Raw genomic sequence first — 133,923 nt, forward strand, 5'->3', positions numbered from 1 at the left:
CAAGTCTGAGAGGGAAGTTTGTGCCCACCCCTCTTGTATACCCTAAACTTCTGAGGAGGCTCTACTTGTAGGGGGCAGTCCAGTCCCATTCTGTCTACCCTCAGGACTCAAGTTGAGAGGCTGGACAAGGAAAAGGGCAATCAACAGACTATCCCAGTGTGAACCAAGCCCTGATATTTGCAAGCAGCAGCTGGGGGTCAGCCCCTGCGACACAGGAGGCAAAGGAAAACAGAAGGCTGGATGAGGTCAGGGAAATTATGTTCCACCCTGCTCCACACTGCTGGACTTTCCACAGATGCTGCCCCAGAACTGATCTGGGCTGTGTTTTGTTCACTGCCCACCCACCCTCCCACGCCAGGTCTATCAAAGAATTGCTGATCTGCTCCCCACCCAGCACCTTTCCCTGCCTCGCCTTGGGTTTAACACGGGGCACTGCATCCATTAGAGGTATAAGATTTCCCAAAAACCCATGGCATGTTTCACTGTCTCTTTTTGCTCTTTCCTTGCCCTGGAAGGGGCCAGAGGGGGACAAAATCACCTTACTTACTTAAAGCTGGAAAGGGGAAACAGACACTGAACATGGAAGGAGATACGAGAGTTCATGGAAGGCTGGGACCTGGGATTGTGCCTGGAAAATGGTGATCCTGGGTGACCGTGAGGGTCCCCAAAGACCAAGAGACTTTATAAGGAGATCCTGGAGCAGAACTCAAGTTGGGACAAGCAGGGGAAGGGGGGTCATAGGAGAGAGAAGAAGGCCCAAAGTTTCAAAGAGAGATACAGGAAGCCAAGTGTAGGCTGAATCTTTGTAGAGAGGTGAAGTAAAGCAGCATGAATGGGAATTTAAGGGATGAAAATCCAAAAAGGCCTTACAACATATACAAAAAGAGGTCTTTGGAGGGCAAGGATGGTCAACCATCCCAAGTTCCAGTTATTCAGAGGTGAAAAGAAATGAAAGAAAAATAGTAAAGCCTTTGGAAATGGATTTTCCTGGGTGAGCAGGGGTAGAGGAGGTAGTCAACTTGTGGTTGTAGCTCAGGGAAATAAATGTTGGGGAAAGCTGGGTTTTGATCCACTTTATGTATTTCTTGGTGCCTTACCCTACTTTATCCAGACTTGCCAGGTTATTGGTCAGGGGTTGTTGGTCTGCTGTCCCCCAAAGGAGAGTTGCTCCCTGAGGGCAGAGTCCCTCCTTTTGCTCATCCTTGTCACTAGCAGTGTCACATTTAAAACATTTAATAACTGTAGCATGGGTCCCTACCCGTCGGAACGTACCAGCCAGCCTACCATGCCCGTAAATATCAGCTGCATTTGTCCTACACAGTGCCCGGTCCCAGGAAATGTTTCGTGAATTGAAATGGTTTAAATGAGCATCAGTTTAATAAGGGGAAGCGACCAGTGTGACGTGGGGACAGCGGTGGCTCTCCTCCCTGAGTGATGTCATGATGAGGACCCTGTCCCAGCCTGGCTGCTGGTCCCACAAGGGCCCCATGAGGGGCTGACCCCAGGGAAGCAGCTGGGCCCTGCTGTGTTTTCAGAACTCAGGATTGCCTCTGGCATCAGCAAATAGCACCAGAAAGTTTCATCAGAAACCAGGGACAAAATAAATAAATAAAACGAAACCAGTGACAGCTGTCTGCCATCATCCTAATTAAAAAAAAAAAAAAAAAAAAAATGCAGCCCACCATGGTCAGCTTTCTGCTGCTCCCTGAGCCAGAGGCTGATCCTCCCTCCGCACACACTGGGGCAATAGGCCACCTATGAAGGGACGGTGGTCACAGCCTTGGGACTTCTCCATTCGTTGTGGGCAGGTGACCCAGCTCTGGACTCTCCTGCATGCACTGGTCTTTATGCTCTCCTTAGAACACATCAAGGTGGACCCTACCTTGGGCCTTCCAAACTTGCTGCTCTTTGTGGCTGGAAAACTCTTCTCCGTGCTCATTCCTTCACTTCATTCAGACATTGTTCAAATACCACCTCTTTCGAAAGGCCTTCTACAAACACTCGATCCAAAATAGCCCACCTGCAAACTGTCACTTTCCAATCCTTTATCCTCTTAATTTTCTTCAAAGCACCCATCTTTAATACAAAGGTATATTTTATCCTTATGTTTTACTTGCTCTTATCTGCCCTGCCCTCCTTGCAAGCTCCCTGAGGACAGGGGCTGCTTTGCTCACTGTTGTCTCCACCTCTGCTTGAACAGCGTCTGATATAGAGTAAGCTTTCAATAAATATTTGCTGAATGAATGAAGCATTATTCCTGACATGCCAAGATGACCCATCCCATCTATTATCATAATGTGAGCTCATTTCTTCCGGAAAGGATGTGGGGTGGAGAGGACCACTCACACTTCCTAGATACTCTTGTCACAGGTCACCTACAAGACTCAGGCCTTAGGAGGCAAGACCATAAGCTGGTTTCCTGTGCCAGGCCCTCTGCTAGATTCTCTCCAGGTATTAGGTCATTCATTCCTTATGACAGCCTTATGCAATAGGTATTTTTAATCCCCACTTAACAATGGGTGAGAAAACCAGGGCTCAGAGAAGTTACAAGTCAGTTTCCCAAGATCATTAAACTAATCCATGGTAGAGCCTGGATTTAAACTCAGATCTGTTTGATTTCAAAGCTCAGCCACAAAGAAACTTTTCCTACAACAAAAGTGGAGCAACTGAACCATCCCTAACTAAAACTGCTCACCCTGTCCCTACTTCCAGGGGGTTATTACATGGCCCAGGGAAGGGCCCTTTTGCCCACCTTCCCCACGTACAGCCCTGACCGTGCTGAAGGGGTTAATGAGACTTGCTCAGCCTCACACCCAAGCTTTCTGACAACTAACCAAAGGCCTTTGGGGGGAAAGGGGAAAAGAGGAGGAGGAGGGAGGAAGGGAGACAGTGCAGAGGGCAGGCTGTGCCATTGAATGATCTTCTTTCTAAGCGTTGTCTACCCGCTACCACAGGGCAGAGAGGGGCTGGCTCAGACCCTCCACCCTTTCCCCAAACCAGATAGGCATCTCCTGAGGTTATCTCAGCCAGAGGAGGAAACTACCAGCCCAAGGCAGCTGGACTCCCCAAGGCCCACAGCTGCCTAGGACGATGGGGTGGGGTTTCCAGCCAGGCGACTGCAGCAAATTGGGAGGCAAGACTCAGGGCACCAGCAGACAGGCGGTTGGGCAGGGAGACAGGCCCCCTGGGCTGGTGACTCATCGCAGGTCTCAGGGACAAGTCACTTCCCCTGTCCCCTGTTCAAAGGGACAGAGCCATCCCACACCCACCCCTCAAGAGCTCTGAGAAGACGGGCAAGAGGGGGGAGACAGGAGGCTGACTCAGAACAGAGAGAACGCTTTAAGAAAAACACTGAATCCTCAGCCTTAGTAAATGTCCTTTGTACAGTGCTCTACGGGCACTTTTCCTAGATGCCACTTCATCTTACTCCTCACAACACCCTGTGAAATAAATGCTTTCAGTCTTCCCATTTTACAGATGAGGAAACTAAAGCTCAAATGAGTTAAATAGTTTGCCCCTGTCACTTCCGTACTGCTTCCCTAATTTTAAAAGGAAACTAATTCGATTCTGCCATCCTACGACCGTTTACTGTCAACATGACCAAAGGCCCCCACTTTGCACGGGGAATGAGATGGGTCTATTGTTTACAAGGACCGTCTCCAGCCCACCTGGGCCTCATAAAGCAAGGATGCATTGTCAAATAAATGGAAAAGTGGGGGTTTGTTGTCCTTTACAACCTTAATTGTACACTTCCTGCTTTACCTGACCTCTAGTGTTTTTTGAGGCTGTTTGATGGGCACGGCCATTCCGTCACACCCTGAGCACATGCCGCTCACTTTGCGGCTGAGGACAGGCTGGGAACTGGGCAATCTGGATTTTAGGCTCAGTTCTGCCGTGAGCCAGCAGCATGACCTCTGCTTCTCTGTCTGGCAAATGGTATAAAGCCTGCTCTGCCCACTTGAGAGGATCTTGGTCCTAGGTGGGGAGGACATGCGATTGTGTATAAACCCCCTGGGGGTGTGGAGGTGAAAGGGCAGGTAAAAGGGGCTGGAAAATGAAGGTGCTCCAGGAGTGTGAGGAAGGACCTGTGCAGTGTCACTGCTTGTTTAGCACAGCCCTGCTGGAGACGCACACACAGTACAGTTTCCCAGCAAGAGGCACCACTTTGTGGCATGAGGCTACACAAGAGGCCAACACTGGAGATGCGTTCCAGGGTTGAAAGCAGACAACAAATCATGCCAGGGTCCCCTCCACCCAAACATGTCAAGTCATCCAGTTCCTATCAGTGGGAAAGGAGTGCAATCCCTCTGACCAGGCAGATAACCAATCTGAATCTTAGACCCCAGGACCTCGTGCTAAGCACCACTCCAGTTTGTTGCCTAAAGAGGATCAGTAAACACACAGAAACCTCTAAGACCATTAACAACAGACAGGACAAAATTACCTTCTTGTAAGACATCACCTTTGAAACACTGTCCCTGAAGAACTTTCATAGACAGATTCCAAGGGTGGCTACTGATGCTGAAAATTAACAGAGCAAGTTTGAACAGGGCATCTGAGGGTGTCCAGACCAAAGACGTAATCGATTTTTTCTAGGTGTGACCCTGATACCCCAGCAGACCCTTTGAGGTTCCCGTCAACTCTATTTTTGCCTCTGTGTCTGGGAAAACTGAGCAAATTTCCTTTTATTTGGAACCAAGCCCAACTCTGAAGTTGGGTGGATGTAGCCACACTTCCGCACCCAAGTTTCCGTAGGTTTGAAAACAACACTGGGTGTTGCAGAGAACAGCTGTGCTAACAAGCTAACAAGCACTGCTCTTATCTGTCCGAGCCTGGTCCTGCCGGGGTGTCCTGTCCTGGAGAGCCAGGGCAGCGACTGAAGAGCAGCCAGTCACACCCAGCTGGGGCCCAGGGGATGGGCGGGAAGCCTGAATCAGAGTCACAAAGAGACTGGGGCGTCTGATGAGGGGCCTGGGAGCAAACCGTTAGAAAGGACCAGAGAGTCTGATCATCTCAAAAAGGTGCTCAGTGTGAGGCATTTTCCCCCTAGACTGCGCCCAGAACCTCCCCCAGAAAGACTGGCCTGCTTTTATCCTCACTCTGCCTGAATTACCTACTTCCTCAGCATTTTCAACCTTAATGTCTGCCCTGAACTGCAGACACGTTGGGCATGCTGGGTATCACACAGCAAGTGCTCTTATCTCTTTGCGCACAGCCTGTAGATCTTGAATCAGCTGTAAGCCCCCTGACAGCAGGGACATCTAGTCATCTGTGCGTCCTCCACAACACCTAGTACAGGACGAGCACAGAGATGCTGGCCCCTCTGTCACAGCCCCGGCTGCCTCAGTGGCTCTCAAAACCTGGCTGCACATCAGAGCCATCTGAGGACCTTGGGAAAATGCCCCTGCTAGAGGCTCGCCCCAGAGCTTCTGATTTAATTGGTGTGGGAAGGGAGCCAGGCCTCAGTATTTTCTAAACGTGCAGTCAGGACTGAGGATGTCTGTTCTGGAGTGTAGACATCAGCCTGGTGCAGAGGTCCCTCCTTCCAGGGCTGGGATGCTGCATGTTTAACCCAGGAGGGAGGTGGCAGAACCAGAGAGATGGACATAGGTCCATTATCAGGCTCAGGCTATGGGCTTTGGCAGGGGAACTGGCTGCTCACTGGAGACCACGACTTCTAGGCAGGTTAAATTTTTAAAATATTTAACAATTGGTGTGATGTGGGGTTCTGGATTGAATCGTGCCCCCAAAACAAAAACGTTTAAGTCATGAATGTGATCCTATTTGAAAATGGGATCTCTGAAGATATTATGATTTAAGATGGAACCAAACTGGATTTGGGTGGGCTCTAATCCAGTATGAACAGTGTCCTTATAAGGAGGGGAAATTTGGACACTAGCAGGCAGAAGTAGCGAGAAGATGGCCACGGGATGGAGGTGGAGACTGAGCTATGCCACGGGCTAAAGAACACCATGGAGGGCGGCAAGCTACCGCCAGACCCCTACAGACCTCAGAGGAAGCATGGCCCTGTGAACATCCTGATTCAAACTTCCAGCTTCCGTAATTGTGAGACAGTAAGTTTCTGCTCTCTAAGCCCCCCAGACTGTGGTACTCTGTGATGGCAGCCCCAGCAAACGGAGACTCCTGGGCACAGACAAACGGGAACAGCCACACCACTGCACAGTGGCTAAATGCCAGCCCGGCACAGGGGGCTTCAGTGCCCAACACTCTACTCATTAAACTCTTTTAAATTTCTAATTACCCCTTTGAGATGATAGAAGTAATAGTTGCTCTTGGTGGGAAATCCTGGGGAGAAAATCAAGATCATCCACAATCCACCATCAGAGACAGCTACTGTGAACCTGCACAGGGGAGCCTCTCTCCCCTCCGCAGAAAGCCCAGGGGGTCCTCCTGTGTGCACCCCCAGCAGATTCCTCCTTTGATGGACAGATGGCCCCACCTTCAACCAGGGGAAGAATGTCCCAGTGACCCCAGAACCCTTTCCAGATCACTTTCCATTACTCATTTGCATTGGGGGAGTAGGAAACGTCAGGAAATCTTAGTCCCATCTGAAGAAGAGGGAAAGTAAGTAACCAGGAGGGGATGGACCTCCCAGTGGCAGACTCAGCTAATCAGCATATATTTCTGGAGTGCTTATATATGCAAGAAATTGTGGAGGATACAAAGACATGTCACCTGAATCCGTCCCTGCCCTGGAGAATTCACTATATGGTTAAGGAGACCAGAGAGTAGTAGAGGGTTACCTTCAGACCCTCTACTGCTAAGAGTAAATGAGTTACCTTCAGACCCTCTACTGCTAAGAGTAAATGAGTTACCTTCAGACCCTCTACTACTAAGAGCAAATGAGTTAAAATATATAAAGTACTTAGAATGGTACCTGGGACGTAGTATGTGCTCCAAGTGTGTTTACTGATAATCATATTTTTATACTCATGACACTTGGCATGTAAGGGCTACGAGAATGGTAAAGACCAAAAGGACTTTTCGTTTGGAGGGAAGAAAGATTGCTAAAATTTTGGGTGGTCTGAGATGCCTCCAGGAGGACAGACCCTCCAGAGAATAGACAGAGACCCCAGACCTAGTGTTGGAAATGCCCCAGGAACAAAGTATAGGGTGGACAGGGACTTGGGCAAGCTGCCAGGCTCACCCCACAGTCAGACCTCTCGTGGCTCTTTTTTTCTTTAGATGTGGTGAGGTAACGTGAGTGGGGTGTACCCTGGGCAGGCTGAAGAAATTATAGGCGGTCACAGCTCAGCTAATTCCTGAGCTTCTGTTTGCTGAGCCCTACCCTGGTTCCTTTTGCTGGGTGAGATCTGCAAGCTGAGGGGAAATTCCAAGGAGGCCGGAGGGGAGAATCTGGGAAAGGCCCACTGCCTGGGGAACAGAACAGTTATTTGAGTCTGAATGAGGAAGGAGCAGGAAGGAAGAGGAGGCCAGAGATCCAAGAGAGGGCAGAGACACCAATGGACAGGGAAAGCTCGTTTTAAGTGTTGCTCAGTGTTCAGTGAACTTCTCTTCCTTATCTCCACAAAACCTCTAGGAAAACCCACATTTCTCCCCAGGGTTGGATTTGTATTTAGGGGATGTAACAAAGTGTTGACTGACCCCAAGCCTGGCTCTGTACAGGGCTGGGGCTCCCTACAGAGATGGGGTCTCACTCCGGCTTACAGAAGCTGCCCTTGACGTTCACTTAAAGCAAACTTAACTCTCAGAGAAAAGTTTGGTGTATGGTGGACTCAACAGGGTAAAACAACAAGAAGAGGCAGAAAGCAAATACAAAATCCCCTCTGTGTATGTGTATATTATCCTTCTTACCACCCCAGCCAACATCGGGTGGTGGGTCCAGGAAACAGTGCTGTATGAGAGGCTTGTGGAAGCAATTCTCCGTGATCTGACTTTATCTACCCTACTGGGGCGTGAGGCCAGTGCTTTCTGGCTCAGTCCCTTCCCCCAGCCTGGCCTGGGCCTGTAACTCTGGCCTCCTGGCTTCAGAGGGGCTTTGGTGGTGAAACTGCAGTCCTAGCTGGTACCAGCCACTCCCCTCCTCGAAGACTCTGGAGACTGGGGGGAGGCTGCATTCCTTCAGATTACTTACCTCCAAAACCTCCAGACCCCCTGCCTGGAGTGGTCCCTTAGGCTTCTGTGACACAGGCCTGGAGGGCTCTGCTGGCCCCAGAGGAAGGTTGTAGAGCATTTCAGCCGAAGAAATGAGGAAGTGACATTGTTTCTCCCCAGGAACCACAGTCCCTTCCTCTCAGACAAGCCCTTTCCCATGGCATCCGCCTCACACTGCCCCGTGAGCCAACTCCAGTGCCTGGAGCCAGGAAGCCCGCTCCTTAGGGCCCGGCAGAACTGCCTCACCAGCTCCAGGAGGGAAACAGCCAGACAGCAGCAGTGGGAGGTCACTCCCCACACACCCACTGCCCCTGTCCCCGCAAGCCTCGGTCTTTACTGCTCCCTAGAAGAGACAGACTGCATGCCCAGATGAGAGCATCCATTCCATCCTCCATGCCAAGCAGGAACCCCCTCTGCACACCAGAAGGACCAGCTTCACCTTAAACATATCCAGCGATGGGGAACTTACTCCCTCAAAGAGTGGCCAGCATGGACTGAAACCTGTTGCAGGCAACTTTTTCCCATCGGGCCACATTTTGGGTTTCAAACACCATACAATGTTGAGATCAGTCCCACACCATCATTTTGCAGATGGGAGAACTTAGGCCCCAAAATGTTGAGTGATGATGGCAGGGCTGAAACAGGCCTCCAGACTTCCAGCCAAGGGCTTTCTCTCCTACATCTTGCTGCTCTTCACTTCTGGTTTATCCTGGTTGTGCTAAGTGGTGGAAAGCTCTAAAATAAAATTAACCCAGTCCAACTATTCTCAATTCCACAATGGCTTCCCACAAGCCTTTGCAGGCAGCAAAACTTAACAAAATGGCAGTTGCTGGCATAGAACCAGCTACTTAAATGAAAGCCATGCATTAAGGATGCTCACCCCAAAATCTCCATCTGCTAAAGGGAGTAGCCATTAGGCTCTGCTCATTGGCAGTCCTCCTCTCTCTCTTCCTTTGCCTTTTCACCATGGGTTGCTGCAATTTTTAGCCAAAAGCCCAGGTGGTAAATCCTTATGCCCATTTATCCATCTTCCACCTTTAGCATAATCACTCATCATCTTTGGTGTGAGCTGACACCCTACAAAATGACTTGTGCTCTTGGAGTTTATAGTACCAGAAAGACAGTCATGTTCAGGTCCTACAAACAACCAAAGAAAAATATCGAACCAATTCATGAATAGATGACAAGATGTTCTACCACCTATGAGCCAAAAGTAAATGAAACTGGGCAGGGGCAGGCAGTGAGGTGTAATATAAAATGCCAGTATAAAACAGAGATGGAGGGAAGATGGCCTGAAGAGGGAATTCCATAGCACAAATGTCCAAATTTAAGGAGTACCATGATAGAAGGATCATATTATGTTTTAGTTGTTGGCCTCTGTCTCCGCTCAACCATGAGCTCTTTAGGGGCAGAAGCTATGCCTTTTATCACTGTATCCCAGTGCTTTGCATGGGTCTCTGTTAAGAGACATCTTCAGGGAAAGGACACCAGCACTTCAGGAAGGCTCCTTTCTCCTTGGGATCAATTTCATTTTTTTCTCCTTGGCAGAACAAAAGCCAGGGCTGATCCAGGAGAACTCCTCAGTCTTACCCCTTGCACTCCCTACATCAGCTGCCCCTCGTGTGAATGTGAAAGTTGAATAATCATGGCAGGGCTGGTGGGGAGAATGGGTTGAGCCCCTCATCTGGGCCAAGGCACTGTCAGAGTCTTCCCCCACCCCTACTTTAAGAAGCCTTTGCAGATGAGGGCCAGCTCCACAGCCAAAGAGTTGTCTCCCTAATAGCACTTCCAGTTAACTTCCCCTGTCTGGAGGAAATAAACAATGAGACTGGTGACATCCAAGCAAATATGCAGTGCTCAAAGCAGGGTGGACTGCTTGGGACTTCTCTGAATCCTGGGTTGTTGCCCTGATGGCTTTGGTGGTACTCTGTCTGTGTCATCAGCTCTGACCGTCACAACAGCCATGAAAGGCAGGGGTTACAGGTATTACTGTTGCTATTTTATACATGAAAAGATGAAAATGGAGACTACTTACATGGCTGGCCCAAGATCTCATAGCCACTAAGTAATAACCAGATTAACCTCAAGCTCCTGGCTCTTCTATGTGAAATGCATACCCTGGGAAAGAAAAGCTTGTCTAGTTTCTCAGATCCTGAAATGCTGAAGGCAAGAGGGAGAGGCTAGATGCCCTGCTTAATGTGAACCTCAAGTATGGGGATGCACCCAGAGTTCCCTATCTCCCTAAGGCAATCAGCCAATCATTCCCTCATCTAATATATGCACTAAGTATCTACCTTATGCCAAGTACTGTGCTAGGGGCTCGAGATATAGATGTATTTACATCCCAGCAAGAAGAGAGAGGCATTAAACAATTAAAGACAATAAAGCTTTGTCATTATATTAAAGACAAATTAAAGACAATGTGCTATGGAAGTCTAGCCTAGGAAACAGGGAAGGGCTCCTGGAAGAAGCACATTTAAGATGAGACCTAAAGGGTAAATAAGAGTTACCATGAGGAAAAGACTATGGACACCTCATCATTCAGGTGGAGATCTTTAACAGGTAGGTGAATGTAAGAAGAGTCTAGACTGTATATAGAAACATGAAAATTACTGGCCTAGAAATAGATGGCTTTAGTCTTCCCATGACCAGTCTCCAACAACCTCCCCACATAACAGATCCTATGTAAGAGTAGCATCCAAACAGTTTCTAAACAATTTCTTTATGTCCAGTCCAATCAGCTGGCCCTACCAAGCCCTTTGCACATGAAAATTCTAGATCTAGCAGCCACTATTTCCAAGGTCACCCATTCTGCCTGGACTCCACCATCTCCTCCCCTCTGATCCCTCCCCACCCAGACTGGCATTTCCTCTATCTTCCTCTACTCCAGCTCCCCCCTCCCACCAGTAAAGATCCTTCCATTATGAACATCCTTTACTCATCCCTGTGGCTCCCTCAAGTCAACACCCTGGTTCTCTCTTTCCTTTCTGTGCCAGTCATATGCCCATTGATCTCAGATCCCTTCTTACCCCTCTCCCTGCTCTGCTCTGTACTGCAGGAGGACTGACTCCTGCGAGCATGTACCTCAAGCTCCTTTACTAAGAAACTTCCAGATAGGCTTGGCCAATGGATATGGAGAATAGGAGAGAGGAAAACACCAGGGCATGTCTGCCCCATTCTCTCTGCATTGGGTGGGGTCTCCATCGGGGGTGCATCTCCCTCATAGTTTCAGCTCCCATCAGGCAGCCCCACACCTTGATTCTGGTTTCCACCAGATATCCCTGACTCTGGGCACTACTGCTACGTGGCCCTCATTTATGATGCCAGGTTCCAATGGGCAGCCCCTGCTCATGGTCACTAAACAACACCCTCTCCCTTGTTCTTTCAGTCTTAGGGGCAGCAGCAAGTTCCTGCTGAAGCTGCTGACTTCACCATCTTCTGTAAGACTTTCTACAATTCCAACAATCTTGTGACCAGCTACCCACATTATGTTCCCTCTGTTGTGGTGGTTCTCAAATTTTTTGGTCTCAGGACCCCTTTACATACTAAGTATTGTTGAAAACACCAAACAGCTGGATTTTATGTAGTGATATCTGTCATATTAAACCGAAACAAAAATATGCATTTAAAATAATAATAAATTCACATGTATTTTATTAAAAATAATTACATACTAAAACAAAAACTATTTAGGAGAAGAGTAGTATTATTTTACATTTCTGCAAATCTCTTTATCATTGGATTCTCATATTTACTTCTGTATTCTGCCTGCTATGATAGGTTATTTTCATAGAAGTAAATGAAGAAAACATGGCCTTGCACAGATTTGTAGTTGAAAAAGGGTGGAACATTTCAATAGCCTTTTTAGATAATGGTGGATATTCTTCTTTGATACCACACCAAAACTCGACAAGGGGTAGTTTCTTAAAGGTTGCTTACAATGTGGAATCTGAAACAATACCAACGAGCATTTTATACTCGATTACATGAAAATCCATTAGTCTTTCATGCATTTTGAATGGATCTTTGTGCACAATTTTGTAATCTCATGCATTGGGAATTTGAAAGATATTGGTTCAATGAATTATATAAATCTTCCAATTGTTTGCCCATTTCATTATATTGTATCAAAAAAGTTACATACAGTAACCAGGTGAATGAAACTTGACAACAGTATGTTGAGAGAAATAAGCCAGAAACACAAAGACAAACAGTATAACACCTCAGTAATATGGACTAAGTATAATGTGCAAACTGAGAATTCAACCTGAGAGCATAGTTTATCAGGAGATGGCTTATTGTAAAGGTCCCTAGATTGTAAGCTCTCACAGCAGTCACTTTATTCCTGAGTTATAATGGTTATTTCTAAATCCTGAGATGCTGAGATCTTTGTGTACACCTGAGACTCAGAGCCAAAGTTCAGTAGCTATGAATCCCAGTATTACTCCATACTCCATACAGCAACCATTAAAGAAGCTGAAAAAGAGATCAGACCCCAGTTAAATTTAGGACTAAGGTAAATCAGACTAAAGGGTAAAGGATGCTATTGACTGTGTTTTAAAACTTCAACTTCTGTGTGAGACCAAAGGAAGAGATGTTTATTTGATGCAAAATCTATATTTTCTGTAGCATGCTATATAGTTTAACTTGTATGATCAGTTTAATCAAACACAGTAATTACATGGAACCCTGAATAAGGGAATGAGATCTGGTTGGTTTGTACAGGTTAGTGTGAATCCCCAATACATCCCAGAATAATATGCGCAGAGAATTAAAATGTATTTGCAAAGCCTGCTTGAAGGACTGGGGGAAATATGGAAATGTTAAACTTCCCCACCTGGGGAATTCCTGATATTCTCTCAAGCATTCGGGACTACCAATTTAGAAGGTGAAGCCCTCAATCTTGGGGTTTGCCCTTATGAAGCTTGTTAATGCAAAGGAGAGGCTAAGTGTGCTTATAATGGTGCCTAAGAGTCACCCCCAGAGAACCTCTTTTGTTGCTCAGATGTAGCCTCTCTCTAAGCCAGCTCTGCAGGTGGACTCACTGCCTTCCCCCCTAAGTGGGACCTGACTCCCATGAGCGTAACTGTCCCTGGCAATATGGGATATGATTGCTGGAGATGAGCCCAGACCTGCATTATGGGATTTAGAAAGCCTCCTTGACAAAAGGGGGGGAAAGAAATGAAACAAAATAAAGTTTCAGTGGCTGAGAGATTTCAAATGGAGTCGAGAGGCCATTCTGGAGGATAGTCTTATACATTATATAGATATCCCTTTTTAGTTTTTAGTGTATTAGAATAGCTAGAAGGAAATATCTGAAACTGTTGAACAGTAATCCAGTAGCCTTGATTCTTGAAGACGACTGTATAACTGTAGAGCTTATACAGTGTGACCATGTGATTGTGAAAACTTTGTGGTTCACATTCCCTTTTTCCAGTGTATGGACAGATGAGTAGAAAAACGGGGACAAAAAAGTAAATGAATAAAATTGGGGGTGGGGGTATGGGATGTTTTGGCTGTTCTTTTTCACATTTATTTTTATTTTTATTCTTTTTTTTTTTTTGGAGTAATAAAAATGTTCAAAAATTGACTGTGGTGGCGACCAGGAGATAGAAAGAGGGCAGAGATCAGCCATTTGATGCTGAAGGACTACAGAATGTTTAGGATTGATTGCATAGATCCAGAAATAGATAGCATAATACTGTGTGATGGTAGCACAGTATTGTAAGTACACTGAACAAAGATGTCTGTGAGTAAAGCTGAAAGAGGTGGGATAGGAGAATGTATGACACCAGAGGTAAAGACAGATGATAAAGACTGGGACTGTATAACGTGGCAAAAACTGGAGTGGCCAATGACTGTTACTAAATATACAAATATAAAAAGGTCTTTGCATGTGGGAAAGCAAATGAATGTCAACCATGTAGAAATTTGAAAACGGGATGGTATTCAGGAAAAAACATAATCAAAGCAAACTGGAGTCTATGGTCAACAGTAACATTGTAATATACCTCCATTAAATGTAACAAAGGCAATATGCCAATGCTAAATGTATATAAGAGGGGGATATAGGGGAGTAATATGGGATTCTTGGTAGTGGTGTTATTTGCTGTCCTTAGTAGTATATTGTATTGTATGACATGTTATTTTTCTTTTTCTCATTTTTTCTTATTGCTAAAAAAAAAAAAAATTTTTTCTTGTAGTGATCAGTATGTTCAAGTGCTAATTGTGGTGATAAATGTACAACTTTATGATGATACCATGAATAACTGATTGTACACTGTGGATAAATGTATGGTATGTGAATATAACTCTATAAAATTGTAGGAAAATATATATATAGGAGTAAAAGTGTTGGAGAAAACATGGTCAGAGGGATGATGCCTCACCAATATGGATTAACTACAATGTGTAAACTCAGAATTGAATCTTAGAACATAGCCTAACGTGGACACAATAATTGTAATAGTACCTAGATTGTAAGCTCTTAACAGCAGTTAACTCTATCCCTGAATTGTAAGGCCTGTCTCTAAACTTTGAGATGCTGATCCCCTAGCGTATAACTTGATTGGTCTCTGGAACAATGCATATCTCTGAGACACCTGAAACTCAGAGCTAGAGCTCGGCAGATATGAATGTCAGTATTAGTGCATACAGCCACTGTCAAAAAAAAAAAAAAAAAGCTGAAAAAGAGCCCAGACTTCAATTAGTGATATGAATGAAGCGGGTCTGGTTAAGACCAGGGCAAGCCAGGCCAAAGGATAAAGGTTGAAACTGATTGTGTTTTAAAACTTCAACTTTCATATGAGACCAAGGGAATAGATATCTATTTGGTACAGGATCTAAATTTTCTAAACGGTACAACTCTACAGTCAATTTGTTCAAACACCACAATTGCATGGAACTTTGAATAGGAAGTGAGATACGGTAGGTTAGTATAGGCTGGAGTGAAATAGTGACACATTCCAGAGTAATTTGGGCAGATAATAAAAAACATATTTACAGCCTCCCCCTCCCCAGCCCCGAGGATCTGGGGGAAGGTGCGGATGTGTTGGACATCCTCACCTGGACTGGTATTGATGTTGTCATAAACATTGGGACTGGCGGTTTGATGTGCTGAGCCCTCGAGCAAGGGACTTGCCCTTATGAAGCTCATTACCACAAAGGAGAGTCTAAAGTTGTATGTAATGGTGCCTAAGAGTCTCCCCCTGAGTACCTCTTTGTTGCTCAGATGTGGCCCTCTCTCTCTCTAACTGAGCCATCTCGACAGGTGAACTCGCTGCCCTCCCCATTACGTGGAACCCGACTCCCAGGGGTGTAAATCTCCCTGGCAACGCAGAGTATGACTCCCGGGGATGAATGGGGACCCGGCATCGTGGGACTGAGAGTATCTTCTTGACCAAAAGGGGGATGCAAAATGAGACGAAATAGTTTCAGTGGCTGAGAGATTCCAAATGGAGTCGAGAGGTCACTCTGGTGGACATTCTTATGCACTATATAGATAACACCTCTTAGGCTTTAATATATTGGAATAGCTAGAAGTAAATACCTGAAACTACCAAACTCCAACCCAGCAGTCTGGACTCCTGAAGACAATTATATAATAATGTAGATTACAAGGGGTGACAGTGTGATTGTGAAGACCTTGTGGATCACACCCCCTTTATCTAGTGTATGGATGAGTGGAGGAATGGGGATAAAAACTGAAGGACAAATGGGGTGAGATGGGGGTATGATTTGGGTGTTCTTTTTTCACTTTTATTTTTTATTCTTGTTCTGGTTCTTTCTGATGTGAGGAAAATGTTCAGAGATAGATTGTGGTGATGAACGCATAACTATGTTATCATACTGTGGACAGTGGATTGTATATCATGGATGATTGTATGGTGTGTGAACGTATTTCAATAAAACTGAATTTAATAAAAAAAAAATTGTGGTGATGAATGCACAACTATATGATGATACTGTGAACAACCAATTTTACACTTTGGGTGATTGCACAGTATATGAATATATCTCAATGAAATTGCATTTTAAAAAGTTATATCCATTAATATCCATAACAATCTCATCAGAAAAGTCTTTAAATCAAGCTCAAAGTAGCAGACACAAATTTCCCAGATTGTAATTTTTGCTTTAAAGCTGAAATTTTATAACTGGCAACAAATAACATCAGTTGTTTTCCTGGAAGTGGCAGGCTCACTTTGTTCACTTTCAAGAAAATGTCTGCCAAATACCTAAGTCTGAATAACACAGTTTATCAGCCATTCTCTGAAATTTAAAAAAAAAAAAATGAAGTCCCATGATAAACGTAGCTCACAGCTCAGCAATCTCACAGTGTTTTGCCTCAAAACAACCATCCTACTTCAGCATACAGAAGTGCTGTATGCATACTTCTCCTTTCATTACAAGGAAAAATAAAAGGAATCAAGGGTTAAGATTCAATCAAATTAACATTTCTTACTGCTTCATCAAACACATTCTTAAGTAAAATTGGCTTTTTCTTTTTTTAATGTGAACGCATAGTGGTGAAGAATACAATGACCTCTCAGACAGTTTGGTGCCACTGCCTTGATTTGTGCTACGGTGCCAGCCTTACATAGCATTTGTCATTTTTTAAACAACTTCTTTACAGAACTTTCTTGTTCGTTGGTGTGCCAGATATTTCCATTTGCTCCTCCAGATCCACACTCTACCCTACTTTGCATCCCAGGAGGCTGACATATATGGACTGAGTGAATGGCTTCCCTCTGGCCTCTGGTTGGCTTTAACCTGTGGGAAACACCAGCAGGAGATGGCAAGGTGAAGGGAGAGTGAGAACAGGATATTTGTTCCCTGGACTTCCCCTGTGTCAGGTTAACATGGCTATGTTCCTGTCAGGTAGCCCTCTCTGTAAAGTTGTCTCTCCAGGCTCCAGTAACTCTTCTCCCATCCCCCTCAAGCCAAGAGATTGTAATGGCTCCCAGTTGTTGCTAGCCTATGGGTACTGTGCTATCTCTTTTGGTTTCCTTTAACCCTTCCTGCCTCTCTGTAAATAGTCCCTTTACTATATTCTCTTAAATAACCTTCTTTGTGTGTGTCATCATTTTCCTGCAGAGACCCTGACATCAACTCCCCAACCTCATGGCCTGGGCTCTCATCCTGCTTCTCTGGCCAATCCTTCCCTGCCTCAGTGGCTCTTTTCTCCCCTCCTACTGCAGGATCACTGGCTTTGCAAATGGCCATCTTTTGTCTTCTTTTTGTATTTCTTTCCTCAGACACTCTTCTACCTTCACCATTTCAGCTGAGCTATCTTCTATGGAGAAGACTCAGGTGGTCAGCAAAAACCCTGACCTTGATCTAGAGCTTCTCATCATATATCTGCCTGCCCAATGTGTACTATCAAATTCAACAAGTCTAAATTCAACAGCCTCAAATTCAGCAAGCCTAAAATTAAATTCATCATCACTAGATGCTTAACATACTACCCCAACAATCACAACGTTGTTGCGAATCAGTTTCGCTTCTTCTTTTGCAGTTGTCCCTTTCTCTCTATTCTCTTAGTCACCTGCCCCTGATTTAGGTGGCAATTTGTACTTATTACTTTTCTGTCTCCACTGATATATTAAAAACTCCACGATACCAGAGACTGCATCTCCCTCTTTCACTACTGGATCCCTAGCACATAGTAGAGTACCTGGCAAATAATAGCTGCTCAATAAATGTAGCTGAGAAAATAACTATTTTTCCCAAATTAATCCTTCTAAATCTTTGTGGACATCATGTTATTCCCTGTTTCAAAAATTTCTATGGTGCCCTACTGGAAAAGAAAAAAAAGTCCAATTTCCTTAAAGACTTTTCTGATAAGATTATTTATCAATGGATGAAACTTTTTTATGCAATTTTATTGAGATATATTCACATACCATGCAATCATCCAAAGGGTACACTCAATTGTTCACAGGTTATTCAATAGCACTGAGGTATATCTTTGCAACCTCATTTTGACTTGCTCCTATTTTCTGTATCCAAGCTCTCCTTACATGTTCCCATCAGGGCATTTCTACATAGACTGCTCCTTAGAGGTACACACGCTGCTATCAGCATGTCAGATTTTTTTCTCACAATTAAAATAAGATGCTTATAATAGAAAATTTGGAAATCCTAAATGGGGCACATCCAATGACCAAAGACCACTACTGCTGTTAACACTGTGATATATTTCTTGCTATTCTTTTTTAATATGCAGACTTTTTGTTTTGGTTTGGCTCAGTGTTTGCTTATTAATGCAATGTTAATTATAATGCAATATTGTTTCTATTGTGAGTTAATTTTATTCCTTTATCTCTTTTTGAGTGGTTATTTTTATATATTTAGTATATTAAACAAAATTTATAAGTACAAAAGGATATAGGGTGAAATGTAAGTTTCCTTCTCAACCTTGTCATTCTAAGAAAGCAACTATTGTTACCAGATTTATATATATATATTTACATATATGTATATATTTTACATAAATGATAGCATATAAAACCCCATTATGATTTTTCAAATTTTTTAAGTAATGTTTCCATACAAATAAAAATACATACAACATATAAAAATAATAAAATGAATACCCATATGTAAATGACCAAGCTTAAGAAATTAAATGTTTTCAATGCCTTTGACGCTCCTTTTATGCTCTCCCAATTGTACCCCTTTCTATCTTCCACCCAAGGGGACCTACTCTTCTGAATTTTGTGCTTGACATCCTCTTTCTTTTCAGTGTATTTTTACTTCATATCTATGCATCCCTAAACAACTATTTTTAAGTTTATATGGTGGAAGTTGGTTAACTTGTTTTTGTTGTTATAGTTGTGTGTGTGTGTGTGTGTGTGTGTGTTGCCCGTTTTCTTGTCAAGAGTTGTACACTATGCTTGAATAACAAACCAAAAACAAGCACAACCCAGTGAGGGTCAGGTGGTTCTATTTGGCAGTTCTAGGCTCCTCTAACTTATGAGGTTGCCTGCCATCTTGAACAAATGATCGCCAAAGTTAACACCAAAGGAAAAAGAGTATGGACAAACACATACATCACGTCCGCCCACATCCACCGGCCAGAACTCAGTCTCATGGCCAAAATCTAACAGCAGGGGAGCCTGGGAGATGCAGCCCTTCCAGGTACATAAGAAGAGGAAAAGGGAACAGGACTTATTGAACACATGACACTGTCTCTGCCTCTGCAATGCATGAATGTTTACAAATGAGGAACTAGGCTGTCTGCTCCTTAAAAGTTATGGGTCCTCTTTAGGTAGAAGTCTATTCCTCTCCTGGTAAACACTAAACAAAATTTAATTGGTTATTCTATTCTGGACCCACAGAGGAAAAGACCATTCTCTGTTAACTTCATGCTCTAATTCGTTTAGAGCTTGGGGGATCATCTTTTGTTTCCTGTCAGCTCTGTAATTTCGTAATATCTTTCAGGCCCTACGAAAAGATAAGGCCATACATTGGCTTTAGACTTCATATGAGGATACAGGATTTTACCTTTAAACAGCAGAGGCTCTTCAGAGGGAGAACAGAAAAAAGGAAAACCTGAGAGGAAGAACAGTATGGTAGAAATAGACCTGAACTGGAAGTCAAAACTGAAGTGTTCTGGTCTAGGAAGCCAAGGTGTCCACAAGCACAGAGTTTGAAATCAGAATCATATTACTTGAGTGGTTTCATCTGAAAAATGAGGACTTACTTTATAGGTTTGTTGCAAGGTTTACATGAAATAATTTATGTAATTTACTTAGATCAACAGGTGGTAGTGATTTTAGTTGTTAATGTTGCTATATTGTTATTGTTGATGACGCTATTGTCATGTTGCTTTGTACAGTGCCTAGGAAAGTGCCAGTCACATAGTAAGTGCTCAATAAATATGCATCCAATTAACAAATGAATGAATTCTCAGCTCTGCCAACAACAAACAGGGTGATCTTTTGCAAATGACTTTACCTTTCCAGGCCTCAGTCAGTAAATTAGAAGATGGACACAAGTCATTGCGACAGCAAAGGAGCCTGACCACAGAATAGGTAGAGCTGGGGACAGAAGAATAAATGGACGCAGTGCTTGGAACCAATGAAGTGTGGGCATTAGCAGAGTGGAACTCATGGAAGAAAATGCCAAAACAGGGTCTAGAAGTCTCTGCTTGCAGAAAGTGATGCAAGTAATTAGGGCCATCACTGCCCTCGTATCCTGAAACCTTCTTTCTTGTTTCACCTGAGGTAGAACAGTAGGGGACTTTCCCAGCCCCAGGTTCTGGCTCACTCTCCCAGGAACCTTTCAAACAGAGGCCAGGCACTGCCCAGGGCTACTAGCCTAGAGTATGGGATTGAAACTTTGGCCTCTTTCATTTACTCATTAATTATCACTTGAGCACCTACTGTGTACCAGGCACTGTTTGCAGCACTGGGGTATAGCTGGTATTAAATAAACTAGTCTCTGCATTCATTCCATCCAAGTTGAGGAGCAAACACAAAACGGGTACACAAATAAATAAATGATCAATTTCAGGTGTAAGGATTGCCACAAACAAAAACAGATGAATGAAGTACGTAGAGTAGCTAAGGGCGACAGACCTCCTTTATCCACATCAGCCTCTCCTGGGCTAAATCATAGGAAACTAACATCTGGGAAGGGGAGAGCTGAGGTATGGGTATAGTATAGGGAAGGAAGAGGAAAGAAGAAAGTAGTTCACATAATAGGACAGGGTAGAGAAAGGCCATGGGGAACCTGGCAGAGTCTTCCTGCCCTAGTTAGCTGAGCCTGTTAGGGACCAAAAGCTAAAAGCTGGTGGTAGCCCCAGGCTTCAGGGGAGGCCCCTGAAGAGGGAAATGAAAGGCCTGCAAGTAAGGACAGGACAAGAATCCGCCATTGCCCCAAGATGACCTGGTTGAGATTATTTGTTTGTCTCTAGTAGAAGGGTCTTTGAAAATCAGATGGCCTGAGGCAGCTGTAATTTTGACAATGGCCAGGCATGCAAGGCCTCCGGGTCTGTTCCTGGCTCTCCCGGGCCTGCCTGACAATGAGCTTAGAAAAAACAGAGCTCCAGGGAGCGGTGAGTCAAGAGTGCGACAGCGGCAGCCACCAGCAGGGCCCGCGAGAGCAGGATGAACATGGAGACCAGAGAGGATGGGCAGGGGCTACCAACCAGGAGCCACTCAGGCCTTAGCTCTGCCTGGTGTCTAGTGGCTCCCTCCCTACAGGCTCAACCTCTACCTGCCAAAATCTAAGTCAACTTTTTACGCACTCTCCTCCCTAATTATCTCATCTGGATGTGAATAATTCACTCTTTCATTCATCAGCCAACATTTATTGAATCGCCATGTGGCAACAGATACAGAAAAACAAGTCTTTTCTTTAAGGAGCTCACATTTACTGGAGCAGACTGCCAAGTAAATGAGCCTGACGAGCGCTGAGCATTTATGTAGGTATGTCTATATGGTGAGGGAGCATGTGGGAGGACCTCACCCAGCCTGGGCTGTTTCCAAGGATGGATGGACCTTAGGATGGATGGACCTTACGAGTAAGCAAAGGGACAAGGGAACAGCATATCCACAACAGTGAAAATGGAATAACCACAGCTACCTCCTCAATCTAATGTGTACTAAATAAGCAATTAGGCATAACTTGTTTCCCCATTTTATTTTAACTAACAGCTAAACCCTGACGACATCCAACATATCTATATCTAATACACTGTAACATAGTGCTCACAAGTAGCAAAACAGAGGCCTATTTCCTTTTGGTTTCACTGCCCTTCTTGTAGTCACATTTTTAGGGGGAAGTGGGAGATAAGTATAAGAAGTTTCATATGTGGAGAAAGAGATCAAAGATAAAAAAGTAGGGCGATCAGCTGTTCCCGTTTACCCAGGACTGTCCCAGTTATAGCAGTGAATGCCCCATGTCCCGGGAAATCCTTTCATCTTAGGTATTTTATTCAAGTTTCTCCAGAGAAACAGAACTCAACAGGATAGACAGATGACAGATGTATGTATGTATGTATGTAGGTAGGTATGAATGTATGTATATGTATATGTTTGTGTCAAAGATATTTATTATAGGAATTGGCTCATGTGCCCATGGGAATCGGCACATCCAATTTCTGTAGGGCAGGCCACAAGTTGGAAACTTGAATTCCCCAGGAAAAGCTGGCTCTCTGGAGTAGTGATAGAAATTCTTCTTTCGACTGCTAAATTCATCAGTTTTCCCTTCCCGGCCTTCAGTCGACTGGATGAGGAAACTCCTCTCATTGCTGAAGGCAATTCTCCTTTGTTAATTGTAGATGCAATCAGCCATAGATACGATCAACAATCAATTTAATGACTTAAATCCACAATAGATTCTCACGGTAACAATCGGGCCAGTGCTTGCTTGACCAAACAACTGGACACCATAACCCAGCCAAGTTGACACAAGAAACTAACCGTCACCAGTAAACCAGGATGTTTGGTCACCGTAGAAGAGAGACAGCAAGAGAAAAGAGATGAAGCTAAAGATCTGGCTAATTCATTCATTAACCACCTTGAGTAGGTGAGGGTTGGCTGTAAGTAGACAGAGTATGTGTACATATGCGAAAGGGAGGCATTCAACCCAGCAGGCTCCTACTCCCCTTTTCACCCCTTGCCCTGATTGCCCTGGGCAGTTGTTTCCACCCAGCCCTCTCAGCAAGGCTGCCATTCTTCCTCACCTCTCAGTCACCCCATACAGGGGGGCACTCGGAGATTCTATCCCCCCTCAACAGAGAGAGTGCATCTGGCATCCTCTCTTTTCTATAGCAGAAGCCCCAGTGGAATTGTGCTTTGGCAATGCCTCCAAGCAGCTGTCTTTAACCCCTTCCTGTCCAACACACTAGCTTACTCCCATGCATGTATCAGCCCTGCACTCACATCTGTCACCCTGCTATAGCTTTCAAGGCCTGCCAAGTGGGGGTCAGGTGGCTTGAGCTGTGGTCAGTATGATTCTCAGCATGGTGCCCTCTGAGAGGAGACAGCTGAGGCCTCCCGGCCAAGGAGGGTCAGATGGAGCAGCAGTGTTGTCCCACCACTGCCACGCATCCGCTAGACCCTACGTCTGCCCGCGAGCCACGGGGCATGCTCAATGCCACCTCTGTTGCAAAGTTCCTTGTGAAAAGCCCCTGTGTTATGTCTCCTAGCTCTAGTGAGGTCTTCAATACAAGGTCTCCATTCATGCTAGGCTCACACTCCTTGGCCACACAGGCAGCCCTTACTCCCTGATGAAAGCTGCATGGGGTACAGGGTGGACCTTCCCCCTCTGCTTCCATAAAGGATAAGTGAAACCATGGGAAGGCAAAACTGGTTTGTGGGGGCATGTCCTCTGTTCCTGTAGCCTTTTCTTCTAAGCTTGTTTAACGGCAAGTCATATAACCTGAGCATGCCCACAAAACACTGCCACTTGTCCTTCAGATGACCTCTGAGACACCAGGAACAAGGTCACCTCCCTTGAAACCAAGGTTACAAGGACAGGTAGACATTGGAAGTAAATCTAATGTGAGAGGTCCTTCGATAAGGAAGGACTAAAACCCTGAAATCCACTCTACCACATATGGACAGCTCTATAATTAACCAACTGGATTGTGCCAAGTCAATACTCCTCACTTCTGTCCCCACCTCTTACCTCCCATTCCCATAAAATCTCCTTTAACTTTCAGATCAGGGAGAAGACTTGAGCCTGGCCTCCTGTCTCCATACCTGCCGACCTTGCATTGAAGATCTGTCTTTTCTCAAAATCCCAATGTCATAGTATTGGCCTCCATGCACATCGGGCAGCAAGCCCTTGCTTGGTAACATGAGCTGCCTGAATCCGTGTTCTGGTTTGCTAATGCTGCCATTTTGCTAAATACCAGGAATGGACTGGCTTTTATAAAGGAGGTTTATTTGATTACAAAGTTACAGTCTTAAGGCATAAAGTGTCCAAGGTAAGACATCAGCAATAGGGTACCTTCACTGAAGGATGGCCATTGGCATCCAAAAAACCTCTGTTAGCTGGGAAGGCACGTGGCTGGCATCTGCTTGCTTCCAGGTTGTGTTTCAAAGTGGTGTTCTCCAAAATGTGTCAGCTTTCAATGGTCATCTTCAAAATGTTTCTGAAAGCTGTAGCTCTGAGGGCCTTCTGTTTGTGAGCCCCTTTATAAGACTCCAGTGAACTAATCAAGGCCCAGGCTGAATGGGTGGGGCCACACCTCCATGGAAACATTCAATCGGAGGTCACACCCTAACCAAAGGTGTCACTCACAGTTGGGTGGTTACATCTCCATGGGGACAACCTAATCCCAATATCCCACGAGACTGGATTAAAATATTATGGCTTTTTCTTGGGGGACATAATGTGTCCAAACTGGCACAATCCCCTTTCTCCACGCAGTGCCGCCTTCTGAGAATTCCTGACATGAGCTCAGAGCAACAGGACTATGGAGTCCACCCCAGCCTGTGGGTCTTCGGGGAGCCTATACCTTTCCTGTTAACAGTCAACAAGCTTCTGGCTGCCTGTCAATTAGAGGATATACACTAACAAAGCCTATAGAAGAAACTTTTTTCTCTTCCAAGGATGTAAGGAAAAAAAGAACTGTAAGAGAAGCTTCTGTAGGGGAGTCAGTTCTGTGAAATGGGCTGCTAGCAGGGACCTTATCAGGTTAGAGAGCTGGTTGATTGGCTCACGCTGTATGGTGAGTCCTAGACTATTCTGCAGACCATTCATGTTCAAAGCAATAAAATAGGGCAGGGGTTCTCAAACTTGAGCATGCATCGGAGTCATCTGGAGGCCTCATTAAAACACGGATTGCTGGGCCCACCCTGAGTTTGTAGTTCATTAAGACGGGGGGCAGGGCCCAGGTGATGCTGATACTGCTGGTCAGGGGACCTCCTTTTGAGAACTACTGGGATAGAATCTCCCCTGGCCTCAGGGAGCGTAGCAGTCATCTGAGGAAACCAATATACACCTGAGTTCCCAAAGTTTACAAAGCAAACCCCACCATTGAATAAATGCAGATTGAATGTGTCAGAAACAAGGGTTGCAGGAAAAAAAGAAGGACGGCAACTGACATTTATAAAGTGCCTAAAAGGATCCTGTCATTATCTCACCTGATCCCCATGAAGACTTACAAGGTGGGTAACTATTTGCCCCATTTCACAGATGAGAAAAAGGAAACACTCACCAAGGGCAAGCAAGTAGTAGAGTGGCAGGCAGCCCCGAGTCCCGAGGCCAGGTTTGACCTACACTAAAAGAGTGGGTGTGGGATTCTGTCAGCCGTTTCCTAGAGGAAGAGTGTCTTAAGCTGGATCTTGAATGTTATGAGCACTGAGGGAATAGGGATGTTGTGGAATGCCATATTGAAACGGGGAAGAGAAGAGACAGGAGTGGACCTTCTCCAGGTTGACTGAGATAAGACGCAAGGAAGTGAGAAGAGCCAGTTCAGTGAAGGGGTGGGACACATGAGAAGTTTGGGAGGATGGGGTGCACGGGGAGCCATGTTGAAGGGCAGCGAAGGACAAGTTCCACAACTTGGGCTGGTGCGGGGCCTCGAATGCCTCACCAAGACCACTGGAACAGATACAGATACCAGAGGGTGCTGCTGCGGTTCTAAAGTCATGCAGCGGCATGACTAAGCCAGTGCTTGAGGACAATTATTCTGGCAGTCAGACAGGAGCAAGGATACCTGAGGCAAACTGACCAAACTGGCAGGTCAGAACAAAGTCATTTCCTTCATATTGTTACGTGATAACTGCCCTGTTGCAGTAGTGGTTGTGTAAGCCAGTTTATTATATCATTACCAACCCCTCCTCCAATAATTACCCACGGATTGGTACCTTTTCTGTTTTTTTCTCATCATAGTGACCCCACCCTCCCACCCCCAAGAACCCAGCATCCGGCAGAAAAGAAAGGGGAGGTTAAGGTTAAATAAACTAGCACACATGGCACGGTGAGGACAAGCAGACCTTTGTCAAAACTGCCAAGGCCCCGGGGACACCCAATGTCACTCTCTGTCTCTACAGATGTCTTAAGATGAGAATTCTACAGACTCTTCCCCGGTCTCTCACTTACATTCTTGTGATGTAATGGAAGCTTATTCCCTTTTGTTCAGCCTTCAATGGGAGAGAGAACAAAAGATTCCTGAGCCAAATATATGCTCCCCTTAAAAGCCATCAAGCAGAAAATGGAAATGTTCCCACAGGGTGGACGTCCGTCTCCCACATCCATCTCCACCGGCCATCACAGCTGCTGCTCTCTCGGGAAGGGAGCGAGAGCGGGGACCCCTTGTGCAAGCCCCCCCTGCCGTGCACTGCAAAAACCATGTACCAGGCCCACCCCAACCATCCCATCCGGGCTCACAGGAGTCTCTTCTTACAGGAGGAAAGTGCATAAAGCCAAGCAGGGAGATTCCTAATTTCATCTACCCTCAGATTGAAGTGTTCAGCCTGTGGGCAGCTGGCCAGGCCCAGCCCAGAGAAGAAAAGCCTCCGTTCCCATCTGCAGGGCCCATGGAGCTGAGCCAGAGGGCTGGGGGAGAGCCACTCGGAAGGAGGCGCTTTGGAAATTCCTCACATTTTTTGGCCTTTGTCTCTGGGCATTGAGATGGAGATGCACATTTTACTCTGGAGAAAGCTCCTGAGTCTCTCTTTTGCATTCGAAAGGAAGATGGAGCTGGGAGCAGAAAGAATGTTGTGGCTGCTTTTTCATCTCAATGGCCAGTGGAGTAATTTGGAGGGAGGGCCGGACAGTGGGGGAGATCTGTTTTTTTTTGCTCCTTCTTCGCTGTTGTGGTTCTCAGCATTTCCCTTTCTCATCTCCGGCCCCAGCCCCAGGCCCAGGCCTGAGTCATAGTGATGTAAATGTACACCCCTCTTTGGGAAGAGCAGCCCACCTGCGCTCTTTGGCATCCAGAGGAGCAGGAAAGACACCTGTGTACTGGCGACTGTGCCGAGGACTCTGCAAGGCATCAAGCAAACCACTGCAGACGTCGATGCTCACTCCTACCACCTCCCAAGCCCAAGGAGCGGCGATGGCACCGACGGTGACTGGGTGAGAACAGAAGGAATAAGGAGCAGCAACACCTTACCTCTGTTCCATGGAGAGATTAGCCAGAAGCCCCTTTAGCCAATAATTTCAGACATCCACATACCTCGTTGTCCGTTTTGGCTGGTATTGGGATAAAGGATCCGTCTGTTGCCAATTTGAGATCTGTGTCCCTTCATCCCCTGCTGAACTGCTTGCTCGTCCCTCCATCACCAGAGGCCACTCTGCAGTCAAATCTACTGATTCACAAGCAGCTGGGGGAAGAGAGGATACCAGGGGCCACCAGGCTGTGACCGACATCATAACCAGCCCTTGAAATTTGCCAATTGACTTTTCATCTCACTTCATTCCTGATTTAGAGACTTCAAGACACCTATGTTCCAAAGGGATTGTATTTTCCATTGTTTTTCTAGTACTGAGGGGTGGGGGTTTGGCTGAGTCACATTATCCCTTTTGTGACCAAAATGAAGTCTTCATCAAGGGGCACGTGGCCCAAAAGAAGGGAGAACCCTGCAGACAAAATGAAGCAGAAATTTCTTGGATGGTTTTCCAGCATCCCCTCATCAGCCCCTTCTCAGAGCTTCTTGCACCTATTCTCAGGTGTTGTCCCCACTCCCCTGCTCTACCCTATGTCCCCTCCCACCCACCCCACACAGAGATCTCCCAACCCTGCTCCAAGAGGTAAAAGGAAAACTGACCTAGGTTAGGGGCGGCAGCCTTTGAAAACTCTGTCAAGTCTCCAGTAACCTGCTGCATGACTTCAGGTGAATCACTTAACCTCTCTGAGCTTCATTTTTCTCCTCTGCAAACTGAAGGGGTTGAACTGGAAGAGCTCTAAGGTCCCTCCCTGGAAGAGTTCTAAGGTCTCTGCCAGGCACAAGAGCCTATGGCTCAAGTGGGAGATCCACATGGTACTACAGGAGCAAGTCATCAACTTCTTCCTTCAGACCTGTTCAGAGGCTGGCCCTGGCCCGGGGCACTGGCAGGGGCTGGAACCGAGTTTCCACATTCTTCATGTTCTCAACCCCCATGTAGACAGCTGACAATAAGAAAACCACAGGTAGACAAGTTGCCCTTCTTTGCAACGTGGGCTCCCTGACCAGACTGGTTATTTCTCCAGACACTGACCAGTATCACTGCACAGCAGACATCACCACTCAGGGCTGCTGCCAGTATTCTTTGAGGGGTCCCTTTCTTAGTGCTGGGGCCCTTAGAACTCATCCAGATTCTGGCAGTGTCTCCAAAAGTGTTTCTATTGTTGTTTTTCCAACTTCAAGGAATATATTTTCCTATGAAAAGTGATTGCATCAAATCACCTTGCCATAGCACTCACACCCTCCTCTCCTGAAGAGGAGCTCAGCAACTAATTTACAATGACACTCTGAACATCCAGAAAGATGGCCCTTTTCTGCTCTTTGGACTAAACAGCCTCATCCTCCTGTATCAAGAGATGATGCAGTGTTCACTTGCAATAGAACAGTTCCATTTGAGGCTTGAGCTCTCTCTTCAGATCTCTGCTTGCTTCAGTGCATGAGAGTGCTCTCGGGGTGTCTCTCACGTGTGTGCCTCTCCCTATGTGCCTTGGTGTCCGTGTCTTTCTCACTCTTTGTATATCTCTTTTGGAGTCTCTTTCTTTGTATCTCAATGTGTCTCTCTAGGTGTGTGTCTGTGTGTTTGTCTCTCTGCATCCCCGATATCTCTGGGTTGATGTAGACCCTACTACTTTAGTAAGGAGCTATCCTATATTTGCCTTTCATTCACTGCCAGACTTCTCAAGGTTTTGCTCTAGGTCATGGCCTGGCCCAAGAGGCAACCTCTGTCCTAAACCTGTGCCCCCCTGGAGACCGGTCAGCACAGCCAACATCTCTCCAGAACACAATTCTAACACTAGAAGTACTGGTGAGCCGTGGATCTTTTACCAAATCCTTCATGGAGTGGCAGAAGAGCCATGATAACTCTCACCACACCCCAAAATCTGATTAAATGTCCTCATCAGACATCTTTGCTCTCTTCCCAGAATTCCTCTGAAAGCATCACATTTATCAAGCAGTTTATATTGGACAAACAATTCCCAAGCAACCCGCCTACCTGCAGCCCCCTTAAAAGACTCCACACAATGCCAGATCAGCGTGCCACGTTGGTCACAGCTGAATGGGCCAAAGTGGGGACCTGACCCAGGAGTAGCTCCTCTGCTGGTCAGCTGGTGTCCTATGAGGTAAGCTGGTCCAGGACCTAGTGATTACTAGAACCAATTAAATTCTTCAACTTGGGGAATTTGGCTGCGATATGGCAGGGGAGCAGACTGGTCGTCGGTGAAAGAAGCAGAATGGCGCAAAAAGGAAAGTGAAAACAGAGAGAATCGAGTCACACAGCGGCAGAGCATCAGCGTGGGGTCAGTGTGCTCTTGCTGCCGAGAAGCTGGAGCTCCACGGCAATGAAAACCCCTGGAGGCTTCTGACTCACCGTGTACTGCCGTATCCCCAGGGTCCACCGAGCATATGCTGGCAGGCATGCTGTAGATTCCCAATAAATATTTGTTAAATGGAAACTGGATTGATCCCTGAAACACCTCACTCCCCAAACCACACCCCTTTCTCCACAAAGCTCTTGGCTGATTCCTGTCCTGGAGGCCCGGCTGGGTGGTTTTCCCTGGGTCCCTTTGAAGTCTACCCCCATGGTGAGAGCCCCGTGTCCTATTTTCGTTATGTTTCCTAATATCCTGGTTAGGTGGGCTGCTTACTGAGGTCCCTGTTAACCCTTCCTAGAGTTACAATGTGGGAAACCAGGGCCCTCGGGGAGGTTTGGTTCAATTCACCACTTACAGATTTGAAGCTATGGGGATGCATCACTGAGAGGTTTTCCTCTCCCATAATGGCCTCAGAACCTCTCATGAGGACAGTTATTTCCCCAGTATCCAGTCAGGAGAAATCCTGGACCTCTCTGTCCTTGAAGTTCAAACTGTAGGTAAGAACCATCCACGAGCACCCACTCTTTTGTTAGGTCCCCTAAGTCCCCTCCACCCAATGTTCTCGGCCTTGGCTGGACCATGCAGTTAAAGGGGAGTGAAACTAGAGAATAATGTGTGGAAGTTTGTGGCTTTCATCTCTTAAACAAATAGCAAATTCCTCCGGGCTGCCCCTGCTGGAATTAAACAATGATGTGTTCAGGGAGGCTCTAAGGCGTTACCTTAGCAACGCCCAGGCTGTTTTCAGGCAAGATCCAGTTAAAGAGGAAAGAGAACAAAAATAATAAGGGGACGGGTTTGGATGGGGTCCAGGAGTGGGGGTCTTTTGGCTGACTGTGTGTGTTTTGTGTTCTGATGTGTTTGCAGACCTCCTTTCAGCGAAGTTTCCTCTCAGCTCCCCCGGTGCTTTCCACTGTCCTTGGGGTTGTCTCACTAGAATACTAATACAAGGCTAAGAAAAGAGAGCATGCTACCTCAGAGATGAGACGGTTAGACAGGGAAAGACGTCACAGGGACCACCCAAGCGGGAAGTGAAATCACAAAGTTCATGGGAGGAATAATGGGGAGAACGATGGGGCCAGTTGCTTCTAATGCAATCCATGCTTCAGCCTTAGGGCAGAAGCCCGTGTGGTAGAAGTCAGTCAGACCCTTGCTACTCGCAGTGTGGTCTGTGGAGCGGCCGCAATGGCATCACCTGGAAGCTGGACAGAAATGCAGAATGTCAGGCTGTCCCACGCCTACTGAGCCAGAGTCTGCATTTTAACAAGACCCCCAGATGATTTGTGTGCACACTAGAGTTGGAGAAGCACCGAGTTAGACCTTTGGGTCCATCTCTCCCAGGTTCCTGCACATCTGTCACCACCATTCTTAGTGTCAAAGTGAACTCTTCAGCAAGATGGCGATCCCACACAAAAGCAGGACTATCCAGTTTGCTGATTTTGGTGTGTTTGTTTACTTAACACTTATTCTCAGTGATGATGCTGATGATTGTGATGTTGATGATGAGGATGGCATGGATACTTTCCTCTTTTAAAGCACTTTCACATACATCCTCTTGTGAAAGCAGAGGCTGATGGGACATTTTATTCTCCTTTGCAAACAAGAAGGCTCATTGACCAACAAGAACAGTCCGGCACCTTGCCTAAGTCCGCAGGGTGAGGACGTACTAACGCTGGGCCAGCCCAGGGGTCTGTCATGTCCCCCGGGCCTGTGGAAAGGGACTCACACACAGGGTATATGGTCTGCTGACCAGCTTGTGCCTCTGTGCCTTGGCAGCCAGACCCAGGGCCACCGCTCCCCCAGGGCATTGGATGGGAAAGAAGACGAGTGCCATAGGGCTCACCCCAGCCCAGGTGAAAGTCCTACAGCCATCGCCATCATCGACATCACCTGGGCCCAGAGGTACAGCCACAGCAGTGGATGTCCTGGCACAAAACTGAACAGAGCCCCAACATGCATCCTTCTTGTCAACCAGAAGTTTGTATTCGAGTCGTCAAATGTGACCTCCATAATGACACTTTCCCTGAACTCCTCAATCTTTGTTTTATTTTCCTCATCTAACACTTTACCCACAATGCTTCTGCTTATTTATTTAGTTACTTGTATATTTTCTGCATCTCTTACTAGAAGGTAAATTCTGGTTCCCAGAATACAGCCTTCTGAGTGACAGGATCTCAATAAATACAAATTGAATTAATGAATGGAAAGAGGTATTGTAGCATACACATGTAATGAAATGTTAAGCAGCCATTGAAAAGAATGAAGTAGCCATATGTAGTGCATAACAAGACAGCCATGGTATTGTTAAGGCAGAGGAGAGATTGAAGATGATCTGTTTTTGAAAAATGTCGATACCAACACAAACAACACACATAAGTTTGTGTGTGTGTGTGTGAGTGTGTGTGTAGCAAAAATATACAGCTGGCTGTTAGCAGGGGCTACCTCTGGTAGGTGGGATTGGAGGGGAGCACAGATGTGAGCCAGGAGCCAGAGACCAGAGTCAGGCTAAAGAGACAAGGCATAAGGCCAGTTGCTTGCAGAGGCAGAGGATTTGCCAAAATCAGGAAAGGGACATGCAGGAGGGAGACCAAGGACAAATATTACCTCTGTCACTCTTTGGCCAAGAGCTGAGTGGGCCAATGGGCCAGGGACACTGTCGTGTCCCTTCCTCCATTCCTGCTGCCACTGAATTGATCATGTCTGGGAAGGATAGCAGCTTGTGGGAGTCTATAGGGAGAATCTAAGTGACTTTATAGAGCCCGTTTTCCCTAAGGACTTCTAGGCTATTTGTTGAAAACCAATCAATGGAAGTAATGAAAAGTGGCTGGAGCAGCAGCCCTGCAGCTGTGGGGAGGAAGAGTGGGTTTGATAAGTGACTTAGGATGGAGTGAGAGCAAAACCGGGGGGGATGAGCTGAGAGGGCCAGCCAGAAGGATCACCATCCCACCAGAGTCCAGCCTTATTTTCCAGGTCTCCATGTCCATCATGGAGGGTCACACAAGCACCCATACACACCCGTGGGGTAGGGTGAGGCTGGGAGAAGGGCTGCATCTCTCTGTGTCTAAAGCTAAGGAAGGGATTCCTGTCCTTAAGGAGAATGCAGTGTGACAGCGGCTCTTTAATATCCAATACAAGCTCCCCCACCCATTGCCGATGAAGCTAAACAGATTCACTGTCCACGGCCTCAGCGCCTCACCTACCCCAAAAGCAGAAATTCACCCAGGCAGGCCTCCCATAGAAAACTTGACTTGGCTGTAGCCAACTGCTATTCCTTTTCCAAGCCCTGGCTTTCGAGCCTCTGAGACTCTGTGAAGTTTTAATACACGTGGAGCACCTAAAACAGTCTTCATCTATTAAGATAGTGTCTGCAAAGTACTTTGATTGCTGTCACTTTGGAAAATAATTCGATAACGATCAAATATGAGGTTTGTAGAAGAAATGTAAGAGAATATTTTTTGTGACTTAGAAATTGGAAAGGACAACTTAAAACTTCAAAAGCACCTGCCAGTGGTTCAAAGATAGATTCTGATTACATCCAAATGAAGGATTTGTGATCAATGAAGGATGCCGTGAACAAAGTCATTAGATGGCAGACAATGAGAGAAGCCCTTGCCATGACTAACACTGACGAGAATTTTATTCTAATTCTAGATATTCTAATTTCTAGTACATACAAAGGACGGGTAGAAATCAACAAGGAGAGGGCAGCACACCCAGGGGAAAATGAGCAAAAGATTTGAACAGACTAGACAGAAAAAAGAAACCCCCAAATCTAAGGAGCACGTGAAGAAGCCCTCAGTCGTCAGTAATGAGAGAAAAGCCAAGTTGAGGAGCCATGGGGTGGCAGCTTTGGAGGCCTATCTGACAGTTCTCGGGCCATCTCCAGCCCAGAGAAGTTCTCTCCCGGGTCCAGGGGAGCCGTGCCCAAGGATGCTCACTGGAGCATTATCTCGGCTGGGGCAGGGGAGTCAGGGGCCATGAACTGAGGAGTTTGATTGATTCAACCTCTGATCTTGAGTCTAAAAAATGCTTCATAGTATTTGCTATTATTGTAATCTAATTACTATGGTAATCTAATCCAGAGGAAATAACCCAAACTGGGGTGGGACAGTGAGACGAGACACACTGACAAGGAAGAAGGAACAGAAGGAAGGTGTTCGGTGATTGGATTTAGGGGTGGGGGCGGTTTTTAAGCCTGGGTGCAGGGAAGCTGGCAGGGCCTGCAGGAAAGATGACAACTCAGGAGCAGAACCCGGCAAGGCCATGAGAGTTTTAGGTGCGTCCAATGTGGGTACTGTTAAGACAGCGGTGCCAAAATGTCCCTCCAGCAGCGGGACAGGTAGGGGAGGGAGGCAGTGCAAGATGGAGCAAAGCCTTGTCAGAGTGCAGGCACGCTGAGGGGGGAGACGCAGAGACTGAGCCCCCAGCGCGTGTGAACCTTGCCCCCAGGGAATTTCAGTCCAATGGTGGGGGCAGGACACAGCCCTAACCTGTGTCAGACAGATCTGCCTATGGTGGAGTGTAAGCCCAGAGGTGCAGCTGGTGGTGAGGCCGAGGGGCCGAGGGAGTGGGCAAGGAGAGGGCCAGCAAAGGGGTCCCTAGGGGTGTCCAGGAGCTGAGCCTCAAGGACAAAGATGATTTCTAAGGTGGAGAGGATGGGCAGGGCCTTCCACGGAGAGGAAACTACGCAAATGGAGGCTCAGAGACAGGAAAGCACATGGCTTGTGCAGGCCAGACAAGGAGTCCCTGGGACGGCAAGGAGGTCAAGGAGGCTAAAAAAGTCTAGGGTCTGGGCATTATTCTGCAGGGACTGGGAGGCACCAAGGTTTTCTGAGCAGTCAGCCCTGTTTTCAAGAGAGTGAAGGCTGGGGGGTGGGGAGGTGGCGGGACAGTAGGACCTGGATCAGGAGCCTGTTGTAATAGTCATTCTGTTCCACTAATACAGGAGCACAATTCCACCCAGCACCCTCTCACACTGGACACACAAACATCACACACACACACTCACTGCTCCTGTATATCACCACATATATGCAACCACACACACAGCCTCTGCACGCCCATCCACATATATACACACACTGTACCCACACATCACACATACCCACACACCACATACCACCTACACTTACACACCACCTGCCCACTCAGCCTCCCCCTGCACACACACGTAGCACCCACGCATCATACTCACATACTGCATTTCCTACATATACACAACCACACACATGTGCACACACTCATCCATTGCACACCCACACACACACCACCCACATTTACACACACACTGCACCCCCACCTGCCCACTCACACCTCCCCCATGCACACACACTTAGCACCCATGCATCACACTCACATACTATATCACCTACATATACACAACCACACACATGTGCACACACACACCCACACACCACCTACATTTACACACACTGCACCCCCTACCTGCTCACCCACACCTCCCCCATGCACACATACTCAGCATCTGCACATCACTCTCACACACTGCTCCTATACTTCACCCACGTGTACACAACTGCACCCACACATCACTCACACTGACACATATTGCACTCACACTCTAACCCCACACCCCCACACCCCCTCCTCATACTGTGCCCACCTACCATCTGCTCATGTCAAGCATAACACACACACACACATGCTGCACCACACTGTGGTTGTGCCTCCAATAAATGCAAGCAGGCAACAGACTTGTAAACAATCTGAAAGAATAAAAAGTAAAAGGACTTCACTATCTTGGGTGCTGTGGTTGAGCATTCAGATCCTGAATAAGGTTTGGATGTCCTGGGTTTGGGGTGACCTCAGGCAGCTCCCTGCCTCCATTTCCCATCGGATTCACAAGAACTTCTCCAGCAGTCCCATGCAGCTCCCCGTGCCTGGCCAGGCTGAAGAGATGCCACCTCCCCAGCTGGAGCCATAGCGTCCCCTGCTCCCCTGCCCCAGCCCCTCCTGCTGGGCACTCTGACGCACTTTGGCACCTTCCTGTCTCAGAGGACCCTGTCCCCAAAGGGCCCTCTCTCGCCTTTCCTCCTTTCCTGGGGCTAAGCAGAGGTTATCTGTCCATCTGCTGGCCATTGGCCTGTTTATCTTCTTAGGGCTCTGTTCCTGAAATAACCCAGGGTTATCTAAGCTGCTGGAGCCGCCTGACCTGCTGGGTCTGCCGGCCTGACATGCATCCTCAGCCTGCACCTCCCACGGAGAGCAGCCCTCCCCTCTGGCAGCTCTTCCTGCTTTGATGCAAGGCTGAATTCCACGCATTAGCAGGCCAAGCTGGAGACCTTCTTGGGAAGGCCTCAGCACCTCCACCCCTACACTGGATTCCCCGATTGCAGCCCTGCTCAAGAGAGCTCCATGTGGTTTCTCTTTCCATCTCAGCCTCTTGGAGAGGTGGCCCGGGTTAGGTAGCTGGGTGTGCTGTGTTCTCTCACAGAAGCGCCAGGCACCTAGATGCTTCTACCTGCAAGTCCAATCACCACCTCAAAGTTGTCAAACTCAAAGCCAGTCTCATCTTCCGCCCTGTTCCAAATTGCCGTTTTGTCATCTGCTCGGTCATTTCAAAACTTGCTTAAACTCTTGGATTCAAATCCCAGTCACATTCCTGAACCCTTCCCATCCTGGGGTAGTGCAGCCCACCAGCACCAGCTCTTGAGCCCAAACCACCCACCCATCCAGTGGGAATGCTCTGACAGCCTCCCCCCTTGATTTGGGATTCCAAGCCTCCTACACACAGCTGCCATATTCTTCAACTATGATAGTCTCCAACTAGCATTTCTCTCTGATACCTCCCTGCTCAAGAACCTTCCCTGGCTCCCTGTTTCCGGCTACTTCAAGTCTAAACACTTTAGTCTGATTCTCAAAGTGCACCTCTACTTATTTCATGTCATATCCCACGACTCTGTGAAGGACAGTCATAGCTTCAGTCAGGCAGGCCCCCTCCCAGCCCCCAAGCAAGCATGTTCATTTTGGCCTCCATCTCTCTACTCACGCTCACCCCTAGAACAGGAATGCTCTCGGGAGCTCCTCCACCTCAAAAGTCCTCTTCTCCCTTCACGTTCTAGTTTTTAGTCCTCTTTAATGCCTTCCAGTCATTCATTTATTCAAGCAATATTAATTGAGCACTTACTATGGACAAGGCAGTTGCTTTCTCTGACCCATCTCTGGGCTCCAAGAGCAGGAGTTGTGCCCCACAGTTCTGCACAGATTCCCTGAGGTCTCATAATGTGTCACAATACAAGGTCTCGTGGCCCTACATCTGTGACATAAACTTCCTGAGGCCAACAACCCTGTTGCCCACTTCTGCACCCCCCGCTGGTTCCCAGACTTGTGAACTTCACAAACCATGGGGAGTTGTCGTTTTGTTTTTGTTTTTATTTGGAGGACCAGCTGGGATCACCCACTTTTTATTTTACCAACTAAATACATTTTTTACTTACCATGATTTCATAAATGAAAGCACATCTTAACACCCAGAAAAATAGGAAGAACATAATCACAGAATAAAGAATAATCCTTGAAACGGAATGCCCTGAGCTATATGGAAAAATTCCCCACATTTTTGTTTTTCTTCATTTCTCAACATATTCTCAGAATAAAAGGACAGTCCTTTAAATGGAATAAATTTAGCAAGATGGAAAATTTGCCACATTTTTCTTTGTCTTCGGGCCACGGGGACAGGTGACCACTTCATTAATGTCCAGCCAGTGTTTGGGAGCCGTTGTCTGCCGCCCCCAGCCAGGCTGAGCCCAGCTCAGGGAGCAGGGTTGTTGGGTCTAGGGGGAGCTCCCCTGAGTCTCCTCTCACAAAATCAAACCCGGGAGTCGGAGGCATGTCTGGCCTGGGCAGCAGTTGACCCCACATCCAGACCTCCGTCCCTTTAGACCCTGTTTCATGTACATGGCCAGACTTTTTGCTCTGGGAAGCTTGTCTCTGTTGGCATGCAGGCATTCTTTTTTTTTTTTTTAATGCAATTTTATTGAGATATATTCACACACTATATAATCCATCCAAAGTATAAAGTATACAATCAATGGCTCACAGTATCATCATATAATTGTGCATTCATTGCTATAATCAATTTTAGAACATTTCATTTCTCCAAAATAAAGAAAAAAATTAAAATAAAAAAGAACACCCAAAAATTCCAAACCCCTTACCCCCCTATTATTTATGTATATTTTTGTCTTTATTTTATTACTCATCTGCCCATACACTGGATAAAGGGATTGTCAGTTCACAAGGTTTTCACAAACACACAGTCACACGATAAAACCTAAAGAGTAATACAATCATCAAGAATCAAGTCTACTGGATTACAGTTTAACAGATTCAGGTATTTCCTTCCAGCTATTCTAATACACCAGGGGAAAAAAAAAAAGGGAAATCTAAATAATGCATAAGAATAACCTCCAGAATGACCTCTTGACTCTATTTGGAATCTGTCAGCCACTGAAACTCTATTTTGTTTCATTTTTCTTCCCTCTTTGGGTCCAAGAAGCCTTTCTAAATCCCATGATGCCAGGGCCAGGCTCATCCCTGGGAGTCATGTCCCATGTAGGGGGGAGGGCAGTGAGTTTACCTGCTGAGTGGGCTTAGAGAGAGGGGCCACATCTGAGCAACAAAAGAGGTTCTCCAGGGGTGACTCTTAGGCATAGTTACAAGTAGGCTCAACTGCTTCTTGGCATGAAGGTATTCTTGACATTATCCACTTCCCACTCTTGGGCAGTGAAACCTTGGGGGAGGGAGGTGGGGTGGTCTCTGGAAATCTGGGCAGGAGCAGGAAGCAAACCGTCATGGAAACAGACACTGCCCAGCCAGCCTGCCCGCCACCCCTCAACCACAGCCTGCCATGCTAGGCAGGAGCAGAGCTGGTGTGAGAACCCAGAGCTTTAGTCCCTCCCCACCAGGGTTCTGCCCTCTCTCCTCCCTCTCAGAGCCAGGCTTCTTCAGGAGAGAAGCACAACCTGAAGTTTCCATTGCTCAGTCCTGGGTCCCACTGGCCACTTCCATAAAAAGCCGTTGCTGCCTGGATGGGGGAGAGAGAGAGAGAATTTTTCCAAAGGATGTATGTGTGTATTGTTGGGAGCAGCAAGCATTTCGGTGAACTTCAGGTCACGGCACAGCCTGACAAATGGCAGGAAGTTCGGGACTTGGGCCTGACATTTTTTGCACAAAGGCCCCACAGCTCAGCCAGGTGAGCTGGGCCTGGGGACGGACACAGAGGCCACCGCCCGGCACTTCCTGCCCTTTGTTGGCCCGTGTGACGGCCTTCCCGGAGCTCTGAACAGCCTTTCTTACGTGCCTGACTCCTGTGCTTTATTTATGGAGAGGAGTCCTCAATATAGAAACGGGTGGGCCCTGGGGCCAGCAGCAGGATGTGGGAATGCAGACTGGCGGGGTGCCCACCTCGGGGACAGGCTTGCCAGATTAAAATAATGTGACCATATACACCCAATAATATGCCTGTCTGGTATTTATATACCTGATGAGACGTTCCACACACTCCCCTGGAGTGTTTCAGTGAATCACAAGGCCTGCCCATCAAACCTCCCGTGGGCACCACCCTTTGCTTCTCATAGCCCAGTCTGCCCGTGCTCTCTGCCAAAGCCAGTGTGGGCTCCTTGCAGGGAGGGACTGTTTCCTTCTACTCTAGGAAAAACCTTTGCCGTCAGCTTCTTCAGGGACAGTCCCTGATTGCAGAGGGCTGGTGTGTGTGTTCCTGGGAGCAGTACATGTGGGACCCCTTTAAGTTCCCAATCTTTCTTCACTCCCATCATTTGTGATGGAATTCCTTCCAAAGGGAATCACGCACATTCCTGATGCCTCACACAGAGGCCAGAGGACAGAATCTGAGCATTCCTGGGAAACTCTTGGGGTCTTGGTTACAAGCCCTATGTAGAACAGCAGAAAAGAACCCCAGGTCCTGTAGGACTAAGATACTGGGTTGTGCAACCTTGAGCAAGTTCCTTTATTCTCTGTTTCCTGGGGGTTGGCCTGATGACGTTTAACATGCACCTTAAGTCTCGTGTTCTGCACTTGCATGATTTGTTTTTTACCATATGGCCGTACAGTGATGTCAAAACAAAAGTTATTGATGTACATAAGGCCGTTTGTTCTAACTCAGTCATGGCTGACTTTTTTAAATGTAATTTTATTGAGATATATTCACACACCATACAATCCATCCAAAGTGTACAATCAGTGGTTCACAGTATCATCACATCGTTGTACATTCATCACCACGATCAATTTTAGAACATTTGCATTACTCCAGAAAAAGAAATAAAAAGAAAAAAGAAAATCCCAAACATCCCATACCCCTTATCCCCACTCTTATTGACCCCTAGTATTGCACTTTACCCAACTTTAAGACTTATGATAAAGGTAGGTTAACTAAGACAGAGTCACAGCTGACTTTTTGAGTTCATATAACTGTTTTGGTAGATTTCTTTCTCTCCCACCTTGCTTTTAGGCTCTTTTTTAGTCACTGATAATGGACCCATCAATAGTAGCAGCTCTCTGTCTTTCAAGTTTGTGACTTGGAAATATGCTAAAAACTTCATGCAAATTAAGAGTAAACAGGTCAAGAGCAAATATACAAATGCATGAGTTTATATGAGTGCTTTGGGGCGTATTTCTGACTAAAGAGTCTTTTTTCTTCTTGGTTCTCAACTACATTGCAGGCAGATTAAGTTGTCAGAAAGGCAAGCTGTAGATTGGTGAGGTACTACTCTACCTTTCTTATATATCCCTACGGTGCTGCAGGGAACATGTAGAGATTTAATAAACTGGTGTTGACCTGGATAACTTTCCCTTCTACTCACAAACTCATCTTGAATAAAAGCCCGTCTCATCCAAGTTTATTTCTGAGCTAAGGTGCTGAGGGCCAAGCTTGCCAAGCCTGCGTGCTTCGTTGACAAAGTCCTGCTCCTCCTCCCACTTCCTACAAAACACAGCGTTTCCCTCCCTCCCCCATGGCCTCCCTCCCCCGCTCACATAGAGCTCTAGCCCATTACTCCCACAGAAGGAAAGGTATGAGCCATTAATGAGATTTTCTCCCCTCCTCAGAGTGGAATTCACAAGCCCTAGATGTTTCTGGAGGCCACACAGAGGCATTCCAGGGAGGCGAAGCTCAAAAGATGATAATAATTAACATTTGCTTAGGCTTGGAAATGTACAGAACACCTCCACATAAAATATTTCATGTTACCCTCCAGTCCTGAGATAGTCTGGCCCACATACGGCAGACTAACGGAGACCAGGTATGGCTGAGTTATTTTCCAGCATTAATTTTCAAACTCAGGGCTTTTCCAAGCATTTCCAACCATCTTAGCTAGAGGGGCTGCAGGGGAGCAGAGAGGGTGAGAGCTGGAGTTGGGGGGTCACCTACTTTCAAGGGGGTAAAGATAGAGTCTCATTGTTTAACTCTGAGTGGAGAGGAAAAGTGAGGAGGCGTGAGAGGGAGCCAACACATGGTCTGAAGTAAGACCTGAACTCCTTATCTGAATAAGGGAGTTTCTTGTGGATTCCAGCCTTCTTTGTTTGCCATCGGAGTGCACTGAGAAGAACCTGAGGTTTGGAATTGGAAGAACAGACAGTTAACTGCCTGATCCTGGGGAAACTTAAACTCGCTGAGCTCCCTGTCGATTTCCTCACCTGCAAAAGGAGAAGGGTAATAAAACAACAACGCTTGCTCCCTTCCTTCTTCATTGGGTTAGTGTAAGGATCAAGTGAGTCCATGGGCATGCAATGCTTTAAAGACATAAACCACAATAGTCAGGCAGATTGTCACTGTTTTCATTCATTCCACCAATATCGATTGAGTGCCTGCCATGTGCTGGGCACTGAGTTAGGCTCTGAGGATTCACTGGTGAGGGGAGAAAAGGCACAGGTGCTTATCCTCATGGAATCAGTCTTACTTTATCCTCACACAGCCCTATGCTTTGGTCCCAGGAAGCTTTGGGGCAATGTAGGCAACCTCTTTATGCATTAGTGTCCTCATCTGCAAAACTCTTGCTTTAAGAATTAAGTGATTTATTTATATGAAGCATCTAGCACAGTGCCTGTCACAGAAGGGGAACACTCAATAACTGTTAGCTCTTTCTCCAAAAATGGCATTCAATGTCACACCTCTCTCTGCAAACCAGAGGATTCCGAGTTTTGTGCCCTGAGCTCAACCACTGGCTGAAGTACTTCCCAGGCCCTGCTCAGTGCAGATGCTAGGACTTTTCAGCCTCCGTTCTTCCATCGACCCCCCTCTTCTGTGAATTCTGACACATGGTCTCACCTGTTCACGGTGCTTTACCTCTCCAAATAGACCAGTTGCTTCAGGAAGGTAGAGACTCACCCTGGGGCCTAATTCTACTGTGGTGGGCACCAGGAAGGAAGGGAGGACAAGCTGTCTGGGCTTCCCAAGTCTGTGAGAAATCCCTCCAGCCCTAGTTGTATTGATTTCCTTTCTGGCTCTCCACTGAAGTGTTAAGTGCTCTGACAGCCCCGCAAGGAAGTGTCAGGAAATGCCTGTGACACTTAAGGTTAAGAGAGAATAATTTAATAGTTTTAGAAATACTTGCTACTATGTTTTCCCAGACAAAACCAATCACTGGGAAACGAGGGCCACAAAAATGAAATTGGAGTATTTTCCTGGTTCCCTACTCCCCAGACTCCAGCCCTCCCTGAGCCCCACCTTGCTCTCCCCATTCCCACCGCCAGGGCACGTCTCCTGTCAGAAGGCACATTTCCAAACTGGCCACCAAGAGCCTACCTTCCTGCCACAGTTCTGGTGCCACCTGACACCAATGTTCTGGGCAGGCAAAGTCCCAGACCAGTGCGTAACCTTCCTAACTGTACACAGTAGTGCCACCCCCACCCTCCAGCTTCCTGCCCAGATGGCTGCCACCAGGTGCCATTGATGCTGACCCCTGCAGTGCCATTCTCTGTCCTCGACGGAGATTCTGGCCATCATAACCTGGTCCCTGAGGCCCACTTGCCCTCTCAGGGCCCAGTAGAGATTTTGCTTGAGTATGTCTTTTTGTTTTATGTTCCCTAAGATTCAGCCCTGTATGGATTGTATAGGAGCTGGGCCAAAGGATGGTCTTGGATCAGACACTTGCTTGTCTCAGAATGGACTCTTCTCTCTGACCTTGGCCCAGTGTCCTAGAACCTAAGTAAAGTGCCTGATTCTTTTGTTCCTTAGGATGAATTTTCTGTCAGGAGTCTCCAGAACTCTTCACATAAGTCAAGGACTTCCACTAATACATCCTAAAGGAATCACAGGCTCACTTTAAATCACAGCCCCATCCACACACAGAACCAAACTCAGAGTCTCAAGACTTTTCAGTCAAATTGCCCTTCCGTGTCTAAATACCCACTTTTGAACCCCTCTGACAGGGCTTCCATTTTATCATTTTTTTAATTGCATTCATTGATAGAAAGATCTTCGTTATGTTCATTCGGCAAAACTTCATCGAAGCTATTCTAAGTCTCAGCCAAAGCCCTCAGTGCTGGAGAAAAGTCACACCAGGCCCTTGCTCATGGGGAGCTTAAATTGAAGTGAGGGGAGGCAGATAGTGTATATAAATAGATGAGATGTTTTCAGATAATAGAAAGTGCCATGAATTAAATGGAATGTGATAAAGGGTCCAACGATGCTCTCTGGGAGGAAGAGGGTGACTCTGAGGCCTGTCTGAGGAGGGGTCCTTTGAGCTGAGAGCTAAGGACCAGAGGAGCCCTATGGGAAAGGTTAGAGCAGAGGCTCCCAGGGGCAGAAAAAGGAGTAGGAGGGCTGGCGAGGCTGGAGCAGGTGCAGGAGAGGGTGAAGGAAAGAAATGAGGACTCAGTCCTCGCTTTAAAAAGAATTACATTTATGGCAAAGAAAGGCACCACCTCCACCTGAAGGACAAACCTCCTGTCATCTCCCTGAATCCCTCACGTGAGCCTTCTGCCCACATGCCTTTCCATGCTCACCTTTCTTCCCCTGGCAAACTCCTACTTAACCACTGCGATCCAAGTCCAGAGTTCCCTCCTCTGAGAAGCCTTCCCTGATGCCCTGCCCTTAGGCAGAGGTGGATGCTTCTCTCTATCCTTCCACAGAGTCTTTGTCTCCTGTCCGGCACTTCTCCTCCTCCAAGAAGTGGCAATTAAAAGACTGCAGGCTTGAAAGTTAGGTGGCAGCACCCAGCCCTGGCTCCACCTCACCAACTGTGCAACCTGGGTAAGTTAAACTGTTTCTTTCTCTCTAATATGGGTGCAATAAAAAAAATATAAAATCAGGTGGATTTTTGGTCTCAAAAGTGAGATGGAAGCTGCTGATGGGTCACTAAGGAAAATGATGGGACTGATTGGGGGATTAGACTGCAATGTCGGGACTTGGGGTTTGGGAATATGTGGGGCACTGGGTCGCTAATGCTTAGCCTGGTACATAATAAACATTCAGAAAGGTAGCTGCTATTGTGATGAATGTTAATAACTGGACGGCCCACTATGAGTTTTCTGGGTAAGGACCACACCTTAATCCTTTTCTTTTAATCCACATGGTTAGTACTCAAAAGTTTTTTCTGCATAAATGAGCAGGTGCCATTTTGCGGGCAATGTTAAGATCAAAGAAGTTCTGAGCATCTCTATTTTCTTTGAAAAAGTATTGGGAGAATTAGGCAATGGTTTAAACTTTCCTGGATAAGTTTTTAATGAACTCTAGGGTCCTAAAAGATATCTCAAAAAGTGTTATTATTGAAACACTAAGTTATTATCTTTTTAAAAATCTTCAAATTATTCTCAAAAAGCCTTCCTAAAGTCTATGAAAGGCAAGGAGAATTATTATTAATTAATCTCTTAATTAATGTTTATCATAGGCAATATATCAGTGGCAGGGAAAATTTATGAGATAGCCATGCTATATTTTTTATGTGCTACATGTACATTTTATGGTTCATTGGAGCCCTTTGTGTAATCAATATTATCAGTACATTTATGGTCATTTTAAAAAAGCCTTGGAGCATAACTTTATTATTTTAAGTGATTTTTAAGGTTTATAGTTCTTTGCTCTTATGACATCCCCAATCATATCTGTGTTTTCTGATGCCAAATCCTTACATCAGAATGTAACCTCCAACTGCACATTATTTTAATGGAGAAAATATGATCTCCTTCACAATGACTCACTTTATGATTAGCTTCCAGGGACACAAAGTAGAGAAAAGTGATTAAATCTCCTTTAAAGCCTAATTCCACCACACCTCCCCTCTTACCTCCCTATTCCCTATTCCCTATTCCCTTGCCCCAAACCATCCTGGGTGCAGGCAGAATTAACCGAAATAGGACCTCCCTCCACCCATCCTAAGTATGAGTTCTTAGCAGACAGGGCTCATGTTTTCTATTATATTCATCTCATGGGCCATTTCTAAACAAATGTGCATGTAGCAGGCTTATTAAATGTTTGTTGGATTTTAATTGATGGCCTGTTGTATTTTGAATATTCCCAACCAAAGTCAATTCATAAAAAATGCATATTTAATATATACATAATATATAAAATATATGCACAATATATATTACGTATATTATAGCTATAATATGTTATATATATTTATAGTATATGCATAAAATATGTCTGGAAGAATACAAAAGCAACTAGTAACATTGCTTGTCTGTGGAGAGGGAATGGGTGGCTGGGAGATGAAGTGAGAAGGAGAGTCATCATTATATTCATTTTACACTTTTTGAATCCTGTGACTTACTACCTATTCCCAAAAATGTTTTCAGCTGATCCGTGTTCATAACCATTATCTAGATATGCATTTTTTGCCCTTGCCGATATGTTGCTTCGTAAAGCTTTGTGCATGTGTAACTTCCTAGTTAGATCATAAACTTCTAAAAGCTCAGGATGATGCCTCGGATTTACTCCCTGTCCTCCAAGATCCCAACTGAAGGTGATGCTCACCTGGTCCCAGGATGGCTGTGATTGAATCCCCCCTTGTCTTTCAATTCAGCAAATTTCGTGGAGCCATTTCTAGGAGCTGGGAAGCCAGCAATGGATTTTGGCAACCTCCTCCCTCTAAAGCAAGGAGTGGGTGGGGGTGCGCAGAACTAGAAGGTAAGGGTCCAATGGCCCCAGGAATAAAGTGCCACGGGAGAGAGAAATTCAGGGTGTAGGCTTCAGGGATGGGCACTTTTGAGCTGAGCCTTGGGGAATACAGGGGATTTTCAGGCGGGAAAGGGTTTTCACTTCAGGGTGCAGTTTCTTCTGACCTCCTGGGCGGGAAACTCATCTCCGTCACTTATTAGCTATATGACTCTGGGCAGGTTATTTAGCCCATCTGGGCCTCCATTTTCTTATCTGTAAAATAGAAGCACTGTACAATAGTTCTTTCCTCATAGGTTTAAAAGAACTAAATAAGAGCATGCCATAAAGTGCTTAAAATCGGGCCTGGAAAATTTTGGTAATGGATGGCGGTGATGGTATCACAGCATTGTGAGTATAATTAACAGCACTGAATTATATATATGAATGTGGCTAAAAGGGGAAATTTTAGGTTGTATATATGTTACTAGAATAAAAAAAAATAATAATAAAACCATAGGACTGTAAAACACAAACAGGGAACCCTAATGAAAACTGTGGACTATAATTGACAATACAATTATAACAATATTCTTGTTTGTTTTTCTTATTATTTTGCTATGTTTTATTTGGAAATGTTTTTCTTTAATTTTTTTGATAAAGTTAATAAAAAAACAATATTCTTTCATCAGTTATAACAAGTGAAACAACGACTGCAAGTGTTAATAATGGGGGGGTCATAACGGTACTCCGTATTTTCTGCGTGACTTTCATGTAAACTTACAGTTCTCCGATTAAAAATAATCATAATAAATAATATGGCCTGGCACAAAGCCGTCCTCAACAAACGTCAGCTATGACATAGGTTACTTGATGCAGGAAAGAAAACATCCTGGAGGACTGAGCCCCAAGTAGAATCTGACAGTCAGTTCAGCTCGCTGACTTTCTGTGGCCAAGATTCCTCATCCCAAGTGCACAGTGTATTACAGTTTCTAAGTAAAAGCTTGCTGTCCTGGGGTGGATTTCTGGCCTCAAATGTGGAAAGGAAATGCCAATGGCCATTGGAGAAAAATGATGAGGATGACTCGGTTTAGGTCACGGAGACCCTGGGTTTGGGACTTCGTGGGGCATTGGGCTGGAGGGAGGGGGCCCAGGAACATTGCCTCTGTTTAGAGAGTAACACAGCCAGCTGCAAACTTGTCAACAGTCACAGAAGACAATGCAGCCTTTGAGTCTATAGGAGATGGTTGCCGCTAGAAAAAAGCAACGCCCCTTCGGTCAACACACTCTGAGAGGAGGGTGAGTGCACTCTTCGTTTTAAACTAAACTAATAAGCCACGGGCTTTCTCTGGAGTCCGAAGTATTTTACTCAGTATACACAGTCTAAGATAGAGGAACCCGGATGTAAGATTTCCTTGGACTCAGCGACTGTTAGATCCTCTCCTGAGAGGTGTAGGAAGCCGTGCAATTCACGTTCCTGGTATTCTCAGTGGAAGCGATAAGTCTTCCTTGCCCAGAATAAATTAGGTGCAGTGCTGCCTTAGGAAGGGACAACTGCTGGGTTTTTGACTCTCAATCCCCCTACACCCATCATATCACTGTGTCTATGGGGTTCTTCCAGGGCTCCATAAAAAACAGCACAGAGGACTCATAAATTGTCCCCCAATGGCTTGAGGGGAGCAATCATTTTAGACCTCAGTGATAAACATGGAGCTTTTTCATTCCTGGCGTTAAAGTGATTTGATATATCATATTTGGCATATTTTTCTACCTGTCTGAGTGCAGGGGCCCAGGATAGACCGTGGAAAGTTTTGATAATATTAATATTTATAGCTACAAAAAGCATTTTATTTTTCAAAGCTCTCCCACAATTTTTGGCTTCTGGAGTTTCGAATCACTTTGGAAAGGAGTTGGGGCAGATACTGTTTCCCCCCATTTCACAGATAAGGAAACCAACCAAGAATTTCCTAATATGGTAAGCCAGTTGATAGTAAACAAAAATAGAAACATGACTTTGTGCTTTGTAATTGTCTCTGGAAATTAAGTCTTTATCAAGCAGTGTTTATCAAGCACTACTATGGCCAGGCCTGGTGTGAGACCTGGCATGTGATGGTGAACACGGAGATGTGGTCCACGGCGGATCTTCGGGGCCAGTGTGGATGCCCAGGGTTACAAACTCAAGAAGCAAATCTGGAAATTCACGAACTATCCTTGCCAGGGGGATGAAAGAGGGAGGCAGGGGGAACCCGATCATCTGTAGGATTCCTCAAGCCTGCAGTTTCATCCAAGCCCCTGAGACACATGGTGTCAGGATTCTCTCCACTTTGAGCATTCTAGATTCCAGGGGCCTCTCCCAAAAGCGTTTGTGATTGTGGGAGGCTGGTGAGGCTCAGCCTTTTTCTCTTCGGCTGCCACTTTGGCTGCAGCTGGTCCTCTCTGAGCTGTGGGCTCTGACATTCTCCCTGCTGGAGAGACGCAGATAATGCATCCCAGCTGTGCACTTTGAGTATGTAAATGTTATCAAAATGCCTTGGTGACAGGAGGAAGAACACTGCTTCAAGGTTAATGATCATGGGAACCGTCCACAGCCAAATCCCGCCTCATCCGTTAGGACAACTTGCCGTATCTGGGGCCAGCTTTTTTATCTTTGTGGGTCTGCACCCCTTCCCCGTTGGGCGCTGGCAGGGCTGCTGGGTTTTTTTTGTATTAAGTGACAAGGAACAACCTTGGCTGGATACCTTTCTTCCATCAACCACAGGACCTGAAATGGAGTGTGCCCTCCAGAGCAGAAGTGATAAGGGGTTGCTTAAAGAAAGCTGGGTTTTGTGAATCAAGCCACCATGAAGAGTGAATAAAATCCGCAAACAATTATCAACCAATAGACATTTGGAGATTCTTGGGAAAGGTGAGTCCAGGAGCAGTGGTAAAAAACTGGAGTGGTAAGGCAATTTTGAGTTTTGCAGAGAGAGAGCAGCCCAGAATATGAAGGATTTGGTGATTAAATTAAACCAAGTACTTGGGTGTATTTAACTTAAATGCTGGACTTGGCCTCTACTCTGTGTTTGTAATGTATCAACAAAGTGTCACTGAAAATTTTAAGTGCATGTCATTTTTATTTGAGCTTGGTGGGCTTCTTTGAGGATATAGGGAAGTGTGGCCTTGATAAGTGTATCAGGGGCTTGCATGGGTGAACCAATCATTTCCTTGGGTTGAGAAAGACAATGTGGTTTGCTTCATCTGCTACATATTTTAGATTGCTCCTAGGGGCAGATATTTTATCTCTTAACCATATTTAGGAAACACAGCAGGCAAAATTACAGTTTTGTGAATACCAATATTCATTCACACATTTATTCATTGTCTGAAAAGGGTAGTGGTTTTAGGGTACAGATCCTGGAGTCAGGCTGTGGGGTTTGAATTCTGCTTCCACTACTTAACAGTAGAGTTACTTAATTTCCATAAACATCTCAGTTTCCTGATTAAAATTGGATTAATAATAGTATCTACCTCATAGTTGCAGTTGTGAAGGTTAAATAAGACTATACATGCAAAACATCTTGCTCAGTGCCAGCCCACATGGTAAGGATCAACGACTTTTAGATATTATTAACATTGTTTTTATTATTGAATACCAACTATGCCACTACTGAGCACTTAATATGTGCCAGACACAGTGCTAAGTAGGGATGGACACACAAATAGATAACCTGAGGGTTTTGCCCTCAAAGAAATAACCCATAGTCTTCATGTGTATATATTTACCGAAAAATATGCAAAGTCAGATTACGAATTAAGGCCCTCATGCAGGCAAAGGGAGCTCAGAGGAGGAAGTGATTATTTCTGGCCTGAGGGGTAGGGGCCAGATCAGATTGGGCTGCAAAATAACTGAGCCTTCAAACACGATGGCAGGTGGGAAATAAGTCCAGGTGGAACAGCATCAGCCGACGTGGGAGTGAAAGTGGATGTCATGTTGGAATCTGGCGTCTCCTCCCACAGGTTGGGAGAGGATGATGGAAAGGTTAGTTGGGGCTGGAATTTGGAAGGCCTTGAATGCCATGTCAGGGAATTTGGGCAACAGGAAAGCAGAGGAGTTTGAGCAGGTGAGGGGCACGATCACATCTGATTCTGAGGCCAACATTTCGGTGGCAAGGTGGAGGAAAGGTGGGTGAAGAGAGAGATGCTGAGCCAGGCACTGCCAAGGATACAAAGCTGAACCAGACACTGCTCAGTCCTCCAGGAGCTTGGAGCCTCTGGGGAAATGAGACATTGTCCGGTAAACATCCAGAAAGGAGGCTCCCATGCCACTTCTACCTTCTGGTGCGTGCCACAGAAGTAAGGTTTTCCTTTCCTCATCTGTAAAATGGGATGATGGCAATATTTACCTCTTCAGATTGTATGAGGATAAAATCATATAAGGAAAGTGAAGTGTTTGGTACCATGCCCAGAATATAGGAAATACTCCAGGCAATGTTCTCCAGCACCACTGATTACACACTGTTTTCACTGTGCTTGGAAGAAGATTGGGAGGAATGGTCAGGGTTTAAGTGGGATATGAGACTGGAAAGTAGGTTGGGGCATATCGTGAAGGCTTGGATTTTTTTTGTTTGTTTTAAATTAATCAGTGGTTTACTCATAATTCCCTCCGCCAGCTCCATCTCCCCTGCACATCTTTTGTGTCTGCAATGACAAACTGTGAGCCTGGGACACAGATGCATGACAAAGAATAAGGTGGTAGGCTATGTTAGAACAGAAGCAGAATTCAAGAGTGGTTCTGGGCACAGATGCTGACTACAAATCACCCAGGTTTTCTTCCCTGCTGAAAGAAATAAGAGTGTTGGGCCAAGTGATCTCTGTCGTCAGCTGAGCCTCAAACTCTCTCTGAATCTGAAGTGTTTGGGAATTTCAAGATTACAGCTTAGTTGAGTGAACAGTTCCACTATATCTGAGCGGGAAGGGGCAACCTAATTTTGCAACATGCGATGGATTGCAGCCGTTGTGGAAAAGCCTCTCCGCCTGCTGCACTGGGGCAGGCCCTGCTCTTCTGAGCCAGACGCAGGGATTGGGAGAGGGAAAACATCTGCTGGAGAGCAGCAGCAAGGAAAGAGCATGGAGTAATTTCCCTATAAATACAGCTCCTCATTCTCTGTCTCCTCTTCCTCAGCCTAGTCCCTAAATATTGATATTTTTAAGGGCTCAGCTTTCAGCCTCTTCTCTTCTCCACTGCAGAGTGTCCACCTGCATGTTGATGGCTCTTAAATCTGTATTTCCAGTCCTGACACTAGGCCTGAGCTTCAAAACACAGAGATAACTTCTAGATATGGTCCCTGAACGTCCCATAGATCCTCAGAGTCAGCATGTTCCAAATGGGACTCATCATTTCCTTCCCCCCAACTGCTTCTCTATTCTCCATCCCAGTTAGTGGCAGTTACGATCCCACTCAACCAACAGCATTCAGCAAATCCACCCAGTTACCCAAGTGGGAAACCCGAGGGCCATCCCAGACTCCTGCCACGCCGTCACCCTCTCTGCGTACCATACACAACATGTATCATGTCCACCATCTAATGGGTCACTGACACCTATCAATTCTGTCCTCCAAATACTTAATCAGTCCCCTTCTCTTCTTTCTTCCTGCCTCTGCCTGCATTCCGGCTCTTCCAGTCTTGCCTTTTGTCACCAGGACAGTTGCACCAGCCTCCTAAGTGCTGTCCTCAAATCCGGTCTCACACCCACCCATTCTTGAGTCCACTACAGAAGGAATAATCTTTCACACATGGAAAACTTGTCTCATCCCCTTCCAGTTTACAACCCTCAGGGATTCTCCATTGTCTGAGGATCTGGCCTCTACCCACTTCTCCAGCCTCGTCTCCCATCATTGGCCCAAACCCTGCTCTCTGCTTAGGTCAAAACATTCTCTTCACTTTCACATGTTGCTCCATCTCCCTGAAATGCCTTTTCCTTCTACTTCCTTCCCCTGGTAAAATCCTGTTCCTCCTCCAAGACCCATTCCCCTTCTTCAGGAGCCTGCCCTGACCTCCCATGCCAAGGGGAGCCTGTTCTCTGCTTCCCTCTGTGATTGATCAGACACCTGTTACAGCCCCATCTACACTTTAGCTAAGCTGTTTACAAGTGTGCTTCTGCCTCGACAGCAGGGGGCGTGAGGTCCCACATTCTCAGTGCTTGCATGTGCCTGGCTACTGCACCTCTTATGGTAGAAGTTGTTGAATAATAATAAAGTGAATGACTTTGGGGAGAGGTCCCAACTGAACTCTGCTGACACAACTTGTCAGTTGAAGATAAAATCCAATCATGTCTTTATTCATTCAGCCTTTGTGTACTGAGCACCAACTTGGGATCAGGTACCACTCTGCTAAATTAAGAGCACCCTGGCACCTTAAAAACAGACTGTGGCCTCATTTGCAAATGTGTGCATGTGTTTTTTATTGGGGCTGGGGAGGCTCTGTCCCATCCCTAGATTCAGATGCCATGAGTGGGGATTTAAGTTATTCAGGACAAGAATCAAGAGGACTTGCTGAGCCTGTACTTAAGGATGTTGTCAGAAACATCGCTGAATTGCATTTTGGACTGACGATCATGACCCTTAACTTTGACTGGCAGGGGCCCGGGGAAAAATAATTTTAAACCTCATGCCACAGGTTTCAATATCTCCCAGTTGGCATCATGTTCGCATTACATATCTCTATCTCTATATCTATATTTCTGTTTCTATCTGTATCTATATCTAGTGAAAAGTGCCCATGCTGGGATAGGTGCTCTGAGAAGTAAAGAAGAAAACTCCCAGATTAAGAAGTTTAAGTCTACTAGGGAAGCTAACACATGTATACAAGATAATCAAAATATAACAAATCCCAGAAGGACTGTGGAATAGCATCTACGGGGTACTTTGAGTTTCACCTCTAAACTCTGGTTTTCTGGGCCAGCGAGCTCGCTAGTTGGAGCACAATGCTAAATGGGGCCAAGGGCACCGGCAGGTTTCCTCCACTAGAGAACAGCTCTGCTCACTGACCACCAGCAACCCCCTAAGCTCATCTGGCCTCGCTCTGAGGGTCCCATTGCTCATAGGTGGGGGGTGATGGTGCTGGTGGACTCTGCAGAGGGTCTAGTGCAATCCTGACTTGGCTGTGACTTCAGATACAAAGAGCAGCTCATTTCCTAAGCCAGATGTCTGCTCTCATTTTTAATTTTGCATGATCTGGTGATGGAACCAGCCCCAAATCATGTGAATTGAAAATGCCCTGTGCTTTGAAATATAAGCTCACCCTTTACAGAGTTAAATGATTGTTTCCCAGTTTCTGGAGAAATTGATTTGTTGAGTGCAAAAACACTGAATCAGAGAGCATAAAAATACAACATTTTAAAATCCCATTTTTTTTTTTTTTAAGAACATTACTTGGTTTCAGAGAAACAAGCCTTTTGTTGACATGGATGTGAGGGGAACAGTATTAAAAAACATTAAAGATAGAGACACACATCCCGGAGTATTTATAGGGAACACCCTCTGTCCTTCCCATATGCAGTGTGGAAAACCGGGCCAGAACGATCCTGCAGAAACTTCCTGATGAAAACAGCCCGGTCAGCCGTTCCCAAGCTTTGAGACCAACCGCCGTGGGAACCCTAGCCAGGCTCCAGCCCCTCGCTGCTCCCAGACGCTGTGCCCTGCAGGCAGCCCGTGCGTGGAGTCGACAGCGGAGCTTACCGAGTCCACCATCCCTGGCACGCAGCTAGATCTGGGGACTGCTCCCCGCAACCGCCCCCACCCCCGCCCCCGCCGCCCCGGCCCCATCTGGCAAAAAAAAATGCCAGATTAGCATCGCAGGAGTCACGTGAGCCAAATCCACGTCCTCTCTCCTGTGCCCTCCCCCCCACCCCGCCAACGTTAATCACCTCTCCCCTCCAGGTCCGCTCCCCACCCCCGCCCGCCGCTGAAGCGCCTCCTCTGCAGGCGGCTCCAGGATCTGCTCCCCAAGCAGCTTTTGCAAAGACGGGGGGTAGCGTTGGGGGGGTGGGGTGGGGGCGGCTGGCTTCTTTGTGCCTTCACGGGATGGCTTGGGTTTATAGAAATCTCCAACTCCCACCTTCAACTCCAAATCTGTTAATTTGATGATCACAGCTTCCACTCATTGCGACATTACGTGATCCCGGCCCTGGGCTAAACGCTTTTCCTGTATTATCTTATTTAAATCTCCCAGCAACCCTCTGCGGTAGACGCTATATCCCAATTTACAGATGAAAGAATTGAGGCATATAGAGTAACTTGCCCTGGGTCTAACAATAGATGGGCACTGGCAGGTTGTGAGTCTAAGTTGATTATTGACCCCAAAGCCCTGGATTTTTATTGTGCTCCATAGCAAGAATAATAATAATAAAAAAAGCTAATACTTATTGTGCACTTACTATATGCCAGGCTAGTGCAGAGCATTTCTCCAAACTACTCTCAGAAATAGGTCCTCTACAGCCTGACTACCTGGGTTCCGTTCCTGGTTCTGCCACTTACCATTGCCACTTACGTGATCTTGAGCAAGTTCCTTAACCTTTTTGTGACTCAATTGCCCTGTCTGTAAAATGAGATTAAAAATAGGGCTGTTCAGTTAACTCTATCCCTGAATTGTAAGGCCTATCTCTAACTTCGAGATGCTGATCCCTAGTGTATAACCTGATTGGTCTCTGGAACAATGCATATCTCTGAGACACCTGAAACTCAGAGCTAGAGCTCGGCAGATATGAATGTCAGTATTAGTGCATACAGCCCTGTCAAAAAAAAAAAAAAAAAAAAGCTGAAAAGAGCCCAGACTTCAATTAGTGATATGAATGAAGCAGGTCTGGTTAAGACCAGGGCAAGCCAGGCCAAAGGATAAAGGTTGAAACTGATTGTGTTTTAAAACTTCAACTTTCATATGAGACCAAGGGAATAGATATCTATTTGGTACAGGATGTAAATTTTCTAAACGGTACAACTCTACAGTCGATTTGTTCAAACACCACAATTGCATGGAACTTTGAATAGGAAGTGAGATACGGTAGGTTAGTATAGGCTGGAGTGAAATCGTGACACATCCTAGAGTAATTTGGGCAGATAATAAAAAATATATTTTCAGCCTCCCCCTCCCCAGCCCCGAGGATCTGGGGGAAGGTGCGGATGTGTTGGACATCCTCACCTGGACTGGTGTTGATGTTGTCACAAACATTGGGACTGGCGGTTTGATGTGCTGAGCCCTCGAGCATGGACTTGCCCTTATGAAGCTCATTACCACAAAGGAGAGTCTAAAGTTGTATGTAATGGTGCCTAAGAGTCTCCCCCTGAAGTACCTCTTTGTTGCTCAGATGTGGCCCTCTCTCTCTCCTAACTGAGCCATCTCGACAGGTGAACTCGCTGCCCTCCCCCCTACATGGGACCCCGACTCCCAGGGGTGTTAATCTCCCTGGCAACGCAGAGTATGACTCCCGGGGATGAATGTGGACCCGGCATCGTGGGACTGAGAGTATCTTCTTGACCAAAAGGGGGATGCAAAATGAGACGAAATAGTTTCAGTGGCTGAGAGATTCCAAATGGAGTCGAGAGGTCACTCTGGTGGACATTCTTATGCAGTATATAGATAACATCTCTTAGGCTTTAATGTATTGGAATAGCTAGAAGTAAATACCTGAAACTACCAAACTCCAACCCAGCAGTCTGGACTCCTGAAGACAATTATATAATAATGTAGATTACAAGGGGTGACAGTGTGATTGTGAAGACCTTGTGGATCACACCCCCTTTATCTAGTGTATGGATGAGTGGAGGAATGGGGATAAAACTAAAGGACAAATGGGGTGGGATGGGGGGATGATTTGGGTGTTCTTTTTTCACTTTTATTTTTTATTCTTATTCTGGTTCTTTGTGATGTAAGGAAAATGTTCAGAGATAGATTGTGGTGATGAATGCATAACTATGTTATCATACTGTGGACAGTGGATTGTATATCACGGATGATTGTATGGTGTGTCAATGTATTTCAATAAAACAGAATTAAAAAAAAAATAGGGCTGTTGTGCAGAGTAAATGAATTAATATATGTAAAGCGCAGACTGGCACTTATTGACCCCTCAAAGTTTATTTTTTTTTTTACCGTCACCTCCGCTTTTTAGATGAGGAACCTAGGCTTGGAGAAGTTAAGCAAGTAGCTCAGATTGCCCAGTGCACACCCCGCTGCACAGACTGCCTGGGATAGTCGTGCGGGATGAGGATCTTCTCGCAGGTGAGGTGTACCTGGGCGGCGGCAGACGTGTTGCTGCCGAACGCGCTGCAGCCCAGGAGGCCTCATATGATCATTAGTGAACATAGGGGATGGGGGTGGCCGCTTCTTTCTGGATTTGCGCGTGTGAATGCCCTAGGCGGTGTGGGGTACCCCACCGGACGCCCTCGGATGTACTAGGGGCGACACCTGTGTCCGGGGGCGCTTAGCCCCACTGGTGGGGCACTGTCCCGCGCGGGACAGCCCCGCCACACTCCCGCGCATTCTCACCCGCGTTCGTGCATGAGTAGCTCCCCTAAAGCCCACAGCCCGGAGCGCGCTGCCCCGCCCGCCGCGCTCCAGGGCGGAGTTTCCTTCTCTGCTCATTGTTCGCGGCCCAGTGCCCGCCCAGCCCCGCCGCCGTCGGCGCGCTCCTGGGGAGGGGGCGGGGACCGGCGCGGACGGGACGGGAGGCGCTGCAGCCGCCGGCGGGGCCTCATCCGCGCAGACACCGCCCGGGACGCAGCCGCGCGCCGCTCCTCTGCTGCCTGGCTCTGCGCCTCAGCCCGGCTCTGCGGCAGCGGCAGAGAAGGAGGGGCCGCAGGAGCGGGACTCAGGAGTCTCGGGTCGCCGCGAGGCTACCGGAGCGCCACTCGGGAGCCTCGGGTCACCGCCCGGCCGCCGGAGCCACCGTCAGGCCTCCCTGCTGCCCGGACACCCGGACCCTCCATCGACCCCGCAGCCACCTGCTGCGGGCCCCGAGGCGAGGACACCATGCGCTCTGCGCTGGCGCTCTCGGCGCTGCTGCTGGTGCTCTCCTGTGGTGGTGAGTGAAGGACCCGGGCTCCGCGGGGCTCTTTCACCGTACCTGTGCGCGCCCCCGGCCTGGCCGGGCTGTAGCCAAGACCGCCGCGCCTCGTGGCGAGTCCCAGCGCAGCGTCTGCGCGCACCTATTGCTGGGGTCACACGCCGAGCCCTGACCTTGCACCATCCACGCCCACTCCAAACCCGAGAAAGCCGCAGGTGCTGGCGGGAGACTGGATGGCGTCCCTCATCTCCTTTCGAATGGAGTGGGCGGTGAATTATGCCGGGGGGAGTAGGCGAGCGCGGGCTCTCTGAATGGGGTTTGCGGGAAGAGAGAAAAGAGACTTACGGCACCGCGAGCCTCCACGCTTCCGCGGGACCCCAGCGTGTGATCACCCCTTTTCTCGGTGCTGGAGGGGATGCGGCCCCCAGTGTTTAGAGAGACGGTATTATGTAGTCGTTGATTCCAGACAGAGTGGCAGGTGGAAAGCTCGTGAGGAAGTCCGCGAGGCAGGTGACACATCTTCAGTCTGCTCACGCGGGGAATGTGCGTACCCGTTCGCAAAGTGGTTTCTTCAAGCAGATGTGCAGGCACAGCCCACCTGAGCCCCCAGAGTTACCTTGCTGAGTAGGGTCCCAGCTCCATGTCTCCAAAGGAACAGATCCTTATCGCAGTCCATTGTCAAGATGGTGAGACTCCCTCAGACTGCACAAAACAGGAACTTCTCTCTCAGGAAATAGGGTTTGGCTGCACCTTAGAAATAACCCCCATGTTCTCTCTGAAAGGGAAATGTTACCCTTTCTCTTTTGGGGGATTGGCAATGGCTACCTAACCACACAGAAGATGTCCCAAAGCCCCCTAGGAAAGCTGGAGTCTCAGCCCCAGAAGAGAGATGCATTTCCAAACTCTCTTGCCCACCTGGGTAGACCCAGTATCTGCAGCAAAAGAGGGCAGAGGTGGCGCTCCCACCCTAGGGCCAGGAGGACTGCGTGACAACTCAGACAAGGAAGGGAACTTGTTGCTGGCAAATACTGGAAGCTCTGGACTAGAATCTAAGGGGAGGGGGAGATGGGAAGGCCTTGCAGTCTCTTTTTAGCACCACAGGGACTCTGATATATGGGGAGGAGCTGGCACCTAGCAAGCATGCTGGCTTGGGCATCCTCGCATGGACAGCTCGGAGACCCCAACCACCTGGCCTGAAAGGGAAGGGCACACTCAGTGGGCAAAGGGTGTGTGTCCCTGGGTGGTGGGCTGTGTGAGGAATGGTGGATACGGCTTTGAGAATGTCAGTCGGTCACCATGGAGCGTGGTGGCTCGCCGCAGCCCTGCTCTCGGGGCATTTGGCCTTCCGTGTGGACCTTGACATCCGTCCTTTTCTGGGGAGCCTCTTCACACCATCCAGAAGGGGGATAGGCTGTGTCAGGAAGGATAGGCTAGTTCCCAGAGCTTCTGAGCTTAAAGAGGCTGAGCCCCACTTTCTTTGAGGAGAGGGTGGGGGCTGTGAGAAGGGTTCTGCCCTAAGGGGAGATGCTTCTTAGCCACCCACGGGAAAAGCTCCAAGCCTGGCTCACTGCTGGCTTCTAGGCTGGAACTGTCTCCCTGGCACTTGGGCACTGCCCAGAAACCATATATATGGCCATGGCACATGTTAGGAACTTGTTATGCAATAAATAAATGATGACCATAACCCAGCTCCAGCCCCAAACAGCAAGTCACTTAGTCTTTCTGAGTCTCAGGTGCCCAATCCTTAAAAGGCTGATATTAGAATATGTGCTAATATTGGAAAGTGCAAAGTGTAAAGCAGCAAGGGGATGGTATCATCATCATCATTGTTCTCTGTATAAACTGAGGCTGGGAAAGACTGAGGGGTGCCGGTGTGGTGTTCAGTTGGCTGTGGTCAATTTTATACCGTCCTGCAGGGCTCAGTAAGGACAGTCCCATCTCTGCCCTTCTAAAGTTGTGCTGCCTGGACGATGTCATTGGGGATGGCATAACTCCCCAAACTGCTGGAATCCTGTGATTTCGATTCACAGCCACATAAGTTTACTGGGCAAGTCTCCATAACAAAGGAATTAATCCCCAGACAGGTCCCCTTGGAGCTCACCTTTTAAATAGGGGTGGATCAGCCAGCCTGCGGTGGGAAAAACTAGAAACCAAGGGACATGATGATAATCAGACACCTTTTCAGTGCTTTTTAGTTTCGTATCCATTTGGCTGAACCACGTGGCGAGTCATACCTCTGGGCTTCTGTTTCCTTATAGGTAAGATAGAATGAAAGAAGTGGAAGGGGCCTCTAGTTCCACCGTTGTAAGCTTTCTGGGGTTCTTGTTCCTTCAGCTGCCCAAAGGACCAGGCTGATTTAATAAAATTAATCTGATGCAGTCATTCGTTAGATGAATTCTGGACAAGAGGAAAGCAGCATGGAGGGGTGGAAAGCAGCCAGCCTTTGGGGCAAACAGGCCTGTGTGAACAGATAGTGCTCCCCTCGCCATGCCGGCTGCTCTGATTAGAGATGACACTGGTCATGGGCTTGGCCTTGTGCCCGATTCATGGTCAGAGTTTATTTATTTATGAGAAATAAAGCACATGGATTGAGCACCTGACTGGTTTAAGGCACCCCAGCAGGCATCAAGATTCTGCTAATATTTGTGGGTTTCAGTCAATATATAGTAAGAAAGACTGATGCCTGAGTGCCACAGGGTCTGGGAGAGGGAGGCATTTGTAAAAAGTGTTAAAATTTGGGAAGGGTTCATCTGGGGGGAAGCTTCCTGAAGCAGGTATTTTCTTTTTTTTTTAAAATTGCGGTAACATACACAACTCAAAATTTCCCGTTATAACCACTTTCAAGCGTACAATTCAGTAGTATTAATTACATTCACAATGTTGTGTTACCATCACCACCATCCATTGCCCAAACTGTTTAATTGGGGTTTTTATTTGGGGATTTTAAAATAAAAAGGCTCAGCATAGCATGGGAGACCATTTCCTGGGATGGCTGAAGCTGAATGGATCTCAGAGTATAGGGGAGGAGATGCAGATCGAGGCCTGGGGCCTCCATGATAGGGCTCTAGAGATGGGGTCAGTGAGCTGCAGGAAGCCTTTGGGGAGGGGGTGAGTTTTCAGAGCCTGGAGAGAAAGTTCTGGGGGATAGGATGGCGGATGGTGGATAGCAGGTGTTCCGAGCACGTGGCCCTGCTTGGAACAGGGCTCCGAGCAGGAATGAGTAAGATGTTGGGGTTGGGAGCAGACTTGTCTAAGGCAGGCCTGAGAAGAGGGTCAGAGCCCAGACAGGGCGGGATGAAAGGGACACAAGGGTACCAGTTGGCAGCGTGGCCAGAGCTGGTGTGTGGTCTCCCAGGGAGGGGTAGGGGAGGGGGGACCTGGGCATGCCCAGCAGGGTCCAGGCAATGTGCAGATGTGGGGGGAAGAGGCAAACAGCATGGGGTCTTGCACCTCATCTTCTGCCTTTTCTTAAAGAATCTGTGGGCAGGGTTTCGATGCCATCGCCCTTGGGAAGCTGAGAGGGGAAGCTATTGGATTAGAATTCCCCTGGGAGAGGATGGCTGGAGAGTTAACTCGTATCCATCTTTCTGGTATCTTCTCTGCTGAGAGGACTTCCCTGGTTTCCAAGATGGAGCCAAGTTGGCAAGTTCCCAGAGGGCAGGGGCTGCATCATCTTCATCTTTGTCCCTCCAAGGCCCAGCCAAGTGTCAGCTACTCGAGAAATTTTGTCTGGATTGTTGAACTGAGGAGAACTGCCCCAAGCACCTGACTCTCTCCCACTTAAGGGGTGAAAGAGAATGGTGCTGCCCTGCCCACCCCTGCCCATGACCCAAGGGCTGCCTGAGGGAGACCGCCTCAGACTTTAGAGGTAGAGGAACTCTCTCCTCCGCTCTGGGCTCATTTCCTATTTGAGCCTGCTGGGTGATGTGGGCAGGGAGCTCAGCTGGGGTGGGCTTCCTGTCACATCCTGGGAAAAATGGGGTGAAGTTGGACAGGTGTCTCCTTGTCCTGTCGGCCTGTCCACTTTGGGGGGCTTTTAGAGGATCCAGTGAGGTAGCAGATCTGGTATCACAACTCTTCAGGCTGCACAAGACGAACGGCTATCGATATTTTCTTTAAGAGAAGCAAGCTTTCAAGAAAATCTGCACAGAAGATACATTTCAAGGAGGCTCTGCCTATTTGCAAAGCATTTACCCTGAGATTCCTTCAAGTAGGCAGCCCCTGCTGGCCATTTAAAATAGAATTCAATTGAATAATCCCCTGAATAATCCAACATATAATTCTAGAGCTTTCTGGAAATCATCCTCCACAACCTACTCATTTTTTTGGATGAGGGGATGGAGATCAAGGAGGTGAGTTCACTTGCCCAAGTTCCTGGTGACTCAGTTACTTCATAGGATATGGATGTACAGCCACAGATGCTAGTCACTAGCAGTTCAGCTCTTTTAGCACTAAACTGGGAACTGGAAAAACTCAATCCACTAGTATATAGGGCTTTAAGATGGTGACACATCTTGAGTGTGCCCATGTCTCTTTTCTGCACCCCTTAATCATTAGGGTAAACTGAGGCCTGGAGCTACTTTGTTGCTCAGGGTTAGGCTGTCACCGTGTGCTGTGACTGTACGTGTCTGTGTCTCCCTTTGGCCTGTGAGACCCTGTGGTACCCGTGGCATCCAGCCAGTAATTGAGACAAGCAGGTGGTTGAGAAATGCTTGTTGGCTGGCTGGCTGTACAAAGGCAGCAGCCAACCGCAGGTTCGGGAGTGGTCCCTTTTCCCTTCTCCCCCATCCCGAGCTTTTGCATTGGCTCTGAGTCCTGGCCCCACCCTGCCTGGACTACCATAGCAGCAGCCAGCACTGACCCCAGCTCAGCGTAGCCCCTTGGCCTCCTGGCCTTTGTCCCCACCCCTTTCCCCTGACACACACCACCACCACCCTCTCTTCCTTTGTATCCTTATCCCCCTTGGGTCAGCCACCTCACATTTCCCTAGAGCCAGGGTGCAGGGTGGCACCCCGTCCGCCAATTGTCATGGCCGGAAGGCTGCATGCCTCAGCCAAGGGGGGAAAGAATTCAGAGGAATGGCTGAGCAAGGCCTGCCAGTCAGCTCAGAGTTGGGGTACAGGGGGCCCTCCTCCAGGCCCCTGGAGACACATGGACTGACCAGTGCCTATAGCTGTCCGATGTCTGTCCTCCCAGCTACCTGATCCTGGTTGGAGTGGAAGGCATGCTGGGGAGGGGGGCACTTTGTAATTCTTAAACATACCGGCTATGTGTGAGTTCAAAGCCACAGCCCTTTCTTACCTGAATCTCATGAAGTTCCATCCAGGGGACAAGGCCCTTTGTCTCTATCCAGTCTGGTACCTGTGCCTACCTGTCCTGAACACAGTGATTGGAACCACAGGATTCTCAGGTTGCCGTAGCTTGGGGTTGTCTTGGATAGGCTTTGCCTCACAGAGCATTTTATAGAGGGGATGGACTTGCATTAGTTCCCACAACCAGCTCTTCTCCCAAACACCCACAGGGCTCACTCCCTTGTTTCCTTCAGCTCTCTGCTCGTATGTCACCTTCTCACAGAGACTTTGCTTGGCTGCCTTGTATGAAACACACCCTCCCATGCAGCCACTGTGGAAACACTGGCAGTTCCTTGGAAAGTTAAGTATAGAATTACCATATGACCCGGCAACCCCACTTCTAGGTATGTACCTAAAAGAATTGAAAGCAGGGACTCGAACAGATACTTGCACTCCAATGTTCATAGCAGCATTATTCACAATTGCTAAAAGGTGGAAGCAACTCAAGTGTTCATCAGCAGATGAATGGGTAAACAAAATGTGATTATACAATGGAATATTATTCAGCCAGACAAAGGAATGAAGTTCTGAAGCATGTAACAACATGGATGAACTTTGAAGACATTATGTTGAATGAAATACATCAGACACAAAGAGACAGCTATCATATGATCTCACTTATGTGAAACAATTAGAATATGCAAATTCATAGACAGTAGATTTCAGGTTACCAAGGATGGGGCTGGGTGGGGGCAGGGTAGGGGTGGGAATGGAGAGTTAATGCTTGGTGGGTACAGTTTCTGTCTGGGGTGATGAAAGGTTTTGGTAATGGGTGTTGGTGATGATGGCACAACATTAGGAATGCAACTGATACCACTGAATTGCATACTTGAAAGTAGTTAAAATGGTAATTTCATGATATGTATATACATTATCACAATAAAAAGTTAAAAAATAAACAGCACACCCTTGTCCCCTTGCTTGACTTTATTTTCTCCATAGCATTTGTCACTTCCTGTATAGCCATTTCTTTGAACTCTCCCCCTATTAAACGGTCAATTCTGGGAGGGCAGGGACTTTGTGCAGTGCTGCAGCTGCAGTGCCTTCCACGGTGCCTGGCAGATAGTGGATGCTCAGTAAATGCTGAGTGGATGAGTGAGCATGTGAGTGGCAGGCCTGGTTTAGAACCTAAAGTCTTCTCTGCTTTGCTGTCCAACTGCAAAGCTCTAACCTGAGTCCAGAAGAAAAGAGGTGGGTGGCAGGTGGGGACAGGCCCTGGGTCATGGCAGGGCAGACATGTGGGCAGAAGATGGAGCAGGGACCACTGGTGGGGGAAGGACTGTGGGAGCTACAGGAGCCTCAAGTTTCCTTCTGTGGCTCCTCCATCCAAAGGATACTTCAGTTGAGGATTAGGACTTGTTAGAACTTGATTTGGCTGCTCCTAACATCTAAAAAGAACATCTAAAAAGAAATGGTAGATTAAAGAAGACAGGAATTATACATCTCTCATGTAAAAGAAGTTCAGGGGGCTGGTGTGTCCATTCTGCATTATTAGTGCCTGCCTCGTGGTCCGAGATGGAGCCCACACAGGCTCCAGCCAACAGGTAAAAGGGGGGAACAGGAAGGGTGCAGCTCGTCTTTTGGGGGTACCTTCCAGAAACTGTACCTGGCACTTCCAGTTACATTTTGTTGTAGTCATGTGGTGACCTCTAGCCCCAAAGGAAGCAGGGAAAGGTCATTTTTATTTCAGGTACCCGTATGTCCAGCCAAAAATCAGTGGTTCAATGACAAGGAAGAAGAGGAGAATGGATATTGGCATGGGCGATCTGCCAGTTCAATTATAAAGCCAGTCCCCGAAAACCCTGGGTGTCTCTGAGCTGCCCTGGGGCCTCCCCTTGCTCGCCAGATCAGCTTTGCCTCTGTGCGCCTGACGCTCCAGCCACTGTCCTCTGTGGCCTGATACTTGGACACCTTCTGGCTCAGTCAGTTCCAGGCTAGCCCTTTGTTTTTTGTGACTCCAGCCTTTTGGAACTGATGAAGCAGTTCCTTGTAATGCACAAGGAAACTTGTTTCCTCCCTCTCAGGTCCCTGGGCCCTGAGCTGCACCTGTGGGTGAGGCGCCCTGGGCACCACACATGAGCAAGCGGGACCTCAGCCAAGGTGGGCCGAGGGAGGACGTGTTCCCTCCTCTGGCCTCTGGATGGGGAAGAAGTGTTGCCGTGCATGCTGTCCTCTCCTTCCCCGCTCAGGGCGTAGGGAGATACTGGCTTAGGAGTTGGGTCTATGGTGAGAGCAGCAGCTGGAGGCCAGTGGCTTTTAGCCAGTGGGTGGTCTGTGGGGCTGCCTTGGGGGCCATCAGGAACTCAGGGCTGCATGCATCTGAAGGGGAAAACTAAGAAAAGTCCACATCCCACTCACTTGGTGCAGCGCTGCTTCTACCTGATAGGTCTCCAGCTAAGAATTCCTTTGAGATTAGTTTTGCTGGATAACAGAAGAGAAGGAAAATGGAAATCCAATGGTGTTATGCCCAGGTTTTCAAGATAGAGACTTGGATTTTAGACTGCTTGCTAGCTTTGTGACCCCAGACTTGTTCCTTGGCCCCTCTTCCCCAGCTGTGAAATGGGTATAAAGCCTTCCCCACTGAGGAAGAGTTAAATACCATCACATGGGTGGCGTGCCTAACACAGAGTGGGCACCAGTGCATTTCAGTTTTATTTCCTTCATTGGCTTCAGCTCTAGGCCAGTGTGAGGTGTGATGAACAGAGCCTGTGGCCACCCCCTGCTGAGCTAGTGGCATCCACTGGGACCTCACAGGGCCCAAGCCTTCTTCTCCAAGGCTGGGAACCAAGCCCTTTGCCATTTCGTCACTGCCCCACGGCCAGGTTCCTTGGTGAGGGTGCCAGTCTGGGGGCTGTAGTCACCGTCCCTGATGAAGGCAGCTCAGATGCCACCCCCACCTGGTTCCTGCCCATGTGCTTCCCACCCCAGCCCGAGGGGGCGTTTCCCGTCACTTTGGGCTTTGAGTGGAAACCCTGATCCTGGCAGCCCCCACAGACACCCATCACATGTTTAAATGTAGTGTCACATCCCTCGGCTCTTATTTTATCTGGAAGATGTTCTTGTTTTTGGCTAATAGACTCTTCTCCGGCCATCCGTGCTACCCTGCCTCTATCCATAGCTTGAGAAGTTGAGTCTTTCCCTTTCCGTGGTTCTCTAAATAGCTTCTTTTCTCCTATCCTCCAACCCTACCCCCACTCTAGCAAATTCTTGGTGACACCATCACCAGGCAGGCAGCTAAGCATGATGTTGGTCTTTCGATAGCCATCTTTACATTTTTTTTACATTACGTTTCTCAGGAAAGGAGGGGGAGGAGATGGGGAGGATGAGGTTACAATCCAGCAATTAATATAGTCCAGGAAATAGAATATTTTTTTGCAAAGATTAAAAGTGGGAGGAAGACAGGACGGGAAGCTAGGAAGTACAGACTTGCATTTTGCTTTCTGCACAATGAACACCAATGAAGCAGTGCTCTATGTCTCAGCGTAGCCAAATGGTAAATCAGGGCTAACACCATGTGGGTTATTTGTTTTTTTTACTCTTACAGCAAGCTGTGTCCCAAACTCCCCAAACAGAACACTTAATAGTCCTCAAGACTATTAGTATATGTTTGAAAGACAAATTAAAAATTGTCCTATTAATAAAAGGGAACCGTAATCCAAAAAGTTTGGGAAATGCTGCCTATTATATCCCCTTTCTTGGAGAGTCAGTGCACATCAGGGATGTTAAATGTCTGAGATGTCCCATAAGTAGGTTTCCTACCCATTGTTCCCCAAATGTACTTTAAACATGAAACTGCTTTCTTTTCTCCTTCCTCCTTTTAGTAGAACATCTATTAACAGCTACTGAGATGCTCGTGCTCCCCCAGAACATTTTGGGGGGATACAGACGTAAAGGGAGGGTAACCAGATGTCCCAGTTGGCCCGCAGCAACTGAGGGTGTCTGGGGATGTGGGAATTTCAGGGCTAAAACTCAGGCCCTCCTATGTAAAGACCTGGACTGGGCTGGAAAGTCATCAGAATATGCAAACCCCTTCTGCGTATTTGGGGTCTGGCTAGGCAACGCTTTCTTGAAATGGCAGCGTAGTCTCAGAGAGCCTTCCTCCTCCCCTAGGGTAATTATGGGAAACCTTGTGGAAGGTTGTTCAAGGCTGGGGGCCGCGTCGCAGATAAAAGTTGGAGGCATTATTAAAGGAATTGTGGATGTGCGTGTTTTTTAAACAACCCCGACATTTGATCTTTCCGCCAAGATCGCAGTTGGCAAGCAATGTTTGCCGGTTACTTCTGGCTTCTTGTTTCCTGTTGTGCCTCTGCCCCCTGCTGCTGGGAGCCCCTGACCTGGCCCCAATTTCAACTCAGTCTGAATCCGTGCATCCGGCCCCAGGGGGCTCGGGTTACCTGTGAGGGAGAAGGGGATTCCAAGGGGGCACCAGGCACAACCCACCCGGCTGGCCCAGTGCAGTGATTCTTTGGGCTTGTTCCTCAGCCCTGGTTGAACGGGGCTTGCTGAAGGGCTGGATCTCATCCACTTTCAGGCTTCAAATTTTCTTGGGAACTGGGGGGTCAAATGGTAACGGAAAGGGGAGCACATGCTTGTTTGTTTTAACTTGAAACGAGCCACCAGCTTGTGTGTGCTTTCCAAGCTTTAGCTAGCCCGTAAGGCAGCCCCTGCCAGTTATGGGTCCGTGAGCGAGGGGTACCCCTGGGTCAGGCGGATACAGCCCTGCACCCCAGCAAAAGAGCAGAGTGCGGCCAATCTCACCCCCACGTGTGGTCTCAGCCTTCCCAGCATAGGCAGCGGCCCTGTGGCTTCCTTCCCCAGGGCCTCTGCTCTCGGCTAGTTCCCCAGCACATCCTTCCTCCTGTCCAGCTCCCATCTGGAGCTCATGGAGAATTGCACAAACTTGCTGCTCATCCTGAGGTCACCTGTTTAGCTTCTCCATGGCCGGGGTTCTAGCAGGCACAGGCTGTCAATGGCTGATGGCTGGGGAGAGGCAGGGTGCGAGCCACCCTCCCTGCCCCCCACAGGCTCTCCGTCCCTCTGGTATCCTGGGGTTGTGGCTCTTGCAGAGGGAAGACTGTCTGGCTTTACTCCCCGGCCCTGGGAGAACCGCAAGTCTGATCCTGACCACACAAAATCACGTCTCTGAACTCCACTAGCACTTTTGGGCAGTTGTGTCAACTCACCAGCCCTAACTGCCCCTGGGGCATCCTGTTAATTACGCTTTGGGAATTTATGTGGGTGTGTGTGTATTGGGGTGGTGGCAAGCATGGGGAGCATACCCAGGAGGGCGCATATGAATTGGGTGTGGTGCTAAAGAGCATTGAGAAAAAGAAAGGAAGGAGATGCTTGGGGAAGGTAGCACAACTTTGTGAATGTAATTGGCACCACTGAATTGTATACTTGAACTTTGTTAAAATGGGGAGTTTTAGGTTGTATATATGTTACCACAATAAAAATTAAAAAAAAATAAGAAAGAGAAAGAGACAGAACTGCTACATCCATTCAGGCCAGAAGTCAGGCACGTAAGCAAGTTATTTCCATCTTGTGGGCCTTGCTTGGTGTTCTCATCTGGGAGTTGGCCCAGGAGATCTCAAGGGATCTTCTGCCTAGTTTTTCCTGAAGGTCTAACAGGCGTGACTCACTTACCTGGTGATTTGGGCCCCAGAGCTGCTGAGGGAATCTGACAGGATTCAGGCGTGTGGGTGCATCTGTGCAGGGTCTGTGAACACACCAGAGGAGCCTGGTGTTGAGCCTGAGTGCAGCTGTCCCTGGCCTGGGCGGCCCTGATGCCTTTAGCCATCGGAGATGACCTGAGAGGGGAGGAAGTTGTCCTCGTCCCAGCTGGCTGCTGGAGACAGCCATGTGCACCGCAAACTCCGGGAACCCGGGCAGGAGGGAGTGTGTACACGTCCAGCGGTGCCTGGGGGCCTCGGATCTTGCTGGCCTCTGTTCTCTCTCCTTTTCATCACCACAGGCCAGATGCCTCCCCGTCTCCTGTCCAATTGCCAGGAGGGAAAGCAGATTGGAGCTAGGCAGATACGGGCGTATGTGCCCTGCAGGATAGGAAAGCCTGGATTGGGAGCTGGAGAGCCGAGTCCTAGATTCCAAACAAGGGATGAGCTGATGTCTTGAGCTCAGACCATCAGTTTGTCTATCTCACCCTTACTGGGATGGGACCAAGCGATGCCCAGGGTCCCTCTAGTTCTGATATTACAACCCAGTGGTGATACAGAGGACAGGGATGTAGGCCTGGCCCTTTAAATTTTTTTTTATTTTTTATTATTTTTCTGCAATTTTATTGAGATATAGTCATATTACCATACAATCATCCAAAGTGTGCAATCAGTTGTTCACAGTATCATCATACAGTTGTGCTTGCATCAACACATTTTTGAACATTTTCATTACTCCAAAAACAAATAATAACAATGAAAAGTAAGAATAAAAATAAAAGTAAAAAAGAACATCCAAAACATCCCACCCACCCCCCCCAATAATTCATTTACTTTTTTGTCCCCATTTTTCTTTTCATCTATCCATACTGGATAAAGGGAGTATGAGCCACAAGGTTTTCACAATCACACAGTCACACCATGTAAGCTACATAGTTATGCAATCATCTTCAAGAATCAAGGCTACTGGGTTGCATTTCAGCAGTTTCAGGTATTTCCTTCTAGCTATTCCAATACACTAAAAACTAAAAAGGGATATCTATATAATACATAAGAATAACCTCCAGAATGACCTCTTGACTCTATCTGAATTCTCTTAGCCACTGAAACTTTATTTTGCTTCATTTCCTTGGTCCAAGAAGACTTTCTCAATCCCACAATACCAGGGCCAAGCTCATCCCTGTGAGTCATGTCCCAATTTGGTAGGGAGATTTACACCCCTGGAGTTATGTCCCACATAGGTGGGAGGGCAGTGTCGGCAGTGAGAGGGTGGCCACATCTAAGCAACAAAAGAGATTCTTGAGAGGTGACTCTCAGGCACAATTTTAAGTAGGCTTAGCCTCTTCTTTGCAGTAACACGCTTCATAAGGGCAAGCCCCAAGATTGAGGGCTCAGCCTTCTAAATTGGTAGTCCCCACTGCTTGTGAGAATATCAGTAATTTCCCAGGTGGGGAAATTTAATATTTCCACATTTTCTCCCAGTCCCTAAAGAGGGCTTTTCAAATACTTTTATTCTCTTCCGAGATTACTCTGTCATGTATCAGGGCTTCACACTAACCTGTACAAACCAACCAGATTTCACTCCCTGTTCAAATTTCCCTGTAATTATGGTGTTTGAATAAACTGACCATTCAAGTTAAATTATATAGTGTGCTACAGAAAGTATAGATTTTGCACCAAATAAACATCTCTTCCTTTGATCTCACACAGAAGTTGAGGTTTTAAAACAGTCGGTATTGTCCTTTACCCTTTAGTCCGATTTGTCTTAGTCCTAACCAAGTCCATCTCTTTTTCATCTGGGGTAATGCTGACATTCATAGCTGCCAAACTCTGGCTCTGAGTCTCAGGTGTCGCACAGATACCCAAAGTTCCGGGATCCGCATCTCAGAATCTAAAACTAACTGTTACAACTCAGGAATACATGTATGGCCTGGCTTTTAAAGCACTGGGAACGTATCAGCCCCGGGGCCTGAAGGGTTGTGCACTCGATTATCATTTTGTTCTGAGTGCTGAGTAGCGCACTGCCTCTGGGCCCCTGGGCTCCTCTAGCCTGTGGAGTGGGCACCAGCTCCTCTCCCTGCTGCGTCTGCAGGCATGACTGCATCACTCTAATGGCAAAGAGCCGTGTGTAAGGAGAGGTGGGAAAGGGACCAGCTCCTGGGACCAGCATCCTGGGTTGTGCCTTCCCCCCAGAGCTGCAAAGTCACCTGCCCCCGAGATAGGGTGTCCCTAATTGGTACTGTGCCCACTATTCAGCTGGGAAATCCAAGGCTGGAGGATGGGGGGATTTACCCAGAGTCAGGCCTTGGTGCTCTAAGTAATTAGTCCTCAGTGCCACTGGCATGGGACTGAACACATAAACTTGGCCTAGACATCTGGGCCTCTGCCCCCATTGTATAAGTTAATAAGACTAGAAACACAACAAAGAGGACAAAAAAGAAGGTGGGGATGGAAGTACACGAGGGCAAGGTGCAGGAAATGTTTCCTCCCCTCCCTCTACTCCGCTGGAGCCCCAGGCCTGACTTTGTGATCTAAGCAAGCCTGACCCCCTTTGGTGACCTGCACAACTTCAGGGGCAAACGATTTCGTTTTACTCACAGTTTACTCTGAAAAGTTGTGAACTCACCCTCTCTTTGTACACGCTTCACGTGTTCGGGCCTTCTGTTCCCCTTCTCTGATGTCATTAAGCCTCGTTGGCTTTTAGGAGATGCATTTGCTGCTGTTTGGACACCTGGCTCTAACCATAGCTGGATCTGGGATTCTTGATTCATTTCCCGAGGTGGAGCCCATAGGAAACCCAGCTTCCTTGACTGGCTCTCATGTCTGAAACATGGGTGATGACTTGGCTTTGTTTAAAAGGAACCATAGCCTTTAACTTTCCCCCCAGGCTTTGGTGGGGGAACAGGGAGCAATAGCTCAATTGTTCAGTTATATTTATTTACTAGGTTTGTTTGTTCTTTTTAAGCAACACTTCCCCACCCACTACCTACCCCCCACCCCTGGCAGCTCCTCTGTCTTCAAAACACCAAAGAAATCGAGCTTTTGCTCTCTGTGTGGTCGTCATGCTTTTTCTTCTACCCCTCCAGCCCAAGGGGAAAGTCCTGGGTGATGGCGTTTCTGCTGTGTTTTCCCTGGTAATTGGGTTACGAATGGGGTATGGGACAAACTCCACCACCCCTCATCCCAAGCACAGATATAAAGTTGGCCTTTGGAGAATGTGCAGCAATGTGGATTATTCTGCAGCAAGCAGGACATAGGTGTTATTACTGGAAGGGAAGAATTCTCTCCAGGACAAAAAAGAAAAAAAAAAAGTTTGGGAATCTGGAAAGCTACACTTGTTGCCTTACTTAACCTTCAGCTTCCACCAGGCGGAAGGCGGTCATTCCCTGGGAAATTAACAGGCTCCATTTCACAGAACTTTCTCACTCTGTTCCCAGAGGCACTTTGCAGGGGTGATTATCTCACAGCCGCCTGTGCCGGACTTCCCTCTGGCTTTTGGCCGTTGTTTGTTTTAGGCTGGGAGTGGAGACTTGTCTCTGGCTGAGGTTTCCAGGGACAGTGGAGGAACCAGAACACACCTGGTTATTTTCATGGCTTCAGGAGAAGGGCACGGAAGGGGGACGATGGCGTGGGAATGACAGTGTGCTCCATCGGGAAAATATTTACTAAAGTTATTTTTAATTGACTGCTAAGGAAAGAGTTGAATGCCAAAGGTACGCTCCCTTTGGCTATGGAAGTATGTTTGTGTCCAAGGATTGAAAGCGTAGCAGGTGCTCCTGGGAGAAGACATAGGGCAAGTTAAAAAATTGGGCAGGTGTATGCAAAACCCATGCAATGGTTCACTGTTGCCTCATCTGTGCAGATGGCTCGGGTAAAATCCCCGCCCACTTGTCATCCACCGAGTGGCCTTCCCAGCACCCCAGGCTGAGTATCCTCTTCTGTACGGTGCACATGATAACAGTACTGACTCAGAGGTTGTTGGGAGAGTCAAATGAGATAATATGTGTGTCTTAGTTTGCCAAGCTGCTATGACAGACAGTGCACACTGGTTGGCTTAAACAACACAAACTTACTGTCTCACAGCTCCGGAGGCTACAAGTTCAACATTAAAGTATCAACAGGCCGTGTTTCCTCTGAAGCCGGTAGCGTCCTAGTGGTGGCTGGCCAGCATTCCTTGACATTCCTTGGCTTGTAAATGCATCTCCGCCTCCATCACACGGTGACGTGTGTCTTCTCTGGTTCCCCCTCACTGACTGTGTCCCAGTTTCCTCTGCTTTAAGGACATCAGCTCTCCTGGGTGAAGGCCCACCCTCATTCCGTTCCGTCTCACCTTAACTAATAACATCTTCAAAGGTCCTATTTACTGGTGAGTTCACATGCCCAGGAGTGGGGGTTTGGGCTTGACTATGTCTTTTGTAGGGGACATGATTCAGTCCCCAACAATATGTAAAGCACTTAGCTCAGTGTCTGGCAAACATAATAAAGCCTCAGTAAATGCTAGTTATTAAGACCCAAGAGTAACAATGATAAACTGCTTTTGGAAGACATGTTTTTAATGGGTGGATTTATAGAAAATGCCACCATGGGAATGCTCAGACGCGACATAGGCATAGGAGGACATACAGGGCCTCCTATGACAGTTGTATCTCCAGCGTTCTCACATGTGCAGTGGGATGTTCACAGGGTTGTCTGAGCCTGGCTTTCCCGTGTAGGGTTAGGGATAGGTTAGGTTTAGGGTTTTTAAAAAAAACAGATTCCCCCAAAGCTTACACATTTTACAAAAATGCTTGTTTTGTTCCTATATAGATATTTCTTCCTCCCTGATAGATAAGGAAACTAAGACCCAAAGAGGCCTCGGGCTCACACAGTCCCCCGGTTCCAGAGCTCTTCCTACCGAGGGTGTGTATGCATTCTGCGTGTGGTCGCAGGGGCCAATCCTAAGACAGGGTGCAGGGCACCCTGCCATCTGCCCCGGGGTGCTGTCCTGTCATCGTGACCTTTGGACGGGAGTTCTTCTTGGCTGGCGAGGCGGGCAGAGTCTGCTGGGCATCACCCCCCCCACCCCCCCACCCCCCGTGTCTGCCCGTTGGCCGGTGGGTCGGCTGCTCCGGGCACACTGCCCAGTCAGACAAGGCTTCACAGGGTCTGCAGCAGCAGGTGCAGGGATTAGGAGGCCCTGGGAAGGGTATTGTTTTAAGGACGTAAGTCGGCACTTTCCAGAGCAGGAAGAGACCCAGCCCCTTCCCTGGGTACTCTGGCAGTTCCTGCACAAAGCCTGGCACACCCATTCAGACCCTTCAGGGCTCAGTGTGCTATATCCTTCTTGTTTAGGACAGCAACGATAGGTGGTGCAGAAGCAGGCAGCAGGCCTGGGGGGGTGGGGGGAAGATCCCCTCATTGGGGAGGGTGAGGAGCCAGAGCAAGGGGCTGTGGTGGGCTCAGCCAGTGTTAGGGGCAGGGCAGGAATCTTCTGTGGCACAGCTGACTGAATTCCAAGATCTCTCTTACCTCTCTGCCTTCAACAACAGGATTATAATAATGAGTAATCCACAGAATGTATTTAGAAGCTTTCTGCTAAGGAGCTCAATCCTGTAACAGGCTGGGGTTGGGGGGTGGCTCTTTGACCTCCATCTGGAGAGGTTCTGATGGGGCTGGGATGGGGTCTGTAGCCAACAACCAAACTCTGATTTTCCTTGATCATTAGAAGGGACCCCAGAGGTAATGGAACCCCATCCCCTCATTTAAGTTAGGTGGAAACCGAGGCCCACCGAGCGGGTATGCCAGGGAGAGAGCTGAGAGCAGAGCCAGCTCTCTGCACCATTCATTCCATCTCTTCCAGGTCCAGTTCAGAGGGGTCTCAGGCAACAGAGCAGGGTGGGGTGCCCCACAAAGTGAAGGGCTGAAATTCTGGGAATGGAATCCAGATTGTAGGGCAGGAAGCAGCCCTCCCGGTCCTCTCCACACTTCCGCTGGACCAGTAGCACCAGGCTGTGTCCACACGGCTCAGCCAGGACAAGGGCCTGATTGAAATGTGTATGTTCACCACAGACATGGACTACGATGTTCATGACAACCCTATTCCTAATAGCTCCAAACTGGAAACCACCCAGATGCCCATCAGCAGAGAATGGACAGCTAAATTGTGGTGTGTTCACACAATAGAATACTCTACTGCAATGAGATTGAACAACCTACAACGGCACAAGAAGCATAAGTCACCAAATGTAATGAATGAAGCTAGGCACAAAAGAGTCAATACCATATGCTACCATTTATATAAAATAGGTGAAATTAACCCATGATGCTTTAAGCTGGAACAGCAGCTCCCTTGGGGATGGAGAGGGCCTGGGAGGATGCAGGGCTGCAGTGCTTTAGCACTTGACCTGCGTGCTGGTCACATGGGTGTGTTCCATCTACCCCGGCTGTACACTTGTGGGATGTGCAGTTTTCTGGGTGTATGTAATTCTTCCATAAAACATTTTCAGAAATAAAGGGGGAAGGGGCTGTTCTCTGAGGACCTCCTGACCAAATAATGGGAGCTACTGTGACTCGTGTCAGCAGGCACTCAGGAGCCAAAACCTGCCTCCAGGCAAGCAGTTCTGGAGAGGGGGGCCCAGGGAGAGAAGCTCTGCAGAGCAGAAGCCCTGGAGAAGAGGGAGGGAAACCCAGGTTGGGTGTACTGACCCACCATGTCTGCTGATCTTCTTCCACCCTGGCCCTGACACCTATTCTCACTGACTCTTCCCCTGAGAGCCAGAGGGTGTACAGCACAAATCTGCACCATCACTGGCAAGCACACCTGTCCACTGTCCCCCAGGAACGGGCACTGTGCAGGTGCCAAGGATGGCAAGGCATGGTCTTGCCTCTGACTACTGCTTGTAAATGGAACAGCCTTACCAAAAGGAGAGGGGCACCTCTCTAAAGATATATGACACCATACTCACCCTTCTGGTGTCTATTATTGGACTGTGGCTCTTTTAGATTTTTGAAACTTTATTCTTACTTTTTAACTTGCTTTTTAAAAAAGCGGTAACGATTTAGGTGTGTAACCCCTTGTTTGTGATTTTGTTCCCCGTTTGTCCTGTGGCTTGGAGTTTAGTGTAGGCTAGCACAAGTGGCTCTTGTTGGATTCTTCAAGGAATTTGCCAAATAGGCTCCATAGCTGGATAAAACACAGGATTCTAGTCTCACCCAGTAGGGATCTTATATATCAAGTGCCAGCAAACTATAGCCTGGCCTTTTTTATAAACAAACTTTTATTGGAATGCACCATGCCCATTCATTTACTTATTGTCTGTGGTTGCTTTGGGGCCACAACTGCAAATTAAGTCATGACGGAGACTATAGGGCCTGCAAAGCCTAAAATATTTATATCTGGCCCTTTAAGAAAAGGCTTGCCAACCCCTGTTATACCTAACTGTATCACAGTGTCATCATTCTGCAGTTGGGAGCCAAAGCCTGAGAAACCTGTGATTTGCCCAAGTGAGTATCTTTAGGCCAAGAACCCGTGGTCTTCGTCCCCCCCTCACCCTGAGTCTGGTGGTCTCCCTCACTGTGGAAAGAACACAGGCTCTTCAGACTGATGGCACCCTAATTTCAACTCGACCACTTACTTGCTGTGGTGTTGAAGAAGTTAGGTTAACGATTCTTACCAGTTTCTTCACTTTTAAACTGGGGTTAATAACATACACCTCATGTAGACTTTGAGGAGTGAGATACCAAATAAAAGCACCTGGCCCCGAGCCGATGGCCAATACATTTTCTTTCCCTTCCTTCTTCTAGAGTCAGATGCAGACTTGGTTTCATTCCTGCCCTTCAGAGTGGACTGGAAGGAGGGGAAGTGGTTTCGTTTCCTGTCACTGAGGAGAACACCCAGGGCTGAGAGGGAGAAGGGCCCCCCTCCTTGTCCACCCCTGTCCCGTGGCCCCTAAGGCCAGGCGCCGGCTCCTTGCACCTGAATAGCCTGCCTCAAATAGCTCTCACTAGAATCCCTGCCAGGAGCTGCGGTCAGAAGTTCAGGCAGGAAAGCCCCTCCCTCTCTCGCCCCCTGCCCTGACCACTCCTCCAGCTTCTTCCTAGAGCTGGGCCCCACCCAGGCCTCAGTTTTCCTTCATCCTTCCCAAGGATTCAGGCTCACCCCTGTTCTTCCCTTGACCTCAGCTGCCCTGGTGCTGTCATCTCTTCCCCTGCCTTGCAGCGGCCGTGCCTCGCCAGGAGACATGGGGAAGAGCCCAGGGGGGTCTGGGGAAGCCTGTGTCCTTACGCAGGTGTGAGCACCTGCAGAAGAAGCGAGAGGTGGAGGAAGAGGAGGTCAGCCCAGCTCTGTAACAGGGGAGGGGGGTGCAGAACTAGGGGCTGCACAAGGAAGGAGCCTTCCCTTCTCCCTTGGGGTACAACTCAGAAGGAATGAAATCACAGCTGACGTTTATTGAGCACTTCATGTCAGTGCACTGTTCTGTGTACTGAAAGGTATGAGTTACTCTGATTACTCTCTTCCGTGCTTTGATAGATGAGGAAACGGAGGAACATAGTATTAAGACACTAGGCTGTACAGCTAGTGTGTGGTGGAACTGGATTTGAACCCAATGTCAGGCTCCCACGTCCGTGCTCCCAGCCACCATCCTCTACTGCGTTTGTGGAGGAGAGTGAGAGAGGGATCAGGGAGTGGGGTTAGAGGACATGGAGTGGGACTTCCAAAGATGCGGATTAGATTGGAGCCAGAGGTGCCCTTAGGAGCTGTGCCATGTTCTCAGGCCCAGGGGGAAAGGCAAGATTGAAGAATTGCTGGGTTGGGGAGGAAGGGGTGGGGGACACAGGCGTTCTCACCCTGCCCCCTGGCCATGGTGCCCTCCCCTGCAGGGAGAAGTGTACCCCGAGAGCAGGCCGCCTTTCCTGCTGCGGGTCGGAGACCCCGTCCTGGACAGTGGCAGCCCTCTCCTGCTTGGGGAAGCAGGCAGAGGAGGGCCACGCCCTGGGGAGCCGGGCAGGCCAGCTGAAACAAGCTGATAAGCAGAGAACAATTCCAGGCTTGAAGAATGCCCGGAATTATCTCCCCTGAGGGGCAGCTCCAGGCCCCTCCGGGAGAGGGAGAGGCTGTGCTGGGGAGTCAGGCCTGATAACTCCTGGGGCTAGCCTGCTGTCCCGAGGCACCAAGAGGAGAGGAGAGAAGAGGCCAGTGTCAGCCGGGTCAGCAGAGCTCCCGGGGCCCCAGGGGAAAGGCAGAGCGAGGATGGACGAGGATGGACGTGACCCACCTGTGGCCGCCCTTGTCTACTGGACCACTCAGCCTGAGCTGGGAGTGATGAGAGCCGGGTGGAGTCGCTGCCCTTGCCCAGGCAGTTGGAGCAATCACTGTTGCTGTTTCCATTCCTGTTTTTATGCCAGGGAAGTTGACCAAGCCCATCTTTGGAGGGGTGGAGAGAGCAACCCCAGAGGGCATTATCCCCATTTTCCAAGTGGGGACCTGTGGTAGGCGAAAAAATGACCCCCACAAGATAGCCGTGTTCATCTGTGTGAATGTGACCTTATTTGGAAAAAGGGTCTTTGCAAAGGTGATTACTTAAAGGATCTTGAGATGAGATCATCCTGGATTATCCAGGGGGGCCCTGAATCCAGTGACAAGTATTCTTGCAATAGACACACAGAGGAGGCGGCAAGGTGACCTTGGAGGCAGAGATGGCAGGGATGGCAGCTGCCGAAGCTGAAGAGGCAGGAAGGATTCTCCTCCAGAGAGGGTGCAGCCCTGCCAGCACCTTGATTTCAGACTTCCAGCCTCCAGAACCCTGAGAATAAATTTCTGTTGTTTCAACCCACCTAGTTTGTGTAATTTGTTATAGGAAATTAACGCGGGACCCAAGGCAGAGAGGGTCCAAACTTCGCATCAGGCCGAGTACAGACCTGGGGGGTCACCACTGCTGGTTGGCAGAAATGAGGCAAGGCAGGATCCCAGCACAGCCCTCTGACCTTTCTCAAAGACAGTCACCTAGCCCACGAGCCCCTAGGTGACCCTGTTTACCCGAGGTGCCTGCCTGGGGGACACCCAAGGCCTGGTTAGGACCTCCGGGGAGCATGGCTTTCTTAAAGCCACAGAGAATAAGCTTTTGTAGGGTGTGAGCCTAGGACTAATGCGGTACCCAGAGCAGAACGTCAGATCAAACTGCCTCCAAGCATAGGACACACGTTGGGGCAGACGAAGGAATCCAGAAGGGCTTCTGGGTGGAAGGAGAGGCACTTCAGCCAGGGGGTTAGGACGAAAAGACTCTCCCAGGCTGGGGAATTGTAAAGACCCACCTGGAATGAAGGCTATTGACCTGGATGAAACCAGAGAAGCATAGAAGTGGGGAAATAACTCAGGGAGAACAGCAAGCCTTTTAAAATGCGAAAGGAAGGGGAGACAGGGTAGTGTGTGAAGCAGGAGTGAGAGGGGCCGTGTGAAGAGAGGGCAGTTAATGTAGATACTGGCACTGGGGGAAAAACCTGGCCAGGCCAACAGTGGATCTGTCAGCCCCCAGGCAGCCCCAGGTCCGTTCCTGACCCAGGAGTGTGGGGCCTCAATCCCTCCTTCCCAAGAACCTCCGCTTTGTCCCACCCCTCTGTAATTTCCAGCTACCCTCCAGAAGTCTGGCCAGAAATGGGTCAATCCGAGTTGGGGAGCAGGATTTGGGGCCTGACCAGGGTGGACCTAGGGAGCTGGGAGGGGCTTGGGCCCGGCCTGACTTCAACCAGACTGAACCCGAGGCCCCATCACACCACGCCCTTCCCAAGCAGGAGCATTTCTTCCTGTGAAGGAAGGGACTCACGAAGCACATTCCACCTGCTGGGAAAAGGAGTGTTGAGGTCAGGTGGCTCTCGAGGGAGGCCCAAAGCAGGCCCTCTGAGGTGGCTGGTTAGATGGTTGTCACAGCAAAAGCAGACTTACCTTTGTGCACAGCTCCCTGCTTAGGAAAGTGCTTACCCATCCTAAGGGACCTTAGACATCATCTTGTCCATTTTGCAGACGTGTCTCAGGGGCGGATGACTTGCCCAAAGGCCCCCGGGGATCTGAGGTGGACCCGGGACTAGAAGGGTCTGAGCTCTCATTCCCCAGCCAGTGCTCTTGCCGTTACACCAGTCCAGGGAGACACCACTTGCCTGCTGGTTCCTGCCCTTTCCCTGGCCCCTCTTGGAGCTTCTTGGTTTGATTTCTGTGAAATTAAGAATAGTTGGGGGGCACAAGCTGGGGAACAACAAAAGAAGGTGAGGTGGGTGCTGGTGTGCAGGGGCCTCCAGCCCACTGCCTTCCCGTTCTTCCACACACCCTCTTCCTGGGGCATTCTTTTGAGTTTCCTTTCCTGCTATTAATAGTCCAGAGTCAATCCCGGGGCTGGAAATGGCTGGGAAGAGTAGGAAGCAGGCCCTCATTGAAGGCTGGGCAGCATTCTCCTCACCTCAGGGGAGAAGACTGAAGGATCGTCTCCATCCATCCCATCCGCTGCCCCCACTGGAGAAGCCACCACCTTGCCGGTGCAGCCTTTTGTGCCACATTAACTGCTTGGAACATAGCCTCAAAGACCCGCCTAAATGTCATTTCCTCGTGTCTACTGATCTCTTGGGTATTCCCTATCTTTCACTGAAGACATTTTTTCTTTCCTCTCCATCACAATTTGTGACATCCTTCTCCATGACTTCAGTACCCACTTACCCTGGTCTCTCAATTGCATAACCTTTTTCAGTCTACTTCGTTCAGCCACTTCCACTTCATGCCCTGAAAGTTATCTCCACTATAAACCACACACCACTGAAAGGAAAGCATTTTGTTCTTTGATCTCTCTACCTTCCAGCTCATTTGCTCAAGTACACCTGTACCATAATGCTTGAGCTCAAGACATTATTACTTATCAGCCCCCATCTCATTTTATTTCCCTCTTTATCCATCCTATATTTCACTATACACCATTACGACTCCTACCTTACAAATGTCCTCAAATCCCTTGCACTCTCTTCTGCCATCAGACTCGTTTAGCAAACCCCATTCTGAGATGAACCGTTATCCCCTCCTTTTTCCATGCCTAGGCCCTAGCAACTGAACATTACTAGAGTAAAATCACACAATCTGGTTGACTAGATTCATTTTAAGTTCATGATCGCCCGCCTCAATTTGGCACCAAATACTGCTTGGCAGTCATTCTCTCGTATAATATATAATTGTTCTCAAAGTGTGGTCCTCAGCTCAGCAGCACTAGTATTATCTGTGAATTGTTAGAAATACAAATTCTCATGCTCCATCCCAGCCTTACTGAACCAGAATCTCTGGGGATGGATCATGCAATCAGTGGTTGAACAAGCACTCTAAGTGATTCTGATGCACACTAAAGTTTAAGAGCTACTTTTCTGGTAGGTTCACTTTCCCATTTCCAAGATTTTGTACTTTTTCCTCAAATTTTCTACATAATCCCACCTCCTTTTTTGTTTCACGTGCATCAGCATAGCTGATTTCATCTATACTTTATTGAGAAATTTTTCAAATGTAAATTCTTATCTTCTCACCACAAAATTACACATCTACTGCACAGGTGCTTTGGGGTCAGCACATGTGTAACCCCTCCGGCTCCGTAAGATGAGACAGTGGAGAGAGAACATAACAAAAGGGGCATTCTTATCAGCTGTAGCATCTCCTACCTTTAAAAGAAAAACTCTTGAATATATCAGCTCCCTCCAGCTACTGCCATATTTCTCTTCTTCCCTTCATACCTTCCCTATCACTCATTTACTCTTCTATCAGCCTGTTTCGATTTGTTAAAGCTGATGGAATGCAATATACCAGAAATTGGTTGACTTTTAACAATGGGAATTATTAAGTTACATGTTACAATTCTAAGGCCATGAAAATGTCCCAATTAAGGCATCAAGAGGATGATACCTTCTCTGAAGAAAGGCTGATGGCATCTGGGGTTTCTCTGTCACATGGGAAGGCACATGGCCAGCATCTGCTGGTCCTTTGCTCCTGGGATCTAGTTTTCAGTACGGCTGTCTCCAAAATGTTTCTGGGCATTTCTCTCTTAGCTTCTCTGAGCTCTCTGAATTTCGTCTGTCTTTTATCCTCTCATAGAGGACTCTAGCAAGGGGATTAAGACCCACCTTGAATGGGCAGGGTCACATCTCCATGGGAACAACCCAATCAAAAGTTCCCACCCAACAAAAGGTCTGCCCCCACAGGGATGGATTAAGAGAACACGACCTTTGATAATAGCTCCAAACCAGCACACAGCCCAAATCAGGCTTCCACCTGCATGACATTGACAATGAAAGCTGGGGACTTCCATGTTGCCAGTTTAGCAGCAGTCAGCACAATCAGCCACTCCCTGCTTAAAAAAAAATGATAAAATGGCAACAGCAGTAGCTACTGACACCCCTGTTGCATGTCCCTACTAAAGGGGTAACTATTATGTAAACTTCCTGTTAGCTTCTCTGTAAAATTTTAGTAATATTACCTGCTTCTATCCCTAAAAATATTCTTTAGTTTTATTGATTTTTGAACTCTTATCAATGGATAAGATTTGAACTCTCATCAATAGATAAGATTATCAATGGATAATCTTATCAATGGATAAGATTATTATTTCTTGCTTTTATTGTTCAGTATTGTTTTTGAGATTCCTATTAATGCATGTAGATGTAATTCATTCATTTTCAGTGCTGTATAGTATTCTGGTGCATAAATATACCATTATTTATTTATCCATAATAACTGTTGACAAATACTTGCTTGTTTTCTATATGGGGCCAATATAAAAAATACTCTAGGAGCATTCTTCTAAACATATCCTGGTGCATACATCTATGAATCTCCCTAGTGCATATGCATAGTGGTGCAGTTGGGGAACTGAAAAACAAGCCTATGTTTAACTTTACTTGGTAATGCCATACCATTTTCCAAAGTGGCTGTACCAATTTACACAACTTCATATTCTTGCTGTCACTTGTTTTCATCTGACTTAAAAATTTTTTTTGCTATTCTGTTAGGTATGAAATGATACTTCTTTTATTTTGCATTTCAATAATTATTAACATATTTTCAGATGTTTGTGGGCTATTTGTGTTTTGTTTTTTTTTCTGTGAAATACCTGTTAAATTCTGTTGACTATTTTTCTATCGGGCTGTTTTCTGTTATATAGAAGTTTAAAAAGTACATATTTTAGATACTAATCTGTTGACAGTTATGGTTATCTTCTCCCCATTTATTGTCTCCCTTTCATTTCCTTTTTGGTTTCCTTTTTTTAAACTTTATATTTTTAAGAATTTTAGATTTAGAGAAGGTTTGCAAAGGTGGTACAGAAGGTTCTTATATACCTTTCCTCCAGCTTCCACTAACATTAATGCCTTATATAACCATGGTGCATTTATCAAAATTTAAGAAATTAACCTTAAGTTATTATTAACTTAACTACAGACTGTATTCAGATTTCACCAGTTTTTCCATTAACGTTCTTTTTCTGTTCCAGGATATAAGACTGTATTTAATCTTCATGCCTGACTAGTTTCCTCCAATCTGTGACAGGTTCTCAGTCTTATTTTTCATGACCTTGAACAGTTTTGAAGAGTATTTAGTCAGGTATTTTGTAGAATGCTTCAGTTTGGATGGATCCGATGTTTTCTCATGATTAGACAGAGGTATGTTGGGGAAGAAGACATCAGACGTGAAGTGCCCTTCTCATCACATGATATCAGGAGACACAGTATGACTTATCACTGGTGATATTAATCTTGATCATTTGGTTAAGGTGGTGTCTACCAGGTTTCTCCACTGTCAGGTTACTCCTTTCCTCATTCCATACTCTGTTTGCATGGATGGAGGAGGATTATGCTTCTCTTCCTGGAGAAGGGAATATTTACAATATTTTTGAATTCTCCTATAAAGAATGATTTGTTCCTTCTCCCCTGTTTATATATTTAATCAGTAAATTATTTATATCAGTATGTGCTCATAGATATTTATTTTATTCTTTGGGTTTCAGTCCAATACCTTTTTTTTTTTTTTTTTTTTGATGTTGCTATTCAAATTGTTCCAGCTTTGGCCATTGGGAGCTCTTTCAGTTGGCTGCTATGTCTTGTTTGATTTGCCCACATTTTTTTTTTTTTTCTTTTAGGCACTTCCTTACTTTTTGGCATTACAAGATGTTCCAGGCTTATCTTTCATTTTTCCTATGCTAGCACTAGAATCAGCCAGATCTCCAAGGAGCTCTAGTTCATTATTGGAGACTGGTATTAAAACCAAAGTATAGGTGCTGGCTGGGTGTACTCAATACTGGCATGCCACTACTTCTCAGCTGACAGAACTAGCAAATATATGTATGTATAATAATTCATGATTGTACACAAATTTATATTTCTGTATTTATCCTTATATATATAATATATATATATCCTTCTATATGTAATCTGTTGTTTTTTTCTTCTGTCTTCAAGATTTTCCTTTTCCCTTTGGTTTTTAGCAGTTTAAATATGATACATCTATGTGTGTAGTTTTTGCAGTAGTTGTTGCTTGGTATTTATCCACCTTGGTGTTCTCTGAGCTTCTTGGTGTCTTCACTAATTTTTTTTTTTTTTTTTTTTTTTTTAAATGCAATTTTATTGAGATATATTCACATACCATACATGAACCACTTTTAAATAAACACATACAGTACTATTTCTTCTATTTCTTAAACGGGGTCACGTTTCATTTTTTATTCTTTAAACTTTGCGTATCTGTCATGTATACCTTTTTTATGTTTGGTATATTTCATGGTAAAAACATTTTTTAAACCACTGTCAATAGCCTTTAAATCTGAATCAATTCAACATTTATTTGGCAAAGAATGATTAAAGACTGTGTCTACTTTATGAAAAAAAGGATGTTAGTAAAATTATCAGTATTTATTATCATCACCACTGGCATCTTCAAAGTCCTGGATTTGTGAGTGATACATGCTTGAACAGATGCCCAGCAAACAATAAAACATGGCATGGCATGTTTTATTAGCTTGTTAATATAGGCCTTGGGTACAATGTGAGGGACAAGTTGTGAGTAAATGGACCAATGAAACACACTCCAGAGTATTTTAATGCTTTTACACAGCACTCACTGTTTTACTTTTTTTTTTTTTTTTTTTTTTTTTTAAATCATCATTTTATTGAGATATATTCACATACCACGCAGTCATACAAAACAAATTGTACTTTCGATTGTTTACAGTACCATTACATAGTTGTACATTCATCACCTAAATCAATCCCTGGGTGTCTTCACTAATTTTGCAAAATTCTTGGCGATCATTTCTTCAGGTAATTCTGCCCTGTTTTTCTTGTTCTAGGATTCAATTATGTTTACAGTAGACCATTTGCTATTGTCCCACAGTTCTTGGATGCTCTGGGTTTTGTTTGTTTGCTTGCTTTCCTTTTTCTTTCTGCATTTCAGTTTGGGTGATTTCTTTTGAACTGTATTCTGGTTCACTAATTATTTCCTTGGTTGCATCAAATCTACCTGTGAGCCTGTTGAAGGCATTCTTCATCTCTGTTATGGTGGGGTTTTTTAAAATTTATTTCTAGCATTTCCATTTTAATCTTTTTACACTTCCCATCTCTCTGCAGAAGTTACCTATCTTGCCAGTTGTCTACCTTTTCCATTAGAATTTTTTTTTTATCATCATTTTATTGAGATATATTCACATACCACGCAGTCATACAAAACAAATTGTACTTTCGATTGTTTACAGTACCATTACATAGTTGTACATTCATCACCTAAATCAATCCCTGACACCTTCATTAGCACACACACAAAAATAACAAGAATAATAATTAGAGTGAAAAAGAGAAATTGAAGTAAAAAAGAACACTGGGTACCTTTGTCTGTTTGTTTCCTTCCCCTACTTTTCTACACATCCATCCATAAACTAGACAAAGTGGAGTTTGGTCCTTATGGCTTTCCCAATCCCACTGTCACCCCTCATAAGCTACATTTTTATACAACTGTCTTCGAGATTCATGGGTTCTGGGTTGTAGTTTAATAGTTTCAGGTATCCACCACCAGCTACCCCAATTCTTTAGAACCTAAAAAAGGTTGTCTAAAGTGTGCGTAAGAGTGCCCACCAGAGTGATCTCTCGGCTCGTTTTGGAATCTCTCTGCCACTGAAGCTTATTTCATTTCCTTTCACATCCCCCTTTTGGTCAAGAAGATGTTCTCCATCCCACGATGCCGGGTCTACATTCCTCCCCGGGAGTCATATTCCACGTTGCCAGGGAGATTCACTTCCCTGGGTGTCTGATCCCACGTAGGGGGGAGGGCAGTGATTTCACCTTTCAAGTTGGTTTAGCCAGAGAGAGAGGGCCACATCTGAGCAACAAAGAGGCATTCAGGAGGAGACTCTTAGGCACAAATACAGGGAGGCCTAGCCTCTCCTTTGCAGCAACCGTCTTCCCAAGGGTAAAACTTATGGTAGAGGGCTCAACCCATCAAACCACCAGTCCCCTATGTCTGTGGTCATGTTAGCAACCATGGAGGTGGGGTAGGCGGATACCCCTGCATTCTCCACAGGCTCCTCAAGGGGGAAATAAATATTTTTTTTTTTTTTTCCTTGTTTGTCTTTTTTCTTTTCTTTTTTTTTTTTAACTTTCCCTTCTTTTTTAAATCAACTGTATGAAAAAAAAGTTAAGAAGAAAACAAACATACAATAAAAGAACATTTCAAAGAGACCATAACAAGGGAGTAAGAAAAAGACAACTAACCTAAGATAACTGCTTAACTTCCAACATGTTCCTACTTTACCCCAAGAAAGTTACATAATATAGCAACATTTCAGTGAACTTGTTCCTACTACATCCATCAGAAATTAACAGACCATAGTCATTTCTGGGCATCCCCAGAACGTTAAATAGCTTATCTGTTCTTCTTGGATTATTGTTCCCCCTTCCTTAATTGCTCTCTACTGCTAGTTCCCCTACATTCTACATTATAAACCATTTGTTTTACATTTTTCAAAGTTCACATTAGTGGTAGCATATAATATTTCTCTTTTTGTGCCTGGCTTATTTCGCTCAGCATTATGTCTTCAAGGTTCATCCATGTTGTCATATGTTTTACCAGATCGTTCCTTCTTACTGCCGCGTAGTATTCCATCGTGTGTATATACCACATTTTATTTATCCACTCATCTGTTGAAGGACATTTGGGTTGTTTCCATCTCTTGGCAATTGTGAATAATGCTGCTATGAACATTGGCGTGCAGATATCTGTTCGTGTCACTGCTTTCCGATCTTCCGGGTATATACCGAGAAGTGCAATCGCTGGATCGAATGGTAACTCTATATCTAGTTTTCTAAGGAACTGCCAGACTGACTTCCAGAGTGGCTGAACCATTATACAGTCCCACCAACAATGAATAAGAGTTCCAATTTCTCCACATCCCCTCCAGCATTTGTAGTTTCCTGTTTGTTTAATGGCAGCCATTCTAACCGGTGTTAGATGGTATCTCATTGTGGTCTTAATTTGCATCTCTCTAATAGCTAGTGAAGCTGAACATTTTTTCATGTGTTTCTTGGCCATTTGTATTTCCTCTTCAGAGAACTGTCTTTTCATATCTTTTGCCCATTTTATAATTGGGCTGTCTGTACTATTGTCATTGAGTTGTAGGATTTCTTTGTATATGCACGATATCAGTCTTTTGTCAGATACATGGTTTCCAAAAATTTTTTCCCATTGAGTTGGCTGCCTCTTTACCTTTTTGAGAAATTCCTTTGAGGTGCAGAAACTTCTAAGCTTGAGGAGTTCCCATTTATCTATTTTCTCTTTTGTTGCTTGTGCTTTGGGTGTAAAGTCTAGGAAGTGGCCTCCTAATACAAGGTCTTGAAGATGTTTTCCTACATTATCTTCTAGGAGTTTAATGGTACTTTCTTTTATATTGAGATCTTTGGTCCATTTTGAGTTAATTTTTGTGTAGGGGGTGAGGTAGGGGTCCTCTTTCATTCTTTTGGATATGGATATCCAACTCTCCCAGCCCCATTTGTTGAAAAGACCATTATGGCTCAGTTCGGTGGCTTTGGGGGCCTTATCAAAGATCAGTCGGCCATAGATCTGAGGGTCTATCTCTGAATTCTCAATTCGATTCCATTGATCTATATGTCTATCTTTGTGCCAGTACCATGCTGTTTTGGCAACTGTGGCTTTATAATAAGCTTCAAAGTCAGGGAGTGTAAGTCCTCCCACTTCGTTTTTTTTTTTTTAGAGTGTCTTTGGCAATTCGAGGCATCTTCCCTTTCCAAATAAATTTGATAACTAGTTTTTCCAAGTCTGCAAAGTAGGTTGTTGGAATTTTGATTGGGATTGCATTGAATCTGTAGATGAGTTTGGGTAGAATTGACATCTTAATGACATTTAGCCTTCCTATCCATGAACATGGAATATTTTTCCATCTTTTAAGGTCCCTTTCTATTTCTTTTAGTAGAGTTATGTAGTTTTCTTTGTATAGGTCTTTTACATCTTTGGTTAAGTTTATTCCTAGGTACTTGATTTTTTTAGTTGCTATTGAAAATGGTATCTTTTTCTTGAGTGTCTCTTCAGTTTGTTCATTTCTAGCATATAGAAACATTACTGACTTATGTGCATTAATCTTGTATCCGCTACTTTGCTAAATTTGTTTATTAGCTCTAGTAGGTGTATCGTTGATTTCTCAGGGTTTTCTAGATATAAGATCATATCATCTGCAAACAATGACAGTTTTACTTCTTCTTTTCCAATTTGGATGCCTTTTATTTCTTTGTCTTGCCGGATTGCCCTGGCTAGCACTTCCAGCACAATGTTGAATAACAGTGGTGACAGCGGGCATCCTTGTCTTGTTCCTGATCTTAGAGGGAAGGCTTTCAGTCTCTCACCATTGAGTACTATGCTGGCTGTGGGTTTTTCATATATGCTCTTTATCATGTTGAGGAAGTTTCCTTCAATTCCTACCTTTTGAAGTGTTTTTATCAAAAAGGGATGTTGGATTTTGTCAAATGCTTTTTCAGCATCTATTGAGATGATCAATTGATTATTCCCTTTCGAGTTTTTAATGTGTTGTAATACATTGATTGTTTTTCTTATGTTGAACCATCCTTGCATGCCTGGAATGAACCCCACTTTGTCATGGTGTATGATTTTTTTAATGTGTCTTTGGATTCGATTTGCAAGTATTTTGTTGAGGATTTTTGCATCTATATTCATTAGGGAGATTGGCCGGTAGTTTTCCTTTTTTGTAGCATCTTTGCCTGGTTTTGGTATTAGATTGATGTTAGCTTCATAAAATGAGTTAGGTAGTGTTCCATTTTTTTCAATGTTTTGAAAGAGTTTGAGTAAGATTGGTGTCAGTTCTTTCTGGAAAGTTTGGTAGAATTCCCCTGTGAAGCCATCTGGCCCTGGGCATTTATTTGTGGGAAGATTTTTGATGACTGATTGGATCTCTTTGCTTGTGATGGGTTGGTTGAGGTCTTCTATTTCTTCTCTGGTCAGTCTAGGTTGTTCATATGTTTCCAGGAAATTGTCCATTTCTTCTACATTATCCAGTTTGTTGCCATACAGTTGTTCATAATATCCTCTTATAATTTTTTTAATTTCTTCAGGATCTGCAGTTATGTCACCTTTTTCATTCATTATTTTGTTTATATGGGTCTTCTCTCTTTTTGATTTTGTCAGTCTAGCTAGGGGCTTGTCAATCTTGTTGATCTTCTCAAAGAACCAACTTTTGGTGATATTTATCCTCTCTATTGTTTTTTTGTTCTCTATGTCATTTATTTCTGCTTTAATCCTTGTTATTTCTTTTCTTGTACTTGGTTTAGGATTGGTTTGCTGTTCATTTTCTAGCTTCTTCAGTTGATCCATTAGATCTTTGATTTTGGCTCTTTCTTCCTTTTTAATATATGCGTTTAGTGCTATAAATTTCCCCCTTAGCACTGCTTTTGCTGCATCCCATAGGTTTTGGTATGTTGTGTTCTCATTTTCATTCGTCTCTATATATTTAGCAATTTCTCTTGCTATTTCTTCTTTAACCCACTGATTGTTTAGGAGTGTGTTGTTTAACCTCCAGGTATTTGTGAATTTTCTAAGTCTCTGATGGTTATTGACTTCTAATTGTATTCCATTGTGGTCAGAGAATGTGCTTTGAATAATTTCAATCTTTTTAAATTTATTGAGGCTTGTTTTATGTCCCAGCATATGATCTATTCTGGAGAAAGTTCCGTGAGCACTAGAAAAGTATGTGTATCCTGGTGATTTGGGATGTAATGTCCTGTAGATGTCTGTTAAATCTAATTCATTTATCAGATTGTTTAGGTTTTCAGTTTCCTTATTGGTCTCTGTCTGGTTGATCTATCTATAGGAGAGAGTGATGTGTTGAAGTCTCCCACAATTATTGTGGAAACACCAATTGCTTCCTTTAGTTTTGCCAGTGTTTCTCTCATGTATTTTGTGGCACCTTGATTGGGTGCATAGACATTTATGATTGTTATTTCTTCTTGCTGAATTGCCCCTTTTATTAGTATGTAGTGGCCTTCTTTGTCTCTCAAAACATCCCTGCATTTGAAGTCTATTTTATCTGAGATTAATATTGCTACACCTGCTTTCTTTTGGCTGTGGCTTGCATGAAATATTTTTTTCCATCCTTTCACTTTCAGTTTCTTTGTGTCCCTGTGTCTAAGATGAGTCTCTTGTATGCAACATATTGATGGTTCATTTTTTTGATCCATTCTGCAAATCTATATCTTTTAATTGGGGAGTTTAATCCATTTACATTCAACGTTAAAACCGTGAAGGCATTTCTTGAATCAGCCATCTTATCCTTTGGATTATGTTTACCATATTTTTCCCTCTCTCTATTAATATCCTTTATTGTACCCATACCGAATCTCTTTAGTACTGAACCTTTCTCCAAGTCTCTCTGTCCTGTCTTTGTTTCTCTGTCTGTAGGGCTCCCTTGAGTATCTCCAGTAGGGCAGGTCTCTTGTTAGCAAATTCTCTCAGCATTTCTTTGTCTGTGAAAAATTTAAGCTCTCCCTCAAATTTGAAGGAGAGCTTTGCTGGATAAAGTATTCTTGGCTGGAAATTCCTCTCACTCAGAATTTTAAATATATCGTGCCACTGCCTTCTTGCCTCCATGGTGGCTGCTGAGTAGTCACTACTTAGTCTTATGCTGTTTCCTTTGTATGTGGTGAATTGCTTTTCTCTTGCTGCTTTCAGAACTTGCTCCTTCTCTTCTATGTTTGACAGTGTGATCAGTATATGTCTCGGAGTGGGTTTTTTTGGATTTATTCTATTTGGAGTTCGCTGAGCATTTATGATTTGTGTATTTATGTTGTTTAGAAGATTTGGGAAGTTTTCCCCAACAATTTCTTTGAATACTCTTCCTAGACCTTTACCGTTTTCTTCCCCTTCTGGTACACCAATGAGTCTTATATTCGGACGTTTCATATTATCTATCATATCCCTGAGGTCCATTTCGAGTTTTTCAATTTTTTTCCCCATTCTTTCTTTTATGCTTTCATTTTCCATTCTGTCATCTTCCAGGTCACTGATTCGTTGTTCAACTTCCTCTAGTCTTGTACTATGAGTGTCCAGAATCTTTTTAATTTGGTCAACAGTTTCTTTAATTTCCATAAGATCATCCATTTTTTTATTTAGTCTTGCAATGTCTTCTTTATGCTCTTCTAGGGTCTTCTTGATTTCCTTCATATCCCGTACTAGGGTCTCATTGTTCATCTTTAGTTCTTTGAGTAGCTGCTCTAGGTGCTGTGTCTCTTCTGGTCTTTTGATTTGGGTGCTTGGGCTTGGGTTATCCATATCGTCTGGTTTTTTCATATGCTTTATAATTTTCTGTTGTTTTTCGCCTCGTGGCATTTGTTGAACTTGATAGGGTTCTTTTAGGGTTTGTAGACCTATTGAAGTCCTTATCTCTAATTTATCAGATCTACAGCTTCGTGGAGTACACTTTCTCTAACTAACCAGCAGGTGGCGTCCACGAGCCACCTGTTCTCCACAAGCCAGATCTCCCCTGCTTAGCCTTTTTGGTGAGTGGGGGAGTGAGTCTTGTGGGGCCCAATTGGTGTACCAAGCTTGCGTGTGTAGTTGGTGTTGCCTGCCCTGTATGTGGGGCGTGTTTCTGGGCAGTCGGGGAGGGGGGGTGGCCCTAACAATCAAATCTCCCTGATGATCCTAGAGTTTTAAAGCTGCTGCAATAGTCTAATCCTTCAGTTCAGTCCTGCCACAGTTTGTCTCTGCCACTGACCCACAAGTCTTTGGTATTGGCGTATGGCTCCTGAGACTTGCAAGTGGGCCCCTCTTCCAGGCTGTGCACCCCGGGTCCTCTGTTGAGGGATGACTGTGCTATGTCACAGGTGAGTGCCGTCCCCCCAGGGCAGTTCTGGGCTGCTGGGCTGTGTAGGGAGGCTCCCAGTCTGCTCAAATGATGGCTGAATGGGGCTTTGTTAATTCACACTGCTCCACCTTCCCAGCTCTGGGAGATTCAGCTGAGGTTGCAGGGAAGGCTAATGTCCACGCCCAGTTTTGTGGTGTGTGCCTGTTATTTGAAGCACTTCCGTCACACTGGGTTGTCTGTGGCAGCTCTGGGCTATGGGGCTGGCGATGGGCAGGAGTGTTTCCTGTCCACCAGGATGGTGGCTGTGAGCGGACACCCCCCTTTTCTTGGGAAGTTGTGTTGTTTAGTGAATTTTCTCAGCCACTGGATTATTGCCTTTTGTCTCAGAGCTCTCTTAGTTCTGCTCTTGACTTGACGTGCCCAAATTGCAATTCTTTGAAGCTTTCTGTATTGAGCTTCTTAGAGTAATTGTTTTAGAAAAAGCAAAAAGGATTTAAAAAAAAAAAAAAAAAAAAAAAAAAAAACGGCCCTCCTCAGAGATCTAATGGGTTATTGAAATGCTAATAGACAAAGCAACCAGGGCCATTAAGGAAAGGTGCACAGGGCAGAGAGATCAGCTTTGCTTCGGGATTTGCATATGCGCCTCAAGGCCTGAGCTCCGCCCTTCCCCTTTCTGTGTTCACCAGAACTCCAAAAATCCTCTGCTTTTATTTTGGAGTTTTCCGTGTTGTTTTTTTTCTATGCCTGTCTCCTCTCTGCTGGGCTGGCTGCTCTCAGAGTCTCTGGTGTCTGGTCTCAGTCTATCTATGGTTGGAGTTTGAATCAGTAGAATGAGTTTTGTATAAGAGCAGCCACTGCAGTTCTCCCTTCTCCTTCCCGGAGCTGACAGCCCCTCCTCCCCCGGGACTGAGCCTGGCAGGGAGGGGCGCGAGTCCCCTGGCCGCAAAAACTTACAGATTTCGCTGATCTCAGCAGTTCCACGTTTTCATGAGTGTTGTATGAAGTATGCCCAAAGACAGATTGCTCTGTGGTGTCCAGTCCACGCAGTTCCTGGCTTTTTACCTACTTTCCTGGAGCTCCATTAGAATTTTTAACATATTAATCATAGTTATTTTAAATTCCCAGATAAGTTTTAGCATGTGTTGTATCTGACTCTGGTTCTGATATTGCTTTGTCTCTTCAGACTGTGTTTTTTTAATTGCCCTTTTGTATACCTTGTATTTTTTTGTTGGGAGCCAGACAAGTTGTATATGACAGTAGATATTTGGTAAATAGTTTTATGTTTGGAGATGAGCATGATTTTTTTCCCGCTGTTTTTTGAGTGTGTTTCTGTTAATCTAGCCAGGAGTTGGGCTGGGTTTAAAATTTGTTGTTGCTATGGATACTTTCAGTACCAGAGGGTGCAGATTCCTCTAGTAAAACCTTGTGTTTGTCTCCCTGCTTGGCTGTGGATCTTGCTTTTCCACTGTTCCTCAGAGTGTCCATTTTTTGTAGCCACCCCCAGGTTGTATTCCATTGTTACATTCCTGCTCTTCCTCTAGGTGTGATGCTGGACTTAGCAGCAGTCACCCCTGGGGGATAAACTATGTTTTTGACCACCTTCTGCAGTTCAATGCTTTTTGTTTCTTAGCAGAGATGGGGGAGATGAGTCCCTGCAGAGTTTCACCGGTGGTTGTCATTTGCTTCTTCTAGCTGCACTGGATTTCCACCAGTGTCCTCAGGCTATACATTTTGTTGACCTCCCCTGCAGGTTAAGGTTTTTTTTATCAATGGGGGAGATAGAAGAGATGGTCTGGATGGAGTTTCAGCAGTGGCTACTGTTTTCTTCCCCCTGCTAGCTCCAGACGGGGAGCTTTCTCAAGATTTTCCCCAATCTTACTTATAAGTGCCTTGTGGGGTTCTTGGGGGAAAAGCCTGCACTATAAACCTTTTTACGTCTGCAGCTCCCAGGGCTCCAAACCTCTACTCTAGCCCATACTTAGCCTTTAGAAATTCATTAAAAACTTCTAGCTTAATCTTCCTACTGGAACCTGTCCCAGATAAGCCAATACCTCAGGTCCTATTTCTCCCTGCAGTTGCCTCTCTTGTTTTCAGGATAGTTGTTTTGCCCTGTGACCTCAGTTCTCTAATGGGTTCAGGAAAAGTCATTAGTTTTCAATTTCCCTAGCTTTTTTTCTTTTAAGGGTAGGAGTGACATTCTTTCCAGCTCTCTACGTGTCTTAGTTGAAACTGGAAGTCCTCTGACTTCTTTTGATGAATGAAGGTTCTGAACTTTGATGCAATCAAATTTATCAATCTTTTTTTTTATGGTTTGCAAATTTCATGTTTTGTTGAGGAAATTCATGGTAGTCTCTTACTGTCTTTTAAAAGATTTACTATTGCTTTTCACATTTCAATCTGGAATTGATTATTGTGCATAGTGTGAAGGTGGGGTCCAAAGACACTTTTTTCCATGTGAATAATTTGTTGTATAGGTTCCATATTGCTCTACAGTAAAAGTTGTATTTTGAATAAATTTTCCCTCCATTTGGGTCTTTTTGGGTTTTGTTTTTTTTTCTAGTGGTCAGTATGTATAGCCATGGTTCAATAGCACGTGACCTTAATTACTAGAATCTACGGATTCTTGTTATTGGGTATGATGAGAATTATTCTATTAACCGAAGTTCTAATCTGTAACTTGTATTCCTGAATAAACACAATGTGTAACTATCATAAAATATTTGTTGGACTCAATTTGCTAAGAATTTGGGATTTTTATCTGTGGAATCTATGTTTATAAGTAAGATTAAACTATGATTTTCCTTTTTTATACTAATCTTGTCAGGTTTGGGGATCAAGGTTATGTTAGCTTCATAAAATGAGTTGGAGAGTAGTTCCTCATTTCCTCTATGAGGTTTCCAAAAAATTTTGCACTCAAAAAATAACAGAGCTGTGTTCAATTATATTGGTATACTTGACATTGAGCTGCTGTTATTTCATAAATTAGAACAGGGGACAGACTGTAGCCTGCAAATCAAATCTGGTCCCCAGCCTGTTCCTGTATGGCCCTCAATCTAAGAAGTTTTTTTTGTATTTTTAAATAATTGTCAAAAAAACAAAAAGTTATTTTATTTAAAAACAACGAATAAGTGACAGACCGCCCATGGCCTGCAAAGCATAAAATATTTACTCTCTGGCCCTTTACTGAAAATTTTTGTTTATTTCTGGATTAGAACATTAACATATTCAGAAAAAAAGCATTTGAACCAAAGTAATGCCCACATTATACTGACCATATTCTCTTGCTGATAATATTTGTGAGCTAATTATTTTTACAGACATGCATATCATAGCAGAACAGACTGCACTCTAGATTAGTTCATGTAAGGTTGGAATTTTTTGATTCTCGAATGTTTGGTAGAATTCACTAAAAGAACTGTCCAGACTTGGAGTTTTCTTTATGAGAAGAATAGAGTGGTCATAAAGACTTGCTTTATGATCCAGTATGTAATTACCGATTACTCACTTAATTTCTTTATCATTATAAAATAAATTATTTTTTCTGTTTCTTCTTGAGTTACTTCTGGTAGGTAATATATTTTGAAGAATTGATCCATTTCATTAGCTTCAAGTTGATTAGCATTTGCTCATAATGGTCTATACTTTAATTTTCTATTATTATTTTTATAGTCATAGTATTTGTACTTTGTGTTTTTTTCCCTTTTGATCAGTCTCACTAAAGGCTTTAGCCTTTTCAAGCATCGATTTTTTTACTTTCTTGTATTTGTTATTGTATTTTGGTTTCTATTTCATTTATTCGATTTTTTTACTTTGTTGTTTTTGTTATTGTATTTTGGTTTCTATTTCATTGATTCCAGCTTTTATCTTTATTATTTCATTTCTTCTATTTTTCTTTGGGTTTATTTTGTTATTCTTTCTCTCACATCTCTAAGATGGCTAATTAGATCATTACTTTTCAGATTTTGTTTTAACCTAATAAAGTCATTTAATACTTTAGTATACTTTAACTGCATTCCATAAAGTTTTTAAAATTGAATATAATTTACATACCATTCACCCTTTTGAAGTGTACAATTCAGTGTTTTTTAATGTATTTACAAAGTGGTGCCAACTGTCAGCACTAATTCCAGGACATTTCCATCACTCCAAGAGGAAACCTCTTACCCATGAGCAGTCACTCCCCATTTCCCCACCTTCTGGCCTCTAGCAATTACTGATCTACTTTCCGTCTCTATGGATTTTCCTATTATGGACATTTCATATAAATGGAATCATGCAATATGGGGTCTTTGAGTCTGACTTCTTTCACTTAGTTTAATGTTCTCAAGGTTCATCCATGTTGTAGCATAACTTACGACTTCATCTTTTTATGGCTGAATAATATTTCATTGTATGGTGCACATCAGTTAATGAACATTTGGGCTGTCTGCCCTTCATAAGTTTTTTTTTTTTCCTTAAACAATGCTACAATGAGTAGTATGTGCTACTACAGAATGAGGAACAAACATGAGCATGTTGAGGAATGATGGGCTGTTGTGCATTTAGCTTTATTGTAAGTTTTTTTTTTTTAATTTTTTATTGAGATTGTTCAGATACCATACAATTATCCAAAGATCCAAAGTGTACAATCAGTTGCCACTGGTACCCTCATACAGCTGTGCATCCATCACCGCACTTAATTTTTGTTCAATTTTTAGAAACTTTTTGTTACTCCAGACAAGAAATAAAAGAAAAGGAAACTCGAATCCTCCCATATCCCTAGCTAACCCCCCTCAATTGTTGACTTGTAGTGTTGGCATAGTACATTTGTTACTGTTTATGAAAGAATGTTGAAATACTACTAACTGTAGTATATAGTTTGCAGTAGGTATATATTTCTTCCTTATATACCCCTGTTATTAACTTCTAGTTGTACTGTCATACATTTGTTCTGGTTCATGGAAGAGACTTCCAATATTTGTACAGTTAATCATGGACATTGCCCATCATAGCATTCAGTTTTCTACATTCCCATCTTTTGACCTCCAACTTTCCTTCTGGTGACATATATGACTCTGAGCTTCCCCTTTCCACCTCATTCATACACCATTCGGCACTGTTAGTTATTCTCACATCTTGCTACCAACACCTCTGTGCATTTCCAAACATTTATGTTTATCCTAGTTGAACATTCTGCTCATACTAAGCAACCGCTCCCCATTCTTAAGCCTTGTCCTACATCTTGGTACCTTATATTTGATGTCTGTGAGTTTACATATTAAAATTAGTTCTTACCAATGAGACCCTGCAATATTTGTCCTTATGTGTCTGGCTTATTTCACTCAGTATATTGCCCTCGAGGTTTTGTCATCAACCCATTTTTTTTTTTTTTTTAAAGATGGTTTTGTTTACACACCATACATTTCATCCTAAGTAAATAATCGATGATTCTCTGCATGGTCACATATTTATGTGTCCACCACCTTCACCACTATCTATATAAAGGCATCTACATTTCTTCCACAAGGCAGGAGGGAAAGTCAAAGAAGGCAGAGAGGCAAAAGAAAGAGGAAAAAGAAATGACAGCTAGGAAGCAGCAAAAGGAAAAATAACCTTAAATCAAAGTAGAATAAAGAGTCAGACAACACCACCAATGTCAAGTGTCTAGCATAGTGTCTAACATACCTCCCCTATCCCCTCCTCGAATCTGCATTTACCTTGGTATATCGCCTTTGTTACATTAAAGGAAGCATAATACAATGATTCTGTTAGAGTTTCTAGTTTATGTTGATTGCATCCCTCCCCCAATGCCTCCCCATTTTTAACACTTGCAAGGTTGACATTTGCTTGTTCTCCCTCGTAAAAGAACATATTTGTACATTTTATCACAATTGTTGAACACTCTAGATTTCGTCAAGTTACACATTCCCAGTCTTTATCTTTCCTCCTTTCTTCTGGTGTCTCACATGCTCCCAACCTTCCTCTCTCAACCATATTCATAGTTATCTTTGTTCAGTGTACTTACATTGCTGTGCTACCATCTCCCAAAATTGTGTTCCAAACCATGCAGTCCTGTCTTCTCCTATCATGCTGTAGTTCTCCCTTTAGTATTTCCTGTAGGGCAGGTGTCTTGTTCACAAAGTCTCTCATTGTCTGTTTGTTGGAAAATATTTGGAGCTCTCCCTCATATTTGAAGGACAGCTTTGCTGGATATAGGATTCTTGGTTGGCGGTTTTTCTCTTTCAGTATCTTAAATATATAACACCACTTCCTTCTTGCCTCCATGGTTTCCGCTGAGAGATCCGCACGTAGTCTTTGTATATGATGGATTGCTTTTCTCTTGCTGCTTTCAGGATTCTCTCTTTGTCTTTGACATTTGATAATCTGATTATTAGGTGTCTTGGCATAGGCCTATTCAGATCTATTCTGTTTGGTGTACCCTGCGCTTCTTGGATCTGTAATTTTATGTCTTTCATAAGAGATGGGAAATTTTCATTGATTATTTCCTCTATTATTGCTTCTGCCCCTTCTTATCTTCTCCTTCTGGGACACCAATGATACGTACATTCTTGTACTTTGTTTCATCCTTAAGTTCCCGGAGATGTTGTTCATATTTTTTCTTTCTTTTCTCCATCTGCTCCTTTACCTGTAGTCTTTCAGGTGTGTTGTTCTCCAGTTCCTGAGCGTTTTCTTCTGCCTCTTGAGATCTGCTGTTGTATATTCCCATTGTGTCTTTTGTCTCTTGTTGTGCCTTTCATTTCCATAGATTCTGCTAATTGTTTTTTAGAACTTTCGATTTCTGCATTATGTATACCCAGTGTTTTCTTTACAGCCTCTATCTCTTTTGCCAAATCTTGTCTAAACTTTTTGAATTGATTTAGCATTAGTTGTTTAAATTCCTGTATCTCAGTTGAAGTGTACGTTTGTTCCTTTGACTGGGCCATAACTTTGTTTTTCTTAGTGTAGGTTGTAGTTTTCTGTTGTCTAGGCATCTGACCTCCTAGGCCACCCCAATCAGGTTTTCCCAGATGAGAACAGGCTCAGGTCACAGAAGGAGGAAATATATTTCCCTGATGGTTTTTCTTAGAGGATTGACATATCCTGTGCTTTTCTGCCCAGCAGGTGCACCTGTCAGCCTGTCACCAGCTGGTGTGTAAGGGGGTGTGGCCTGTGGCTCTCCTCCCCCAGGCTTTGGGGTCTGGTTCTGGAAAGGCAGGCAGTAGAGCTGGGCCCCTCCCTTTCCTCTTGAGAAGCTATGCTCCCTCCAGAGAGGTCATCTGCATATCAATAAGTGCTCCGTTTCTCTGACTCTGCAGGTCAAAGTGCTGTGATTTTAAAATGGCTGAGGCTTTCTTTACTGCAAAGTGCTGCGGGCTGAAAACTGCTGAGGCTTTCTCCACAGAGAGAGAAAGGGACAGAAAAGCTCCCAGATTTACCCGTTAGCCAGAGATAGCACCCGATCCTGTGGGCTTCCTGTCCTGAGACAGATATGACCCCTGACTCGCCCGAGGTCAGTTGTCACCAAAAGTCTCTGTCTGCTTGTTGAGGATTCGCTGTCTGTATTGAGCAGGTAACATTAAAACCCCAGTTGGAGCTGGGCTGAGAGAGTGCTGCTCTCTAGCATTGCGAGGTTTCTGTGAGGGAGGGGCTCTCGGCTCTCAGCGCTGGTCCGCAGTTTTTACTTACAGATTTTATGCTGCGATCTCGGGCATTCCTCCCATTTCAGGTTGGTAGATGATGAGTGGACAGTCACGTTTGTCTCCCTGCAGTTATTCCAGGTTATTTACTAGTTTTTGGTCATTTATGAATTGTTTCCACTCCTCTCTATGCCGCCATATTAGCTCCCTTCATAAGTTTTTATATGTATTTTTGTCATTCATTTCTGAACATTTTATGATTTCCATTATGCTTTTTGCTTTGACACATGAGAACTTTAGTTTCTGTTTTAGTTTTTTGAACAGGCAATACCTTCTTGTTCAGAAACCATAACAATACGTAATACACACTTAGGAGTACTGCTTTCAACCTTGCTCTATATACCATTACCAAACTCCTGTCCTGTATAGGTAACAATTTGTATAAATTTGTTGTGTATATTTCCCAGAGAATGATAATATATATTATTCCTCCCTTACTTATACAAAAATTACCAATACTAAATATACTCTTTGGTCCCTTGCTTCCTTCATCATCATTGTATCCTGAAGACTTTTCCTTTTTTTTTTTAATAGCTTTCTAGTATTCCATTGTATACTATGACCTAGTTTAATTTTTCCCCTATAGATGTAAACTTGTGACTTGAAACTATTTAGAAATGTATTTTATACACTAAACAATTGAGCTAGTTTCCAATTTTTTTTTAATCCCTTCCTAACTTAACTACACTATGATCAGAGAATGTGATCTGTATGGTACTTCTCCTTAGAAATTTGTTGAGACTCGCTTTATGGTCCAGTATGTAGTAAATTGTTACGATTTTTACAAGCTGATGGTTGAATTTTTCTACATGTCCATCACGTAGAAAATTGTGTTATTAATTGTATTATTTAAATTTTTTATATCCTACTAATAGTGTGACTGATCTCTCAATTACTTGGGCCGATGTGTTAAAAACTCATTATAATGGTGGCTTTATCTAGTAGTTGTTGATTGTGCTTTATCTACTTTGGAGTATATTAGTAAAGGCCTACAAGGTTTTAATTGCTATAGTTTCTTGGTGAATTGACTCTTTTATTACTATGTAGTGATCTTCTTCATCAACAGTAGTGTTTTTTGCCATAAAGTCAATTTTGTTGATATTTTGTAGCTATACTAGCTTTTTGAGGGCCAGTAATTTTCTTGCATATCTTGCTTTCACTCCTTTACTTTAGACTTTTCTGTAATCTTTTGGCTTAAATGTGTCTCTTGTAAACAGCATATAGCTACATTTTTAATAATTCAGTCTGTTAATCAATAAACTTTCTCTTTTAACTGGAACATTTATTCCATCTACACTTACTGCAATTAGGATATTGGATTATATTATTCAATTGTTCTTCTATTTTGGCTTAGTTTTCTGTAGTTCATTTCTATCATTTTTTGTTTTCTTCTGCATTGTTTTATTTTTTTTTTCCATATTTTTCCTCCACTACTTTGGCTGTTACATAGTTTATTTCTATTCTTTTAGCAGGTCAACCTAGAAATTTTAATATGAAATTTAAAGTGTCACAGTCTAAAGTTAATATTTTAATTTTCATATAGAACAAAGATAGACCTTAGACCATATCAATACTGATCACTCCTCTAGGCTTATATTTAATTACTGATGTTTATTTAATTCTGTCTTGTTTAAACCCAACTATATTATTGTTTAATATCATCAACAATTGTTTTTATTTACCAACTAATTTACCACTCTCTTTGATCTTTATTTCTTCTTGCATCTCAGACTTTCCATCTGTGGTCACTTTCTTCTACCTAAAGAACATTTTTTAGAATTTCCTCTCATGAGTTTCTACTTATGACCAACTCTCTTTATCTTTGCTTGTCTGAAAATATCTGTTTTACTCTAGATCTTGAAAGCTATTTTCTGGGATGAAATTTAAGATTGACAGTTATCTTCTCAGCACTATGAAGATACTATTCCATGGTCTTCTGCCTTGTTGAGGTGTTAGTTGTGATTCTAATTGTTCCATTGAGAGTATTATATTTTCTGTATGACTAAAGATCATCTCTTGTCTAGTTTTTGGCAGTTCCATTAAGTTATGTCTAAGGTATATATTTCTTTTTATTCTTATTAAGATATATAGATTCATATATTTCATTAGTTCTGGGAAGGTTTCAACCATTAGCTCTTATATTGCCTTTGAACCATTCTCTCCTTTCTTCTCCTTCTGAAACTCCAGTTAAAACATTTCAGTGAATACTTCATGGCTCTTTTTGTATTTTCTATCTCTCTGTCACTGTATGGTGCGTTCTAGATAATCACTGATTCTTTCTTCAGCTCTGTCTCTACTGTTAAACAGCTCTACTAAGAATTAGTTTCCATTATTATATGACATGTTTCACTTCGAAATTTCTTATGGTTCTTTTACAAAAATGCTTGCTCTTTCCTCATTTTCAATCATCTATTTTACTTCTTGAAATAAATCAAATAAATTGTTAATTCCAATATATGAAATCTTTGAGGATCTCATTCTACTGGCTTTAGTTCATAGTGTTTAGTGAGTATTGTCTCTGAGTCCCTCATTTTCCTTGTAAAGTGTTTCCTGTAGAGAGATTCCTCAAGACCAGGGATAAAAGTGGCTCTTCCAGAGAAAATTTGTTGGGTGACTGGGGGCATGACAAACTGACCCTGGTGTTCTGTGTCCCCCAAAACTCACAAATAATAATCCTTGAGATCACTTAGCTTGGCCAGTGCCCTCAATGTGAAAGCCAACTTCATTGCTCCACTTACCTCCCTAGATTCCCTCCTTGACTTAATTTTCCTTGCCAGCTCATGATGTATTCAATAAGGTCTTTTTGTGAATAAAAATTTTTGCCTAGTAATTTTTTTCAGTTTCATGGTTGTCCCTATCTGCATTGTTTTTGGAAACTATAAAGATGGTCCCTTGGCTTTTGTGACACTCTCTCTCCTGCTACCACACCAGCTACTCCTTTTTTCTTTCTTTTGCCAATTTCTCCTATTCTTCTATCCCCAAACTCTAAATATTTGGGTTTCTCAGGGCTCAATGTTGGATTCATATCTCCTCTTACATTGAGGGTTCTCCGTAAGAACCCTCTCACATTCTCATAGATGATTGTGTCATCTTAATGTTGATGAGTCCCAAAATTAAACTTCCAGCCTAGAAATCTCTGAACTCCAGATTCATATATCCAGCTTCATACTTAACATCCCTAGTTGGATAGCTCATAGACATCTCAAACTTCACATTACATAATGGAAATCTTTATTTTGCTCCCCTGTTCCCACTAATTCCATTATAAAAGACAGGGTTTTTTGTTTCAAGCATTAGAAAATAACTCTTATCTGATTTAAACAGAAAGTAAATTTATTAAAAAGAAAGACAGTAGGGTATGGTGTGTGAATAAAACTGTTGTTTTTAAAGAAAGATAGTAGGTAGCTAATAAAATCACTGAGCAAGTTAATGAATCAGGCTTGGAGCTGTGAAATCAATCAATACATATACTCAGAACTCTTCTCCTGAACTGGTCTGACAAGGACATCACTTATACCACCATCAGGCATGAGTTGCTTCAGTTTGCACCACTGATGCCATTAGTATTGGACACTGGATTTCATTCCTGAAGACCTAAGTCTTTAGGGATGCTGTCAGTAAGAGGTCTTCCATCTACTTTAATGACTGGACATAAGTGTAGTAGGAGACACTCTAGGTAATCTCTTGGGGTTCTATCTGTATTCCTCGCTGCTTCATTATGCAGCAGGTACCCTATTGCCTTTTGATAGGCAGGATCAATCATCTCAACCAACAATGTGACCAGCAATAATTTTTATCCATTACCCAGTAGCTAGAGGAGTCCCAGAAGCCCATGTGGTAGTTTCAGCTTCCAATACAGTGACATCATTGTTTTGCCCCCTGGAGGAAGCATTCTTTCCTTGGATACTAAGACCTCTCAACAGGGAGAAATCAGTCACTGAGCCAAAAGTCATAAATTCTGAGGGTGGGTCAAAGATGTAAGAGTGAGAGGAGCCATCCTTATTTTCACTTTTTGGTTTCTAGATCGGGAATTCTGGCTGTGGGAGGAAACAGCCTTATAATATATGATTCATGGAAAGATGAGTGGATCTTAAAAGGTTAATGCACTACTTATTTTGCCTTAGAATGAGTGAAATGCCATGTTTGTGGAACATGATGATGGTGTATAAGGCATTCTGTAAGTCCGTGAAGGGTGTTGCTGACAGAAGCATGTCTACTGGGAAGGCACATTCATACCCAGAATATGTGTTTTAGCTGCCTCCCTACACCATGGCTACAATCGTTACGTGACTTGATACCCACAATAGGTCATCTTGTCCATCTGATTATTGAGAACCGTCTTTTCCATAGTGAAAAGACATTCTCACACTCCAGATTTATTTCAAGAGATCCAACCCCATGCGTCTTTGTAAACTTCCTTGCACTGATCCTCCATTCTTATTCTTTCCCAAGTTTCTAATTGTTTTTCTAAAAACCATGAGTTACTCTCTGTGAATCTGTTCCTCACCTCAGTATAGCTTTCCTTCAAAAAAATTGATCACTTATGAATTTACTATTCCAAGTCCTGCCCATTGGAAGACTTTTTTTTCTATAGTATCCTTCAGACTTGCCTCTAAATAGGGCTGTTATCCCATAGCAGTCCACTTCTGGCTGTCACCAGCATCTTATCCAAAATCATATGTAAACAGACTTGACTTTTCCATTCTTCAGTCAACTGATCACAGGGAACTAACTCTCTTTGAGACCATAGATACGGGTGAGGGAAAGGTGGCAGTGTGGCAGGAAAAGGCGTGCTGCCCGCTGAGGGTGTGAGCCACGTTGCTCCTGCAAATTTCATGTATCTTTCTTTAGGAGCTGCTCAAGCCAGGGAGTGTATATACTTTTCATTTTGATAATGGAAAGCTGCTGGGCTTGTTCAACTTTATGGTTAGATGCATCTGTTAACACTCAGTTACTTACAGTTACCTACTGTGCCACAGTTAGAAATTTAGTTACTCCCAGGCCCATAAAGAGGAGGACTCAGGTCAGAACTCACCTGACATTCCTAAACTTTCCACTCTGACCAGCAGAACAAAGTAATATTCAAGGCTCCAGGAATTCAGTGGTCAGATCCCAGCTTGACCTCTATATCCAGTATTCACCACAAGATGTAGTCATTTTCCCTTTTGCATTGTTATATTGCTAAATGGCCACAGGCCCCTTGGGGGAAAGCTAAGAAGAAGATTCACAGTATGTATTTGCAGAGTCCTCCTCAAGGGTACCCTGAATCTGTGGAAAAATTTGGTTCTAGGAATTGCATGAGCAGCTGTGTTCTCTGTGATGGTGATTCGACACAGGTGTCAGTTTGCTAGGCCTAGAGGTAGACAGTTAGTGGGTTGCTGATCCATGTTCATCCTGAAGAACACACGCCTTCAAGCCACTGTCCCAAATCCCTTTTGGGAGACTATTCTGATTGCCATGCTGGCCTTGCTGCTCATTATGGTAATCATACCCACCTTTCTCCAAAATATTAAATTCTACTCTTACCTCTACCATTCAAGGAACTGGGTGTCCATCCCACTAAAATCAACAGCATCTCCTACTAGAATACCCAGCCAATAAAGAACAGCACCAACAGAGCTCTTAGAATATGCAGATAGTCCTCTTAACAATATCCCAAATTTAATAAAACGAGACACTATCAATTATAAGATGCATTATTATTTTATGAACCACTTAGAAAGAAAAGAAAGTGTCAAAGTGTGTCCCAGCATCATTTATAATACATAAAAAGTGCATCTCAGAACTCATGAAATAAAGTAGGAAGGAAAGAGTCATCTAAACTCTTGTAGGGAACCAAGTCAGAGTGTGAGTGAAGTGAGTAGGTCACATATTATCAACTATTTCTGTTTTCTGAAGACTTTGGATTTCTTTCCATACATTACTTCAGGGAATTTCTGGCAACTCAACCTTATTTAACATGGGCCACCATTGAGTCCACGTCTCAGTCAACCAACAAAGACAATTTAACTACTCCTAGCTGCTTGAGCCAGCACATTGTGTCTAAAATCTCTGGTACGCATGCCCATATGGTAAAATCAGCCTCATATAAAATTATGATTGTCCCTATTTGCTCTAACATCCTCTTATAACCATATATATTTGCTAGATTTTTTGCAGGTATTTTTAGTGCTACAAGCCTTCTCCTGGATCTGACTTTGTATTTGTCCTCCTGGGGGTGTACTGGAATTGTTACAGGTTTGGAGAAAATGAAGAGTGGTGGGGATAATGAGGAGATTTGACTTTCTGTGCCAATCAGCTCAAGTGAGGCTATTAGGAGTCTTTAGGCAAGGTAGGAACTACATCAGACAGAATAATAATTGTTGAGTTGTTATCTGGCCAGTGAGTTCCATTGAAGATCAAGGTTTAGGGGTGGGGGAGGTAATCTGATTCATCTGCATCTTCCCATATGTCACCATTCCAGTTCTCAAGGTTCTACTTTTACATGAGACCTGGTGAGATTGCAAATTAAACTGACACTGTAATTTGGCAACTCTTGGGACCAAACTTTTGTCTTTTGGCCTTCTCAGCCCTTCAGCTGTAAGCAAAAAGAGATTCCTTCAGGGTAGTCTGTGCCTTGATAATAGGATTTAGAAATTTAAATGCACTTTTCTCTTTCTTTAAGTCAATAGTTCTCACTGGGGGTGATTTTGTTCCCCCAAGGGGACATTTGGCAATGTCTGGAGACGTTTTGGGTTGTCACAACTGGGGAGGGGTCAATGTGTTACTGGTATCTTGTGGATAGAAACCAGGGACATTGCTAAACATCCTACAATGCACAGTACAGCTCCCCAACAAAGAATTACCCAGCCCAAAATTATCAAGTAAAGAGGTTGAGATGCCCTGTTTGACATTACTCGAAACTATAAGAAGCAACCAGCCCATTCCACAGGACTTAAGTTCTGTTTCTCAAATATGCTGATAACCCATCAGCACTCTAGTATCTTTAATAAAAAGATACTTGACTCCATCAATTATAAGATGCACCATTATTTTATGAACTGTTAAGACAGAAAATCTGCTGTCAAACTGTAACACTGTATTGATTTTAACACATCTCTGTATATGCACCTTTCATACTCTTCTATGACGGCAGCCACTTGGCCCCCCAAAGTTGCTTCATGGGCACTTTATTCTAGATGACTGACGATAATGTGAATGCCTCTTCACAAGATTTCACAAAATGCCACAGGATACCAGAGTCCAGTCCCTTAATACTTGCAGAATTACAACTGTCTTTAGCAGGCCCAGTAATTAATTGCTGGTCTTTTGCATGCAGCCACTCCTGATACACATTTCTGCATCTCAGTAGCAAAGTGTGTGTGTGTGTGTGAAAGATATTGGGATATTGTCTAGCTTATGGGATGGCTGGGCTTGCTGAAGACTACATTTAGTGCTTCTTTTAATATCACCCAAGTCAGGCTCTTGAAGTGGTTCAAAGAGGCCAGCGCTGTCCACCAGCGCAAGCACTAGGTAGGGCAGCTTTCACACTGCATACTTACTGTAGCATCGCCCCTCACTGCTGCTCAAATTTGAGCTTGCTTTTACTGCCGCTGCCCTCAGAGTTCCTCAAAGTCAACTACCTCTTTGCTTACTAGCTGGGATGGACATGTCTAATTGATAGCAGCTTAGTCATATTCTTGTGCTCTGCTTGCAAGGGAGGCTAGAAAAGCAAGTACCTGGCATTTTCAGCTTCTGTGATGGGAGGCAAGTTCTGCCATCAAGTCTTACTGGGTGAGGAGTTCCCCCAAACATAGAAAACTGATACAGGTGCTTGATTGGCTTCAAAGAATGGCAAAGGTCCATGACACCCCTCCCACCACTCTCTCCCTTCTGTTCAAGACAGAAAACCAGGAATCATCCTAGGTTCTCCTCTTCCCCTTACTTCTTATTTGACCAGGTAGTTTATTCTATCTCCAAAATACAGTCTTGAATTTAGTCTCTTTTTATTGCTAGTTAGGGTCAATAACTTAATACAGTCAATCATTATGCATTTCACCTGGATTATAGTAATAGCCTCTCCACTTGTCTTCCCAGTTCCATGTTCTCTCCCTTCCAGCGATTTCCCACAAAGCAGTGAGAGTGAACTTCTTTGTAAATCACCCTATAAAACTTCCTTGCTTTAAAGCCTTCAGTGGCTTCTTTTTGCTTCTGAGAATAAAATCCAAAACCCTTATTTTGGCCTATAGGGAGGGTGCTCTTACGTTCTGAGTTATCCAGGATATGTCCTTTAAGAGACCCTCCTTTTACTTTCAAAAATGTCTAGTTGGATATTAAATTACTGTCACTTTACCTATAAGGCTCTGCATGTTCTGAGCCCTGCTACTTTCCCCCTCAGCCACTAAACTCCATTCCTTTTCCTACTTTGGGGGGTCTTTGAAGGTTCTGTTCCTTCCATCTGGTACCCTTTTCCTCCCATTATTCACACAGCTGCTTCCTTATCCTTCAAGTCTTAGCTTAAGTGTCACCTCAAGAGATACCTTTTCTTACCTCTAATTTTTTTAAAGTTGCCTTTTCTCTAATCATTTCCTGTTTGTTTCTTCCATAGTATTTACCACAATTTGAAATTGTTCTATTTGTTTAATGTCTGTCTCCCACTCTAGAAGGTAAAGCTCCATGAGCGTGTGGATTGTATCTGTCTTGTTCACCATTGTATCCCCATGGCCAGATATTTTGTTGAATAAATGAATAAAAGGTCTTCCCTCCCTGACCCCCTGCTAAAGTTAAGTTGCATCCAAAGCACCCTGTACTTTTCTTCCTTAGCAGTTTTCACAATGGTTCTTAAATAATAATTTGCCTATTTTCAGTTTCTCCTTCTGAATTTCAGTTTATTGTCAGTTTGTCCTGCTGGATTATCACTTCCATGAGACAGGGCCCATGTCTCTCTTGCTCATGTTTAGCTCAGGGCCAGTGCAGTTCAAAGCACTCATTTGCTGAGTCTTCTGCAGTGTCATGGGCCTGGGAGCTGGGGAGTAGGTGGCAGAAGTGATCTTGATGGCCTGGTTCTGTAGTAGCACTTTCAAGACTTGGAAGGGGATGTCATAGGGCAAGCTAGGAAGGGCAGAGAATACACCACAGGCTACCTTTAGCCAGTTTAGTCTCTCTCTTCAGCAGAATCTCCCTTTATTTTCCTTGCTTCATTCTCAGCCTCCTTCCCAGAGATTTCTTGAATCCCAGAAACATCTGGGAGTATCAAGGACTCAGGCCTTTGGCAAGGCAGATGGCCAGGGATGGAAGCAAGACCTCTGAATCCTGGGAAAGAGTTAGAGAAGTGTGGTGAGAAAAACTTCCAGCTAATGCCCTAACGTGATTTTGTTTTGTCTTTGTAAACAGTAGGCCAGACTGTTTCTACTGATACCACGGGAACATTTACAACTGCAACCAAGCCAAGCACAAACGCTAAGTCCAGTGACACAACGGTGCCTTCAAGCCCAGGAAAGGAAAGAGGATCTACAGTCAGGTCCACCACTGTGAGTCCAGTCCAGCAAATAACAAATGACGAAAATAAGGATCCAGTCACAAACCACCCTCCTCCATCTATTGACAACCCAACGGAGAGTAAGGATTCAGGCACCACTACACGTATAGAAACTACCAGCACAGCTAAGTCTGAAACCACAAGTGGCCAAAATGAAATTAAAGATCCAGGTGAATCTGAAGACAAAAGTAGCCACAGTGTTTCCACAAACTCCATGAGCCCCAAGGAAGCTGCTCAGGTAACCACTCAACCTACAACTCAGGGTAGTATCTCAAAAACCACTCCTGCTCCCTCGTTCACCTCTGCAAACCCTCACCAATCAACTGGGGGCCATGTTTCTCCGAAGCACCAAGGGGGTGCTCCTACAGAACAGAACACAGTCGCCATAACGTCAAGTAGTTCAGACATGACGTCCAGTCCCATCTTCACATCTCAGGGGTCAACTACCACAGCAAGTAAGTAATGCCTGTTTTTTCCCCCAAGCAAGAAACTTTTAAATGCTTCACTGAGATTATGTTTCCCATTTCAATGGTGAGCAGAGGCCAGCAGTGTTGTGTATTCTGATGAGAGTTCAGTGTTTTTGCATGCCCAATTTGACATGTCCATATAAACAAGCCAACAACAGTCTAAGGCTGGGTGGTTGTGGTGGTGGGATATTGTTGTAGGTACCCTAGAAAAGTGTTTCTTAAACTTGCTTGGCAACTCACAATAAGAAACACATTTTAATTTTACATTGTGATCCAGGACACACACACACAATGAACATGTAAAACGTAACTGAAAGAAAAATTTCACAAAACAGGACTTATCCTTACTACATGTGATATATCCTGATATTTTCTGTTCTGTTCCATCTCCTTTCCTTCCTTCCTTCCTCCCTTCCTCCCTTCCTCCCTCCCTCCCTCCCTCCCTTCCTTTCATGCTGGTCTTACCCAGTAAATTTATTTCAAAACTTGCTGATGGATCGTGAGCTTCAAGAGCATAGCCCAGCTCAGACAGCTCAGAACTGGTAAATCAGAATTTCTAGGCATGAGCCTGAGAATCTGCATTTCAAAAGGCTCCCCAGGTAATTTTGATGCATACTAAAATTAACAGACCACTCACCAGTAGAGGGTGGCAGCATATTGCAGTAAGGGCATGGGCTCTGAGTTGGATAAATTTGGATTCAAATCCCTGCCCTGCCAGTTGTTGGCCTGTGACCTTGGACAAATCACTGAGCCTCTATGAGTCTCAGTTTTCTTGTTTATAAAACAGGGATAATTACAGTACCTTCCCCTTAGGGTTGTTGTGAGGATTAAATAAGAGATGCATTTGAAGCACTTATCATGCATCATCCCTGGCACAGACTGGGATTAAGTGCTCAGTGTCAGTTATTGCTACTGTGATTGTTGCCGTTGTTATTGTTACTTCCTTTGCCAGGTTCTTACATTGGCTCATCCAGTCTGATCCATCCTGTAATATATTTCAGGAACTGACTTTGTCTGTTTTGCCTTTTTTCTGTCTTGGCCTGCTTATTTCAGCTTGTAGTCTTAAGTGGTGCATAAGATCAAAGAAACTGAGAAATTATTAGAGCAAAAACAGACTGTCCTTTTCTTTCAAGGGTCCCATCCATCTTTTCGTATAACCTTTGTTTTTCCAGTTACAGCACCGTTGACTACCTTAGAAAGAAAGGAGCAGACCTCCAGTGAGACTCCAGTCCTGCCTGGGGCCACGGCCTCCACAGCACCACTGCCTCGAGGCACTAAAGCAGGACCCGTGACCACACCTCCTGTCCGAGGACCAACAGGCTCACAACAACCTGCTTCACAACAACCTGCTTCAGTGGCCACACCTCCTGTCCGAGGACCAGCGGGCTCACAACAACCTGCTTCACAACAACCTGCTTCACAACAACCTGCTTCAGTGGCCACACCTTCTGTCCGAGGACCAGCGGGCTCACAACAACCTGCTTCACAACAACCTGCTTCAACTGCCTCAACTGCACCACAAGGCTCCAACCAACCTTCTACCCCAGCTCTTGGGAGTTACAGGGTAATTCCAGCAAGGGCGGGACAAATCAGAGAGCCCAGACTGAGATGGGGGCTCCCGGCAGAGTGCTGCTGTACTTCCCTCCAGCCCAGGGCCCCAGCCCAGGGCCGCTGGGAGCAGCTGTCCACCCACTGCTCTTTCTCCCTGGCTGTGCTTGATTCTGGCTCAAGCAGCCAGCGACATACCTGGCTTTGAAACTTGGCCCGGCCTTTTCCCCAGTTTGCCTCAAATGTCTTTCCGTTCTCCCAGAGGGAGGGAAGAGTCACAGGTCAGAACCTCTCAGGCTAAGCTTGCATCTTAATTCCGATGGCTTCTTCCAGATAAAGTGCGAGGCTCCAGAACGGCCAGATGAGAAGATGCTCATCCTGAACCTCACGAAAACCAACCTCTGCGTGAGTGCTCACTGAATCAGAACCCCACCCTCTTCCACAGCCCCCAAATGCAGTTTTGCAGCAGGGTTAAGGAAGGTCTGGGGGGGAACGAAGTGCTCCCTCCCATCCTTGCTTCTTCCTAGTAGGAAGAGGATCCCTGCCCATACTATAAAGTGACAAACGGAAGGTCAGATTCTCTAACTAAAGTCACACCCCACAGGACTGTCATACCTACAGAGCCAGAAAAAGTACCCAGCTCTTCTCGGCTTTCACAGTTGGTCTGGGAGGTGGGAGACCCTTATTGTAGTTCCTGCTTGCCTCTAGCTCAGGTGTGATATTGTAGGTTAGTCTTTTTGGGCCTGAGAGGCTTAGTCTGCCCATTCCCCCTATTCTAATAGTCCATGGTTTTATGTTTCCTGACCCATGTATTATCTGACAGTCTCAAAAGAACAGCTTAGAGAGAATCTCCCTCTAACCTGATGAGTCAGTGGGGGTGGACAGGAGATAACAGAGCCCTGGTACTGCTGAGTAAGAGCCCTTGAGCATAAGGGAGCCTTTGACAACAGTTGTTCTTCCTCTCTGGTGGTGTGTGTGTGTGTGTATGTGTGTGGGGGGGGGTGTCAGCACGTGTGTGCATGTGTGTGAATATATGAGAGGATATAATAGTGTGTGCAACAGCCTTCAGACTGCCCAGTGTCCCTGGGATTAGGGGCTTTAGTCTGAGGTGCACAGTAAATAATTGTTGAGCCCTGTGAGTGCAGATTGAGCCCTGTGAATACAGGTGATAGGTGGCTCACTGCTGCCCTCTACTGGCCAATAACTATTTTTATAATCACCATCAGGAACAAAACATGGTTTCTATCGGATGGCGAACTCGAGCTTACACCACTTTAATGCTGCTTGTATTTTCTGTAATTATTTTCTTTTGGGTGACCATTTTGCTGGAATTTTCCAAGTGAACTTTACAAAGACTTACATTTAGACGAGAGTTTTTAAAGGGAACAGTGTTCTCCTGGGGCTGGGCTTATTGGACAAGACAGAAATTGCACTCAGTGCCCTTGGGGACTACCAGATGCTTGCTTAGCCTTTACTCAGGTACTCTTCTTGGCTAAAACTTGGCAGGTTGTGTACTTGGTTGTGAGAACTGTTTTCTTCCTTTGTGAGAAAAGTGGAAAGATCTGAGTCCCTTCCTCGTAGGGAATTAGTAAAGCTAAGGAAATTCCAGGTAGAAACTCAAGGGATAGTTTGTAGGGGTCCTGAGATAAACCACACCAAGAGTCTTTATCTTCATCTCATCCCTTATTCCAAAGTCAGTTCAGAGAAACATTAGCTAGGGGTGCCTCAACATGACGTGGCAGTACTGGGTTGAAGCTGCCCACACTTTGCTTCCTCACCCTCTGCCCTAAAGCCTGTCAACCAGGTTCTTTCTGCTTAGAGATAGAAAAGGTCCCCCTTCAAGGTACCCCCATATTCCTCTATTCAGTGATGGCCTTGCCTTTCTCCCTGTCGGTCTGCTCATGGTTTCATAGCGTTAGCTGAGGGAAGGAGTGCACGCATTTCAACTTCAGAATAGACAACCCTGAGCTGACAGCTGTAAACTTCCCTCCTGGGCATTGAGGCTGGCAAATGGTGGGTTCAGAGGGAACTGGAGTCGTCCCCATAAGCATGGGCATGGGGTTCTGGGGGAGAGGATAAAACAGCATTAATTCCTGATCCTCAGAGAGCTTTGAGGGAGATAAGGGGCACTAGGGTGAAAAGTATTATTCAACTTAGACAAGATAAACAGAGTGAGGGGAATGGGGGAGAGAACAGAATGAGGGAGAGACAGCAGGGGCTGGCCCAGGAAAATAGCATGTAACTCTTGATTCCTGAAAGGACTGGGAATGGCACCAGTTGAGGCAGGAGAGGGGACTAGGTTTAAGCAGGACAATAGCATTCTCTTGACTCGGGCTCAGCAGGGCAGCCCCACAAGCCTAGGCTGCTGTCATGATCACCGAGGAATCACCTGTGGTCTTCCCCCAATAGGCAAAGGACACTTCGGATGACAAGCTGGTCACCGTTCTGTGCCAAGCAGCAAAAGCCACCTTCAATCCAGCTCAAGATCAGTGCCACATACGGCTGGCACCTGTACCAGAAAGCCAGGCAGTGATAGTCAAAGAAATCACCATCCAGAGTGAGTTGAAGGCAACGGGGACTGAAGCATATGTGGGCTGGGAATGTGGGCAGGGGGTGGTGGTTCAGGAGCCATGCCAATCAGGGTTGGTGCTCCCTCAGTTCCCGAAGAATTGTCAAGTCACTCCCCTTGCCAGGGCCACCTGGGCTGGCCTCATGTTCCCCAGGAGACTCTGAGATACAGTACATTCTCCCCTCAGTGCCCAACTCTACCCCTAACACATCACTCCGAGCAGACCATTGAGGCAGCATCTCTCCCTGCTCTCCACAGCAATCCTCCTTCCCAGGGATGTGTACGAGTTGCTGAAGAACAAATGGGATGACCTCAAAGAGGTAAGTGGGCTCTGCCCATGTGTTGGGACAGACTGGGTCAGGAATCTCTTCCTGGGAAGTCTCCACAGTGTTCTAATATAGAAGACAGGGGGATGAGAGAGGGGACATCAGGGTGGTGGAAAACCCACCCTGCAGAACCCCAAGCAGGAGAGCTCAGACCCAGAACCTGTTTCCTGCCATGTAACTTTCTCCTTCCTTGCCAGGCAGGAATCAGTAACATGATGTTGGGAGATCAGGGACCACCAGAAGAGGCTGAGGACCGGTTCAGCATGCCCCTCATCATCACTATTGTCTGCATGGCCTCCTTCTTGCTCCTTGTTGCGGCCCTCTATGGCTGCTGCCACCAGCGCCTGTCCCAGAGGAAGGATCAGGTGAGTAGCTCCTCCTCCTAGCCTGGGAAATAGTCCAGTCTACCAGTCACACTCTCACCCCATTCTTCTCATATTATGAAAGAAGAAAGTGAGTGGGCTGTTCTCTGACAAGTAGAGACAATCTGTTATTGGCAGCCAACTATTTATATGGGAAACTAAAGAGGCAGCACGGTGGAAGGAAAGAGTATGGGCTGTGGAAGCAGAAAGACATGATTTAAGCTCCAGCTCTGCCTCTTATCTGTGTGATGTTGAGTAAGTCATAATCTCTTTGAACTTCATTTTTCTCAACTGCATTATAGGGATAATATCTACCTTACAGAACTGTTCTGAGGATTTTTTGATAGAAATGGCATATATCAATTCTAGTAAGGATATAAATTCCTTACTAGAATTCCCATCATTACTGTTCCTCCCAGATCTGTGGCTCTCAAACTTGGCTGCACATTATGGGACACTTTAAAAAGAATTCCCATGCCTAACCTCCCCACACACCAACTGAAACCGATTCTCTAGACCAGTGTAGTTGTTAAAAGCTTCCCAGGTGACTTTAATATGCAACCAAGGTTGAGAACAGCTATTTTGGAAAAAGAGAGAGACATCTCCTATCTGGAGATGGGTATAGGAATTCCTATACCCGTCTCATTCAGACTTAGGGAGATCCTCGGTCACCCAGCCTGAGGTCACTTTCTTAGTCCTTCCCAGCTCATTATGATGGGTTGAGGTGGGTGATTGAAGAGTAAGGATTTGGGGGAAGGAACAGGGGAAAGAGCTTAGAGAACTCCAGAAGTGAACAAAGTCCATCTCCACTGACTTCACAGATTTGCCACCAGGGTAAAGGTGAGGTAAGTTGGGAAATTTAGGATGCAGGCAAGTCTTTGTCTCAAACTAGCCCTGAGGCAGGTCAGTAGCCAGGATGGCTTCCAAAAAGAGCCAGACTCCACGTGTGAACAGTAAGTGATCATATTGGCCAAATTGAGGATCCTGATTTGAAGGGTACATGTGTTATATTAACACCATCCTAAGGCCAATAGCCCTCAAAAATTACCCTTTCTCCCTGGGCCATGTTCCCCACTCTAGCAACGACTAACAGAGGAGCTACAGACAGTGGAGAATGGTTACCATGACAACCCAACGCTGGAAGTGATGGAGACCTCATCAGAGATGCAAGAGAAGAAGGTGGTCAACCTCAATGGGGAGCTGGGGGACAGCTGGATCGTCCCGCTGGACAACCTGACCAAGGATGACCTAGATGAGGAGGAAGACACACACCTCTAATCAGGTCTGCTGGCTGCCTCCAACAGCACAACAGAGCTCCAGACTGAACCGCCTGAAGTGCCATTTGGACAGGGGAGGAACATTCCTTCCCGTGAGGAGGAACGACTGGGGAGGGAGGGTAGACTCTGGGTTTCCTCCCAATCCCCACAGGGCCTTAATTTTTCCCTTTTCAAGCTGAGCAAATCACATTCTGTCTAGATTCCTCTTGCAAAGTGACCCATTAGTGCCTGAACTCAGTGCTGCTGGAAGATGAAAGACTTTTGAGATCAACTAGTAGAATCCATTCATTTTATAGATGAGATTACTGAGGCCTAAAGAGGGTAAGTGACTTGCCAAGGTCAAACAGCCACTTGGTGATAGAGCCAGAGTAAAAACAGAGACAGCTTCATTCAGTTCAGTACTGATTTCCACCACACTGCACTTCTTTGTTCACCCTCCCTCCACAGTTACCCTTGGCAGGGAGTGAAACTACCAGTGGGGAGATGGGATGGAAAGGAGAACAGGGCCAGAGCCTGTCTCAGAGGGATCTGATTACTTGAAAGGCCCAAATCTATCTCCTGCCCCAGCCTTATCTGCCACAGTGTTCTTCTTACCCCTCTCTTCACTCAATTTTTATTCCCAGTCTGTCCTAGGGCCTCTGGGATTAGCACAGGTCACTCATGATCTTCAACCCCTTGGTCCCGTTTCTGATTTCCTTGTACTTGTTTAGTAAGATTGGGACTTAAACCACACAAGACTCCTGGTATTGAACTAGGTCTACTTAAGGGACCCATCTATAGGTAAAAGAAAAACAGAAGGGGAAGCCCTTTGTCTCAGGAAGGCCTCCTCATGGCAGCTTGGGGACGTCAGCCCTGATCCTTGCCCATCACCGAAGCACCCTTTGAGGAGGCTCCACAAGAACTCCTTCAGCCTCCCATCCCTACGAGGGACTAGCAGTAGCAAGGTGTCCTGTTTTGCTGTCCACTACTCAGCCAATCAGGGTGAAGAACCAAGTTAGTGAATCCCCCTAAACTCCAGCATGAAGGAGTAGTAATAGTAGGACAGACCTTTACTGAGGCCCCCAGGGAACAGAGCTGTGTCTTAATAGACAATCAGCTGAGAAACTAGGAAGGATCAGCTTTACTTTGTTTTATAGGAAATCCAGGGACTTTTCAAGTTGCTGAGAATTTTGTTGTGTCTGTTTGTTTTTAAATTTAGCTCTTCACTGCCAAAGGCCAAAGCTCAAATTGTTCAGAGACAATTAGTAATTAGTTTGCTAATCTCACTGACTCTGATTCCCCTGTGCTACTGGCAAGAAAGGTCCCAAATGTGTAGTACGGTTTTAAGGTGCCAAGGGTGTAGCCTGGGTGACTGGCTGTTTTTCCCAAGAATCTCTCACCATTTCTCTATTGAGCCAGGCCATTTCCTCTTCTCTTTATTTCTAGTATGACTGTTGCAGTTTTCCTGCAGTCTCTGGTGGCAACTCAGGGAACCACAAAGCCATGCCTATTCCTCTGTATAGGGTTGTTGAGGTAGCTCAGATGACATATGTGGCTTAGCTACTATAGAGAAAGCTCCTGAGGACTAGATCTTGTGAGGTTTGTGTCTGATTTTCTGAGGAAGACTCCTGCATGGAATTTTGAATTTTGGCCTTGGTCTCTGTTGTCCTGGGTCATATCTGGGTTTCCAGGTATAAATTCACTGGGACCAAGTAGGAAGATGGGGCCAAACTGCATAAGAGAATCTATGTCCCATCCTAGCTGCCTGATTGCTTCTTCAAAGACTTTGCCCATTTGATATCCTAGGGGAAAGAAAAAGGCAGCAATTCAAGTAGGGCCCCCCAGGGAGTTTCCCAAGAGTTACAGAGATGCTTGGTTAACAAGGATCCAAAAGCACTGTCCTCATCCTCTGGCATTTGGAGGCTGGGCAGGATGGAAAACAGTGCCAGTTTGGAGGAAAATAAAGGAAATCTTGTTAGGGCTAGAAAGAGGTCTGTTTACTTCCTTCCGGTTGCATTTGGTTCTTCCCACTTAGTGGGTTAGTTTACTGGTCATTGCTGATTCTGGGTCACATTTCACCAGCAGGGTTTTAGACACGCAGCAAATATGCCTCTGTAGATTGTAGATTGACCAAAGACTGCAACCCCAAGGCCTCTAATCAGGGAGAGATGATAACTGGCAAGGACTAGAGTAAAAAGTATGCCTCATTAAGAGGAATGATGTTATGGTGTTCTGTCTACAGGGAACCTTGAGAAGCCATGGACTGATTCAGAAATTCCTTCATTTTGTTTAGCCAAATGGTGTTACTGTACCCTTTTAGAGCTGTGTCAGAATCCAATACTTTGCCCTAGCCTGTTCTTGCCACTAGGACATCTATGTTAAAGGTCCATACAACCATGCATCTGTAAAGGTCACTTCCCAAATCCTTTCTGGGTTCTAGATGGTGTTTAATAATTTAGATTCTGGGGTTGAGAAGAAGTAAGAGGAGTACCAGGAGCTCAGCATGACTTTAAACAAGTTGAGCCACAGAGAGATTGTGAACTCTTTAATTCATTGGCCAACTATAGTTTCCCTAATCTGCATCACAGGCCAGAAATCGTGAATCTGATGACTGGACAAAAGCATGCTGTCAGGTGAGTAGGGAGACAAAGCTGCAATGCTTATGAAGGAGGTACAGAAAATTCTTTGCATCATAAAACAGAATACGGGTTTACTCTAGACACAAGATTATTATCCCCCTCTTGATGAAGAAAGCTAGCAGAAAGTTTAAGCCATTTCTTAAGCATTATCCTTTTAACAATATACAGGAGAGACTTTAAAAACCAAGTTCAAACAGATACATATATACACATGTTTTGATAATGTAAATAACAACAGCCACATGTTAATCCCCACTGCAATGCTTTAAGTGACTATACTTTGAAAACAGTGAAAAACATTTGTTAGCTAAGAGAGATGTCTAAACTTTGTTTTTTTGAACAGGAATGTACATGTCTTACTAGAAACGACAGGCTTTTTTTTAAATGAAAAATTTAGCAAGACAGGCTCATGAGAAAGTATTTGTCTTATAGATCAGGCTTTTTTTAATTTCTAAATATGACCCTCACACCCCCCCCCCCAGCAAAGACCCCACAATGTAACAGTGAGGGATGGAATTAATATGCACTGGTTGGAAAGTGATAAGTCATAGAGAGAGGATTTTAGACGTTGAGTCTAACCTTTTTCTATAAATTAAAAACGTGAAGCCCAGAAAGATGCAGTGACTTGACCAAAATCATAGCAGCAGAAACAGGATTAAAACCTGAGTCCGCAGACTCCCAGTTCAGTGCTGTGTGCCTCAGACAGAATCAGTGAATTAAGGACTGCTATGCATAGGCACTAGAATGACACAAAGGATAGACTTCCCTCCCCAAATATTATCCTGCAGCAAGGCTAGGGAGGGCATGAAGAAAAAAGTAGGGACCTCACTGATATTCTACACTTCCTCTAAGCCGAAGACTAAATGGACAATTCTTTCTCCTAAGAAACAGTTTATGAATGAGCTTTTACATACGAAATTTCCAAGCACGGCAAAGGATCAAAGGGAACAAGATGGGGGAAAATAGAGGGGACGAGAGTAAAGTAGTGGCATAGCTATTATCATTGTCATTAGCTGATTCAGTCAGGTTTGGTGAAAACCCAACAGTGAGTGAAAGCAGGGGATTGCTATTTATGTGGATCTTTTTGTTTAACGAATGTTAAACACAGTTTGCCCAGGAGACTGGGGGAACATGTGTTTTAGTGGACAGGGGTCTGAAGTACACTGGAATTTACTGAGAAACTCATTTGTAAAGACTGTAGTTAATTATTGCATTTTCTTACAAAATATATTTTGGAAAATTGTATACTGTCAATTAAAGTACTTTTGTGTAATCTAGTTCATGCCTTACTATTTTCTAAATATTCATGTTTGAGGATTGTCATTGAAGCAACTGAGGTTATATACTCCAATGAATACAGCACCGTCTGCTCAAAGTGAGGCCTGCTGAACTGTGCAGGTAGGTACAGGGGATAGAAAACAGGAGGAGGGAAGCTGAAAGAACACAAAATGGGCAACGTGTTGCTGGTTCTCCAAATTCTCTTAGGCTGTTCTAGTAATCATAGACATCATTTTCCCCCAAGATGACATTTTATACTTTACCTTCTTCCTTCTGTCTTCCTTCTGCCTTAGATACAATTTTAAATCACCTACCACCAAGAAGGCTGCTGAACCTTGATCAGGTATGAAAACACAGGCTTAGTGACCAAATAAACATACAAATATAAAAAATAGAGGTTCTTTTCTGGCCCTGGTTCCACCCATAAAAGAATCAGCTAACTTGTCACAAGAGGCCCCTGTCTGACCTTTATCTAAAGATGTAGTGAAGATGAAGGAGGTTCAGGAGAGGAATCAATTCTCTTTATCTCCTCTAATGGTATTATCTACATCTGTGTTTCCTCACTGGAAGGGAAAACTATCATTCCCAACTTGCAGAAAGCAAAAGTTGGTCCACATTCATACTGGCTATACAATAATTTTTATTTGCCTAGCATTTTATATCTTACAAAATATTTTTACGTCTCTTATTTAGGAATTTTACCATTCTACCAATAGGGAAGTTAGGTATAGAGATTCAGTAATCTCTTTGGGAATACACAGGTATTTAAGTGGTGATACTAGGACTCATTCATATCTCTTTTCACTTAAGTCCTACATTCTAACTTACTGTATGAGTTCCAACAACAAAAACGTTTCTATAATGTAACTACTGTTATATGATAGTCCTTTCATATAGGAGTTCTGAAAGACAGTTATCACCCTAAAGGGGAGGCCAGAGTTAGGCCAGGGGTGTTTTGAGGTTAACTTTAAAAGTGTGCCAAGGATACAGAAAGGAGTACAAGTACCAGGAACTCATGCAGGACCCTGGCCGTGCTCAAGACACACTGTTCTAAGGAGAGAATGACTCATAGTTTATTGCTGGCCGCAAATTAGACCTAAGATGCCATTCTCTTCCTGAATAGGTCATTCACCTTGCTCCCTTCCCTGACAAACAAGAGGCATCCTCAGTTGTCATTTTAAATTTACTATGCCTTGTCACTCACAACCTCTCCTATCCTATAAGCACCCTCCCAAACCAAGTATTTATCCTGTACCCTAAGGGAAAAAAGTAAATAAAGAATAGGACTGGCTGCCATAATTAAAACTAGTGATAAATACTGAGATAGCTAGAATTTTTCGAAGACCTTGGCATTTTGTAGACTAAAATATCAATGGAGAGCTTGGCAAAAAAAAAATGACTGAATAAAATGCTCCAGGGTTCTTGTCCCCCCACAGAATCTTTGAACAACCAGCAAAAACTGGCACAGATATCTTCCTCAGAACTCTGGAAACCACTTACAGGGTTGCAGTAACTGGGTGAGTGCTGAACAAGGAAATGCAGATTTAAAAGGAGCAGAAGCTCTTGGCCACCTTGCTGGTCCTTCCCCCACACCCTCCCCGGCAGTGTGGAAGGAGCCTATAAGTTGGTGCCAGTCTGTTGGGTGGCAACATGAAGTACTGAACCAGGACATTCCTCTGGTGCTCACCCTCCCAGAACTTGCCCTGCAGGTAGAAGCAACTTGCAGACAGCTAAGGCAGTAGAAAACACAATTCAAAGAGGCTTGCGGCAAAGGATTACCTGCTTCAAATATAACAGAGAACTAAGGAGGGGAAGGGAGTCTATTTCATAGGGAATAGAGGGGGGCATTTGAATGCCTGTAAATGGAGGAATTCCTCAGATTCCTAAGTCCAATAAGAAGCAGAAACGCTGGACAAAAGGCAGGCTCAGAAAAGAGCACCCTGTACTGCACTTTATCCTCTGGCTGATCGTCTTGATTTCCAAGAACTGTGAAAGGTGTTTTGGGCTTTAGTTTGTTTTTCTTAGCTCCTGGCACTCAAGGAAAACTCTGTCAAATTGCCAACTAGATATAAAATTAAAGAACTGAGAGCTCAGGGACTAAATCTGAGTAAATGCTTCAAAATAGTAAAATGTACAGTGTACCAAAAAAGATTACAAGACAGAGGAGCAGGAAATGATGGCCCATCCAAAGAAGAGGATAAAACTCCAGAAACCATCAATGAAGAACATCAGACTTTGGATATACCAAAGACTTAAACAAACAAACAAACAAAATGATAATAATCTTAAGTATGCTTTAGGAGATAAAGGAAAACATGGAGAAAGATATACTAAAGTATATCAGGAAAATGATGCATGTACAATATGAGAATCTCAATAAAGAGATAAAAAATTTTATAAGGAAACAAATACTGAACCATAATAACTGAAATGAAAAACTCCCTAGAGGGTTTCACCAGCAGATTGGAGCTGGCAGAAGAAAGAATCACTGAACACAAAGACAAGACAATTGAAACGATTCAGGCAGAAGAGCAGAAAGAAAAAAAAAATGAAAAAAGTGAACAGAGCCTTAACCACCTGTGGGACACCATCAGGTATACCAATATACACATTATAGAAGTCCCAGAAAGGGAAGAAAGAGAAAGGGTCAGAAAGAATATTCAAAGAAATAACAGCAGAAAACTTCTTGAATTTTACTAAAGACATGAATATGTACATTCAGAAATCCCAATGAACCCCATCCAGGATAAACTTGAAGAGAACCATGCCCAGATACAGTAGTCAAACTGTCAAAGACAATGACAAGGAGAGAGTGCCAAAAGATGCAGATGAAAAAGCCACATTTTATATACAAATGAGTCCCAATAAGATTAAGTGCCAATTTCTCATAAAGAACCATGAAGGCAAGAAAGCAGTTGGATGAAATATTTAAATTGCTAAAAGAAAACAACTGCCAACCAAGAATTTTGTATCCAGAGAGACTGCTTTTCAAAAATGAGGAAAGAACAAGACATTTCTAGATAAACAAAAGCTAAAGGAGTTCATCACTGCTATACCCACCCTACAAGCAATGCTGAGGGGAGTTCTTCAGACTGAAAGGAAAGGAAACTAGACAGTGGATTGAAGTGGCATAAAGAAATACAGACCTCCAGTAAAGGTAACCATTGGGTAAATGCCCGTAAATGCCCAGACTTGTGTAAATATGTATTTTTTTGGTATGTAACTCTACTGTTTACTTCTAACAGGTTCTAAAATGTAATTCCAATGAAGTACTGATAAATCTATGGTTTTGGAGGGTGATGTTTAAAGACAGAACTTGACACAAGTGCAACAAAAAGGTGAGGGGACTGAGACATATAGGAACAGTACTTGTGTACACTGTTGATGTTACAATGGTCTCAAATCACACGATTGTTATAGATTTAGAATGTTACATTTAAGCCCCATGGTAATCACAAAGAAAATATCTGGAAAATATATGCAGAATGAAATGAAATGGGTCTCAAAATGCTAACTACAAAGACGCAAATAAATATGAAAGCAGGCACTGACCGAAGAATTCAGGGACCAAAAAAGTATAGGACCTACCAAGACCAAATAGCCAGTGGGCAGAAGAAAGTTCTGCTTTATCACTGCTAAAAAAGTAGCTATATACTTTAAAAATACATGAATTCTCCAGTCAAGAGGCAGAGGTAGGCAGAATAAGCAAGTATGACCCAATATATATGCTGTATACAAGAAACTCACCTTAAATTCAAAGACACAAGTAAGATGAAAATGAAAGGATGGAAAATACACCCCCACCCACACCCACACCATGAAAATAGTAACCAAAAGAGAGGTGGGATAGCTATTCAAAATAAAATAAATTTTAAGCCAAAAACTGTAACGAGGATGCTGAATTCTTTGTGTATAACCTGGTTGGTCTCTGGAATTTCGGGTATCTGCATGATCCTGAGACTCAGAGCTGGAGTTTGGCAGCTATGAATGTCCGTATTGCCTCATACAGCAACAGTTTAAAAAACTGAAAAAGAGTTCAGACTTCAATTAGAGAGATGAATGAAGTATCTCTGGTTAGGGCTAAGGCAAATCAGGTCAAAGGGTAAAGGATGATACTGTGTTATAAAACTTCAACTCCTGTGAGACCAAGGGAAAAGATGGTTATTTGCTGCAGGGTCTTTATTTTCTGTAGCACAATAAATAATTTAACTTGTACGGTCAGTTTATTCAAATACTATAATTACATGGAACTTAGAATTGGATGTGAGATCTGGTCGGTTTGTACAGATTACTGTGAAACCCTGACACATCCCAAATTAATTTGGGCAGAGAATAAAAATGTATTTGCAAAGCCCCTATTGAAGAACTGGAGGAAAAATGTGGAAATATTAAATTTCCCCACTTGGGGAAGTACTGATATTCTCATAAGCATTGAGGACTACCAATTTAGTAGGCTGAGCCCTTGATTATGAGGCTTGCCCTTAAGAAGCTTGTTTCTGCAAAGAAGAGGCTAAGCCTACTTATAATTGTGCCTAAGAGTCTCCCCCAGAGAACCTCTGTTGCTCAGATGTGACCTCTCTCTTTCCAAGCCCACTCGGCAGGTGGACTTGATGCCCCCCTCCTATGTGGAACATGACTCCCAGGGGTGTAAATCTCCCTGGCAACAGGAGAAATGACTCCCAGGGATGACCCTGGACCCCTGGCAACGTGGGACTGAGAAAGTCTTCTTGACCAAAAGGGGAAAGCGAAATGAAACAAAGTTTCAATGGCTGAGAGATTCCAAATGGAGTCGAGAGGTTATTATGGAGGGTATTCGTATGCGCTGTATAGATATCCCTTTGTAGTTTTTCGTGTATTAGATTAGCTAGAAGGAAATACCTGAAACTGTTGAATTGTAACCCAGTAGCCTTGATTCTTGAAGACGACAGTGTAACTACGCAGCTTACCCAGTGTGCCTGTGTGATTATGAAAACCTTGTGGCTCACACTCCCTTTATCCAGTGTACGGACAGAGGAGTAGAAAAATGGGGAAAAAATTAAATGAGAAAGAATGGGATGGGGGGGATGGGGTGTTTTAGGTGTTCTTTTTTCCTTTAATTTTATTCTTATTCTTACTCTTTTTTTTTTTTTTTTGGAGTAATGTAAATGTTCAAACATTGATTTGTGGTGATGAATGCACAACTATATGATGGCACTGTGAACAACTGATTATACACTATGGATGACTGTACAGTATATGAATATATCTCAATAAAACTGTATTTTTTAAAAAAGTGAAAAGACAACCTAAAAAAAAAACCGACTGTTATGAGGGACAAAGAAAGTTATTATATTTGATAAAGGGGTCAATTCAACCAAAAGACATAACAATTATAAAAATATATTCACCTAATAGCAAAGTCTCAAAATACGTGAAGTAAATATTCTCAGATTTAAAGGAAGAAACAGTTCTACATTAATAGAGGGGACTTCAATACACCACTTTCAATAGTGAATGGACCATCTAAACGGAAGATCAATAAGGAAATAGACGGCGCGTACGATACTATAAACCAAACTTGACCTAAAACTTCACCCAACAGTAGCAGAATACACTTTCTTCTCCAATGCACGAGTCATTCTCCAGCATCGACCATATGTTAGGTCACAATACAAGTCTCAATGAATTTAAAAACATTAAAATCATAACATATATCTACTCTGACCACAATGGAATGAAGCTAGAAATCAACAAGGAGAACTGGAAAATTCATGAATATGTGGAAACTAAACAATACACTTTTAATCAGTGGGTCAAAGAAGAAATCTCAAGGGATGTAATGAAATATCTTGATGCAAATGAAAATGTAAACACAACATATCAAAACTTATGGGTAGTACAGGCAGTGCTAAGGGGGAAATCTATAGCTCTAAATGTTTACATTAAAAGAAGAAGAAAGTTCTCAAGTCAGAGACTTAACCTCACACCTGGAAGACCTAGAAAAAAAAGAGCAAAGTAAACTCAAAGGAATCAGAAGGTAAGAGATAACAAAGATTAGAGCACAGATAAATGAAATAGAGAAAAAGCAACAAAATCAACAAATCCAAAAGTTGATTCTTTGAAAAGATCAACAAAATGGACAAACTGATGAAGAAAAAGAAGAGGAAATAAATGACTAAAATCAGAAATGAAAGGGGGCCATTACTACCAACCCTACAGAAATAAAAAAGATTTTAAGAGGATATCATGAACTGTACACCAAACAAATTAGATAACCTACGTGAAATGGGAAAATTCTTGGAAACACACAAACTACCTAACCTGACTCAAGAAGAAATAGATGTCAACAGACCAATAACAAGTAAAGAGATTGAGTCATTAATCCAAAACTTCTTAACAAACAAAAAGCCAGGACCAGATGGCTTCACTGGTGAATTTTACCTAATATTGAAAGTATTAACACCAATTTGTTTTGGATGGTCTGTGGAAGTTCTCCAGGTGATGAGGTTCAAACCCATTGCCAGCCAGCTGAAAATGCTTGAAAGGATAGCTTTAAGATCAAAGGTCCTGGAGAGGGAGAGGGAAGAAAAGTGGCAGAGGGGCCCGATGAACCTCCCTAAACTAGGCTCCTGAGATGGTTCATTGAGGAGGAGGGGTAAGAAGAGTACATGTGGGTTTTGGGCTCTTGCCTTTATTGTGACCCAGAGGAGAGGGTTAGGCTGTCCTGCAGATACTCGGGATTAAGTTTTCAAATCAATTAATGTAATACATATTAAAAGAAAAAAGGAAAAAAAGCCACAGGATCATCTCAGTTGATACAGAAGAGGCATTTCACAAAACACAGCACCACTTTTTTTTTTTTTTTTTTTACCTCATTGGCTTTTTTTTTTTTTTTCATTAAATTCAGTTTTATTGAAATACATTCACACACCATACAATCATCCATGGTATACAATCCACTGTCCACAATATAACATAGTTATGTGTTCATCACCACAATCTATCTCTGAACATTTTCCTTACATCAGAAAGAACCAGAACAAGAATAAAAAATAAAAGTGAAAAAGAATACCCAAATCATCCCCCCATCCCACCCCATTTGTCCTTTAGTTTTTATCCCTATTTTTCTACTCATCCATACACTAGATAAAGGGGGTGTGATCCATAAGGTCTTCACAATCACACTGTCACCCTTTGTAATCTACATTATTATATAATTGTCTTCAGGAGTCCAGACTGCTGGATTGGAGTTTGGTAGTTTCAGGTATTTACTTATAGCTATTCTAACACATTAAAACTTAAGAGGTGTTATCTATATAGTGCATAAGAATGTCCACCAGAGTGACCTCTCGACTCCATTTGAAATCACTCAGTCACTGAAACTATTTCATCTCATTTTGCATCCCCCTTTTGGTCAAGAAGATACTCTCAGTCCCACGATGCCAGGTCCACATTCATCTCTGGGAGTCATATTCTGCATTGCCAGGGAGATTTACACCCCTGGGAGTTGGGTCCCACGTAGAGGGGAGGGCAGCGAGTTCACCTGTTGAGATGGCTCAGTTAGATAGAGAGAGGGCCACATCTGAGCAACAAAGAGGTACTCAGGGGGAGACTCTTAGGCACCATCACATGCAAGTTTAGACTCTCCTTTCACAGCACCACTTTTTAAAATGCAATTTTATTGAGATATATTCACATACCATACAGTCATCCGAAGTGTACAATTATTCACTGTAACATCACATACATTCATCACCACAATCAATTTTTTGAACATTTTCATTACTCCAAAAAATAAGAATAAAAATAAAAGTAAAAAAGAACACCCAAAACACCTCATACTCCTCCCCCCCCATTATTCATTTATTTTTTGTCCCTCTTTTTCCGACTAATTTGTCCATACACTGGATAAACGGAGTGTGAGCCACAAGGTTTTCACAATCACAGTCACACCATATAAGCTATATAGTTATATGATCATCTTCAAGAATCAAGGATAGTGGATTGCAGTTCAACAGTTACAGGTATTTCCTTCTAGCTATTCTAGTACACTAAAAACTAAAAAGGGATACGTATATAATGCATAAGAACAACCTTCAGAATGACCTCCCTACTCCATTTGAGATCTCTCAGCCACTGCAACTTTATTTTGTTTAATTTCTCTTCCTGCTTTTGGTCAGGAAGGCTTTGTCAGTCCCATGATGACAGGTCCAGGTTCATCTCCAGGAGTCATTTACCCATGTTGCCTGGGAGATTTACACCCCTGGGAGACAGTACCACTTCTTGATAAAAACACTTACAAAACCAGGAATAGAAAGAAACACCCTGAATATGCTAAAGGGCATAAGTGAAAATCCCACAGATAACATCACACTCAGTGGTGAAAGATGAAGTTTTCCAAGATTAGGAACAAGACAAAGATGTCCACTGTCACCACTTTTATTTAACACTTACTGGAAGTTGTAGCCCGAACAATTGTAGGCAAGAAAATTAAATAAAAGGCATCCAAATGATAAAGAAGCGAAACTTCCCCTAATTGCAGACAATGATTCTCTATATAGAAAATACTGAAAAAAAAAAAAAAAAATCCACAACAAAGCTACTAGAGCTATTAAATGAATTCAGCAAAGTGGCTGGATACAAGATCAACAAGCAGAAAATCAATAGTGTTTCCATACATTAGTAATGAACAATCTGAAAAGGAAATCAAGGAAAAAAATCCTTTTTACAATAGCAACTTAAAGAATCAAATATCTAGGAATAAATTCAATCCAGAATGTAAAAGATTCATACATGGAAATCTATAAAACATTGCTAAAAGAAATCAAAGAAGACCTAATAAATGGAAGGACATTCTGCATCAATATCGTTAAGATGTTGATTCTACCCAAATTGATTTACAGATTCAATGCAATCCCAATCAAAATTCCAATAGCGAACTTAGCAGAACTGGAAAAGCCAATTATCAAATTTATTTGGAAGGGTAAAGGGCCCCAAATAGCCAAAAATATCTTGAAAAAGAACAAAATTGGAGAACTTACCGTCCCTAATTTTAAAACATAGCAACCGTAATCAAAATAACATTTTATTGGCACAAGGAGAGACATATAGACCAATGTCCTAATGATTTTTGACAACAGTGTCAATTTCACTCAATTGAGAAAGAACAGTCTCATCAACAAATGGTCCTGGGATAACTGGATAACCAAAAGCAAAAGAATGAAGGTGGATCCCTATCTCATGCCATATAGAAAATTAACTAAAAATGAACCAAAGACCTAAATATAAACCAAAACTATGTATCTCTTATGAGAAAATACAAGGAAGCATCTTCAGGACCTTGGTTAAGCAATCATTTTAGACTTTCAATCACCAGTATGGGCAACAGAATAAAAAACAGATCAATAGGCCCTTTAAAAACTTGTGCATCGAGAGGCTAGGCCTCCCTATAATTGTGCCTAAGAGCCTCCTCCCAAATGCCTCTTTGTTGCTCAGATGTGGCCCTCTCTCTCTAGCTAAGCCAACTTGAAAGGTGAAATCACTGCCCTCCCCCCTACGTGGGATCAGACACCTAGGGGAGTGAATCTCCCTGGCAACATGGAATATGACTCCCGGGGAGGAATGTAGACCTGGCATCGTGGGATGGAGAACATCTTCTTGACCAAAAGGCGGATGTGAAAGGAAATGAAATAAGCTTCAGTGGCAGAGAGATTCCAAAAGGAGCCGAGAGGTCACTCTGGTGGGCACTCTTACGCACAATTTAGACAACCCTTTTTAGGTTCTAAAGAATTGGGGTAGCTGGTGGTGGATACCTGAAACTATCAAACTACAACCCAGAACCCATGAATCTCGAAGACAATTGTATAAAAATGTAGCTTATGAGGGGTGACAATGGGATTGGGAAAGCCATAAGGACCACACTCCACTTTGTCTAGTTTATGGATGGATGAGTAGAAAAATAGGGGAAGGAAACAAACAAACAGACAGACAAAGGTACCCAGTGTTCTTTTTTACTTCAATTGCTCTTTTTCACTTTAATTATTATTCTTGTTATTTTTGTGTGTGTGCTAATGAAGGTGTCAGGGATTGATTTAGGTGATGAATGTACAACTATGTAATGGTACTGTGAACAATCGAATGTACGATTTGTTTTGTATGACTGCGTGGTATGTGAATATATCTCAATAAAATGAAGATAAAAAAAAATACGTATCGAGGAGGCAGTTCACTGACTTCTTCATGGTGATTTCCCAGAGAAATAGATTCCTGAATGGAATCACTGATGTAGATGTATCCACTTGTCAGTTATGCAGGAATGTGGTAAGACTGCTTTAATTATTACCACACTTCACTCATGTTCCAATAAAACGGATACCTCCCTTTGTAAAACAAACAAACAAACAAACAAAAAAAAAAACAAAAAAAAACTTGTGCATCAAAGGACTTCATCAAGAAAAGAAAAAGATAACCTACACAATGGGAGAAAATATTTGAAAAGCACAAATCCAATAGGGATTTAATTTTCTGAATATATAAAAAATCCTATAACTCAACAATAGAAATAAAACAACCCAATTAAAAAATAGGCAGAAAACTTAAGGACGTCAAAGAAGATATACAAATGGCCAATGGCACATGAAAATATGCTCAACATTAGTAGCTATTAAGGAAATGCAAATCAGAACCACAATGAGATACGTCACATCCACTAGAATGATTATTCTTCAAAAACTGAAAATAACAAGTGTTGGACAGGATGGAGAGAAATAGAAACACTCGTTGTTGGTGAGGGCGTAAAGTGGTACAGGCACTGTGGAAAACAATATCGCATACCCTCAGAAAGTTAACTGGAGAATTACCTTATGACCTAACAATCCCACTTCCAGGTGCAAACCTCAAAAGAACTGGAAGCAGGAACTTGAATAGATATTTGAATAATCAATGTTAACAGAGGCATTATTCACAATAGCCAAAAGAAGGAAGCAACTCAAGTGTCCATCACCAGATGAAAAGATAAACAAATGTGGTAAATACATAACATGGAATATTATTCAGATTGAAAAAGGAATGAAGTTCTGATACATGTGAGAACTAGTATGTACCTTGAAGACATCATCTTAAGTAAAGTAAGCCAGACGCAAAAAGACAAATATTGCATGATAACACTGATATTAAATAAGAATAAGCAAATTCATAGGGTCAGAAACTAGGACACAGGTTACCAGGTCAGTGGTAGGTAGGGGTGGGGAATGGAGAGTTAAGGCCTAATTGGTATAGAATTTCTGTTTGGGGTAATGGAAAAGTTTTGGTAACAGAGGGTGGCAATGGTAGCACAACATTGAGAATATAACTCCACTGAATTATATATCTGAATGTGGTTAAAGGAAAATTTCAGGTTGTATATGTTACTAGAATAAAAATTTTAAAAATAACAGGACTGTGTAAGAAACTGAACTCTAATGTAAACCATGGACTATAGTTAATACTATAAATGTAGTAATATTGTTTCATCAATTGAAGCAAAGGTACTACACTAATGCCACGTGTTAATAAGGAAAACCATGAGAAGGGTCTGTTTGTGAACTCTGTACTTCCTGCATTTTTCGGTAAACCTACAATTTCTCTGATTAAAAAAAAAAGTCAGTGGGACCCTAGCAAAGCAGGATCTGCTGCCAAAACTTAGCTAACAGATGGAAAAAGTAAGGCAGGGAAATTGAGAATGTGTTCCATGCTACAGGGTAGTTCCTTGGTGGATCTGGAAATAAAGACAAGATTTCCTGACTCCTGCCCTGGACTACTGATTCTACAGTCCAAGTTCAGAAGGCAGCTATACATTGTGTGCCATACACATTAGCAAGTGTTTTAATATGCACTCCTGAAATCTGTCAACCATCAGAAATTACTAACACAGCACTGGACTGTCACCTAAAGCTTTTCTCCCCTTCTTCCCTGTAGTAAGAATGTCTGAACATGTTTGACTGTGTTTGCTTTTCCTGAGAGAGCCCAGATCCTCTGTGGGCATTAGAGAAGGTTTAGAGTAAGAATGATAAGACAGCTCCGTGCATCATTTTCTGCTGCCCTCACTTTCCCTATGCCAGAAAAAGCGCTAACTCTCCACTCTCCTTTCAAAACAAGCAAAAGGCAAAGATGTGGTATAATATGTAGTGTTACAGGAAAGAAGAAACATAGTCAAGTATTTGAGTTTATGTCAAGAGTAACACAGTCTTCAGGATACTCATCAACTGAACTTTCCAATCATAATTTCATAATCTGAAGGTTTACTGTAAAGAATGTTGCCTCTGTGGGGTAATTTTTTCTTCAATTTCTATGAACTCCGGTATCTTTCATAAGAAATTTGAGTATGTGAACCCAATGGTCATTTTCCTAATAGAAGCTGGATTTTCTTCCTTTGGGCAAGCAGTTAACATCTCAACTATGTTTTGTTTTGTTTTCTTTTTAATGCAATTTTTTGAGATATATTCACACACCATATAATCCATCCAAAGTACACAATCAATGGCTTACAGTATCACCACAATCAATTTTAGAACATTTTTATTGCTCCAAAATAAAGAAAAAAATAAAAATAAAAAACAACACCCAAAACATTCCATACCCTTTATCCCTCCTATTATTTATGTATATTTATTTGTCTTGATTACTCATCTGCCCACACACTGGATAAACCTTGTCAGTCAAGGTTTTCACAATCACAACGTTACACGATAAAAGCTATATAGTTATGCAGTCATCAAGAATCAATTCTATTGGATTACAGATTCAGGTATTTCCTTCTAGCTCTTCTAATACACTAGAAACTAAAAAGGAATATCTATATAACACATTAAGAATAACCTCCACTGCTTGCTTAAGCAGCACATATACTAAAATTGGAACGATACACAGAAGATTAGCATGGCCCCTGCGCAAGGATGACGCACAAATTCATGAAGTGTTCCATATTTTTTAGCTGGGCAGATATGAATGTCAGTATCAGCGCACACAGCAACTGTTAAGAAGCTGAAAAAGAGGCCAGACTTCAATTAGAAATATGAATGAAACAGATCTGTTAGGACTAGGGCAAATTGGGCCAAAGGGTAAAGGATGATACTGTGTTTTACAACTTCAACTTCCATGTGAGACCAAAGGAAGAGATGTTTCTTTGATGCAGGATCTATATTTCTTAAACAATTTAACTCATACAGTTTGTTCAAATACCACAATTACATGGAACTCTGAATAGGAAGTGAGACCTGGTAGGTTTGTATAGGTTAGTGTGAAATAGTAATACATACCAAAGTAATCTGGGCAGAGAATAAAAATATATATGCAGGGCGCCCCTGAGGAGCTGGGGAAAATGCAGAAGTGTTGGACTTCCTCACCTGGATTGTTGCTGATGATCTCACACTGAGAACTGGTGGTTTGGTATGCCGAACCCTCTGTCTTGGGGCTTGTCTTTATGAAGCTCGTTACTGCAAAGGAGAGGCTAAACCTGCTTATAATTGTGCCTAAGAGTCTCTCCCTGAGTACCTCTTTGTTGCTCATTTGTGGCCCCCTTTCTCTAGCTAACCCAACTCAGCAGGTGAACTCACTGCCCTCCTCCCCATATGGGATCTGACTCCCAGGGTGTAAATCTCCCTGGCAATGCAGGATATGACTCCTGAGGATGAATCTGGACCCGGCATTATGAGACTGAGAACATCTTGACCAAAAGGGGTATGCGAAATGAAACAAAATAAAGTTTCTGTGGCTGAGAGATTCCAAATGGAGTCCAGAGGTCACTCTGGTGGGCACTCTCATGCACTATATAGATAATCCTTTTTAGGTTTTAATGTATTAGAATAGCTAGAAGTAAATACCTTAAACTATCAAACTGCAACCCAGTAGCCTTGACTCTTGAAGACAACTGTATAACAATGTACCTTACAAGGGGTGACAGTATGATTATGAAAGCCTTGTGGCTCACATTCCCTTTATCCAGTGTATGGATGGCTGAGCAGAAAAATGGGGTCAAAAACTAAATGAAAACTAGGGTGGGGAGGATGATTTGGTTTTCCTTTTTTAGTTTTATTTTTTATTCTTATTTTTACTTTTTCTGGTATAAAGAAAATATTCAAAAACAGACTGGGCTGATGAATGCACAACTATATGATGGTACTGTGAACAGCTGATTGTACACCACAGATCACTGTATGATATATGAATATATCTCAGTAAAACTGAATTAAAAACAAAACAAAACAAAACAAGAATAACCTCCAGAACCTCGGTTTGAAATCTCTTAGCCACTGAAACTTTACTTTGAGCAACATCTGAGCAACAAAAGAGGTTTTCTGGGAGGTGACACTTAGGCATAATTATAAGTAGGCTTAGCTTCTTCTTTGCAAGAATAGGTTTCATAAGGGCAAGCCCCAAGAATTGGAGTCCTTAAATGCTTATGAGAATATCAGAAATTTCCCAAGTGGGGAAGTTTAATATTTCCACATTTTCCCCCAGTCCCTCAAGGGGACTTTGCAAATACTTTTTAATTTTCTGCCCCAAATACTCTGGTATGTATCAGGGTAGTACATTAACCTGTACAAAATAACAAGACCTCATTCCCTATTCTAGGTTCCATGTAATTACATTGTTTAAATAAACTGACCATACAGGTTAAATTAGATATTACAGAGAATATAAATTTTGTACCAAATAAACATGTCTTAAATAACAGCTAAAACTCAGGAATAGATGTGACTTCTGTAAGAGCTTAAAATCTAGTAACCTTTACAATAAGCCTTATTGAACATTCTGTACTCCTGAACCAGTGATTACCCAATCTTTGCCTACGTTCTATCCCCTGATAACCTATGCTTTCAAATTCAATTCTCAGCCTTTTCTCATTATAGTTAGTCTATATTAGTGAGGCCTTACAATACTTGTCCTTTTGTTTCTGGCTTATTTCACTAAACATAAAGTCCTCAAGGTTCATTCGTCTAGTTCCATGCCTCATTGCTTATTCCATGCCTCATGCTTATTCTTGTCTTTTCTCCAGAAACAGTGACAAATAAATCAACGGAGAGGAGGAGGCAGTGTCCCACATTTTGATCCTTTTGAATTCTCTGGAGAATTAACCAAGGAAGGGGAACACAAAGAAATGTTCCTATGAGCCATATTCAAAGCACAGCCTC

At 44.4% G+C, this 133,923-nt stretch overlaps 1 protein-coding gene and 1 non-coding gene across 2 annotated transcripts; both read left to right on the top strand.

The window, feature by feature from the left end:
• The first annotated feature begins 56,251 nt into the window (after positions 1-56,251).
• PODXL (podocalyxin like) lies at positions 56,252-118,773 on the top strand. The gene is made up of 9 exons (XM_037837744.1): positions 56,252-56,774; positions 108,185-108,784; positions 109,969-110,172; positions 110,254-110,360; positions 110,678-110,749; positions 112,754-112,901; positions 113,172-113,233; positions 113,437-113,604; positions 114,682-118,773. The coding sequence occupies exons 1-9, from the start codon at positions 56,252-56,254 to the stop codon at positions 114,877-114,879; spliced, it is 2,082 nt and encodes a 693-aa protein (XP_037693672.1). The 3' UTR covers positions 114,880-118,773.
• Positions 118,774-131,617: 12,844 nt separating this feature from the next.
• On the top strand, positions 131,618-131,720 carry LOC119535637. The gene has a single exon (XR_005217250.1). It is a non-coding gene; the product is annotated as a U6 spliceosomal RNA (small nuclear RNA).
• The last annotated feature ends 2,203 nt before the right edge of the window (positions 131,721-133,923 follow it).

This window comes from Choloepus didactylus, chromosome 5 (genome assembly GCF_015220235.1).
Source record: "Choloepus didactylus isolate mChoDid1 chromosome 5, mChoDid1.pri, whole genome shotgun sequence".
NCBI lineage: Eukaryota > Metazoa > Chordata > Mammalia > Pilosa > Megalonychidae > Choloepus > Choloepus didactylus.

What these genes read in the sequence shown, in the direction of transcription:
- PODXL (XM_037837744.1), top strand. Translation starts at nt 56,252, where the DNA reads ATGAGTAGCTCCCCTAAAGCCCACAGCCCGGAGCGCGCTGCCCCGCCC. An exon ending in GGGGTCAACTACCACAGCAA is followed by an intron (nt 108,785 to 109,968) that starts GTAAGTAATGCC and finishes TTGTTTTTCCAG; the next exon opens with TTACAGCACCGTTGACTACC. An exon ending in TCACGAAAACCAACCTCTGC is followed by an intron (nt 110,750 to 112,753) that starts GTGAGTGCTCAC and finishes TTCCCCCAATAG; the next exon opens with GCAAAGGACACTTCGGATGA.